Genomic DNA, 144,179 nt, shown 5'->3' with positions numbered 1-144,179 from the left:
ACATCCAGCTTCTTTTCTGTAGAAGGTAGTTTTGAAAGTAAAAGTTTTGCCATCTCAATATCATTTTTCTCCGTAATGATATGCAAACAATTGTTTCTTCCAGAGACGCCGGATTTGTGTACCACGTGATGTGACGTCAGCATTTCGAGTGAACATTGGTCAATCAGATTAATCGCTGTCTCAATCTTATCATGTGAAAGAGCGTAATGGAGCACATTCTCGTCTGTTTCCTTATTCCGTATATCTTGGAGCAAATTGTTTTTGCCAATGCTTGAAATAACTGACATCAACTACAAAGAAAGAAAATACATGTAAAAACGTTAATGTGTTTTAAATAAAATTAAGCTTTGCAAAACTAAGATAGCACTACTGATTGAGCCATCATATCTGAACATACATTTGAGCCGTGTTCAATGAAAAGGGGGTTTAATGCATGTGCGTCAAGTGTCGTCCACGATTAGCCTGTGCAGTCCACACAGGCTAATCAGGGACGACACTTTCCGCTTTTATGATATTTTCGGTTTAAAGTAAGTAAGCAAAAATCCAGTAGAGTTGGAAAGTGTTGTCCCTGATTAGCCTGTGTGGACTGCACAGGCTAATCTGGGACGACACTTTACGCACATCCATTTAACCCCCTTTTTACTTAACGCGGCTCGTTTTTATATGAAAAAAGCGTGTTGGTCTTAATGGTACTTGTAGGATAGAAAAACACACTGTTCAAGTTTTTCGATTGGTTAAAGCAGTTTTATATGGGTGTCCATAGTTGAATGTCGCAGTTGTTTAAAATATATGGTCGAGAAATCCCGAGTAGAACCAGAATAATAAGATGTTTAGGCGTCCTTAGACTACCGGTAACTTGGACATATGCATGCTGATATCCGCAGGAAACAGACGCGAATACTCGTTACTAAACGAGTACGAACACTCGTGTCCAACTTCGTCTTTAACTTTCGAAACTGAACAACCAAATTTAAAAAATCAAACGTTACGTGCTGTATGAATAGTAAAATGTAACAGACCGAGATTAAAACGTTCGTGGTCGAGGGGCCATGCAAGTTCTTACCTTTCTATGGTCGTTTGTATCAACGGCGGCAAATATCAGCTCCCGGAGGTCATCATCCGCGCGCTCTCTTGCGGCGGTGGTTGGGCGGATTTTGGGCTCCTCGCGGAACGTCACCTGCTTCTCCTCGATCACCGCACCTTCCGGTATGCTGCGTTTGTCGACAGCGGGGCCATTCGAACTGATTTGCTGCTTCCTCCTCTTTAGAAATAAGATTATATAAGAAAGTGATGTAATATTTTTAAAAATCCATTAAAACGGAAAGTGTCCCTGATCAGGTCTCAAGCCAGTCAAGGTCTAAGTCATAGCTATGTCTTTGGACAGTATCCAAAATATCCTTTATGAGAACGTTCTTTTTCAAGGAATGTATTGACTTTTATTGTTGTAAACTCATTTAAATGCTGAACATTTTGGTAGTATAATATGATTTTTTTTATGTTTCTTTTCATTTAATAATATAAGAATACGTGTTAAATGTTTATAGATGTTGATGGCATATTTCCAAACAGGTTTTTCGTAATACAAAGAAACCGGATATTCCCACTAAATGCAGAATTATTATTTTAAATTTCGCAAACCATTTATAATATGATAATACCTTTATGGATGGACTATGTTAGGGGTGTAAAAAATATTTATTATGACCTTTTTGTAGAACTAAGGTGTTCGGTAGGCGTCATCTAGATAGTTAAAGTTACAAAGACTCATCCCTTTTTGTAGAACTAAGGTGTTCGGTAGGTGTCATCTAGATAGTTAAAGTTACAAAGACTCATCCCTTTTTGTAGAACTAAGGTGTTCGGTAGGCGTCATCTAGATAGTTAAAGTTACAAGGACTCATCCTTTGAACAAAAGTTATAAAACCACCTTTTACAGAAAAATTCTCAGTACCCAAATACTATACCACGACTTAAAGCTTTTCGGAATGTGCATTTAAATATATTTATCACCTAGAGGGTTGGTTCTAGTTTGTTTAATTGTCTTTTGTGCAGAAAGCTACAACGCGCTTACTTTGAATGTGTGATTATTATTTTACTTAAGTGGCACAGTGGTTAAAAATAGGAAACAAATAACAGGTTCATCACATCGATTTAGGAAATACGGTCATAAATGCGATACAGGAACTATGATATGGTTGATGTTGTTGCCTATCTGTGTGGATGGTGATAAAACCGCCCCGCTGTTAGTTTTACGGGATACAAGTTCAGCACACTAAATTATCGTGCGCACGAGAATACCTCTCTGACGATCCTGAGCTGCACAAAATCCCCATCCTCTCCGGCCGGGTCGCTTACAGGTTTCTCCTTTCGCTTGCCGCCAGTGGCATCCATTTCCGGTCTGAAATATTGAGAAAAAATGAGAACGATCGTAAAATGGACGAGCCGCTTTAAGGATTTTCGCCGGAGAACTGAATGGAGTTTTACAAACAAGCACTGGTCACTTGAATAATTGAGGTTGTTTTTTCAATCCAATTAAGAACCTTAAAATTAATAGACAACAATGGTTTTTTATACGAGCTACAAATTGGTTTTTTAAACTTTTTTGATAGTTAACTCTTTCAGTGCTGGAACCGAATTTTGAAGGCCTTTGCAAACAGTTTGGATCCAGATGAGACGCCATAAGCGTGGCGTCTCATCAGGATCCAAACTGTTTACTATTCTGATAGTATTCTTTGAAAAAAAATCAAAGAAAATGCTAATTTTAGAAATTCATCAGACGACATTTTTGCAGACGACAAATTTTCCAGCATGCAAAGGGTTAAGCGTATGGTTACAACGATTTGGTGAGCTGTTGCATAATAGGCTACATAAATACCAAGAACTTCGTCAATTAGACGACTTTTTTTTGCATATTAACGTCGCGATGTTAAAGATCCAATATTTATTGTATGAAAGATGTTCTAGTTTTTAGCACTATATGCATAATTTAACGGGTTTGTTTTGTACAAATATAAATTAAATATTTAGTATAATGTGAATCACATTGTAAATGCAAATCCTTGAATTATGTTTCATTAAAAGACGTCGATTAAGTTTAATTTAAATTGTAAATTCAATAAAAAAAATCGTTTGACAAATATAAATGCAATTTGTTGTAATGGAACATAGATATACATACATTTCGTATATATAGCTTTATTATGTAAATTTAACTCATGAACAATATAACATTTATATTTCAACATTCAAACAACCAATACTGTATATAATATGGTATGTGATCGACAAGGAACATGTCCAATGAGAAGGGTGCCCAATAATCGTTCAATAGCATGTTGCTTGGCTATGAATGCGCACGGGTATTTCTTTTTCTGTATATGGAACCGTGACCTGTAATTGCTGAAGTAATATCAATACGTGAACTGTTTTATTCATGTTCAACCTCGTAAATAGCAGCACTGCTTGGCTGCTCGTTTCTTATTCATAAGATTTCGATCGGGGGAGATGGATATGTAGAAACACACCAACCAATATCTGGTAGACTGTAGGATCATTTATCTGAACCATGGGTACTGAGTCGTTGAGTCGATTTATTGACAAAATATTTACTTTGGACCGACACCTTTAATGTAACCATGCGCTCTATATTTAAATCATTGATTTAAAATTGGATAGTGTAGATTCAGTTCGATGGGAAATATTTGTTTAGAACATTGGCTAAGTTAACAAATTATAAGAAAAATGCATGCATGGTAAATGATTTTCTTTCCCTGTGTAAAATTACACACTGAAATATAAATCAACAAACCAAACAAAACACTTTTACAAAACTACAGCTGTGTATTTATTACAAATATGAGCCTCCATTTTTAAAGTCAGCAACAATATTGTGCGCTGAAACATTTTGTTTATTTCATGCTCATATATAATTTAATAAAGGATATTAACCTCACTTAGCGAGGCAAAGCGGGTGTAATGTTTCAAAACTATATCAGAGTTATTACTAAATAAATTTAAAATTAATGACTTCCGCCAGAGTATTTCTACATTAAATGGACTCACTACAGGCTCATCAGACTGAATTTCAGTTATAAATAAATTAAGCATTTACATTTTCACTATACTTTTTAACGCAATCAAAGCAACAATATTATATAACATAAAGTTATACAAAATGGCTTGTGTAATAAACTAGAAGCAATATCACACTTCGCGAATTACGATTTAAATCGTGATGTTATAATGGGCTTATTCTATAAAACATATTATTTAATCTTAGATTGTAAAATATAGACACCGATCATTCTCGACAGGCTAATCATGATGTTTGTTACGGATCAATCGACTTTGGAAACGCGAATGTAAGCAATCATAAAGTTTGCGCAACTGCTTCAATTCTGTCTGGACTAATTCATGGCAAAAAAACACAACAATTAGCGGATTTTACAACAGCAAAACAGCGCGATTGAAGCACACATTTAAAGAAGCTTACCCCTCGATCGAAATTTCGATAACATATTTCGCTTATCCGACATCATGAACACAAAATACCAGAATTAACTTAGTCTTCCAAAATTTCACATAAATGAACGTTTTGTTTTTGACCTAGCAATAACTTATGATAAGCGGCTGTTACTACAGCCAGGTAAAGCTAGCTAAACGCAGCGCCCAAGAAAATTAAAAGACTATCTTTAAAGGCAGTCTACCCACTTTGACCTTAAATTAATAATACATTTAACAGTAGTTCCAAGTGCATATCAAATATTGAATCAATTCTCGTTATTTTGTATTTATGTGTGCTACATATTTTACATCGTGTACATAATGCATGTTAACACTGTTTGCAAGCAATGAGTTTTACAAAGACTTGTTCAACCACCCTCGTGGTAAAAATCCACTCAATTCAAACCCAACTTTTTCTTTAATTTGGCTTTAGAGAACAATATTGCGAGCATTTGTCCATTAACGCAAAATCTGATATATATATTTCAACTCAAATACATTGTACTATATACCACTGTAAATCTGGACTTTTTTGCCTTGCATGTTAGGTAGTCAAATGTGTTCTTTCTTTGTAGACCAATGTCAGCGGATATAAAGTTAAAATAGATTGTATTCATGAAAATACAGCAATCGTAACTCATTGAAGATGTCCACATTTGTGAAAAAGAAAACGTGTACCAACAGTCTCATTTGGAATGGTCGACACAACCTAAGGTATTCACTGTGTATAAAAAAGTACATTTAACATCCTAATAAGCTGAAAATTAACTAAAAAATCTAACTCTTCATTAATAAACCCATTTATGCCTAGCGTCTAGAAAAAAGGCCTTGGCAAACAGCGTAGACCAAGATGAGACGCCGCATGATGTGGCGTCTCATCAGGGTCTGCGCTGTTTGCTTAAATGAAACTCTGTAAAAAATATTCTAAATATAGAAATAAATATAATAGACATCCCAAATTTTGTAAATTAATTGATCCAATTTAGAAGGATGGGACAGTCCACTAGGCATAAATGGGTTAAGGTCAAATTACTTTTATTGTGTGTGATGTTAATGTCTTCATCGTCACAAACCTTACTTCTGTCATTCAAGGGTGAATGTATGGTCGGAATTCAAAACTGTTTGTTTTGGGCGATTTACACTTTAAGTTCGAATCAAACCTGCTCGAGACTTCATTCAAATAGTTATGTGAAAATACTGAATTTAGAGGAGATATATGATACTGGTTGAAGACTGGTCTTTTAAACACGGTATGTAATCTATTTTGTTTACACGTTTATACAACAAATTGTTAAATCGTCCAATCGGTTATAGTATTGCAACCATATATACTTTTATTCATTTTCGTACATCCATATCGTACAATTAAAATCAACACAGAACAGTGCTTATTGTTACATTTTTTATCAAACAAAAAGTAAGGGGTATTCAAATAATGTATGAAAATTACTATAAGGACACATATTTTTATTGAAACTACATTTTTATTTGGTGTGTCACTTGACTGAATGTTCAATGGAAAAATGAAAGTTTTAGCCCAAAACGTCCTATAATACGTGGGTTTAATCACTCATCAGGACTCAGACCCCCTCTCCAAGGTTCTATCCAGGAAACGTTTTCTCATAACGTCATAAGGTTATGACTTTTTCTAATTGAAAATTATATTCGTATATACGAAATAAAAGCTTTTTTTTCAGTTACACAATATCAGATGACACGGTTGCGCTGTAGCACGTGAAAAAAGTATCCGAATATATATTCATAATACTTATGGTGGTTTCAATTAATCAAATATTACATGTACTTGTTTGGTGTGCCTTCAATCAAGGAAGACTATTCGTTAAGTTCCGTATGTTGACCTTACCACTGTTTGGCACGAAAATAAATAGTAACGCAAGAAAATTGTTGTGAGAAATATGGTAAAATTGATCAACAATCGTCAATCCCAAGGTGACATGTCTTCATATTAAATGAACATATATATTATCGTATGTTGAAGTGTGTATTTAAGAGACAAACACCCCTTATATATCAATACATCTTTTTTCTGTTAATAATTAAGCAGGGAAACTTACAATTGTTTATCCACGTTATACTAGTATGTCTCCAAATGAACACAAAGTTGCATTCCAAACTTTAATTTTCACTTTAAATAGCAATACAACGTTTTACAATGAGATAAAAATAGTATTCTATGTCCATATTGCATACACAGTCCCGATATTTGAATAGACGATTTCATGATCAATCGCGACCAAGACTTCTTCGATCTTTTATAAAGAATACTAATCCGCTGTAAAGGTTTAAATATTGCTGCATGTTTAGACACGCATAATACCTCTTTACATTTTAATTGCTCGCTGTACCTACATGTATCTACATGTAATAAACTTAATAAAGTAGCTCGATATTTATGGTTCCGACAACTATTATAGAAAAATTACTTAAAAAACAAACTTTGTTATCGACATAAAACTTTAAAGGTTTGCCAATAGGTAAACCCAATCACAGGAATGTTTTTAAATTGATCTTGCTCGAGCCCGCAGCCAGAGCAGTTTAAAAGGGTAGCGGTTCAAACACATGAATTATAAACTACCTGGTAGCGGATTATTGACTGTTCAATGTTACAAAATGTTAACATGTACTCGAGTATGAAGCAAATACTTATAAGTAAAAAAGTTGCAAGTTATATTTAACAAGCAATGTACATGATTCTTTATCTTAAAAGATTATTTGTAGGTAGCGTTTAATAACACAGCCTTTGGTTCACTTATATCACATACTTATGCACATATGTGCAGTTGTCTACATAATTCCAAAAATGCACATGCAAATTAGTATATGAAAAAAGAAACACAAACCTGGGTCGATCACTGCTTTAAGTCTTTAATCGTTAATAAAATCCTCAACACACTTTGATCATCAACACCCGAGATGTGAACAGAAGTTTTTATTTATGCAATCATATATCCACATCATGTTTGTATTCATGCATGAAATCGTTCTAATATCATACCTGACCGCAAACTATTTTATATTGTGATGGTATGTATGATATTTAAGGACTTTTCGTATACTGATGAGTTATATTTGTTTAAACATGTGTATAGAAACAGACTGTATTAAAATTAGATCAACGTTTTCTGAATAGTGTTTCAGGCAAAATATTATATTGAACAACTGGTTCCGAAATGGCAGACGAAATTCTTTTCTTGTGTTATCTTGTGTCCCCCTTTTCTCTTATTCTTCAGTGGTTTCCTCGTCTATTCGAGGCAATAGACATCGTCGGACGCAAAAGAACAGCTCACTCATACATCACTCTCCAAATTTAGAGAAACGTAAAAAGCAGCGTAGTTTTCGTCGATGGGATTAAAACTAGAAGCTGTTGTGCTCGCAGATGCATTCTACATACATTAAAAGCATCCAATTCTGCAACCTCAATATGTGTCTTGTTTTGAGAAAACGGGGCATAATGCATGTGCGTAAAGATTCGTCCCTGATTAGCCAATGCAGTCCACACTTTCCACTATAACTATATTTTCGGTAAAAAGTGACTTTCTTTCAACGAAAAATACCATTAAAGCGGAAAGCGTCGACCCTGATTGGCCTGTGCGCACTGCACAGGCTAATCTGGGACGACACTCTACGCACATGCATTTTGCCCAATTTTCACAGAACAAGACACATATAATTAGTTCGGGGGACACATTCATACTCTTTTCTTCTATGTTCAGTGTCATGGAACAAATATGTTTACATCGCAAATACTTTTACTGTGCTATCATCGTGATCACCAGTTCATTTCGCCTACTCATTCAATTCAATTATGTATATTGGCCTCGTTCTGGCAAAATGGGGCTTAATGCATGTGGTAAAATTCATAAAAGAAATGATTTTCGCTTTGCATTTTTGCGCTTAAATGGTAGTTTTCGTTTGGAGAGGCCTTTTCTAAACATAAATCCAATCTAGGCGGAAAGTGTCGTCCCTGACTAGCCTGTGTGGATTACATAGGCTATATGTGATGATACTATACGCTCATGCATTAAGCTCCGTTTTCCTAAAGCGAGGCCCATATTTACTTGATTTATCTTAAAAATAGTTATGATAGCATCGTGTAATATATTTTACCTGCTGCATGAGTACAGGCCATAATATCGTTATATTTCGAATGTCATGTATATTGACCAATGTGACATGTGAATGTTTGTTAAAAACGTGTGTTATGCTACATAAATAACTATAATTCCTCTTTTTGGATGGGTACGTGGAATTCCGATTATTGTAACAATGTCGGCTTATTGGTAAATGAGTAGATTAAATACAACTTTTTTATTTTAACCCGGTAGTGTGTTAAACTAGTACACGTTTCATTGATAGATTATTTTATGTTTAAATTGCCTCATAATGAGGAGTAAAATAATAACCCGACAAACTTAAATTGTTCATACCGACCCTTAACTATTGTTCTACTATTCCAAGCTAAGTTTTTATCATATTTGAGTCTTTCGATCATATTAGCTACATAAGATTTTACATATTAGAAAGGAAATGTTGCATAAAGTTTTATAAGACTTTCCGTTGAAGGTCATGATGAAAGTGAGAAATGACTCATGTTAACGAAACAAAATGAATGCGGGGAATCACGTGGTCATATTTGAGAGAAAATGGCCGCCGATGCCTCGATTCGATGGAGAAATTGAGTCTTCAAACAAGTGCATCTACCTTATTACTTGCTTGTTTTTAATCGGATGACGCCTATCATAGGGCCAGCCGGGAGCGGTTTCAGCGAGTATCAACCGTTTTGCTCTGGTTGGTTTGATTTTCAGGAAATCGCGTAATATTCCATGAGTTATCTCCATACTCAGACCAATCAGAGGAAAACGGCTGATACTCGCTGAAACCGCTCCCGGCTGACCGTATGATAGGCGTCATCCGAATAAAAACATGAAAGTAATAAGGTTGATGTACCTGTTTGAAGACTCAATTTCTTCATCTAATGGCGGCCATTTTCTCAAATCTGACCACGTGATTCCCCGCATTGAAAATGTTTGAGCAATACATCTACCATAATCTTTTTAGATTTAAGTGGAAACAAGTGATTTAAGCCCGGTTTGGCGCACAAGTTTTAACTCTATTTGTATGTAGAAATGATTGCAAATTACAAACATTATTATTTTATTGAAAGATAATAAATACATCCTGGAATAAGCTCGATGTGTTAAAAATCTCACTAATCTGGGGGTAAACAAGCGACTGACCGATTTAATATGCCTACATATTCACAACTCATACCACATGTTATAAGATCACGTTCAACTCGATTCACAAACATAATATTTGTGCGCCACACTTGGTTACCCGTCGCAAGGCCATACTCTAAATGATCGACTGATAAATCGATTGATTTTTCTATAGTGTTTGTAAATGTGTGTTGGAAACGTCGTCTGTTGAGATTAAAGCGTTATTTGACCCGTTCTGTTAAAGTTTGTTTTGTTATAATAGGATTGATTATCATTTTTCGGAGAATAATTGGAAATGTACGCGAGTTATATGTTGTGAATATAATTTCAAAGGTATGCCTTCAAGCGAAATAAAACACCCAATAACATTTAAGTTTGTATAGGTCAATCGTGGGGTTGTTGTTTTATGTCTGAGGTTGTGTTTTAATTTCACATGAATAGTAGTAACATGTGCGTTGAATTAGTTTTACGTCTACTTTAAACTGTTTAAAGCGTTAGGGGGAATGTAAACAAATGGCTCCCTTTACCACACAGATACAGCTTGTTTTTCTTACAGACGACGTCAACTCGGCTGTTGCTGTGACATTATGGACATACGACGGCGACGTCAGACGATTGTTCCGTCAGAGTCCGCGGTACAATCAGATGGCGACTTTGTACAGCTACGAATTATTAGGGAAAGGGTAAGTATAAACTTGTACATCTAATACTCAGTTTTACATCTAAATTACCGACATTTACTTCCCTTATTCTTTATATATAGATTAGTAATTGTAATTCAACAGCGCCAACACCTTACCGCACTTTTGCACTGATTGTATCGTGAGCGCGTTTTTTCCGCGTCTGCGATAAATTAGTTGTCTGTTTAAATGTAGTCAATTTAAAAAACAAAAAATCATAGTTAACCATGTACTATCTTCAGTTCATGCTCATTATAAACAATGGTACGCCATTACTCAGTGTTTACGTCCCTTCGCAAGTTTCCGGTAAACGATGCATTCAGGACTAAAATCCATCTAAATCTCGATGATTTTTAATTAGTAACGTTTTCTCATTGTATGACAATCCATGTTATTACCTGATTTCTTATATATATGATAATTAATTATTTGTTGCTATTTTCTAGTCGAAAAAGAAATTTGCAATGTTTTAAACTGTTACCGGTGAATATCGAACTGTTGACCGGTCAACAGTTTGAATTATTACCTGGTGTCTTATATAAATGATAATTCATTATTTTTTGCTATTTCCTCGTCGAAAAAAAAATTTGCAATGTTTTAAACTGTTACCGGTGAATATCGAACTGTTGACCGGTCAACAGTTTGAACTGTTGCCCGCTGAAAAAATGACGTCATTTCGTCGAAAAAATGACGTCATTTTACAGTTAAACAGTCAAAATTATTTATTTTATCGATTACTGTTGTGTGTTAATAAAAAGTTAGTTTGCTGTTATTTCTATGTTGGAAATTTGATCAGGTAATAAAACACTTATTTCATGGATGCTTGGTGAACAGTCAAAACTGTTGTCCCTCGGTATCAGGGCTGACATTTGGAACTGTTGCCCTCGGCCTATCGGCCTCGGGCAACAGTACCAAAGTCATCCCTGATACCTTGGGAAACAGTTTTGACTGTTCACCGCGCATCCATGAAATAAGTGTATACTGTTGCCCGCTGGAATAATGACGTCATTTCGTCGAAAAAATGACGTCATTTTATACTTAAACAGTCAAAATTATTTATTTATCGATTACTGTTGTGTGTAAATACAAATTTAGTTTGCTGTTATTTCTATGTTGAAAATTTGATCAGGTAATAAAACACTTATTTCATGGATGCTTGGTGAACAGTCTAAACTGTTGTTCCTCGGTATCAGGGCTGACATTTGGAACTGTTGCCCTCGGCCTATCGGCCTCGGGCAACAGTACCAAAGTCATCCCTGATACCTTGGGAAACAGTTTTGACTGTTCACCGCGCATCCATGAAATAAGTGTATACTGTTGCCCGCTGGAATAATGACGTCATTTCGTCGAAAAAATGACGTCATTTTATACTTAAACAGTCAAAATTATTTATTTATCGATTACTGTTGTGTGTAAATACAAATTTAGTTTGCTGTTATTTCTATGTTGAAAATTTGATCAGGTAATAAAACACTTATTTCATGGATGCTTGGTGAACAGTCTAAACTGTTGTTCCTCGGTATCAGGGCTGACATTTGGAACTGTTGCCCTCGGCCTATCGGCCTCGGGCAACAGTACCAAAGTCATCCCTGATACCTTGGGAAACAGTTTTGACTGTTCACCGCGCATCCATGAAATAAGTGTATACCATTGTGTACATGATGGAACTATCTAAACATGGACAGTAGGGATATTACGTTATTTCGGAACCTTTCATATCTCTCATCTAAGGTTATTTAGCAGTTATAGTTTTTGATAAAGGGTTGTGTAAAGTCTGCCGATTTTGAAAGAAAACTGCAAACAAGTAGATACAAAGGTAGAGCCCCGATGATGAGGTCCGTGCTTATTAACTTTACTCACTTTAGCAATAGTAGTTGTTCAAGGTCCGAATCTGTACACGTATTTTTTCTTACAAAGGTATATAACTCAGCTGAAACAAGAAATCTCTTTAAAAAAAGATATTCGCCGTTAAAACTGACTTAAAAATAAAGGCTGAAAATGTACGGTCGTAAATAATTAAATTGAAGACAATGGTTTATTCATTTTTTTGTTTTCACTTGTTAGTCGCATACTCACCGCTTAAAATGTTATTTTGAAGTGAAGTATGAATTATGAACTGGTATATTCAAACTACACAATTGTGTTCGTAGATAAAATGTATAGTACATGAAATCGAATCATTTGTGTCCTCACATGGCTTATTATGCTGTTGTTTTTTCGCCATTGAAATAAACGTTATGTCAACAGTTGAGTAAGACAAAAAATTCTCCACATATATTTAAGTCACACTTTCAGTGCCGCGTCATGCGAAAATGTGTTATATGACGTAGACGGCCAGCGTAGTTCAAGCCAAATATTCGCAGTTGCCTGAGCTAATCTGGCCGCATAAGGCATATGACCCCATTCCGCACGAAGCGGATTTTTGAAAATCTCATCATGTCTTGTAAATGGAACATCTAACCACGATACTTTTCGATAGAAAATTGAAATCAGACTGTGTTTATAATAATAATAAACTGACAAATGTCGGTAGCCTATTCTGGCTAACAGGATCGATTTCCAGACAGGCTAACCGACACAGTCACACAATTAATATATTTCGGTTCTTTCTCTCTAAATCTTTTATTTCCCTAAAATTCATGTTATTTTATATCTTATGAGCAATACTGAGTGATCAACATAAGGTGTTTATCGATAGGACAATCTGTCTTACGATTTACTGACCGAGAACTGACCCGAAATTCTGCGAGATGGAATGTAATGCGTTTAAAGAATAACGATTTTCTGAAGACTAAGCATCGAAAATTGCACAAAACAAAGATAAACATTAGCCATTTAAGACATTACATAGTATTGTATTACTTCAATATGTAAAGGTATGGGTGTGTTGGAGTGTGTCATTTTCCATCAACGAATGTTTTGCATTTAATTTTTAAAACAAAAATATGTACATGTATAGGTATTCTGCATATTTCGTGTATAATTATATTAAACTGGCTAATGTCTAAACATGAATTAGTTCCTGACAATTTGTTTTGGACATATTACTTTCAATTTGACTATTTCCCGGTAGGCGTTAAATTGCTCCAAGAAATGACTACGCAATACTACTACGACGAAGACATGGAGGTGTCATACATTGTGTTTAATGAGCAGACAACTGCGCCCTGTAGTTTATGACGCCTTGTTGTTATTTAGCATTTGTCGGCCCAGTATCTGATCCTGACGAGATTGAACACAGGGGCAATATAATCACAGATCTATCGATTATTCATTAAATACCGCGATACAAATGCTCAAACGAAGAGTGTCAAAATGTGCAATCAATAACTATTATTAATTATTATAAACGTATTAACATTTAAATTGAAAGTATATAAATTCTGCTAATTTTGACCATGTCATCTTGAGTTGAGAGTATCATTTCGTCGCAGAATGTTCAAAAGAGCTTGAGTTTGAAATCAGAGCTGCGTTACGTGGCACTATTAAAGGGACTGTGCAACAGATTTTGGCATGTATTAAAGCTTGTCATTAACTGCTTTAAATGCTTTATATTGATAAATTTAAACATTTGAACTAAAAATCTCTATTAAAAAATAAGAATACAATTTAAAAAGAGAAGAAAAAACGTTAACCTCCACAAGGCACGAACCACTGACCCCTAGAGTCATGGAGTTTTGGAGTAAAATGTCTCCTGACTTTACTACTCGACCTAGTCCAAATAATTAGACGTAATCTACCAATGTTTAGCGACCTCATATTTATAGGAGTACACTCGACCATCCACGCTCACGTCAAATGCGGAGGTATTTTTTCGGCGTTAGCTGTATACGCCAGCTTTTCACCTTACCTGACCTTTGTAACTGTCCAATAAAATTCAAATAAAATTTCCCGCGGCTTGTTCAGAATGAATACACTTCAGTTATCCCATAGGCTGATATGAGCATACCATCAGAACATTGGAAACATGTCCGCGTCTTTGTAACACTGTTTTACTGCGTGTTCAGCATGAAACAATTTTATCTCTAATGAAAAGGCTTAATAGATAGAACACGTTTACACTCAATCTCGACATCAATACAGTTTGTGCGTCCACCTTTTATTTTCAGAGGCAACAGCGTTTTTACTTAAAGGCTATGTTCTCATTTTAGTACTGACTTTCAGATTCCTATCAACATGTTAACATGTAAAAGTATAAAAAGCAGTGGAAGCGTGGCCTCACTTTAATGAATTGCATTTCAACCCGCGAGTTATCAGGGTTTATTTACAGGTCATCGCTGCGTCCGAAGACGCTTATGTGCTGACCTGAGTTCGTGGCCAGTTTGTTATATAATATAGACCCTATCCGTGAACTAGGTGAACTGAGATTTTCTTTAGACCACAAAAGATGTTAAATGAAGATATTCAGCGATATAATTATGGTATGTCAATAATAGAGTCTTTATGTGTTTTCAACAATACCCAATACCATGATAAATATAATTTTTAATTAATTTTACAAGAATTATTCCACCATATTGCCTAATGTATTAAGCAAGAGCGCGATGATTCTCGATACTGTTAATAATCGAATCAAAAAGCAATGCCCGACAAACCACTAAAACAGGTTTGTTTGAAGAACGCGCGTATAAATATAAAAATATGTACGGATACTTTGCGTGATGCCGGTTGACTCATATGTTTAAATTTCACTTCCATTCTTCATTTGGTTTTCTGTTTTGTATCTATAGGTTTACCAGCAATATGTTATTATGTAAAATAAGCCGCGAAAACTCCGCGTAACATCCCGTATTGCGTGTAATCCAGCTAAGAACTGCACAGAAAAAGACATTCGCTATCCTTGGTCTCATTTTTAGAACTCTTTACCTTTCACAAACTCAAACCACAATCAACGCCGTATACCTTTTAAAGATATTTCTTGTTAGCTATATACGCAATCCTCGTAGTTCCCCAAAATATACGTCGAACGACGCTTTTGACTGTTGGACAGTCCCTTTAAAAGCACAATACGTTCAGCCTAGTTTTGGAATACTGCGAGTCACATGACTTCGCGCTGTTATCATAACTGGCTTATTGTGAAAAGGGTCGATTCGGATTTCTCTTCACTCATAGAACAGTGTTACATCCTAAAGGATGTATGAAGATGCAGTTATGTGGCCAATTTTCTGAGGGATTTCTCTCAAATCAGCCAAATAAAATTTCGGATGCATTCATTCGGGTCTTTCCCCAACATGTTAAATGCAGTTGGTAATTTAGGGTCATTAAAGGCTGGTAAAAAAGCTTCGCCGTTAATGTTTCACAATAAACACGTAAACCTCTTCATTTAAAAAATGAAAACCTCTGTTAATTTTAATCATCATATGCATGGCACACGTTTGAATGTGTAATGTTATGCTTATACGCAGCAAAAAGCAGAAATCATCAATTATAATGTGAGCGCTTTATCAGACAAAAGTTTAACAAATATATCTTTAAAAAAAACAACAGCGATTCGTCCGCGATAAGTGCCACGGTAACCTCAGTTTGATGAATTTACACGTACAAAAAACTTGCATTCATGAACTTACTAGTTAGAACTTACTCTATACAACTTACACTGACAACTTTAAAGCGAGAACTTACAAATTATAACTCACATGATTAAACCCACACGTTAATAACTTACACTTTGTAACTGTCACGTTTGAACTTTAACATAAAAACTTTCAATATTAAATATATATGTTAGAACTAACAAATAAAACAAAAAACACATACAAAAAAGTGATCAAACTTTGTATATACTATGTAAACATAAAAAACGTGCTGTTTTTAAAATTCATAGTCAGAAGTCTTATCGCTCTATAAATTTCATTACATAACTACAAATCAAATATAAGATCTTAAATTAATTTTGTTCTTTTAGTACAGTTTATTTGATACTTGTGCATGACATGCATGGTCTTGTTGTGCAGTAACGTCTAATTACACGCTCATGTCTTAATGCGGCGTTCTAAATGCAAAATAATGTGCTCCAGTTAGTAATTAGACTTTTAACACCCATCCCACGCCAATACAAAGATAACCGGTCTCACGCAGACTCATGAAAACTGTTTCCTGGAAAATCCTTTTTAGTCCGAAAAACCCACAGTTTACGCGTAAAAAATGTTCCTAATAACATCATTTTGAAAAGTGAAATCGCAGGACAAAATGTTACATGTATTCCAATGTGTGCGTATATATTTTGCGTATGTTTGATAGCACTTGTTTAATATTCGTTTAAACATATTAATTTTAGCTCGATTGCATCGAAAGCCCCAGGCTTATAGGAACGCTCTCGAGTCCGTTTCCTGAGCCCATAACCAGTACTTGGTGTCGTGGTGGACATCTTATCCACTACGCTACTACGAACTTAAGTTGATTATTAAATAGACATATTTATTATCAAATGCTATTTCATTAAATCAAACAATACATATCATTCAAAATAAACATCGATCAGATTTTTAAGCAATGATCAAAACGCGTACCTTCAGCTGAATCAGCGAGAGAAAACTATAAGCATGAGCACCCGCATTCGAAACATATTTTAAGTTTCAATGTAAATTTTTCAATTTAAATTCAACGCGGACAAAAGTTCAAATGACGCTATATTTAACAAGACCTGTGTACACATCCTTTAAGCCTCTAAGTTAAACATATTTACATGTACAAGTTAAACAATGTTTGATATGCACACATACGCGTGAAATTTTCCTGATTGGCATTTTGGATATGACCCGCGACAATTTTCATATTGACACTTAAGATTTGCTTAAGTTGCTTTTTGGTATATAACACCCTATGCTTTTCACAAGGATACGTAAAATTGTCCTTATGCGCTTCGTGGACATCACCCCTAGTAAGTTTAACAAAGACAGTTAATATTTTCCTGATTGACTTGAGATATTGCACCCCCAATAAATTTTAAAAGGACAATTAAGATTTCCTTTGTCGATTTTATTGATTTTACGCGAGATGAGATTCCCAAGAAAAGTAAAGATTTCACTGAGTGGCTTATAGAGGGGATATAACACCTGGAATGTTTTTCAGCGGAAGCAGGAGATTGAGCAACAGAAGCTTGCAGCGCCATTGTCCCTGCCAACCGTAAGGGAAAGCAATCTGGAAACGAAAGAGAAGAGCAAACTGCTTACAATGCTCTTTGATGCGATAGAAGAACACGATGTGCAAACAGTAAGTGCTATGTTGTGGCACTGTTTGGTTTAGTGATGCAATATCAGGTCATAGTCGTAAAACATGAAGAATCAAACACAGTTTAGTATACAAATTTCCTTTAATACATCTTTTCTGGGTGCAACAAGTTTTTTCTTGAACACATCAATCGGTTTCTATGTAACTAAATGTTCTATCGTTTGCATCTAGATCTAAAGTATGTTGCAGCTGACAGCTATTTGATAAATACCAACAAAACTAACATTGTACTGGTTTTTAATTTTCCAGCTTCAGTAACTTTGGTGTTTGAACTTTGCATATCCGAATCTTAGTATCTCGAAGTGGACGGAAATGCTGTGATATATGTGCTTCGAGATATCCATAGTTCGACTTATCCGTTATCGAACTTTTACAATGGATAATAGGCTGACTATGTAAATGTACAAATACACCATACTATAACAAACATGCATACATTGAATTAAGAAATTCTGAATAGACCATAATACCAAGTTATAATCAATGGTTTTGTCGAAGACACAATTACGATCCCGTCCAGTTTAAAGGGGCCTGTTCACGTTTTGGTAAATTGACAAAATTAAAAAAAATGTTTCAGATTCGCATATTTTCAATTTAGTTTTGATATTTGTGAGAAAACAGTAATACTGAACATTTACCATGCTCTAATAGCCATTATATGCATATTTTAACGATTTGAAAACCTGAAAATTATATAGAGTATACTAGGTTAGTGTTGATTATAGATCAGGTTTATCATGCGAGGCTTAGAAAACAAAAAACACGAGCCTTGGCGAGTGCTTTCTCGTTGTCGTGCCGAGCATGATAAACCTGATCTATAATCAACACTAATCTATTATTCTATGTATCCCACTTTTTATTTTGTAAACCTTTTTATTTAAACAAAATTAGTTTGCATGGATAATTTCGCTGGATTTATGACGTCATTTCGTCGAAATATTGACGTCATTTCCTGCCGTTGATTATATATGATATTTAATCAATGGGGCTTTAATCAACCGAATTCGCTGTAAAAGTGGGATAAAAAGCGTTGCAACGCGAAACGATTGAATAATTTGGAGAGTTCTGTCGTTGTCGTTATATTCTGTGAAACTACGAGGATTGCTTATATTTAGCATAAAAAACAGCTTTCATTGCATGTGGAAGGATGGTCGAGGGGTCTAAGTGGTAGACTTTTACTCCAGAACTCCAGGGGTCAGTGGTGTGAGCCCTGTTGAGGGTTAATTTTTTTCTCTTTTTAATTTTATTTTTGATTTTTTTTACCGGAGCTTTTTAGAGCAAATGTTTACATTTAGCAATAGAAAGCATTTAATGACAAACTTTAAAACATGCCGAAATCTGTGAAAAGGCCCCTTTAAGATAACAAGTTTCAGACGTATAAAGTAACAACACATTCACTAAAATTCAAAAACTTGAAAAACAAAAAGAACGTGTATGTTTATCGGAAAAGACGTCTTACGACCATGAAATGTTAATCTGTATAATACATAATAGATTAAGTTCGATTGTAATGTTTTGCCATTTTTGCCCTTGTTCTTGTTTCAGGCAGAAGAAACACTGACGAAACTGAAGAATCACTTTCCTATTCAAGATATTCGACACCCAAAACGAAACGAAAATGTTTTGCATGCCGCACTTTCAAGTGGCTTGAATGCTTTTGCAAAGAAGCTTATAACGAACGAACACGAGACTCTTGTTACATCATGTCACGAGGTTAGGTACGCGGGTATCGTTGGAAACAGAAACTGCATGCATATAGCAATCGAGAAATCAGATCTAGAAATGGCAAAGTTGATTATGAATAAAATTCGGCGGATTTGGCAGAAACAGAGTCTACTGAAGCAGGAAACTGCAGTGAACATTACAGATCAACGACCGCGGTTGTTCTCTTGTCTTCATTTGGCTGCGTATTATGGACATGTTGATCTGGTCAAGTTTATACTGGATGAAGGAATGGATGTTAACCACTTGAACGGTAAGAACGATACAGCCCTTCTTTGGGCTGCCAGATGGGGCCATAAGAATACAGTGGACTTGCTGTTGGAAAGAAAGGCGAACCCGGAAGTAGCGAATGACAAAGGGTCCACGGCATTGTATTGGGCGATACGCTATGAGCACCCTAAAACGGTCGCATTGTTGTTAAGCAAAGGTCGGGCTAACCCAAACACTCAACGAAAACTTGGTCTCGTTGCACCGATTATTATTGCCTCTGCTTTTGGGAATGTCGAAATACTGCAACTCCTTCTGCAGCAGCCTACCATTGACGTGAATCTCCAGATTCGTGGAGGAGATACGGCCATTCACAACGCCGCCAGAGAAGGAAACCTTGACTGTGTCAAAATTCTTATAGAAAAAGGGGTAAAATTTGACGAAAAAGATTCGCTTGGCGATACACCACTACTTCTAGCGGCTAAAAATGATTTTGTCCACGTTGTTAACTATTTAGTTTTAAAAGGAGCCAATGTTAACGCAAAGAATAACGACGGCAAAGACATTTGGTATTTTGCAATCGAAAACGAAGGTTCATTCCTCTTGCAATCGTTAATTAAAGGAATGAAATCATATTCTAGCGGTGCTAATTCCAAGCATCCTCTCCTGATAGCTGCAGATAAAGGTCGATGTGATAAAATTAAGCTACTTTTGGACATGAATGTTGACCCAGCAGTGTTCGATGCAGACGGTAACGATCTATTCCATCATTCCGCAATGGAAGACAAACCAGAGGTTATTGAAACATTCGCAAATGTTTTCTCATTGCAAAACCAAAATAAATTAGGAAATACTCCTCTTCACATTGCGTGCCTAAATGGCCATTCAAGAACAATTATGACTTTGTTAAAATTCGACGTCAAAGCCAACGTCAAGAACAAAAAAGGAGAAATGGCGATACACGTAGCGGCATATTCACCGAAAACGACACCGGAATTAGCGCGCGAGCTGGTGTCTTACATGATCAAAAACCACGACTGGAACAGTTTAAACGACAAAGACCTTAAAGGGCAAACCTGTCTGCATATTGCTTGCAGACATACAACTACAGATGTTCTCTGGGAATTCAGAGAGGTCAAATTAAATGAACGAGACCCAGATGGTCTGACGCCTTTACACGTAGCTGTGCGTCCAAAACAGCCAGATATCCTCGAGACTGTTTTGGATATGTTTGAACGTAATAAACGGGATTTGAGTATCAATGAACAAACAATATCTAGTGGGGAAACTGTGTTACACCTAGCTGCCCAAGAGGGTCATTCAACATCCATCCCTAGACTTATCAAGCTGGGGGCAGACATAGCCGTCAGGGACGTCAACGGTGACACCGTTCTACACAAGTTAATAAAGTTGTCTGTTTTTGACGTGACAAATAATTCGAAATACATCGAATCCTTTACAATAATATTGTCAAACATCGTTCGTTGGTGGTGTTTGAAATCTGGCACAGCGATTCCAGAGAATGAACACGATAGCGACTATATTTTAATACAACGGACTGCTTTCAGATTCATCATTTATGATGTTCATAATATTGATGGTCTCTCTGTACTCAAACAAGCCTTCCAGTGTGGCGCCACAAAGATCGTAGGTGAACTGTTGATGGTCGAGCAGGTTACGTTTTTTGAAACAGATGGGTACACGTTCGATGTCTCATATCTGACACCGAGGACAAATGAAGTCGAAGAGGTCAAATCTCACTCGGTTGCCCAGGTTTCACCGACTGACCAAGAATTCGGTACCACGAAACAGCTCAAAACTACTGACAAATACCTGGACGAAAATCAGCTCTCTGCGATGGAACTGCTGATCGAAAGCAAAACGATGTCTCAAGCGGCCGATATCTTAGACCTGCCGCTAATCAGAGAAATCGAGAGGTACTACATGCGGATTGTCTCGTGGGTGTTTTCCGTGTTGATGGTATTACACATGATCTACATGAGTGTATTCACATACATTGGCGTAGAATTGAGCAAACAAATGCGGACTAAAAGAGACTATATTGGATCTTCAAATGCAATTATTCTGATGTATGTCATTGTACCGCTAGAGCCGGCAATTATAGTCATATTCATGCTTTTTCGGTTTATTAAAAGTATTAAGAGCTGTAGTTTCTACCATCAGGCGAAAATTCAAAATCAAGAAAGAGTATCTTCAGTGCTTTCCTCCTTTGTGTTACCAGCTCTCTGCATAGTGTATTCGGGTTTGATATTCGCTTGGATGGGAATGTTGTCAAAGCAACGTGATGACCACAATTATATCCTGGCTACAGCACTCTGCATTGGTTGGTTACTCACAATTTCATTCACGAGAGGCATACGTCCGGTCCATTATTTCTACCGGATGTTGCTGAGCATGATTGCGAGGGACATGGTGCGGTTCGTATTGGTCTATCTGTTTGTGCTGATGGCGTTTGGTTTTGCGTTTCACGTCATAATACAGGTGTCGGAAGACGCGACCAAAAAGTATTATGATCCAGGTGTGACTTTGTTCACGACATTTAATATGATGATTGGAATGGGTGAATTGATAGACGAAGACTACGAATCCCAGATGATGGCCGAAGATCGAAGCATCGCATTTTCAAAAGTTTTGTACCTCATCTACATAATTCTGTCCACGATCATCCTCTTGAATTTGCTGATAGCGATGATGAACGACTCCTACTCGCGGATTTTGCAAAACAACAAGATTTACTATAGAATCGAGTCCATCAAACTGGGCATTCAGATTGAGTCAAGTATTCCATGCATCAGTCGTTTCTCCGATGTAAATCTCACGAAAGGTACCGCCATTCTACTATTTTTTGTATTGTTTTCTAATGTTGCTTTTTGCATGATTTGTATTTTCCTTGACCTGAACGTGTAAATTTACATTACAAACGAAAATAAACGATACATTGAAATTGTATTTTTGAAATGAGTATAATTTACTTGCATATTTATCCTATTATTGAATTTATAAACAGGTTCAGCTCACTTGGGTATGACGGGCTTAAACGAGCGTTGGCTACTGACAATATCCAATGTGAACTTCGAACGTTATGTGCAGGACAATATTCGCATGGGTAACATGGATGATGTATCCAATCGCTTGGATAACCTGAGCCATCTGATTCGCCAGACGAATGATCGAGTCAAGACACTGGCAGCTACAATCGATAATATAGAAAAGAGCAAATTGGAGAGAAAGGTAGTGCGGATGTTAAAACGCAAAAAAGAAACTTAAGTCGTTAGAATTACTTTAAACCGAAAATAACATATGCGAAAGATATCATTTAACTTTTTAAATTGGAAAAGTGTTTTTATTTAATAAACAAATTACTTGCTGATAATTATAAAGATTTTGTATTTTTTCAGTCAATATTCTTGGATTATAACTGGTTGGTCAACTTTTGATTTTTTAAATACTTGCTGACATACAAGTCTCTGTAGGCGGACTTCATGTACTTTCTGATTCCTTTGATTTTTTTTATATTTAATGTTCATTTTAACTGCATTTAAGTTTCTAGATATTGAAATTACACTTGGCTATGTTTCCACATCAAATAATTAGATAATGTTTAATACTATACATATCTAGAAATCGGTTTATTGTTTTGAAGGCAAACGAAGCCCAAAACATATGAACCCACGTATAATACGTGTTCCAATACGTGAGGTGGGAATCATGATCGAAGTCGATTGTTTGTATTTGTCGTATAACATATATAGTATCCATAACAATATTGACTTTTTTAGAACTCAAGTTTATCATGTATAAGCCAAATGTTTTCGATACAACATAGCCAAAATATATAGGTTTAAACAAAAGTAAAAGTGGTCTTCCAAAATGTTTGGGAAAAACTTTACATACTCCTTTATTTTTTTTTTACATGTTTTCTATTTTTACTATGAAAACATTTTAATTGAAATAGAACAAACGTGTGTGTATGTCTATTTATAAAAAGGACACACTTTATCTTATTGAATTGTAATGATAGCATAATGTAAAAAATATATAAAAAAAAACCTGAAATTTCATGTACAACGTTTTGGGAATTCAAGCATTTACATGACTGATATTCCTATCTTGAAAATTAAAAAGTATATATTTATATAATAAAAGAATGGGTTTATTACTTTCAATAAGAGTTCTGGAGAATAATTATTGCTTAGCATGGAAAATGTGTACTCATACAAAATGTAAAGAAAATTAATTAACTGGGCAATGGTAACAAAAGTTGTAGACCCCAAGCATAATATTATTGTACATTTCGCTGTTTGCTTTAAATGTCTAATACCGTGGTATTTTTGTCAAGATTGATTTAAGATTTATATTTTTTTGAAATCCAAACTTTTTTATCATATCGTTTTTTTGTGTATATGTATGTGTGTGTGAAATGTGTTTGTGTGTGTAATGTCTTATGCATAGATGTTATCTACCTCTATTATAGAAATACTTGTAATATATCACGCGAATTGAATCAATGGTTATACGAACTATATTATATAATAACAAATTAACATGTAAACTATCAATACACTTTGTAAAGTGTGGAGTTAATACAACTTCATTACGAAATAAAAAAAAGAAAAAGTAAGCTTTGTACATTATTCCATGCACATACAGTAAAGGTTTGAGATCGAACATGCACAACTACGAAATATCAAAGCAATACGAAAACATCGTACAAAAGAGTCTACAGCATCATTAAAAAATGAATTAGTTCATTCGCAAGACTTTTGCAATTGTATTTTTACGGAAGTTCCCGCTTACCAAAATAAAAAAGCTACAGCGAGTTCAAAATCATGCCAAGAGAGTAGTCTTGAACGCTTCTTTTGAAGAACCAATAACTGATCTCCTAAAAAATTACACTGGCTTCCACAAGAGGCCAGGATGATGTTTAAAGTTTTAGTTTTTGTCTCCCTAGACGACAAACAAAATAAGCTGATGGATCTCTTGCCGTCGTCCTGCAAAAATGGAGGAACAAACTACCTGAGTATGTTAAGGATTTCCAGTCTGAACCCAGTTTTAAATCAATGTAGAAAACACATCTGAATCGACAATTTTACAAACAATAAGTGTACCCGTGCGTGTAGGATTAAAATGAAGTCTGCATTTGTATTAACTAAAATAGTAAATTCTGAGTGTTTAACGTTCTTGAACGAAAATGTATCTTTTTAACACGTTTTCGTCGTAATTACGAGTATGTTATTGCGAAGTGCAATATAATATGTTAATTACATTTGCGCTATAGAAATGCTATGTAGTTGTATTATTTATTGAGGCGCTATTTGTAGGGCATCATACAAATGAAACATGATAACGTATACATGTATAATCTTAATATGAAGTTGGATTCATATTTAAAATATGAACTTGGGTTAAATATATACAATCTCAAAATAAGCTTAATGATTATACCACATTTTAAGAATTTAGTTGTATTGTATAGATGATTAAAACAAAACAAGCGTTGAGTAGATTTCGAGTGTGTTCGCATTTTATTGTCAATGATCGTAAGTGACAAGTGTGCAAGATATTCATGATTCTTTTATTTCTTCGCTTGCTTCTTGGTTATTTCTGTATTTATTTCTTTACATTACATACGATTGTTTTGTTATATTTTCTTGTTTTTATGTTATAGTTTTATCATCTATGGATATTATTTGTATGCTATGAATTGCTTTATACTTGTAGTAGTATAATAGCCATTCATCTCACTTCGAATATGTATTTCATCATATGATTGTACTTTGCCAAAAGCATGTATTGCTGATACTGCGAATAAATAATCCGTAGAAACAATACAGATACAAGAACAATATCTTTGTTTAAGTAAAATAAACATAAAATGGTTATAGAGATATTGATTTGCCAACCGGTTCGACATCCTTTATAGTTATTACAAAACAAGGATGCTTCAGCTTGGTTAAACGAGGAGAAATATTACATTATAGGATGTTCACACCTAATCTTAACATAAATTGATAACGTCATACTTTTTTAACTATATGTGTATACACACAAGAATTTTAATCTTAACATAAATTGGTAACGTCATGCTTTTTTACTTCATGTGTATACACACAAAAATTCTATCTCAGCAACCTCATAAATTGTATAGTTTGATTTGCCTTGAAGATGTAAACATCGTTTTGAAAAATACATTCGTAATAAAATGTTATGCTTGTTAATGGTATTTTTGTTTGGTTTATTTGATGGTGTCCATCCACGCCGAAGCTATAATAAGTATGAAACCAATGAGACTTCCGCTCTAAATTGCGTGCTTTCAAACAGCGCGGCGACGTTTGTTGTTACAATCGTGTTGGAACTTGGAGCTGTGCGTGTTGATGTTTCGGACATACATGTGCATCGGTGTGCGCCGCAAACTACTCCAAGCACACACTTATTATTATACATCAATCATTGAAGCATTAAATATGGCAATTTGTTTATTGAGGAAAATAAACTTTGTGCAATATCGAAAAATCGTGTTAACATGAACAAAAATAACAATTAACACAAGAAGATAACTATAAACACAAGAAAACATCACACAATATTCTAAACGGCAAAAGACAACAGATGTAATGATGATAACAAACAACTTCATTAATAATTAGTAATGATATTTGTCTAACGCATGAAAAGTCTTTCTTACAATAAATGTGATAACAAATTATTCTCATTTACTATACAAACTTATGATAATATTGAACCACGAAATGCTGTTGATTTTAATACAAACTCATATGGAGACCATTTACTACAGTTCTTTAAAGTAACTATTACTTAATAAAATAGAAAAATAGTGTAGGAAACAACAGTGCCATAGATTTTAGATCTCTAACTGTAGACTTAGGGAAACTATTCTGAACAACTTTTTGATGTTTCCAAAACCTGTTTCGAGCTTGGTCGAGATATGATAAGAACAGATGTTCAGAGCAAGTTTCGCGATAATTGGGAAAAGAAAGAGTGTTCAAAATGTTTCGCTAAAAGACAGAGTGTTAAAAATGTTTCGCTATGTCCATGTGAGGAATCTTGCGCATACTAGTGTACACGTTTTTTTTTCAACCGACCTCAACCATTTTCGTACGTGGCAGAATTAAAATGAAAACAGTAATCCCAAGGCTGTCGCCACTTCTGATCACATGGTCATGATTATTGGACAGAAGGCAACCTTTCGAACAAACATGAAAAATACTAAACACATGGGTCATGCGATTACAGAGAGATTTTCTTCATGCTTTCACTATATGTATATTTGAAAAATAAGTCAGAGCGTGGTCAATGATGAAACCAGTGGCATGATTTGAATAAGTTTGGTAAAGAATCACCAAACGATTACCAATACAAATACAAATTATTTGTACATTGCGGTTTAAAAAGATAAAATGTTTGTAATGTGCACTATACACATACAAAGAAAAAACGAGGTATCCCACGGGTGGGTCCAATTTTGACCCCTGGGACATTTGATTTGAACAAAATTGGTAGGTGATAGGCCATTCGATGTTACATGTGAACTACAAAACCTCTGGATCTCGCGGTTTCACAAGAGAAGAGTTTATTTAAAGCTTTTACAGGACACATATAACGGAAACAAGTAACCGCCAGGGCACAGCCAGGTTTTGCAAAAATGTCAGGATTTGAAAAAAAACTTGGTAGATACTAACATACGATGTAACATGTAAAATTACAAATCCCATTGGTTTGGAGAGACGAAGAAGAAACGTAAACTTCTTTCGTACCATATAATGTTCAAAGTGCATGTTCAGTGGTTCATTCTTATATAAATAGAAAACTGTTGGATCCCATGTAAAATAATGTCTATCAATATATCGGTAGGTATCGCTAGTTTTCTGCCTGGTTTTATTTTAGAAGACCTTTCCACTCGCGCTACGTTGAGCAGCGTTTAAATATTTGTTTTTCACAACCGCATCACTGAAAATGACAACACACGTGTGCAGATAAAAATTGTCTGATCCATGATAGCACATACAATATTATCACAGTTAACATGCATTTGAGGTAAGCTCTTAAATACACTGTCAAATGAAACAAAGATCGTTTCTGACATGTTTCATTACACATTTATATCTTTGCTTTGTTCTTCAAGACAGCATCGCTGCAAAGAATCAACATGAAATGTATTCACTGACAAATTAACATAAGTTTAAAATATTAGATATACAAATAAGCGACGTCATGCAAAGATGGATCTTATTTCATAAGGGACCATCGTAGCTCCAGACTAGCCTGTCCATTTGCGAATTCTGGTGAGGAGCTACCCAGTCCGATAAAGAAACCACGAAACAGTACGTGGGTTTATAGCGAAAGATGTAGCTCCTGTCAGACTGCACGAACACGCTTGCTCGGCAGGAGCCACGCTGTCTGTTTGTATGGCATTAGTCCTTTTTTTCGCATGACGCGGCTCAAATAATCTTAACTCTTTGATTTTGCTTCCTCTTATTTTGTAAAACTGATTTTCAATCTATGGATAATAAATTAATAATACAACTTCGCTATTGTTGGACATATTTGCATGATTTGTAGTTGAATTTGACTAAAAGCCTTACCCCGTAATCATGTTTATGTTTTCTTTCCCTTAATAAGATGAATTGGTTTTGTAGGAAAATGATGACATGTAACTAAACATCTAGTGCAATTATTAATGATATTATATGAATGCAAACTTACATTCCAATATACGATGGGGGTTTGGCGGTTGGTGGTCTGAAAAAGAAGGAATTCGATATGATATATAGATTTGTCCCTATTAGATTCATTAAAGGAAATATGAAACTACAGAAGCATTTTCAGGAAATAAATAATGTTAGATATTCATTGAAGGCAATTGAATATGTTGCTTTACAATACAGGACCATATATACAACACAAAAATCAGCCATAAATCAGTTAATAAAACTGGGACGCCGCTGCGGAAGGGTCAATAGAAAGCATTAGAAGTTTAAAACCGAGTGATGGATACTCTTACCTCACACTTAGCCAATAACAGAGCACACGTGTGCAAATATGCATTAAACTAATTACCGACATATTACATGTATGTTACAATACTTCAGCAGAGTTTGCGTTTGTTTTAATTTCAGATTACAAGATAAAGTGATTCTAAACTCAAGCATTGCTGTTTGTTTTGTTTGTTTTCTGACAGAAACAAACACTCGAACGAAGAGAATAAATAATAATTTTAGAGTACCTTGTTACGTATAATACACTGATAACAACCATTTAGTTCATACAACCACTTTTCATACTATATTACCCGCGTCATGCGGAAATGGATATAATGCCATATACGGCCACGGTAGTTCCAGACCAGCCTGTGCATTCGGTCAGAGTCAGTCAGGAGCTACCTGTCTGTTAATGAGACCACGGAACTTTGCGTGACTTTATAGCAGACAGTGCAGCACATGTACAGACTGATCGCATATGACATGAGACTCGTTTGTTCATGACGGGGCTTGTGTTGTTCACATCCTTCAATAATTAGAAAGCGATGAAAATTAGTTTGGCTTTACGGTACCTAGCATTATAGCATCTATTTACCTCTATTTTTTCCGGATAACTGGGGGCAGATTCTTAGACGCCGGTCTGTGAGGTTTAGAGAAATATTGTGTTTACATTGAGTTACGTTTAGAACATGAGCAGAAATAACAGGCTAGTGTTGCAAATACTGACAATAAGTTGGAACGACATGTGAAATAAAATAGACCATTATTTTCATAAAGATAATATTAAGTGAAAAATTAAAAAATTATATTTATTGAATTCAGGCTTCTGATTTACCTTTTGAATAATATAACTAAAGATGCAACACAACTTATGTTTAAAAGATTTTCTTAGTGAAGAAATACATGGTTGCATATTCAAGCAGATGGATGTACATTCAAAGAAATATATTACTCTTATTCTTTATGAGAAAGAATGTAATATTGAAATGCTGAATGATTTAACACGTTTACGTCAAAACAAACACGCGTTAAAATTATAAAAATGCCGAGTCTAGAATCACTTCTGATGCTTGTATACTTCTACGTTTGTAAAATGATTATACTATTTTTATAAACCTTTCGGCTAGTACGCATGCTACGCAAGATAACCATAAAACGAGTACTTACAAGTGTTGAATACGGTTTGTAACCCTGTCCATTGTAAGGCATGACAGCACTATGGCGAGCACCTGCAAAGCGGAAGTATATCAGCCTCGTTCTGGGAAAACTCGGCTAATGCACTTGCGTAAAGTGTGGTCATTGAGCGGTCCAAAAAGACATATCAGATACGATACTTCCGCCCCAACTAGATTAATGCGTAGAAAAGCATTCTTTCAAACGAAAATAATCCATACAGTTTCGTCCCTGCTTGACATTTGCGGACTGTCCAGACTTAGCGGCGACGCCTCTTAACGCACATTTAGCCCAGTTCGCCCAATACCGAGGCTCATATCACCCAGACAATACATTTGCAAACGGGAAAAGGAAGTTATGCGGTCGTTTTCACGCGAGAGAGAAATTTCTATTGAATAGATATGGCCTCTTTTTGTTAGTTGTTAAGTTTTTAATAAAATTGTGTTACTTGTTCAGTCAAGTCAATTGTAGAAAATATGCATCAAGACCATGATCATTCTAGTTTATTTTTAAAAATGCATCACATGCGGTAATCAATGTTAACAAATTAAACTCAGAATATCGTGTGTAATTGAAAAATTCACGCATTTCATATTGTTGACAATTCGATTACATTCAGAGTCACAGGTGTTGGGCGCGTGGCCAAGTAACTTTAGCACTATCAATTTGTCATAAAACAACATTTTTTATCATATTGACAAGAAAAGAAAAATCTGAAAAAAATAATATAATAAATATATATATTATATCAGAAAAAAATCTGATATAATATATATAATAAATATAAATTATATCAGATTTTTTTTCTTGTCAATATGATAAAAAATGCCCAACACCTGTGTTCAGAGTGACCTGAATTACGACATAATCCGTAAAATATTAACTTAATAGAACATTATATACTTAAATAAAGTGTTGTAAGTAGCAAAAAGAACAAAACAACAACAATATAGTGTTGAAAGTCAAAATGATACAATTAATATATAATATGTATGCAATTAAAATACGCACGTGACAAATAAAGCTGATGCCGGAGACAATTTTAGAAATCAGACTGATCGAGTCTATAATAGTATCAATCTTTTCGAAACAGCCCTGAAACAAACAAAAATGAATTTATTAAGAGAAAGATGTTTCCTGATTTCTACAAATTTATCATGAACTTATTTCCTATACACAAGAAAACCATATTTGCGACACACACGTCACAGTCGTATTTGTTCGCATCGTGGATCATCTGTGTCATTCACATCAGATGATAAACGGACTTCATTGCATACTCATTGGCATAGTTACACTAAATATTATGTTTTATTATATGACATCTGTAACAGATTGCGGCATAATATTTCTTCGGTACATATTCAAAAAGTTATTGCTCTTTCTTTTTTTCTGGATTGGAATAGGATCAATATCATTATTAATTAACTGTTGGAGGATAAAGGAAATCAACGAGCAAGAAAACAAACCGTGGCATAGAAGTCCTGTGGAGTGTCAGTGCATGTCACGTGCGTCGTGCTAGACTGGGAGGAAGTGTCATCAGCACCCTTGCAGCACGAGGCTGGTACCTTGGTAGAACTGTTAACATTTCAAAAATTTAAACGGTTCATTATATGGATATTTGAGTCTCGTTGTGGTGACAGAGGGCTTAATGCATGAGCGTAAAGTGTGATCGAGGGCTTAATGCATGAGCGTAAAGTGTGATCGAGGGCTTAATGCATGAGCGTAAAGTGTGATCGAGGGCTTAATGCATGAGCGTAAAGCATGATCGAGGGCTTAATGCATGAGCGTAAAGTGTGATCCCAACTGAGCCCAGGCTAATTAGCGAATACACTTTGGGCTTTTATAGAATTTACGTTTGAACGATTTCTCTTCTAACGAGAATCAAGTTAAGGCGTAAAGTGTAATCTGGCTAATCTGAGATGCCACTTAACGAACACCCATAACACCCAATTATCACAGAACGCGGCTGATTTATTACAGTAACTTGCGTGTTTGTGGGTGAAACTGTACGGGCAGGTGAAGGCTATACAGAGACCCCGTGTTGCATCCTTGCCTCTAGACATCATGTGTATCGGCGATGGAGAAGAGAAAAACAAATGTACCATAAATCGTGTTTATTGAAAAAGCCATTACAAATAAAATTTCGTGCGTTTTGTTTGCTATTATTATTATTTCAACAGAAAAACGCCTGCCGAGTTTGTGACGAAATGACGTCGTCAACTTGAAACGTGGTTAATCAGTCAACAACTTTCAGACGCCCCCCCCCCCCAAAAAAAAAACAACAACACACAAACAAACAACAAATAAGATGAAAGTAGGATCTCTGTTAAATGTGATATGAAAAAGATTAAAATATTAAACACTTGTAATTTCATAGCATGCGCTACTAAAGCCTTCGGTACATTTATTATAAAATAATAAAAATCGTAATAAATGTTCTTACGCTGGCTTTGTTGACCACGCTGCGATGGCAGCCATATCTGCATATGAGGAGACACCACAACACTGTACCTGTTATAGTTAATGTGCAGATCTATTAATACATATTTTCCGCAAGCAATGGCTGATGCTTATGCTTTTGCTGTATGCGTGAGCTATAATGTATGTTTTTGGTAATGCTAACTTGAAGATGGATAAATACACACCAGCAATTATATTACTAGTACTATCAAGTATTATTCTACGACTCTCAAACATGTAAATACTGCTGTGTATCCAAGTATCATAAGTATGTGTCTCATGGAATAGAATTGTGTTACTTTTGTAAAGTAGAAAGTGTTACTATTACAACAATTCTTCATATTTAGACGTAATATATGTACAATACAGTATATTTGATAAATTGTTGAAAATAGCGAGCTTCATCACAATTTGACGTTAATACACATATTTAATACATACATATATATACCATCGATAATTGTTAAAACAGTAAAGCAATATTTATTAGTTTATGTATGTATTGTTGCAATTTAACGTATTATTACTTTGTATTTTCATGACCATTTACTGTAAAAACACCACACGCTTACATTTTTCGAAAATCATGTACACAATGTAAACACGTGAATGTATTTAACAATATTGCGCACACGTTATTAATGGCAAAAAAGTCGCGTTTTTCAAGTTTAACCTTGAGAAACATCTTGTTGAAGCCGACGGAGGTGCTGTCGGTTGCAGTCGGTCCGGTGTAAGATTGCAACTTCGTCTTGAGCGCCCCTTCCAACCACTCGCCACTCTGAAGGCAAGCATATCTTGACAAATAGGATATCGAACGACTTGGCAATTTAAAACCGCAGTCAACTCAGGCTGATCAGGGACGAGACTTTCTGCTTTTATGGTGTGTTTTTTTGGAAGTCTCTTCCTAGCGATAATCTAATTCAGGCAGAGGTTTATCTAAGACGACATTTTATTCACATACATTAAGCCCCGTTCACAAAGAGTGAATTAAGCTAATATTAAACTAAACAAGTTCGTGCATTCAGCGAGTTAGAGAGCTTTTAATTAAATTACTTTATGCGATTTGTGAATGAAATAATATAACAGGTAATGAAAAAACTAATTATGTTGCGCATTTGTAAACACGCATATATGTATTTGTTGCATTTAACGGAAAACAAAGAATAGCACTCGATAAAAATAAAAGCTGCGCCATGAGCGCATGATACGCCCGTCGTTCGCCAATGAAGTAGTAAGGTAATAAATAACCCTTTGAATCATTTTTTTACTTCAGTTTATTTGTATTTGAATACATGGTTTATTTTATAAGTACATGAGCATGGAAATCACGAAATTTTGACGAACAAAGTCCCATAACTCTGGAACGACAATTCAGAATTCCGTCAAAAACGAAAGGGGATCAGGGTTTATCAATATTAAGATTGTGTTAAAATTTGAAGAAAATCTGTCAAAGGATATTTGACGTAGCGTACGACATTAACAGACGGACGGACGGACGGACGGACGGACAGACGGACGCGGGGTATACCATAATACGTCCCGTCATAGACGGGCGTATAAAAAATCCATCGGGGGATATTTGAGCTACGGTAGGATACATGAACAACAATAACATTTAAGGTCACAGTGACCTTGACCTTAGAATGAATGACCTTGAAATGACCAGTGGTCATCTAAGTGTGCTTGCAAACCTTCATGTCAAGTTTGAAGACTCTATGTCCAAGCATACCAAAGTTATAAACAATTTTAACATTTTAACATTTAAGGTCACAGTGACCTTGACCTTCAAATGAATGACATTGAAATGACCAGTGGTCATCTTCTAGTACTGGCCAATCTTTATTTCAAGTTTGAAGACTCTAGGTACAAGCATACCAAAGTTATAACATGAAATAAGAACTTTAACATTTTTACATTCAAGGTCACAGTGACCTTGACCTTCAAATGAATGACCTTGAAATGTCCAGGGGTTACTTACTAGTTCTGGCCAACCTTCATGTCAAGTTTCAAGACTCTAGGTCCAAGCATACCAAAGTTATAACAACTTTAACATTTTTACATTCAAGGTCACAGTGACCTTGACCTTCAAATGAATGACCTTGAAATGTCCAGTGGTTACTTACTAGTTCTGGCCAACCTTCATGTCAAGTTTCAAGACTCTAGGTCCAAGCATACCAAAGTTATAACAACTTTAACATTTTTATATAGCTACAGTAGGACATTCAATGAAATCACGAAATTTTGACGAACAAAGTCCCATAACTCTGGAACGACAATTCAGAATTCCGTCAAAAACGAAAGGGGATCAGGGTTTATCAATATTAAGATTGTGTTGAAATTTGAAAAAAATCCATCGAAGGATATTTGAGCTACAGTAGGACATTCAATGAAATCACGAAATTTTGACGAACAAAGTCCCATAACTCTGGAACGACAATTCAGAATTCCGTCAAAAACGAAAGGGGATCAGGGTTTATCAATATTAAGATTGTGTTAAAATTTGAAGAAAATCTGTCAAAGGATATTTGACGTAGCGTACGACATTAACAGACGGACGGACGGACGGACGGACGGACAGACGGACGGACAGACGGACGGACAGACGGACGGACAGACGGACGCGGGGTATACCATAATACGTCCCGTCATAGACGGGCGTATAAAAATCGAAGCACATGAAGAGTTATCAAATAAATATAATAAAAATGCATAAAGTTGTTTGTTTCGACTAAGCAGAGATCCGATAGATTTTGTTTTGGCTTTTAATTTGAGCTTTTTTTCATTTTCGTTGCATCCAATGATATTCGCAAAAAACTCATAAAGAAATATATGCTGCCAAGCGATTTGAATGATGTCTGATATTGAACATCCTTATTAAATAGGTCAATAAGTAGTGTACAGTTTAAAATACAAAAAACGAAAAGCGACCACTCTGCCAGATTGGAAATGCTAATGGAAACAAAGAGCGAACCTTAAGATCATTACAATAATTTACACTTTTCATCATTGATCACCATCGTATACAATATTATACTTAAAAGTTTATCCCATACAAAATGGAAATGCTATCGGTCAGTTTATTTCGCAATAAACAACACACACAATGAAAAAAAAACACATACCGTAACTCTTGATTTGATTAGCATTCCAACAATGACACCTTGTACTACGATGACGCAAATGGTGACAACCAAGTACTGAAATAATATTTAAGGTCAATGTAAATGTAACAGAACAAAAGTCAACCGCAGCGCATACAACCATGTAAGTTACAACAAAGAATTTATACAGCACTATGAATTTCATTTATTGGTCAATAAACACGATTGAATAATAAAATACGTTATGTGTTGACTAAGTGATCAGGGATTAACTTTTCTTGTTAGTCCCCGCTAGTTCGAGCCATAGGGTTATAACATACTATAATGAAAGACCAAGAGGTCACTGCGCTCGAGTTTTACTCATCACTTAGTATTACGAATCGCCAGATATTAACTCACAATAATCAGGCAGGGTTTGATCTTCTTCCACGCGCTGACCGCTCCAAACACCGACACGAACAAGAGGATGCCGCCGGCAACGATGAAGAGAATAGTGATCGCGAACAGGAAGTAGCCGAACTGAGATCTGTCGTCACTGATCGATGCTAAGAGGAACTTGACATCCGAGTCCATCAGGCCGCTCAGTCTCAGCAACCAGAGACCCGTAATCAACAGCGCCAGGCCGCTCAGCTGTGCGATAATTGTATAGAGAACGCTGGAGTGTACGTCAATATAGATTTGTTAGAGGTTTAATGACGGTTAAATCTTATCAAAGTATTACACATCAGCCATGTTAGCGCATGCCTTTTGATATAATGTTACTAGTATTTCGTTAACAAAATTGCCGTTCGGGAACAATGTCACATTGTGATAAGTAGACGTATTTACTACCTCGTGCTTAATATCATTATATTTACATAAATATATGTTATTATATTGCCTTTATCAAAAAACATAACAACAGTTTTGCAGGTTTTCATAGATATTCATGCAATCTACGCTGGAGTCCATAAATCCAGATAATATTGCACGCAAAATTTTAAATTTTGAAAACGATTGCTACAGTATAAAATGTATACATGTAGTGTTGCTGTTAATAAAGGATTATGAAAATACCATTAGTATGTAAACAGTTTTTTGTATTCTTTAATATTGTTTAAAAATTGTAAGACAAAAAGCATAATTCACAATGTTTATAAAAAGCTTTAAACGATTGTGATAAAGGTTACACAAATTGGGTCTTAAATATCTAGAAAATATTACATAATTATGGATTTGGCTAGATATTTGAAAATCCAAACGTTTCTTTAATCAAATACAATTTAGTTCAAATATATGCTTCGTGGCAATTAAGGCAAGTGTGGTATGTTAAAATGAATAACAGTTCTGCGCGAGATATGTGTAAAGTTTTTAAAACCTCTACACTTACTTTCGCGAAGTATGAGCTTGTATTATTCAGGATTAGGAGTGTCTGCACACACTTGGAAAATCCAAATTGGTACATATGCTAAGAATAACATTCCACGAAATGAACATTAGTGCATATGCTGTGATGACAATGATGCACAAGACGAATACCATTTTATATGTGTATATGTCCTTGTTGCATTGGCTTAAGACACGTATGATATATCAATATATCAAACGCATACTTTATATTTTCCCATACATATATTTAGTCATTAGCTGCAGGTGACAAATCAGTTTTTTCTAATGAATGAATATTTATCAAAGAAGTTTTTGTAAAAAGAAATATGATCCTAAATACTACTGTTTAGATAATTTAATGACCGCCTCGATAGAACCTAAGTGTTTCCAACAATTGTGTTTAATTTTATTCTAAACTGACTATATTTTGTTTGTAAACTGACTATATTATGTTATATAATGTTATGTTGGTATACCTATTTACGCGACTTAAAAATAATGTTTATAACTATGTTAGCAGACAATGGTCTGTTGAACAAGTATTTGATAACTGTATGACTGCCTGTTTATTTACATACTGAGACCGTACTTACGAACAACAGAAAGTTGATGGCTAGCAAGAAAAGCTTCGGACTATTCCGTGAAAACGACATGGTTACCGGTCCTGAAAATGAAGGAAAACAATGTGTTATACAATATTTAATTCACAACATATTGAAAAGAATGCATGTCGCGGTAAACCTGGCTCTATAGCGTTTTACGTACTAAGAAATTAAGTATTGTGTCTTGACGACTGTTAATTAATCAGCCTGCCCAATCCTCAGAGACTTATCCAGGAGGGCACTAAATGCTTCCTGTTACTTCACTATTTCAAAACTCTCTCTAAAAATAAATCTATTGCAGCCATAAATCCTACTGTCTTACGTTTAAAAAAAAGTTATTTAGGTAAAGTTTTGTTGAATGTGTAAAAAGTATGCGCAATTCGCAATAATGCTGTTTGAATATAACGAATATCTTACCAGTATAAGTCAATAGCCAAGATACGTTACAAATATATTTTTCAAAAAGTACAATTAAATACCGTCGACATTTGTTCCCACATATAGAGGGCTTAAGCCTAGAGCCAAATATTGATCAAGTTGCCATTATCTCCGCGTCACACCTAGTCGAAGCCTTTCACGTCTGAAACCCGAGGAGACGCAATGTAACGGCAGGACCGTGAGCATTGTTGAAAGGCCTTTCGTAAAAATATACGCCTGACTTATGACACTTGTTTTATAAATGTATATGTCTGATCACTCGATTTCAAAAACCAAGCCACTAAGTGTGAAAGCGTCCTAAATAAATGTCAACAATTTGGCAACAAAACAAATGACATTAATTTTGAAATGTAAACGGATATGAAAACGGGTTTGCCGCTTCAACACGTGTCCGCTTCAAGAAATTGTATTAAGAAATGTGTACCATTATTTCTATGCGTAGAAGGACGGATGTGGATTGTAATATTCGTATAATACGCACTCATAAAAAACTTTAATACAGGCAATTGGAAAAACTGGGCCTCAGATCAGATCCTGTTCGTAAAATGCGCTTCGACTATAATAGGATTATAATGCGACGCATTCCTTATAAAATTATGATCGGCTGTTATGATGCTATTTCAAAATTTTGAATGTTAACATGAATGCTGCATTCTGAATTGATAATGGACTCATCTGATCTTTGTTTCATTTCCCGATAAATACACTTCCAGAGCAAATTTACTCCTACAGTGTTACGACTGTTATCTTTTTTAAATGAAATGTGTACTTTACAATTTTATAAATTCTGGCCAAATGTCGCCATTGTATTTCGCGATTTTAGGGTGAATATTTGGTTAGGTTCCATTTACTGTCCATATTCAACAATTATCTAAATGGTAGACATTAACAGAGATAAGTTTCAATGTTAAATAATATGTTAACAATATTAGATAAGAGTTCTTAGCAGATCACACGCTTAAAGCAGTTTTATGCTTTGTCGAAGCAACTAACCCCCATGTATTTTAGTAACGGTGTGTTGTCCGAATTCTTAAAGGGTAATTTTCATGATTGTTTTATAAAAGAATGTCAAACGAAAATTAAAAAAAAACACAACCATATGGAGCTAAATATATTTAAACTTAACTTAATAACAGTAACATTTAGTAGCTTTATATGCAGAATATTTATAAATGGTCAGTTATGGATCTGTCCGTAATTTTTCAAGTCGACACCGTTACGAAGAAAATTTCATCTACCGCTCGGGAATGATACGGGGATACAACTTTTTCCGAAAAGTAAACATTCTTTCAACCGTTTACGTCATAATTAAGCAATAAACAGAGCACGAAAAATGTGAAAATCATCAAAAAGTAAGTAAAATTTTGAACGTACTGTTATTCAGTGTCAACACCGTTCTTCCATCTTCTTTGCTATTTCCACTTTCTGTTCTTTTATGATTTTCAAATATTATGTATTCAAGATGCCACAAAATAATTTGTGCGTAATGTGTTTTTGAAACAAGTAGCATGCTGTTTGTGGATGATCAAATGCCTGAATGTCATCACCGTTACAGTCCACACCGTTACGCTGAATGAGTAACGATGATGACAACATCGTAACGGTGTGCACAAATATATACACACATTATGGTGTGAATAAACTTCGTTTTCATATCATTGATTGTTTTTCAAACAACATCGCAAATTTTACATGGAATTAATCAGACAAAAATGGAGAATTATACAATTGGAATCAGTTCTGTCAGAATTCCCGAATGTCATCACCGTTACGTTCCACACCGTAACGCTGAATGAGAAACGGTGTGTCCCTTTCTGGAGGTGTATATGTCTTGCAATATTTTTACAAATGCTGGGTCAACTTTTAAGAAATAACACGATACACAACACGCATTACCCAGTTGACAGTGATCATGCATTCTTAATGAATGAAATCTCCAGTTGTAAAGACACACCTCCGCATTGGACCAATGAAATCACTCGTATTGACCTTTTCGACATTATTTTAAGGGAGACAACTCTGAGTGGATTAAGTGAGGTCGGGGGGGTACTCGATCATCTACTGCAGTGCGTCTGCATAGAGTTCTGTGTTGATGCAATTATAATTTCCCAATAATTTGCAGATATAACTTATTAAACTTATATGGTATGATTTTTTTGTAATTTGTTATTAGCTTAGTATCTTTGATTTAATTGTAGTTCATGTTTATGCTTTATTTTGATTTTATTGTGTTTAAAGTAGGTAAAAACGAAACATGCCAAAAGCGGGTGGGGTATGGAAAAATATATTATTTGTTACGTTTGGGCAAATAAGAAGTTTGATTACCTTTGTTAAAATACTTTTCTTTGAAAAGAACAATTATTTTAAAACAGATAACTATGCTGTCTTTAAATGTTATTGAATGGATTATTGTTATAACTTCTAGAAACCTTTTTTTTCAGGAACATCACAGTGTCAACAGAAGTCAGAAACTGGAATACTGTATCTCATTCTGCATGAAGCTCAAGAATTCTACACCTGGAATGTTATTTACTCTTGCAATTAATATTATACATCACCACAGTTACATAACTATCTTCTTTGAAAAAAATAAAATAAAGATACTTCAGATGTGTGTCTACTTCATACCCTTACATTAAAAAATATCCTACACATTCAGAAATATAATAAAATGGATGGTGGTTTAAGTTGCTACACATCCAATGTTGTCATGTAGTCATTTAACATAACATGTGATGTGTTGACATGACTATTAACACTGCTAAGAAAACATTTACTTCGAATTAAATAAAGTGTCTCTGGTCAAATGTCCATTGGCTAAATATACATATTGGTGAAACTTTCATCAGTATCACAGTCATCCTTAACTGGCTGTTTGTTGGGCTATCCCCATTAACTACCCGTCATGGCAGATTTGTTCAAAACAAGACAAGGATCAATGTTTGAAGAATTGTTATTGCTTTTACAGTCTTGACGCTAACCCCTAGCCCAACAGCCCGGGGCTAGTGAAATGTATTAAATTTGGGCTATTAAAATTTCCTGATTCATATAGTCGGGCTAGTGGGTATTTTAATCTGTTCTATTAATGCATAAAGATTCAGGCTAGTTGTTCAAAAATGCTAAAGTGAAGACTGCTTGTATATCCTGGTTAGTCTGAGACATTCCAACAAGCAATAACTGTGACAGTCCAAATACTTGCTCATTAAAGTGTGTATATAATTTACAGGAGCTTGTGTGTGTGTGTTTGGTACAAGCTCATCTCAAAAACTGTCACAATTTAGTTTTTAACCTAATAGAAGTAAAACCTGACTGTAAAATGAATACTATCATTATAAAGATTTTGTTGTTGGGATGAAATATTATAAATTGTAATCCCTATGATTAACACAGAAAACATGAACCCAACGCTAATTCCTGTTGATGTAGCAGAGCCAAAAGACCTGGGAGTATAGATGGTTAATGGATGATGTTCCTTATGAAAGTACTAGTAGGTACTAGTTGGTTTGTCTGTTTAATACATCTAATAGTATATTTAATTTGTTTCATTAATAATTTGGGGTTAACTTAGTTATCCTGCTCAGTGGTTGAATCTTCAGGAAATGTTAACATAAGCACATACATTGTATTTGATACATGTATGTCGGTGACCTTCGACTGCAATTTGGGTTACAGACAGGGTAGCCTAAGGTGTAATTATTTCTAAGAGATGAACCCGAGTTGAGGCTTAAACTTACCAACCCATGAGCGAGTCAGAGATCAGCACTCTACCGGTTTAGCTGGCCGGGGTAAGCTGTCGGTCAAAAGCTATTCATAGCTTAAGTTATAATGTTTGTATACCATACCGACAATAAATAAATATTTATTTGATTTGATATGATTTGGGGGACTTACTTTTGCTTAATAATGATCTTAAATAATATTATAGTTGTCAACAATATGATTTTTATGTATTTTAAAAACACAAGTTAGGCTTGCAACAGAACTAATAAAAATATATGGATTATTATACAATTTACAAATCAAACATATTTAACTTAAATTAGGCTTGCAACAGAACTAATAAAAATATATAGATTATTAATTTATTATACAATTTACAAATCAAACATATTTAACAATAAAGTAGTCTTAGGTTTACTGAAATGTGCAAATACCAATTGGTTTTTATTTCTGAAAATTTAGAAAAATTAGCTAATATAAAAAAGGTTTAATTTTTAATAAGTGGGTGTGTTTAAATTAACTTGCACTCAAAAATTATACGAGTCTGGAGTTGTTTTAATTTCTGACAGGTTTCTGCAAACCGTACAGTAAGGTATGATCATGTTATTTTTGTCAGTAGTTAATTACGGCGCCGTTAATTACAATGGTACTGAACTATTATCGAGCAGATGTTCGTTGAACGTTATAATAAAAATAAAGATTGCTTTTATAAGTTACAAATCGGCAATTTATCGCTTTTATTTTATTTATAAAGTCAATATAGCGGATAGGTAAGGTGTGTATACTGTAGAGCGAATACTGGCAGAACCCCCCCCCCCCCGAACCCTTAATCTCGCGTTATCTCGGCAGTCTCGTTACGCGTGATTTAACAATGTCGAAATCGTGAATGTTTAAAATGTCAGTTAGTTGAAATGTATGTAAACAAAGGTTTCAAACGGCGCTGGACAGTTAGTCTTGATGCAGAATGTAACGACAAGAACGGTAATAATGTTTTTTCATACGTTTTATTGAATTATGGTATCGAACCACATGAACTTTGTAGGGAAGTTGCCCTTTACTCCGTGAAGATTTCAGTCTTAAAGACAGCATGATCACTGTCAACTGGGTCATGCGAGTTGTGTATCGTGTTATTTCTTAAAAGTTGAGCCAGCATTTGTAGTAGAAATATCGCGTGTCGCTTTGTGTATCGCGCAAAATATAGAGTATCGCTTCATGTGTCGTGTGTTGCGGTTTGAAATTAGACCGCGATACACGAGATTCGTATAATATTGGTAATATTTGAATAATAAAATATCGTGTATCGCTTTGTGCGTCGCGCAAAATATCGTTTGTCGGCTTGTCCGAAACACGTTCTTCAACCAAAGTATACTGAGTATATACTTTTTTTACTGGCCCCTGTGCTCTCATGCATGTGAGAGCAGGGAATGACAACGCTGCATGGAGATCGCTAAGTAAAGTGGTTGTAAATAAAAAGTAAGTGGTATTTAACCTTTCGTCGAGCACCTGCGTCTCCATAGTATCCAATAAACACTGCTTTATATAGCAAAGATATTTGTAAACATCCGGCTTGTCCGAAACACGTTCTACATCCAAAGTATTGACCAGTTTACAAAAAAGTATAAAGGTAATGAAAAAGTGTGTTTTTTTTTGTGAGCGAACGAAGATCATAGAGAAGGAAAAGTATACAGAGGCAAAAAGTTTTTTTAAAGTATTCATTGGTGATCACGTAGTTATGCGAATTAAATCGAAATGAAACATGCTATCATGACTTTTTCACTTTCATTTTGTGGAATTCAATAATTATTGAATTCCACAAAATGAAAGTGAAAAAGTCATTATTGTTAAATATTAATTGGGATAGGGATAAATAGATTGTTAAGAAGTATAGGGATTTATTACAAAATTTAAAACATGTCTAAAAACACAAACACACAAAGTTTTGTCTTGACGGATGCACAGGCAGCAGTATCATAAATTTGCCCCCCCCCCCTTCGGGACCCTACCCCCCCCAACACCCCCCCCCCCCCCCGAGCTTACCCCAGGGGTTCCAGATTGTTAAATGTACACCTATTGTGTATGGTTTGACTTTTCAACAACGAATATTGACAAAAATACACAGTATGAAAAAATAACCCTCGTATATGTATTATATATACACAAGGTATGAAACGTACTATATGCCTATTGCTGAAAGATTGTGGAACACTGGACGTGACCTTTTTCACCGAAAACACACATGTTCCCATGCAGTTGCCGACAAAATGCAACTGGATTCGTTAAAAGACAGTAAAAGCAACGTGATTACACAACTAACCGATCTCCTGCTTGGCTAATAACTTAAATATTCAATTAAATTTGGGGGTGGGGGGGGGGGTAGGGTAGGGTCGGGGGGGGGGGGCAAATTTATGATACTGCTGCCTGTGGACGGATGCTCACATGAATCTCTTCAACTCTTGTGTGATGGACGTTACGTGCCACTACCAGTTTGTGCCACTGATATTTGTGTAGGGAGGCATTGGACCTTCTTCTTCATTATTTTTTATTGAGTGCACTGGAATTGTCTCCCATATTGCTATCGCCCCCAGAAAGACGTGTTAGTTGGTTACAGGGGATAGTGCAAGATACAGGAGACACCCCGTTCCAGAGGTGACCCTGGGTCTTTTAGTGCCCGGTGTATAGCACCTAGTACACTGCACCTCGGTTTAACGTCTCATGCGAAAGACGAGTTAGTGGGTTAGGTGCAGCGGGGGATGGAACCAGCGATCTCTGGATTGTGAAGCCAATGTTTTACCACTAGACCACGGATCTGCTACGGCATTGGACCTTTCGTCCCACTGATAATATATAGGCCGGTAGGTGTGAATAATACCGTACAGGTGTGAATCTTAACGGGAAACTTTTACACCTTTGATTGTCACCTCTGTGCAACGTAAAAACATAATTGTTTTCTTTCAAGATTTATTTATTCAGGTTAAATGTATTCTTTACATACTTTTTAAGCGATTTCAAGGTATATAAGACATAAAAAAATGTATTTAAGAGTGTACATGTTTCATATAAAACATTTACAATATCGTGAGTGATTACATAGATATATTCAAACATTTTCAATAAATTGACAATATTTACAATACCAGTAACATCAAGAAACATCACAAGATATATTTCATTGTAAGATTTATTTTACTTTTTTACATTATACATTATCTGGTCATGTGTTGTGTCCGGTCCCAGGCCTTTGATGTGAGTGCATATCCTCCGTAGGTGCGTCGTTGTCATTTTGCCGTCTTCATATTTGTTCCATATGCCCATAAAAAAAACAAATAAAAAACCTTCAACGTCGATGTTTGTTTTCACTGTCTGGCGATAGACACAATTTTTCTGTTGCCACATCATTGATCCTCTGAATCGCGTTCATTTCATGTAGAGCATCACATTCAGAAGTGGACCTCCGACCTAAATACTATTCAATTGTTATTAGCTAATAACAACATTCGGTACATCATGTCACATTTTTTCAAAGTACTATGCCAGTTTTGTGAAGGTATAACGGAATAAATTAAACAATATTTTTATATTAATAAACAACTATATCGCAGTCGGGAATGATGTGATCGCACAGCAGATACAACAAGGTAATCAGTTCCCTTAAGAAGAGGAACTTATCGCCCTTTGCCGTTTATGCCGTGGCGAGGCCCTTGTTTGCCCCCTTCAGGTAAATGCGGTGGTTCTAGTGAAACACACATCCTCATTGTCGCACTAAGTTTAATCTGGCATTTGCAAATCACTTAAGGCACATGCTGCTAATTTACAGTTTGCATGTCGCTAGTAAAGCATAAGCTTTCTTATTAAAGTAAATGACCAACACAATTTTATTATTTCTTTATTGAATAAATCGTATTATTATTAATTCATACTTTAAAATTATGTTAAAATGTAATACATAAACATCATGCATTCAATAAAAATAAGAGCACTTCATGTTTTATATTTATTGAACATTATGAACTATGCACACATATCTTATAATAACAATTAATCATTTTAAATTGTATTATATATAATTGTGAACACTGAACACTGTTGTAATTTACTACATTAATATACATCCCGTTATTATTCACACCTATACAGTATTATTCACACCTATCCACCTATGTATTATCAGTGGGACGAAACGTCTACCCCTTTTCAACACAAATATCAGTGGCACGAACTGGTAGTGGCACGAAACGTCCTGAGACTTCCGAAATGTGACACATTCTTATACCGGAACTCTGATAAAGTAGACCCTTTTTGATACAAGATTTTTGAAAAAGCAGACCCATTTGTATACGATCATCCATTGAGAAAGTGGACCCATTTCAATACAAGAATTTTGATAAACTGGACCCATTTCAGTACTAGAATTTGATAAAGTGGACACATTTCAAGCAACAGATAAAAACAGTTAAATTAATCTGCATCTTTCTCGCTACTGATTGATACCCATTTATATAAAAGAATGACATTTATCATACCCATTTTGATACTGATACTTTCAAATCTATATGCATTTATATACAAGCAAATTTCTGATATCAACACCCATATCTATACTAAGAGGATCAAAACCATACCCATATCTATAATTTTAGTTGAAAAACACACCCAAAAAAATCGGCACACCCCTATATACCCGTATATAGGAAGTTACCCCCGGGCTTTGGCCCCTGTGTCGAAGACTGACCCGCAAAATACATAAAACCCTGTGTGTGTGTGTGTGACCTGCAAACTACATAAAACCATGTGTGTGACTGCAAACTACATTAAATCCTGTGTCTGACCTGCAAACTACATAAAACCCTGTATGTGACTGCAAACTACATTACATCCTGTGTGTGTGTGACCTGCAAACTACATAAAACACTGTGTGTGACTGCAAACTACTTTAAATCCTGTGTGTGTGACTGCAAACTACATAAAACCCTGTGTGTGAGTGTGTGGCCTGCAAACTACATTAAACCCTGTGTGTGACTGCAAACTACATTAAATCCTGTGTCTGACCTGCAAACTACATAAAACCCTGTGTGTGACTGCAAACTACATTAGATCCTGTGTCTGACCTGCAAACTACATAAAACCCTAGGATTTCTCCACCGCAACCTAAAAATTAGCCCATCAAAAGTTAAAGATCATGCTTACAAAGCAATAGTTAACTAAAATTAAATTAGAATATTCATCCAGTGTCTGGGACCCACAAGCTCAAATAAATCAACTGGAAAAAGTACAAAGACATGTGACCAGATTCATAACAATCAGATACCACAACACCAGCTCATTAAACTACGATAGACGCCCTGAATTGGCCCACTCTTGAAACATGCAGAACAAAAGTTTGTCTTATCATGTTATATAAAATTACCCACCACTTAGTTGCCATCACTCCTCCAGATAATAGTGTTCCTGTTGACCGCCGATCCAGACTTATTATTTAGACACATACAAACTTCAAAAGACTTATAAATTCTCATTCTACCCAAGATCAGGTATACAATAGAATTCACTACCTCCCCACATACATGAGGCAGCCACAGTAGAAGTATTCAAAACCCTTACTTATGTGGCCGTCATTGTCCCCCTTATTCACCTGTAAACACTTACAATGTAAATAATTTTAAACTAACACCCAACTGAGCACCTATTGTACAGTTTTCACCCCTTAACTAATAGGCACTGGCACAAAATATTCTATTTTGAAGGAGTGCTGTACCAGAAGAGGAAGAAGAACTGCATAAAACCCTGTGTCTGACCTGCAAACTACATAAAACCCTGTGTCTGACCTGCAAACTACATAAAACCCTGTGTGTGACCTGCAAAAAACATTTAAAAAAACTGTGTCTGACCTGAAAACTTCAACTGTCGTATTACACAAAGAGTGTTGTAAACTCAATTTATATAATTCAAAACATTTTCAGGATACAATTGTTTGTGATTTCTGCCATTTCATTCAATTGGCACCAACATGACAGTGTTTTTTGCAAACAGAACATGAACATATTCTCACCCAAAAAAACAAAGAGGGCACTAATATATCATTTAGGTGTTTCCCTGTTTATTCTGTTTTTAAATCTGCCAACTTGCTAGAATGAAATATCACTAGCACACAAACAAGTTTGTACTCATCAGACACATTATGGAGATTCCAGTACATGTTTGTTATTTACAACAAGTATATTATTATTGCCAATTCATAACACACTCTTACCGAAAAAAACTGGCCTCCTGCAAACTGTTCTTGCTAATTTGCAGCAAAATTGCAGCAAGTTTGCCGCAAACATGGTTTCTTGCAAACTTTTACCATGCAAATGAGTTTTGCGGCAACTTTGCCACATACTTCATTTGCATATGGGTTTGCCGCAACTTGGCCGCAAACTTAATTTACATGGTAAAAGTTTGCTGCAAATTTGCCGCAAAGTTCTTGCCATGTTCCTGCAAACTTCGTTTGCATGTGGAAGTTTGCGGTAACTTTGCTGCAAAGTTCTTGCAAAGTTGCCGCAAAAATCTTGTGAAGTTCCCGCAAACTTCATTTGCATACAGGACTTTGCGATAACTTTGCCGCAAAGTTCTTGCAAAGTTGCTGCAAAGTTCTTGCAAAGTTGCCATAAAGTTCTTGCAAAGTTGTCACATGGTGAATTTTCTATAAATTTAATTGCAAGCATACAAAAATAGCCATTCTTTTGTAAATGTTAGAAATTCATATAAATGCTGCAACAAACATAAAACTTAAGGGGCAATTGCACTTTACCGGTACGTAAAAAAGAACAGAAAAGCGTACCCTAACCGTAACCCACAACACCTAACACATAACACCTAACAATCCTTTTTATCCTATATATTTCCTAAATATGTCCCCCACTTTGTCGATAGTGGTAAACAACTGCGTACCGGCAAAGTGCAATCTAGCCAAACTTAAGTAGAAAATAATCAGTTTCATATCCAGTAGGGATAAAAATATACATTTTCATAGAAAAACGCTCTTTCATTCTAATATTTCGTCCCCAATTGGGCTTTATCAAAGTTTACAAATATGAATTCACTACATAGTTATAACTGTCATGTACATCAATAAAGTTAATGTTTTACCACGTAAAATATGACAGGAAATGACGTCATGAAGTCATACATTACCATGTGATATACAATTGCCCCAAAATAAATAACATACTGATGACAATTTGTTGTATGGTTCTTATACTTAATCAGAAATTCCTGCCCATTGAAATTTCTCCAAAGTTAATTTGATAATAATAATAATAACATTATACTGTTATATCAATAACAATAACTATATTAATGATAACAGGCTGATTACTATAATAATAATACAGATATTGACTGTACCAGCCTAAAAATAATATTCACAAAATCAAAATTACTATTTTGTAGTCATCAATATTAATACAATATCTCAACATTAATTTTTATTGACTATATTTATCAACATTAAAACAAACTGAAATGATTAATAATGAATTAATTATAATAATTCCTATTCCATTCTTTTAAATGAAGTTAAATTATAATGTATTGTGTTCTACATATGCACACATATATACGCATACATTCACACATGTACATACTCATATACTTGCACATATGATTACAGATAGTACATATAAACACCTCCATATATACACACCCACACATATACTCATATACACACCCACTAAGGACAGATGGATAGTTCATGGTTTACAAATTTATTTGGATATGCTCTTTTCTGTAGATTTTGTTTTAGTTCTTTTTTTTGATGTCAGTATTTGTTTTCGTCAGATAGCCTATTCCTAATCCATAGGGTATTGCCTTCTTCACATTTGTTGGATGGTCTGAGTCATATTGGACATATTGATGTTTATCGGTTGGTTTTGAGAATGAATCAGTTGTTATTTTATTATCTTCTAGATAACTTGCAGATGACCCCTATAGATTTTCAGGTCACTAGGTCAAAGGTCAAGGTCACGGTGACTCGACACAGAAAAATGGTTTCAGGATGATAACGCTTATAGCTAGAATCATGAAACTTCATATGGACATTGATCATGACTCGCAGATGACCCCTATTGATTTTCAGGTCACTAGGTCAAAGGTCAAGATCACGGTGACTCGAGCCAGTAAAATGGTTTCCGGATGATAACTCAAGAACGCTTACGCCTAGGATCATGAAACTTCATAGGTACATTGATCATGACTCGCAGATGACACCTACTGATTTTCAGGTCACTAGGTCAAAGGTCAAGGTCACAGTGACAAAAACGTATTCACACAATGGCTGCCACTACAACTGACAGCCCATATGGGGGGCATGCATGTTTTACAAACAGCCCTTGTTATTTTTAGATCAGCAACTTGGTACCTTGTTGTGCTATTTCTTTGATGTGTGGCACCATAGATAAGAGATACTTTTAGTCACATTTGTAGTTCAATCTGAATGACACTTGCTGAGTACAAATGTTGTTATCATATCTTGATTTAGTTTACTAAATTAGTTTTAATCATATCATCTTCAAACATGGTGACAATCTTTATGAGCATAATATTCTTTGCTCATGGTGAACTTTTGTGATCACCTTTTGTCAATACTGTCTGTCTTCTGTTGTGAGTCATGAATATTTGCTTTGTTAACACTGTATAGGCCACATTTATTGTCGTATCTTCATGAAATTTTGTCAGACGATTTGCCTCAATGATATCTTGGATGATTTCAAAAATGGTTCAGGTCAGTTGAAAAACATGGCTGCCAGGAGTCCATTTGTTGTCAATTCTTCATAAAAGTTTCAAACTTGGTTAGAACATTTGTTCCATTTATATCTTGGGCTGCAAAGAACAGGTCATTTCTTTTTATCTCAGGTGAGCGACTTTGGGCCTTTCAGGCCCTCTTGTTTGAGATGCATTAATAATTGAGCCAATGCTACTTCCAAGGTGGCGCTCAAGCCCGGATGTTTTGAAATTTAAAATATAATTTTACAGTGTGATAAGGTTTATATTATGTTTTTCAGCACATTTCGCATTATTAAAAAAAATCGGCCAATGTAGTGCAATTCAGCGATTATATATTCATCTTAAAGTGTACAGAAACATACAATCAGGGGTCGGGGCATTTTTCCTTATATCTCTAGTATGGAATGAGTGATATATTGGACATCATCTATTGATGCCTTTTAACCCGGGCTACTTTGTTCAGGGTTTTCCATGGAAATCCATGGATAATATGAGGCTGGAGTATTCAGACTAAGTTTCCAGCCTTTTCCAGCGTCAATATTTAAAAAAAAAACGGTGGAAAATTGTCCATGGTATGTGGAAATAGCCTGGAATAGTTTCCATGGTTTTCCAGCCAGCATGAAAAAAATACCGTATGAATTCTCAATGTAATCTGGAAAACTATGGAATTTTTCCATGGTTAAAAAATTCCAGCCAGCATGCAATCTGAAAAACCATGAAAAAAAACATTCCATGGTTTTCCAGATTACATGGAGTATATGGACGATATTTTTCCATGCTGGCTGGAAAACCCTGGAAAATGTACCAGGGTTTTCCATGTTTAATATTCCATGGATGCCTGGTATAACATGGAAAAATGTCCAGCTTATACCATGGTCACTGGAAAGGAAAAATTAATTGCTGGTCTACAAAACAGAATACATGTACATGCATACAAATCTTCTAGGTCCATTATTTAAAAAAAACTTGCCATTACAATTAGCAGAACACACCTGTCTATCAGTTAAACAATTCTTTTTTAATGTCAGTTAATAAATATTTAAAAAGAAGCAAAATAACAGTATAGTTCCCTCAAAGAGTGTATTCAAAGCCATAAAAATACAAATAAGTCCAGTAATGTACAGTCACAAACCCTGTAAAAACTAATGTATATTCAAGAAACATAATGATAAACGGAAATTCGTAAAACATGTTTTGACACAGTAGTTATTTTAAGTTATTACAGGTTTTTTTTTTGCCTAGTTTGGGAAAGGAGTCTGACCAAATTGGGAATTTTTTATCGACAAAATTGGCCATTTTGGGAATTTTTGCTTCGATGAAACGGCTCATTTGGGAAAAAATTGGGAATTTATCATGCTTAAATTATTCAGTAGTTTAACAAATAAATTTGTTTTTATTTGTTATTTTGTCTTCTTTATATAAACAGATGCAATATTGGGCATGTATGTTCAACGTTTATTCAAGAACTGCAGTTTTGTTTTCCAGTTACAGTTACACTCTGAGATAAGAATTGTACAGTCAAAACCTTATAGCAGATATTTTTGACCAAACCAAACACTGGTTAGTCACACAAGTTATCCTGTACGAAATGTTCCGCCTGGAATCGGCACGGAATCGCAAACTAAATTCTGGGCGTAAAAAATATTTCCGGGCGTATTTTTCTATATATGATTTTAAGAAGAGGGGCGGATTCCAAGCGTAATCCGGGCGGAAAACAGGGGCGAAATATGTAAATGAGGTGGGACGGAATTTTAAATTATGGGCGGAAAGAAGTTTACGGGCAGAATTCAGATTACAGGTGGAATGTTAAAATTACAGGCGTAACTTAGATTACGGGCCTAATTTAGATACCGGGCGGAAATCAGATTACGTGCATATTGTCACAATATGTACACATGAGTACCAGGGTACTGATTTTAGAATAGAACTCCCATAATTGTTTAAACTGTTTTTAGCTAACCTGAGCACAACGTGCTCATGGTGAGCTTTTGCGATCGCCTTTTGTCCGTCCTGCATTGTCCGTTGTGCGTTGTGCAGCGTCAACATTTGCCTTGTTAACTCTGTAGGGGTCGCATTTTTTGTTTAATCTTCATGAAATTTGGTCAAAAGATTGGTCTTAATGATATATTGGATGACTTTAAAAATGGTTACGTTTTCTTGAAAAACATGGCTGCCAAGGGGCGGGGCATTTTTCCTTATATAGCTATATATGGCTGTAGTAAAATCTTGTTAACACTCTAGAGGCCACATTTATTGTCTGATCTTCATGAAACTTGGTCAGAAGATTTATCCCAATAATATCTGGGACGAGTTCGAAAATGATGCCAGTTGGTTTAAAAACATGGCCGCCTGGGGCGGGGCATTTTTCCATATATGGCTATAGTATAACCTTGTTAACACTCTAGAGGGCACACTTATTTTCCAATCTTCATGAAACTTGCTCAGAAGATTTGTCCCAATGATATCTTGGATGAGTTCAAAAATGGTAACCTTTGCTTGAAAAACATGGCTGCCAAGGGGCGGGGCATTTTTCCTTATATGGCTATATATGGCTTAGGTAAAATCTTGTTAACACTCTAGAGGCAACATTTATTGTCCAATCGTCATGAAACTTGGTCAGAAGATTCATCCCCATAATATCTTGGATGGGTTGGAAAATGATGCCGGTTGGTTGAAAAACATGGCCACCAGGGGGCGGGGCATTTTTCCTAATAGGGCTATAGTAAAACCTTGTAAACACTCTAATGGCCACATTTATTTTCCAAACTTAATGAAACTTGGTCAGAAGATTTGTCCCAATGATATCTTGGATGAGTTTGAAAATTGTTTTGGTTTCTTTTAAAACATGGCCATTCTTGGGCGGGGCATTTTTCCTTATATGGCTATATCTTTTGTAAAACCTTGTTAACACTCTAGAGGCCTCATTTATTGTCCAATTTCATGAAATTTGGTCAGATGATTTGTCTTATTGATTTCTTAGATGAATTCGAAAATGATTACGGTTGCTTGAAAAACATGGCTGCCAAGGGACAGGGCATTTTTCCTTATATGGCTATAGATGGCTTCTTAACACTCTAGAGGCCACATTTATAGTCCGATCTTCATGAAACTCAGTCAGAAGATTCATCCATATAATATCTGAGACTAGTTCAAAAATGATACTGGTTGGTTGAAAAACATGGCCACCATGGGGGCAGGGCAGTTTTCCTTATATAACTATAGTAAAACCTTGTTGACACTATAGAGGTCACATTTATTTTCTGTTCATCACGAAACTTGGTCAGAAGATTTGTCCCATTGATATCTTGGATGATATCGAAAATGGTTTTGGTTGCGTAAAAAACATGGCCACCAGGGGCGGGGCATTTTTCCTTATAAGGCTATAGTAAAACCTTGTTAACACTCTCGAGGCCACATTAATTGTCCAATCTTCATGAAATTTGGTTGGAAGATTGGTCTCAAGGATATCTTGGATGACTTTAAAAATAATTATGTTTGCTTGAAAAACATGGCTTCCAAGGGGCGTGGCATTTTTCCTTTTATGGCTTTAGTAAAATCTTGCTAACATTCTAGAGCCCACATTTACTGTCCAATCTTCATGCAACTTGGTCAGAAGATTCATCCCAATAATATCTTGGACGAGTTCAAAAATGATGCCGGTTGGTTGAAAAACATGGCTGCCAGGGGGCGGGGCATTTTTCCTTTTATGGCTATAGTAAAACCTTGTTAACACTCTAGAGGCCACATTTATTTTCCGATCTTCATAAAACTTGGTCAGAAGATTTGTCCCAATAATATCTTGTTATCTCAGGTGAGCGACTTTGGGCCTTTCAGGCTCTCTTGTTTTAATTTGCTGGGTTTTGGCAGGCCGAGGATCTTCTCTTGCACTTGCACAGGTTTGACCTTGTACTGCTCTTGCATGATCTCTGAAAGAAAAAGCATAATAGTTTTTACATTCATCTTTAAACGTAACTGCGCAGCAATTATGAGATGGAATTTCTTTATTCTAACTCTCCTTCATTATTTAGACTACTCAAGATATTTCATATTACTACACAATCAGTATATATATTCAAATTTTTTCTACTTGAAAGTTATTCATTTTAGTAAACATTTATGATTTAAAGTAGTTAACAAGTAGTTTGTTGGCATTAACTGAAAACTTTATACTCTAAAAGTTTGCAAGTGGCTTTTCGATCAACTTCCAGAAAGAAAAGAACATACAGAAAAATATCATATTACTTTCTACTAGTGGTGAGTTGATTAATCAAATCGTCGACGCGTCGTCAACAAATTGCTGCTGACATGACGATGAAAATTTCGAGTCGACAAAAAGTTGACAAATTTTTTACCGTACTGATCTTCGATAATTTTTTTACTAGAACATTTCTGTTTACCGCTCAACTGAAATGAGCTTTTTAATTGGATAAAACAACCCCTCTGATAGCGATTATCAGAAGCACGATTACCTGACCTATTTTCACTTTCAGTTTTCACTGGTAAAAGAAGTGCTACACACAATTCGTTTCACGTTAGTACACAGGTCAGTAAGACCGGTGTGAACACAATATATATTTTGAATAAGTGGAGAACGATCTAATGACGTCATGAATTTGGTGACGTCATTGTTGTGTCATTGATAATTTTACTGCTATCAAACATGAGTCTTAAAAAGAACACATCATTCATGACAATTATTTGACCCGGAACAAAGGAATAAACAATATTTATTGCAATATATGTGACATATTTAGCATTTTCACATAAGCATATTACCCAGTACAATAATTATTGGTCATCTGATATTTGTCTGCTTGCTCAAAGCAGTGTATATAATTTTGTCAATTTGATTCAAGTTTATAGATGCCTAATTTGCTTCATGTTTAGTTTTATGATCAGTTAATGTTTATTAAAATTAATTACTTACAATAATTTAAATTAACATCTATATTTTTTTTATATTATCTTTTGTGTAGGGATCTGATTTTTTAACCAGGTTTTCCGAAGGAAAAAACTGGTTATTAGATTGGCGAATGCGGGCGGGCTGGCTGGCTGGCTGGCTGGCTGGCGGGCTGGCGGGCGTGCGGAACAAGCTTGTCCGGGCCATAACTATGTCGTTCATTGTCAGATTTTAAAATCATTTGGCACATTTGTTCAACATCATTGGACGGTGTGTCGCGCGAAATAATTACGTCGATATCTCCAAGGTCAAGGTCACACTTTGAGTTCAAAGGTCAAAAATGGCCATAAATGAGCTTGTCCTGGCCATAACTATGTCATTCATTGTGAGATTTTAAAATCATTTGGCACATTTGTTCACCATCATAGGACGATGTGTCGCACGAAAGAATCACGTCAATATCTCCAATGTCAAGGTCGCCACCACTAAAAATAGATTTTTTTAAAAACAAACTTACAAAGGGGGTTAATTTTGTTTGTTCATTTCAAAAGTTCAGTTTGAGTTTTCTCCCTTTATCAGATTTTTTTTTCACAATGAAAACCTGGTTTTGTGACAATTTTGTCCCTTGTTTATATATAGGATCTGTCACTCGTCATATCATACCATATTTTATTAAACGAGTTCAGGAATTTCCTGGACGAGTTTTATAAAATATGGTATGATTTGACAACGAGTGGCAGATCTTTTTTATCACATGCTTATAAATGAGCAAATTAAATAAATATTTACGCAAACATAATGATAAATCCCAAAAGTTGTTTACATTTCGTTACATCATTTTAGCAAAATAACAAAATGCGATTGGTCAATTAATGACAACTAAGCCATTGAAAACGCTTAAAAATGTTGTTTTACACATTTAAAAAAAAAATAATGTGTAATGGTTATAATTATTACATGACAGTTTCAGAGATGTACATTTTCGCTAAAACCTGTGAAAACAATATTAATATTAAAGAAATTTCTAGTTGAAAACAAGGCAAAATGTTTGTAATTTTTACTTAGGACAATAAATTGCTTGTAAACAACTGCATATGATAAAGAAAAGATGGACAGACGCACAGTCAGACAAGAAAGAAGTCCATCCTGATTGCAACATACACAAATACTTTGTAACTCTACACCCATTGGTCTGACAGACGCACAGTCAGACAAGAAAGAAGTCCATCCTGATTGCAACATACACAAATACTTTGTAACTCTACACCCATTGGTCTGACAGACGCACAGTCAGACAAGAAAGAAGTCCATCCTGATTGCAACATACACACATACTTTGTAACTCTACACCCATTGGTCTGCTGCTTTTATACAATGTGCTTGCTTTTTTTAGTTTACCTGAGAACAATGTGCTCATAGTGAGCTTTTGTGATCGCCTTTTGTCCGGTGTGCGGTGTCAAAATTTGTCTTGTTAACACTCTACAGGCCACATTTATTGTCCGATCTTCATGAAATTTGGGCAGAACGTGGTGTGCCATCAGGATCCAAACTGTTTGCTATTCTTATAGTATTTTTTGAAAAAAAAATAATTAAAATGCTAATTTTAGAAATTCATCAGACAACATTTTAGCAGACGACAGATTTCCCAGCATGCAAACGGTTAATGTTCAGCTTTGACCCATTATGAAAAGATAATGACATCTGTCTGAATGGATTGGCAAGAGAAGCACAAGGTGAAGGAGATTCCCCTGAAAAGAATTGCACATTAATTTTGTTACAAAATCTGGTTTTACTGGTCTATTAATTGCTTCAATATATTGCCCTCACAATGTCTGTTATTGTTGTTCAATCCATTTGCAAATTAACAAATATTAATTTTTTTAGGTAAGTTTGTAAAATAAGTGCTGCATTGTTATTTAAGTTAGAATATGCTGAAGCGTATTAATGTCACAAGTTAATAGTGTGGTTTGATTTGTTTGGGTATGAAGTTAAAGAGTGAACATAAAAACTTTAAAAACCTATACTGGACAAGAAAAAAAATCATTAAGACTATAAATTATTGGGAGTTTTAGCAGCTTTAAAATATGTATTGGAAATGATAAAAATATCATGAGTGCATTATAAAAGCATTATTAAAATTGTCATTTATAATGTTCACTATTTCCTGCTCAACAACAAAGTATTTTGATTTGGTTAAAATGTGAAAAAAATATTTTGCTTAAAAAAATGTTGTTTATTTTTATTGTTCCTTTTAAGCCAATAACATCTCATCTTGTTTGCATCCGAAGAGTTACATCAATAGTGATTAAACATTTCTATTTAGGATACAAACTTTTGTAAGCGTTTATGTGATTAATGGAGGACAGCCTGAGTGCAAACTGAAATTGGTTATTGATTAGAAAAATTGATAAACTGATAAGTGAGGAAGACAACTGGCTGCTAATTATGTCGTCTTCAAACAGTTTACATCGTAAAATACCTCGTAATTAAATATTGCTTTAAACGAGAGCAATATTAATGGGCGAAACAAATTGTGCATCATTGATCCGACTAAAATTGGTTTTTATTTAATTTCCAGACATGAAACATGCAATGGTGTGATGTGGAATTCGGTGCTCTGGTTGATTTAATTGTTCAGTAACCGTGGAAACCATGGCCCAGGTTGGACCGTCTTCAAAACCACCCACAGGAATCTTAAAAAGGGAGCAAAGTTTGGAGAGCATCAACTATAATGATGAGGCCATCAGCGTACAGAATGTTGGAGCACTGCCAATGGTATGTTACCTTAAGAATTGTCTGTGTTTTTTGTCCCCTAACGGTTTCACGGGAGGGGACTTATGGTTTGCGCTCTGTCAGTCTGTCTGTCACACTTTTCTTCATCCTGCGATAACTTTAAAAGTTCTTCATATTTTTTCATGAAACTTGAAACATGGATAGATGGCAATATGGAGATAATGCACGTCATTTCATTTTGTTCCTACGTCAATTAAAAAAATTCTGGTTGCTATGGCAACAAATTGTTTTTTTTATAATTTTGACAATAGTGTAGCCGGTAGGGGACATATATTGCTTGGCAATAGTCTTGTTTAATATTATTTATTATGCCATGCATCATGACTGCGACCATGCTTGAACTCAAAATTGTCATAATTTTTAAACAAGCATCTAGGCCATGAAAATCAAAATTATGCTTTAACCATTCTCACAAATTCATATTACATGTATTTATTGAAATCTAGTTGCATGGAAATATAGAACTTTTAGGGTAAAAAGGGTCTTTAGTGTCAACTGTCATAGAATTTTTTTTACATGCAACTTACTGTTTAATCAGCAGGCCTAACATCTTGACAGGCAGTTAATAGATTTAGTATGTATGAATTGTTTTGTTAAAAATATATCATTTCATAACTAAAATGTTTTGAATGATCTTCACAAATTGTAAGATCAAGGAAAACAAAGATTGAAAAAGTTATTGCTTTCACTGGAATTTAAATCCTGTTTCTTTGGAAGCAAAATCTAACACTATACCACTGAGGCTTGCATCATTTTATATGCCATTTCAACAAAATATGTCTCTGTTAGTAAAACATGTTTCTCCCAAACTAGGAATGATAAATGGAACAAACAATGTCTTATTTTTCAAATTTAATTGCTGTTTATCTTTTCTTAATCATGCTTTTTGTTTGACTTGTTTAAAAAATAATATTTTTTTAATCGATTTCAAAATACATGTATTATGCTTCCTGAAAGAGGAGAGCATATATAGTGCGTCTTTGTCAGTTTGTCCAAAATCTCATTAATTTCTCCACGTATTGTTTCTGTCCTACTTGATGCTCTGATATATCCTTCCTTATTTTAGTCCATCACACTTTTCGTTCCTCATTTTAAGATCTCTGACACAAGTGACCCAAATTTGATGACTCTTGATAGGCAGCATGCATCCTTACATGGTGGACTTGCAGATCCTTGTCAGCTCATTGCAGGCCAACCATTTTATTGCCCTTTGATAACTGATATCCATGTTTTTAAAATATCTTTCACCTGTGAACAAGGCCCTTTAATAAGGGTCAATAATACAGTTGACTATCAATTGCTCAAAGTCACGGAGGGAGCACATTGAGCCATAAAAACTCTGAGCCATACGATTTGTAGTATCTTTTGCTTCTGTATACAAAATACTCAAATTTGCAGTTAAAGCATATTCAAACTGTTTAAAGCACCATTCTGCTTACTAAATATGAAATAATCAAAGATTAATAAAATGTTAAATAATTTTTTGAAAATTGTACATGACAGCTAAATGCCCAAACTAAAATATTTGCCAACTGGTAATGTAACCCTTAGATGCGTTTCCTTGGTGTTTTTCAATTAGTTCATGTAAAGAGAAATCTGTATGCATAAATATTCAGTAAAATGTTCAGTGTGTGGGGTATCTACATTACCTACATATTTAATTACCAGCCCTTATACATTCATTGCCGAACTGGCATTGTTTAAGAGGGTAAAATAAACAAGAAATATCTTTAAAAAAAGTTATACGGCGTTGATTGTGGTTGGAGTTGGTGAAAGGTAAAGAGTTCAATGAATGAGATTAAAGGTAGCTAATGTCTTTTTCTGTGCAGTTCTTAGCTGCATCACACGCAGTACGGGATGTTACGTGGAGTTTTCGTGGCTTATTTAACATTATTACATATTGCTGGTCATAAACCTATAGATACAACACAGACAACCAAAAGAAGAATGAAAGTGAAAGTAAAACATACTTGACTCAACCGGCCACATGCAAAGTATCCGTACATATTTTAAATATTTATACGAGGTTCTTCGAACAAACCTGTTTTAGTGGTTTGTCTGGCATTGCTTTTTTATTTGATTATTAACAGTATCGAGAATCATCGCGCTCATGCTTAATACATTAGTCAATATGGTGGAATAATTCTTGTTAAATGAATCAAAAAAACAATTTATCATGGTATTGTTAACAAGACTATTGTCAAGCAATATAAGTCCCCTACCGGCTCCACCATTGTCAGAAATTCAAGATTTTTTTTATATATATTTTTTTTGCCATAGCAACCAAATTTTTTTATTTAGGAACAAAATGAAATGACGAGCATAATGTCCATATTGCCATCTATCCATGTTTCAAGTTTCATGAAAAAATATTAAAAACTTTAAAAGTTATCGCAGGATCCGGAAAACCACCATTTTCAGCAGTATGTCTAGTCTATTTGTTGCCATAGCAACCAGAATTGTTCACGTCGGAACAAAATGAAATGATGTGCGTAATGTCCATATTGCCATCTATCCATGTATCAAGTTTCATGAAAAAATATTAAGAACTTTAAAAGTTATCGCAGGATCCAGTAATACCACCATTTTCAGCAGTATTTCTAGTCTATTTGTTGCCATATCAACCATAACTTTTGACGTAGGAACGAAATTAAATGACTTGCATAATGTCCATATTGCCATCTATCCATGTTCCAAGTTTCATGAAAAAATATTAAGAACTTTCAAAGTTATCGCAGGATCCAGAAAAGTGTGACGGACGGACGGAGACAAAACCATAAGTCCCCTCCGGTGAAACCGGTAGGGGACTAAAAACACATTAAGAAACTATTATTGACATGCCATAATTTTATCGCTGAATATCTTCATTTAACATATTTCTGGTCTAAAGAAAATTCCAGGTCACCTCGTTCACGTGATAGCGTCTATATTATATTTAACGATTATTTTACTGGCCGCGAACTGACCCTGATACCTTGCGGGTTGGAATGCAATGCATTAAAGTGAGGCCACGCTTCCACTGCTGGAACGACGGCTTGTTTAAAACTTTATACTTTAACATGTTAAATGTTAAATTTCGAAAACAATTTAAAATGGTTTGGCCAAAACTAATATCAGGATTGGGAAAAACGATACTTGTGTGAACTTAAATATACAAGTACACAGACAGGAATATGGAAGTAATTACTAAATATGAAAACACAGCCTTTAAGTACAAATGCTCTGGTGCTGGAAATCCTCTGAAAATAAAAGGTGCACGAACAAACTGTATTGATGTCAAGAGTTGAGTGTAAAACTGTTCTATCTATCAAGCCTTTTCATTAGAGATAAAATTGTTTCATGCTGAACACGCAGTAAAACAGTGTTACAAAGATGCGGTCATGTTTCAAATGTTCTGGTGGTATGATCAAACAGCCAATGGAATAAATGAAGTGTATTCATTCGTGTCTAGCCGCGGGAAATTTTATTTGAATTTAATGGGACACTTACAAAGGTCAGGTAAGGTCAAAAGTGACGTTAAACAGCTACACGGAAAAACTTAATTTTCTACCAATAGTTCACTGTGACACTCATTTTTATTAGCTAGCCCGAGCACAAACTTTTTATGGTGAGCAATTATGATTGCCTTTAGTTCATCTAGCGTTGTCTATCGTCTGCAGTCAGTTGTAAAACCTTTTCCTTGTTAACACTAAAGAGGCCGCATTTTAATACTTACAATTGTCATGGCCGAGTTTGAGAATATATGGGTCACATGAGGTCAAAAACTAGATCAACAGGTCAAATAAAAGAACAAGAGGGCCATGGGCCTTTGGTGCTCACCAGAGGAACTAGACTACAGAACATGGAGCTCAGATGATAATATAAGTACTTTATGAAATATAAACATTTAATTTTTAGACCAATTATTATTTTTTTATTCAGCTGAGATATCATTAGAACAAATGTTCTTTACAAGTTTCAGGAAGATTTGACTTTAAATGCTACTTCTAGAGTGTTAACTATATTTTTCTTTAATTTGACCAAATAAGTTTTTGCCTGACATGGCCCATTTTCAAACCCTGCCTAGAAATCATAACTAATGTACAAAACAATTTACATAAAATGTTACTAAAAATGTAAGTTCTATAGTTTAATAGCACCAGGCTTCATTATAGCCATACAAACTGCCTCATTCCATGGCAGCCATATTTTTCAACCAGCCATAACCATTTTTAAACTCACCTTAGATATCATAAGAAAAAAATTCGGACCAAGTTTTAGGAAGGTTGGACACAAAAATGCCACTTCTATCGTTTAAAAAAGTTTATTTTTAATTTGACCTGTTTGACTACTTTTTTTACCTCATATGACCTTCAAACTCAGCTGAGATTTCATTTGGACAAATATGATTTCTTCCTTTTACTTTGACTTTATTTACATTGAGAGCTCTTTACATTTTCTGGGTGCTGTTTGGGCTCATTTTATGGTATTGAACTCGTGTTATTTTAAATATTAAAGATTCAAATGAAATCAATGCCTGGTTTTGGTAGTTCCTTAGATTTTGTGATTGCTAATGGTCTATTGTAAGCAAATTGTCGGCTGTAACATATATTTATTTTGTTTAGCGTTGTGTATTTATTGAGCAATAAGCAACCGATATTGTTATTATTTTGCAATTTAAGATCCATATGCCACATATCAGATAATGGTTTTGAATATTTGTTATTGGTGTGCTAAGTAACTAATGCAAAGTACGGTAGTATCATGAAAATACACATATTAAAATGCAGCAATTTTATAAAACTATCCGATATTATCTAACTGATATTTAGACATTTAACATTTTTAGATAGGGACATTATGAGATTCATGAAACTACAAAGTAAAAACATGTGACTTTTTTCTATGAACCATTGCTTCCAATGTCAAAACTAATCATATATAACACCCTTACTATCACATAATAATACAGTGCAATAATTCCCCGAAGGAAGGCATATTATAGTGATGGCACTGTCCATCCGTCTGTCTGTCTTTCCGTCACACTTTGCATTTAGGTTTTGAAATATGCTCATAACTTTTATGTCGCTTCAGATGTAGCCTTCATATTTGGTATGCATGTGTATATGGACAAGGCCTTTCCATACGCACACAAATTTTGACCCCTTTTACCTTGACCTTGAACTTAGGGTCCACGGTTAGGTTTCGTGTTGCGAAAAAATGCTCATTACTTCTATGTCCCTTGAGATATAACCTACATATTTGGCCTGCATGTGTATATGGACAAGGCCTCTCCATACGCATTAAAATTTTGACCCCTGTGACCTTGACCTTGAACTTAGGGTCCGCGTTTAGGTTTGGAAATCTGCGTTTAGGTTTCGAAAAATGCTTATAACTTCTATGTTCCTTGAGATATAACCTTCATACTTGGTATGCATGTGTACTTGGACAAGGCCTTTCCATACGCACAAAAAATATGACCCCTGTGACCTTGACCTTGAAATTAAGGTCGGCGTTTAGGTTTCGAAATATGTGTTTAGGTTTAAAAAAATTCTCATAACTTCTATCAAAGCGTTTATAGGGGGCATACGTCATCCTATGGTGACAGCTCTTGTTCTTTGCTTAGGCTAATGAAATTGCATTGCATAACTTTTCAAATGCAGTTCCGCAAACTTGTATCAGGGCAGGTGAAGGTTGCTTAGTCTCTCGTGCAATAGTTAAATCATCAAATGTTAAATGAAATTCTTAAAAGCTTCTGTAACAATATCTTGTCCTAAATGTTCAGTTTCTTGCCTTATTGCTCCATTTGCATCATTTATTGGCCTTGTTTTTTACCTTTTTAACTTTCAAATCCGGAAGTTTTTTCCACTTTACTGAATATCTTAGCCAAGATGGATGATCAACATGTCCATTGAAACCTGAGATTCATAGTCCCTTGATTTGTAAAAAAGTTGCCTTTTTGAACACTGCTATTTCTTCCCTTATTCAAGAGTTTTCTTTCAATTTCACCGATACAAACTAAATACCCCATTGATATTTGCCCTTTGTATCATAACAATTATTAAATATGCCAGAGGGAGTAAACTCTTTTTATGCCCCGGGTAGGGTGGCATATAGCAGCTGAACTGTCCGTCAGTCGAGTATGTCAGTATGTCAGTTAGTCCGTCCGTCCGAAAACTTTAATGGTCATAACTTTTTCAATATTTAACTAAGCAACTTGATATTTGGCATGCATGTGCATCTCATGGAGCTTCACATTTTGAGTGGTGAAAGGTGAAGGTCAAGGTCATCCTTCAAGGTCAAATGTCTAATATATGGCGTCTGTCCGTCTGTCTGAAAACTTTAACATTGGCCATAATTTTTTCACTATTGAAGATAGCAACTTGATATTTGGCATGCATGTGTATCTCCTGGAGCTGAACATTTTGAGTTGTGAAAGGTGAAGGTCAAGTCGTCAATCAAGGTCAAATGTCAAATATTCTGTCCGAAAACTTTAATATTAGCCATAACTTTTTCACTATTGAAGATAGCAACTTGATATTTGGCATGCATGTGTATCTCCTGGAGCTGAACATTTTGAAAGGTGAAAGGTGAAGGTGAAGGTCATCCTTCAAGGTCAAATGTCAAATATTCCATCCGAAAACTTTAACATTGGCCATAACTTTTTAAATATTGAAGATAGCAATTTGATATTTGGCATGCATGTGTATCTCCTGGAGCTGAACATTTTGAGTGATGAAAGGTCAAGGTTATCCTTCAAGGTCAAAGGTCAAAAATAAAAAAAATAAAAAATTCATTTCTTCATTCAATCCCTTACTTACTTCTCATCGAGCTGCACATTTTGAGTGGTGAAAGGTCAAGGTCATCATTCAAGGTCAAAGGTCAAATATATGGCTTCAAAGCAGCGTAATAGGGGGCATTGTGTTTCTGGCAAACAAATCTCTTGTTTAGGTATCTCTTGTTATGGCGCACTACCTTTGGGATGAAAGTATACGGTACATATAATGTACACATTGAAAATGCATTGTTTTTCAATGATTGTAAAAAAAGATTTGGTAATAATACATTATTGCAAAATTCAAATCTTTGACAGTAATTTTTAACAAGCATAAGAGTGGGTAGGAAAATGAGTTTGGCAGGCCAAAAGTCAATATTTACATTAGGCAGTTGGTAACTAAAGATTGTTCATTATAAACAATGTCTTCCTACTCAAGACTTTCTATTTCCATGTTGGCCCACATTCTTTCATATTTGACTTCCAACTTGAGTTGTCATTTAATTCATGAAATGTACGCGGTCAAAACAAGCAGTTTTACTCTCCTGTCCAGTTACAGTTTTAATCAACTTCACTGAATATCAAGATGGATGGTTGACCATCATAATGTTCCTTGGAACATGAGATTAATGTTCCTTGATTTGTAAAAAAGTTGTCTTTTAAATATCCTTAACTACATCCAGAAGTATTTATTCAATTTTCGCTAAATTATCATAAAAGACCTCATTGATAGTTGCGTTTTCAACCTGAACAAGTATTAATCATTCTAGATTGGGCAAAACTGTTTTACATATAACTCTTATAATGGTTCACTGCCACTGGGCTGAAATTATACATGAAATGTATACTTTGAAAAACCACTGTTTTCCAATAATTGTAAAAAAAGATTTTGTTTCAATCAATTGTTGCAAAATTCTTATCTGTGACTATGAATTTTAACGAGCATAAGATTGGGTAGAATAATGAGTTTGGCAGGCCGATGGTCAATATTTTAATGACTCAGTTGTAACAACAGGTTGTGCCAAAATAATGCATTTTATTGATTCAGGTAAATTGCTTCCTTCCTATATATAGTTAATGTTAAATTATTTAAGTTCAAATTACAGTGCAATATCTTCATACTCAAGACTTTCTTATTGTCTGTTACAAACCATGCTATCTTTCAAATTTTACTTCCAACTACACATAATTGTGTTTGACTTAAATGACAATTTTAGAAAAAGGGGTGTATTACTTATAAATCATAAAAATTTAATTACTTCACAATGTTAATAAGTCTGCTGTGTTCATACCAATGACACATTTTTGTATTGCGCTATTAGTTTATTTTCTGCAGTAAAACAAGTGACTGCATGTGTGTAAGTGTGAATTAATATGGCATAATTATATGAGCTTTGTTGCGATAAAACTGGGCTTAATTCATGTGCATCAAGTCTCATCCCATATAAGGCTTTGCAGTTTGCATAGGCTAATCAATTACAACAATTTCTGCTTTTAAACTAATTTTTCTGTAAGAAGAGATCTCTTCCAAACAAAAATGCAGTTTCAGAAAGTGTCCGCACTGATTAGCCTTTGAGGACTGCACAGTTTCACATAATGAGGCCACAGTCTCTGAATTCAGCTTCATTTATCAAAGTACAACTGTAAAAATACAGCATTGAGAAATATTTTATAAATGCATTTATTAATTTAGGCAATTGCTTCCTTCCATAATACTTTGTAAAGTTTAAGTTTAAGTTGATAATTATTTCATACACTTATGAAGGCTAACATTGTACACTTCTGTTTCTGGCCTCTCAAGTATGAAATCATTGTGACTCACGCATAAATGCAGTCACACTTCAAGATTTCGTAGTTGTTTACCTGATAAATAAACAATTGTGTTAAGTTATATTTTAAGTGTCACATTTACTGTATATGTTAATAATGAAATTTACTCTTTCTTCCCTGACTAAATGCAAATGCTGTCATTGTTGCCTAAGGATGAAAGCTCAAACAAAAAAAAAACATTGCGTATAAGAGTATTTTTAACTGGGACGTTGAAATTTCCTCATTGTTTTGTGTAAGATTACTTTTTAAAAAGTGAGTTTGGATACTGTGTTAGAGGATTAGAGAATATAATCATTGATCATTGATTCACATAAAACATTGATGGAGTCAGATCAAAGTGACACAATGGATAGCAACAAAAACACGTCTTCAACAGCCAAAGAATGTCATGATTATGCACAGGATACTAAATCCAAGCAGTACGCTCTCAAAACTTGCATTGTAGTTAAGAACACGGGAAATGAGGAAGAGAGTGAAGACGTTAAAACTGATTTTGACAATAACAATGCAAGCAGCTTAAACACTGAAGAATGCAATGCTTTGGAAAGAAACAATGAGCCAGAGAAGGATGAAGACGAAGAAGATTGTGAAGATGAAGCAGATCATGAGTATGGGTTATTGAAGGATTTTGCATATACAAGACAAGTGGTGTTTGAATCAAGCTGTGCTGACCCTTATCGTCGGCCCTTTTACTACTCTGAGCCAGGGGATAAGCTGAAATTAGATGATCATGATGCCACCACCAAAAAAGGTGATTTTGATGAGCCTGGATCAGTTACAGCTGAATCTTATGATGATGTTGACAATGATTATAATGATAGTTCTCAATTGCTCAAAGGATGTGCTGATAATATTTATGAAAATGTTAACATTGAATCATTAAAAGTGTTGGCGCAGCAATTGAGTGATGAAATAAGAGAACAGAATGCTTGTGTTGATTCAATTGAAAGAAGTCTTATTAGTGATTTTCAGGATGCACGGAATGTTCTTTACCCTCATGTGGCTATTCGCTCTCCTAATTTTTCTAGTATTGACATGACCATTATTTCTGAAAAGGAGGTTTCAGATGAACAGGATAAGCAAATAGAAGAAGTTATTGTGCCAAGTAAAAACAAGCCAGTAATGCTAAATCCAATAAACTATAATCTGTCAAGCAATAAGGGTACAACTAAAGAGACTTCTAAATCAGTGAACTCAGAAGACTGGTCAGTAGATGCAGAAATAGAATCTTTTGTTGATGGCTTTCAGTCTAAAGCTTTGTGTTTTGCAAAACCAAAAAGTGGTGCTCAGTACATGAAATTTCATAATAGAAACAGTAATATGTCAACGGAGTCAAGTTTTGAGAGAAGCCTATCTATGCAGGGTAAATTCGGCAGCGTTTTGACAGAAATGAAGCTAAAGAAGTCTTGTTACGAGAGAAGCCAATCTACGAAAGACAAGTTCCGTAACGTCTTGGAAGAAATGAAGACCTTTCACTCAATGGTTTGTTGTAGACATTTTTATGTTAGTGTTTTCATATTAAATGTACATTCATCAACACACCCTTTTCAACAGACCTTATTTTGACCTTAACATTGACCTACATTTGGACTTAGATTTATTATAATGAGCCCATAATCAACACGCACAATTAAAGCTTCCAATTGGGGCATATCAGTGTTTTTTTGGGATGAAATATTCTGCGTTATTAGGCTCCATTCCCCCATCTCTAGAGTATATTATTTTTCCCCCAAATATTTGAAAAATTCCCCTCATGGAAGTGTAATTAAATTTTAATCAATACCTCATTTAAATACGTCTTTTGTTATGAATTTATTTACTATAATTTTCCTGAACTGACGCTTCATGTTGATCTTTGAATGTGAACATAACATGTTGATGAAAAAAAAGAGTTGGAATAATGTTTTTCTATCTATGCATGGTGAATTATAGTGTTAAAACTTGATTTTGTACTGTTACTTGCTAATCATTGAAATTTCCCCTTTTTCCCCTTTTTCGCGTGAATTTTCCCCCCTCAGGGGACCCGACCCCTTTCCCCCAAAACTGAAAAAAACACTGCATATGCGTTAATTGAATGCAGCATGAACAAATTCCTTTCAATATAGAAAAATACATTTTTTTCACAAGTATTAGTAACTGGTGCAGGTGAGAAATGTTATGGTCAGTAGTGCCAAATCAAGACACTATTTTCAAACACTTGCAATATGTCACACAAAGCAGTTGGAAAAGCTGTGTATTTGTGTATTCCCATAGTTTCATATGTTTCATATGTTTATTCTCCAAATGTGAATTTTTGTAGCATGTATGTAGAGGGCAAAAAAGTACACAATAAATGTAGTCACACATAACAATATTTATATAATGAAACCTTATACAAGTATTTTTTATTCACATACAAAAAGAATTCTTATAAATATCAGTTTATCACACTTTTTCTGGCTTTCTGTACCGTCCCTTTTCTTTTTTACGTCTACATGTAGTGCCATTTTAATATTCTGGATGCTCTTTGGGCTCATTTTTGGTATTGAACTACTGTTCTTTAAACTATTTATGATTCAAATAAAAGCATTGCCCTGTATTGATGGTTTATTAGATTTCGCAATTGCTAATGGTCGCATGTTGAAAAATGTTGGACAAACATTATTGTTGTGTGTTTATTGACCGATAATCAACCCATATTTTTATTACTTTTGCAATTTAAATTCCATATTCTAGACATCAGATAATGGTTTTGAAAATTTGTTGTTGGTGTGCTAGGTAACTAATGCAAGGTACAGTAATATCATAAAGTGTAACACATAGTTGAATGCATCAACATTGGACTGTCCATATACTTTTAACACTTGAACATTTTCAGGTTCAATGAAGGTCAATTAAGCTACATAGTTTTGTTACATATTTAACATGCAACTTTTTGTATTTTGTGTGCAACTTTGCTGCCATTGCATATTTGCATACCATTACTATCACATTAAAATACCCTGCGATAATTGGCTTTTGAAATTGTTTTTCCATGCTGGCAAATAGCATTACAATTATGCAGTCTGGGTAGTATGGCAAACATGTATCACTTGACAAGGTGGGGGTTGCTTAGTATCTCATTCAAAGTTATCAACCAATTTTAGCTGAACTTCAATAACCATTTCTGATATTACATCTTGGCTTTGTTCATTTGCGTGTTACTTTTCCTCATACATTAATAAATAATGGCTTTTAAATAAATATAAATTCTGGCCAAGCATGTAATGTACCGGTAAGCAGATTTGCCACTCGAGTTCAGTTGTATCAGTTCATCTAAATGCCATAAATATCCTTTGCCTCTTGATGTTTAAAAAAGTTGCATTTTAAACACCTTTTGCTACTTAATTCAGAAGTTTACATCCAATTTGCACACACCAATATTGATAAAATACCTAATTGATGTTTGCCTTTTTTAACCTTAGCAATTATTAAATATTCCTAAGGGGTTAAGGGGGACATTTTTATAGGTAACTCTTGTTATGGTACACAACCTTTGAGCTGAAATTATACATTTGATGTACACGTTGAACACCTGTTATGTTCAAAAGATTTTACCATAAAAGGGAGTAAACTAAGTTTAAAAAAATTGTTATGAGTAGGGAAATGAGTTTGAAAGGACAAGTTCAATATTTTAATGACAATTGGTAACCAAAGATTGCACATTATAAACAATATCTTCCTACTTAAGATTTTCTATTTGCATTAGACTAAGCCCACCATTGTTCATTTTGGACTTCACACTTGTTTCGTAATGTAAACTGAAGCAAACACATTTGTTTGCCTAACATGAATGACTGTTTATGAAAAGGAAGTATGAATAATAAATCATGATTAAAAAATTTATTAGTTTACCATGTAAATTGTCAGCTGTGTTCATACTAATTGCACATCTGTGTATTGCACTGTAGGAACTTTCAGTATCTGCATTAAGACAGACAGGCAGACTTATACAAATCGTCTTCATGCTTAAACACACACATTATTCACTGTCACGTAACTAGGCATAACAACATTAAACATTAAATAACAAATAATAGTCATTTAAGAATGCAAATACAAATAAATTCAATTGATAGTAAGACCACGTACGTTCTATCAAGGCGGTACTCATGAAGTTTATTGAACAGTATTATTAAAAATTGCATTTCTTTTAACAAATGCTTATTTGATGCAATTGCACATATTATAAATTAGTGAATTGTTACATGAAACTAGTAACTTGTGTAATTTATATACAGATGGGTTGATATAAGATGTATTGCTTTTTATTCTTAACTCGGTGTATCAGCGGCTTAAACATATAAAATGGTATTCATCTAATGAATCCAACTCATTACAACATAAACAATAACATTCATTTTGTGAAATATTAATCTGGGCGTATCTGCCAGTTTTAATTCTCAACAGGAAGAGACTCTTTATATTACAAAAAATGAGCGCAGTCGTCTAGGAAGTAAATCTATATATTGTTCATATTCCAAATATGTTATGGAAACTTTATACATATCTAATAAATAATTATTATTCATATTACCATACCATGCTTGTTTAGGTTGTCAATAAGTCTACATTTAAACTGCATGGCTTATGAAACCAATAACCTGCACAAAGTTTGGATTTTCAAATTCATAACCGAATCCAAAAATATTTAATATTTGCTTGACATTTAAGACCCAATTTGTATACCGGTAACCTTTGTTACAATCAGTTTAAAGCTTGTTTGATAACTATTTGCATTATGATGTTTTCATTTTTAAGAATTTTAAGTCGATATTTTAAAATAGAGAGAAAAGAACATATACATTTATCTGATACAAGTAAATGATAATTTCTCTCTGATTTCAGCTACATATATCCAAGTAAATCTTTTAAATGCAGTATTGTAGATAATACTTTTCATTTTAGACATACATTTCCATTAATTAAGGCATATGCTTACTATGAGTATTTTGTGAATTTTGATTGTCAATTGATTATTATTTTATACACTGAGGCATGCTTATACTGTTCACTTTTTTTTAAACCAAGTTCACATTTCTGATTGTTTTTATAAAAAGCACTTATGTATGCTGGGCCAATAGCTGGCCTCTTAAGTATGCAATACTTATGACTCGTTAATACTGTAACACTTCAAGATTTTGTAGTATTTATGTGATAGAGAAACATTTGTATTTTCAGCGTTAAAGTGTCATGTTATAATATATTTTTAAGTTATGAAATATGCTCTTTTAGGGCTGTCTACATGCAAATGAAAACTAAGACGGTAACATGGTTCATAGCATAACAACTTTGAAAAGCATTAAATATTGTCATTCTTGCCTGAGGATGTATATTTCAACAAAAGTTAAGCAGTGCATGTATTTTTAATTTGGTCAGTGGAACTTCATCAATGTTTTGTGCAAGATTACTAAGAAAAAAAAATTGACTGGATTCTATGAAAGACAATTAGAAAAAACCATCAAATGAAAAGTAGCAGTGCATGTAATTTCCACTAAGACCATGGAACTTCCTCAGTGTTTTGTGCTGGAGTACTTAGAAAAATAATTATGTTTGGATACTATTAAAGAAGATAAGAAAACACAATCAACTGACAAGAAGCTGTCTATTTATTAATTCATAGTAAAAACAATAAGGATGGAGTCAGATACATGTATAAGTGACACTCAATGTATAGCTATAAAAGGTCATTGACAGCCAAACAAGGTCATTATTATGCACAGAATACAAATTGCAAGATGGACATTTCCAAACCATGCAGTGTGGCTAAGAACAAGGGACATAGGAAAGAGAGTGAAGGCGCTAAAGATGATGTTGACGATAAAAATCTCAGTGGCCAAAACACTGAAGAATGTGATGCATTGGAAAGAAACTATGGGATGATGGAAAGAGATGAAGATGAAGAAGATTGTGAAGATGAAGCGGATAGTCATGATTATGGATTGATGCAGGACTTTGCATACACAAGACAAGTGATGTTTGTACAAAACTGCACTGACCCTTATTCACAAACCTGCACTGACCCTTATTCTCAAAACTGCACTGACCCTTATTCTCAAAACTGCACTGACCCTTATCCTCAGCCCTTACCCTACTCTGATGAAGATGAGCCAGTGGATGAAAAGCAATATGATGATGATGATGATGATGTTACCAACAGAGGAGGTGATCCCAATGAACTTTTTGACAGGCCTGCAGCTGTACCTGAATCTTATGATGATGTTGATAATGATGTTGTTGATAGTTCTCTTTTGCTCCAGGGATCGACTGACACTATTAATAAAAGTTATGACATTGAAGCTTTAAAAGCATTAATGCAACATAATAGCGATCTGATTGCAGAACAGGAGGCTCGAGTGGATTCGATTAAGGAAAGAAGTCTTGTTGGTGATTTTACGGATGCACAAAAAATTCTTTACCCTCGTGTTGCATTACGCTCTCCTATTTCTTCTAGTATGGACATGACCATTTCTTCTAAAAAGGACATATCAGCTGAACAGGAACAGCCAATAGAAGAAGTTATAGTGCCAAGTAAAAACAAGCCAGTAATGCTGAATCAAGTAAACTACAATCCATCAAGCAATAAGAGTACAACTAAAGAGACTTCTGAATCAGTGAATTCAGAAGTCTGGTCTGTAGATGCAGAAATGGAATCTTGTGTTGATGGCTTTCAGAAGCACGTGAAATTTCATAATCAGGACATTACTAATTCAAATGAGTCTTGTAATGAGGGGAAGCTATCGACGCAGGATAAATGTGGTAGTGTCCTTGCAGAAATGAAGAACAGTAATAAGTCAAAGGAGTTAAGATATGAGAGAAGCCTTTCGCATCAGCATAAGTTCAGTAATGTCATGGCAGAAATGAAGAAATTGCACTCAGTGGTTAGTTAAAGATATTGCTATGTTTGTCTTTTTCATTCTAATTGTGCGTTGTTGTTTTTATATTTCAGAAGCAGTAATGCATGGGCTTTCAATATTCAATGTTTGCACAATTATTTTTTTATATCAGATTGTGGTCTATGTGAGGAGTTCTGACAGTTTTTTAAGTCTTTTGTTTCAACTTTGCATTGTGCAAAAATCTAAGATTTCTTTTGAATGACATTATACAATTAAATTTTAAGTGTTTGTTTCAACCAGGTCGATGTCTATTCAATCTCTTACCTGTAATTTCAGGAATATGACGAAGAGACCAGTTGGATTCGAAAGCACATCAAAATGCGGGAGTGTTCTTATTTAATACCTGAAAAGTAAGTGTGATAAAATTATATGGTAGCTTTGATGAAATAGTTGGTTGCTAAGAAGAAAATCTTTGGTTGATGCTATGTATTTATATGGTTTCTGTCATTTATCTTTTTGGTTTCTCTGATGAAATAATTTGATTGCATTATTTGGTTGCTTGAAGGAACTTATTTGGTAGTTTTTGTAAAATTATTTCTGTTCTGTTTTTAATAATGTTTAAATATAATTATCTCAATACATCAAAAAATGTTGCACATTTGATAATCATGGCAAATTGTTTGTAAACCAGAAAAAATAATGTTAAGATACTTAATTGTCTTTCATAATCAAAAAGATGTCTCATATGGGTCTGCTTGTGTGCTTGTTTGTTTGTTTTGGGATATTTTGCCTCATCCCCCATAAGAAGCAAACTGAAAATGTTTTTTTCAACCAGCATAAAACCAGAACAGCCTGCGAGTAGCTCGCAGTCTGTTCAGGTTTTATGCCGGTTGCTGCTCATCAGTATCAAAGGGATGGAAATGAAGCCTTTAAAACTTTAATCTAGTAAGAAAGGTCTTAAATTTTAAGTTTAACTTTCTAAGGAAAAACAAATGCGTAAAAATATGTATCTAAGTGGTAAAGGGTTAACAGTATTTTAGTCATATCACAGTGGCAATTGTACCAACTCACCCTCCTTCCTTGGTGAGCTGGTTAATCAGTTATGAGTGCACATACTCATGCCAGTAATTGACAACTGCCCTACTTGAATTAGAGGTAGGGCAGGATGGAAGTACCCATACAAGTTATGTGGCCGGGCTAGGGATTGAACCTGTCATCCTGGATAAGCAGTCCATCGCTTTACCAAATGAGCTAACTGGCTGAAAAGGGCACCATTTGTAAACATTTGCACGGCAAGAAATACATGTAAACAGTGATTTTACATTTTATTTTGATTTATTATCAAGTGGCATAATGAACATAGCGCATTGTACATGATTAATTTGTATAAAGTGCAAATAAATTAGAATAGCATAACAAGATAAAATGCAAAAACGGAATAAAATTGTATTATTTAAAAAAAATAACTTGACAAACTTACACAGGTTTTTTTTGTACCAATTAATAAATATTAAATTTCCATTGAATAAACTGTACACTATACATGCTTAGCAAGGTTTGTAATATGTTGTCAAACTAATTATCCAAATAGATTTTTATTGCCTTGCAGCATGAGCTGAAAAAAATTGGTAATATATGAGCTGAACAAATTGATAGCTATGTGGTATATTTCCACTCTTACTCTGTTGGGTTTACAGAAGTAAATTTTACACTAAAATATAATGAAATAAACTGCTTATGCTGTTTGGTATCCTGAATTCTGAGTCCAGTCTACTGAGGGAATTCCATTAAATTTTATAGAGAAACAAGAAATATCTGTTAGAAAGATATTTACGATTTTGTAACACTGAAATTAATAAGATCAGAGACTAGTGGTAAGGATGTTTTTTCTGAACAATTCTTAGCCGCATTATATCTACATACACATGTGAAGTTTAGATATTTCTGTAATACAACATTTTGATTCTCCATTTCGTTCTTCGCGTATTTCCTATTGCCATGATATTCTGCATCCAAATTAAAGTTTAAGAAAACTTTAACAAATCATTAAGGATCTTCAGACATTACAAGTTACCAGCCTTTAATCTTTTGACCCCCATGTTTTCATAAAACATTTAATTACAAAATTCACTCGTATGAACCTTAATATTGATAAAGCAAGACTTATTGGCTATATACTTATTTAAAATAAAGTGTAGCAAGTTGAATACAGAAAATATAAGCATATAAGAGTTGTTATCTTCCATCCATTTAAAAAAAGATTTCTTCAATTAAGGGCAAAAGGAAAATACTAAGTTTGAGCATATAATTTTTCTCACATGTTTTCTTGATTGAAAAGTAGAAAAATATGTTTGTTTCACCACACAAGTGTTAAATTCCTGCTTCACTTGCAAGGGTACCCACTCTTGGACAAATAAACATGCTGCAATTGAGGATTTTGGATGTTGCATTAATTTATTAAACATATTACTGCTTACAAGTATAAATAACATATACAGTATATTTTATCCTATTACCAGATGAAAATCGATAGTATTACAACGATCGTATAAACTTTAACTTTATACTATTGATATTTTTAGACCATGGTTTTCCAATCTTTATCTTAAGAACACTATATGGTTCAATGTGACGTCATAGCAAACGATGACGTTGAAGTAAACAAGCACTTCGGAGTCAACTTGGGAAACCATTGCTGTTTCTTTGAATTTTAAAGTATTTTTACTCTTTTTGAACGATAAACGACCACAACATAATAGGATAAATAGAATATTATGTGAGTGTAGAATAGAGATCGGCAAGCCTCGCGCTACATGTTTCTCAGCCTCGCATGATAAACTTGATCTCTATCCGACACTCACATAATATTCTCTTTATATCTAAATGAAAGCAATCAGGCCAGAAATAGTCCACATTTTTCATAATTCTCATTTACACATTGATGTGCAGAATAACATATAGAATAGTTCATTTATGCAAACATATGTTTAGTTATGTAAAAATGATGGATAGTTAATAATCAACTCATATATTATTAGATCAGAAGGGAATTATTCAGCAACTCTACAAATTTTAAACGCGTTTTCTATAATGTATAAGACATATCTATTTTGGACTCATAGAAATAAATGGACTTAATCACACTACTTTGATTTTTGTAATGTATTTATTTACAACACAATGCTGTCTGACATGTTTTCAAAAAAAGAATAATAGTAGAAAAACTTTTATAAAAATAGTTAGCCTCTCTCGAGAATCAAACCTGGAACTCTTTGGTGCAAAGCATAAGCTTTACCTCTTCACCAAAGAGGCATTCGATTATATGAGGAGGTGATTATGAGAACAAAAATTAATATCCCCCAATAGCATACATCCTTAAGGCAATACTGCACATCAAGGACAGTCAACCTGTTTTTCATATGATAATTTATCACTTTTTGAATTCAAGACATAAGTTTTTCTATTTTGCTAATTTTAGGTATTTTTAACAAATTTGAAAATTCCAGATATTCCTTTAGGCTTACTGGTGGGAAATTTCTTTTTCATACTATTTGCTTTTGATGAAGGTCCATCAATTAAGGTGAAACCTGCCATGAACAGCCATGCCAAAATAAGGGACCAGAGCGCCAAGATATGGGACCATTTCATTTCATTTAGAGGTTTTAGGTTTATAGAGCTTTTGATTTTTAGGAATTGCACTGTGACTTTATTTGGTTTAAGTGATTAATTACTTGTGATTGATATGATGAAATGGTGCCTTGGATGTAGGAAAGGAGAGTTATTTATAATACTGTAAGTCTTTTATAAAGGTATAATTGACATGAAGGAAATAAAAATATATCATGTATTTATTTCATTATCCAAACAGGAAACAAAACGCAAATCATTAATTGTTCACTGACTGACAAACAAATGTCAGTTGTGCACTTCCAATTTTGAGATGAAAAGGATGTGTTTTTCAAGATAACCTGATCACATTTTCGAGTATTTTGTTTCCTGCGCTGTAGTATTAAGTGGAAAAATATCAATCAGTTAGCATCTATTACTGGCTTATTCTTAGTTAGAACAAGAAATATCTTTTGAAAAGATATTTTGCATATATCCTTATTTGGAAAGTAAAGGTTGATCTTTACTTTTCTAAGTAATAAAGTTGGAAACAAAGGTTTAATTGTTGTTTTACTGTTTTTTAGGCTGCTGGCGGAAGTGAATGCTTATTGATAGTGAAAAATCAAATTTCCTCTATTCTCATTGGTTGTATGTCTAATTTCTGTGAAACCATTGTACATGTATTTATACACTTGACTTAATTGCATTATTGTCAGTATGACTTAAAAATGTAGATATCAAAAAAATAGTGCACCATAAATTAATCTGTTTTTTATTTACAGCATAAAAAGCAGAAAATGTTTCTTATACACTGATTAGATATTACATATCTTTTGTGTGATTGTAGCGAATTATTAAAAACATTTGTCACAAGATGACAGATGCTGTAATTGACCTAATTTTTTTAGAGCTCGCTGTTTCTCGCACACGTTACGTTTCCTCTCTAGTCATTTTTCACCTTCCCATCACAAGGCGAATTAATTTGCTAAATAATGTTGAATTGGCTTTTTGTTGATTACCTTATTTATTTATGAAAAATATTGACAACAAGAGCTGTCACCATAGCATGACTTATGCCCCCTATAAACACTTCATAGAAGTTATGAGCTTTTTTCGAAACCTAAACGCAGATTTCGAAACCTAAACGCGGACCTTAAGTTCAAGGTCAAGGTCACAGGGGTCAAAATTTGTGTGCGTATGGAAAGGCCTTTTCTATATACACATGCATGCCAAATATGAAATTGCTATCTGAAGCCTCATAGAAGTTATGAGCATTTTTCTAAACTTAAACGCAAAGTGTGACGGACAGACAGACAGACGGACGGACAATCCGATCACTATATGCCCTCCTTCGGGGGCATAAAAAAGTACACCATACTAAGTGATTCACTATCGCTGCTCACTTCAACCCTCCAGTTCAAGCTCAGTAATATAACCTCTTATGAGCAAATTATTTTACTACATGTCAAGAGGAAAGTATAACATATGTTCTAATTGTGAGCATCTGCATTTCCTGTTTTAAAGAATAAATTATGTACATCCTACTTAGACTACTTGCTTCAATAACAGCAATTTGTATATTTCTTTGCTGATGGTAAAATGAGTGTAATATTAGTAACAAACATGTTGCATAACACATAACATTACTAAAATTACTTGATTATTAAAATTATCAAAGTTATATGTAATATTAATGCCCCTGGTACGGTGGCATATGGCAGTTGAACTGTCCGTCAGTCAGTCCGTCTGTCTGTCCGTCCGACCGAAAACTTTAACATTGCCCATAACTTTTGCACTATTGAAGATAGCAACTTGATATTTGGCATGCATTTCTTTATCATGGAGCTGCACATTTTGAGTGGTAAAAGGTCAAGGTCAAGGTAATCCTTCAAGGTCAAAGGTAAAAACAAAACAAATCCCTGGGAAGTAACAAGCTTTAAATGGAGATAATTTATATTTATCATTTGGCAGGTACAGATCATTTTCAATAATCAAAAAAATAAATAAATAAACCAAATCAAGTAGGGGGCATTGTGTTTCTGACAAACACATCTCTTGTTCTAAATTGTGTTAAGAATACTTGTTGTGCTTGGTGCAAATTATTATGACTTAAATTGAAAGGGCTTGAATGGGGCTCATGAGAGTGTTTGAATGTTGGGTACTGCATGTGACATAACTGTTATTGGTGGGACATTAATTTGTATTGATTTCCTGGGCAGACTGAACCACAAATTTAAGGTCCCTACATATAATTATGTACAATGTTTAAAAATTTAAAGACTATTCGCAAAAAACTTATTTATTATCATGTATTATAAGTTTTACAGCTCACACTTCTGTTGATCTAAACCTCGCACGATAAATGTATATCTTTATCAAAAATCACATAGCATTTACATATAATTTCATTAATATTAGTTTGTTTTTTTTTAACAGTGAGAAAGGTAACCAATGCATGTGTGACTACAAGCATATTGAACACAATGAATCTGCCAAGAACAAACCAGTTGGTGCTGACATGAAGTGGGACTACAAGAGGCATTCCAAACAGAAGATGACCAACGCCTTTGGGGAGATTGAGTTTGTTGGATATGGAGGGAACATTGGCAAGGTATGGGAGTATGGAGCAGAAATCAAAGTTATATAGGTATATATATATATATATATAGGTATAGAAAATCCTTTGGGCTTCAGTTGGAACAGAAATCAAAATATAGGGAAATATAGATAAACAATTTTCTTTTATGACATAAATGCAGTGAACTTACAGCAGTGAAAATAAACAAATTGTTCTTTTCACCGGTGAAAAGAACAAATTTTTGCAACTCCTAGTTCTATTTTTGTCCCCTACCGTTTTTACCGGAGGGGACTTATGGTTTGCGCTCTGTGCAGAGCTCCAGATAAAAAATTGGTCAAATTCTTATTTACTCCCTATTTTAAAGATTAAATCTTATTTTACCCCCTATTTATAAAATTAATTCTTTACAATATATTAACAAATAACTTTTTATTCATTGTTTTTGACACATCAACAATTCAACATTTTGGTTCATAGTCTTGGAAAAGCCTGGCTTTCCTGCTCCGTTTCTTGCTTTCCCATAATCGGACAGCTTCGCGATCGAGAGCTTATAAGTTCATCAATTATTGACGAAACCATACTTTGGGTATTTGAATCTAATTGAAAGAATGCATGCAGAGTGGACTTTTGACTTCCACGCTTCGATACACCGCTTCGGTCGGCCATTTTGATTTTTTTAATGTGAAACAGTCACTGACAATTCGGCTTAGGTTATAATGGCCTTTTGGTCGCCGTTAAAGTAATATCCAAAACTACATGTAAACGATATTGTACATTTAAGTTTAATGACATTTTGAATAGGTATACAGTATATTACCGGTACTTGTGTAAAAAAAATACGATAAGTGTAATTAAAAAGGTACAATAAAAGTAATGACTCGCCTGCAATACTAGGTGAACAGAATCGAGACCGTTTGGCCTTTCGACCTTTCTTAGGTGTGGCTCTTCCTCACAACAAACGCTTGAGTGACGTTGACTTAAAGTTGTTGTTTTAATTGAGCGCCTAGGCGAGTAAGAACCGGGATGATTTGTTTACCGCCATTGTGTACACACCGGTCTTACTGACCTGTGTACTAACGCGCAAGGAATTGTGGGTAGCACTTCTTTTACAAGTGAAAAGTAAAAGCGAAAGTAAAACAAGTAATCGTGCTTCTGAAAATCGCTATCAGTCTTAATTGAGATTCAAAATCTGATTTAAACATAATAAATAACATTTCTTTAAACAACATTCCATTTTCAACACATATTTAACACCGTTTTTCTTATTATAGAAAAATATTCATTCCTACGCGGAACTATTTTGGCGGAGGCACAAATCCCCAAATCAGGGGAATGTGATGCGTCCTAGCATAGAGGTGACAATAACGAAGTGACGTCACCATCTATGTATAGAATGGTTTTCCGCATTCTATACATAGATGGTGACATCACAACGTCAGTAAGACCGGTGTGTACACAATGTTGTTTACCGTATATAATTTGCTACTGGAAGTTATCGGACGTTCGAAAATTTCGAATTCGTGTTTTATTTTTTCAATGCGTAACCTTACGCAAAGATTTTAAATCTAAATCGTTATTTAAGAAATTTAATTCGTTTTTACGCCTTTACGCATGTTATCTGGAGCACTGGCTCTGTGTGTCAGTCAGTCAGTCATTCTGTCTGTCCGTCACACTTTTCTGGATCCTGCCATAACTTGAAAAGTTCTAAATATTTTTTCATGAAACTTGCTACATGGATAGATGGCAATATGGACATTATGCACGTCATTTCATTTTGTTTCTACGTCAAAAATTGTGGTTGCTATGGCAACCAACAAAAAAATAATCTGAAAATGGTGGAATTTCTGACAATGGTGGAGCCGGTAGGGGACCATATTGCTTGACAATAGCCTTGTTAGATTATCATAAATAAGTATATATATATATTTTCTATGATCACGAGTGAATTAAAATCGACATTCCACCGAATCCAACATATGTTCTTTTTATTTTATGTCTTTTCACCTTTCATTTACATTGTAAAAGAGTTTAACTTGAGAAATCCGCTGGTATAATGACGTCATTTCGTCACACTAATGACGTCATTTTGTGTTTCGAAATGTATTGAGGCACGCCACAGGTAGAAAGGGTAACTTTTCAGCAAAAGGAACAGCTGTTAAACATTTTCTTGAAAAAGGGGCATAAAAGAAACAGAAAATTTGTTCATGTCAGTGTAAGATCGTTTGTTATTTCACTCGTGATCATAGAAAAATAATATTTTCACTCGTGGCGCAAATGAACAAATATCCTCTATATCCTCTATATGATAGCTTACATTTCAAAGACTTATTTTTATGCTTACTAGTAATTTAAGTATAAATTGTAAGTGATTTATTTACATTTTATGACCTTTCACTTGATAAAGAAGTTTTTCGAATAAGTAAGATAAAATTGGATTTAGAATGTTAAGACCTTAAGAGCAGTATTCCAATACATGAAATATGAGCCTTTTTTTACTTAAGAAAATTGGGGTTTAATGCATGTCATAAACTGTGGTTTCCAATTAGCATGTGCAGTCCATGCAGGCAAAGATCTGGGATGCAATTTTTTTCACCTTAACCAGATTTTCACTTAAAAGAGACTCCCTTAGAAAGAAACATACCATTTAAGCCCAAAGTGTTGTCCCTGATTAGCCTGTGCAGACTACACAGGCTTATCTGGGCCGACACTATGCATATGCTTTAAGTCCCGTTTTCCCAGAGCAAGCCTCGTATGTTTTGCCCTACCATTTTTAATCAGATGTGAGATGTGTGTGAAGGGTTATGTTACACTTGCAGTACATCCGGGTGGACGTTGACACTAAGATGAATCACATGCTGGAGCTGATGATGAACGTGTGGGGGCTCGACAAACCCAACCTGCTCATATCAGTCACCGGGGGTGCGAAGAACTTCCAGATGAACAAGCGACTCCGAGACACATTCAGGAGGGGTCTCATGAAGACAGCTCTAACCACAGGTAGAATTGTTGGAAGGGATGCTAGTTTATAGCTTACCTGTGCACAACAATATTCTCAGGGTGCACTTTTGGGATCACCTTTTGTCTGTTTTGCATCATTTTTTAGTCATATGACATCTCTTTAACTGCTTGCTGGATTTTTAAGAAACTGCACAGGAATGTTGAATCTCATTCAAAGTTATTCAAATTGCGTCAGTTCCTTTGAAATGTATGTCACCAGTGCTGAAAATAGATGTATAAAAAAAGTAAACTTGAAAGTTTGTATCTGAAACTGCAAGGGCCGTGGGTGTACTATTTGGTGTGTAACATTATTTAGATGTCCTCAAATATTTTCTTCAAATGATGCTCCTGTTCAAATGATGCTCATAACTGGTCTCAGGGGTCACATGATTTCAATTATAAGACTTATAAATTAAATTAAATTATATAACAAAAACTGAATTTTTGTTAAAAGATATTTTTCAAATGAAAAATTCCAAAAAACAGAAAGTGTTTTCTTTTATAAGCCTGTGCTGATTGCACAAGCTAATCTGGGATTACTCTGTATATACATGCATTAAGCCCAATTTCCAAGAGCAAGGTACATATGCACAATGTAATTTCCAAGTACTGGTGTAGATATCTAAACATTGCGGTGTATGTGTAATCCCCGTCCTGGCCTCGTGTTCCAGGAGCCTGGATAGTGACAGGGGGAACCCACGCTGGCGTGATGAAGCACGTGGGGGAGGCAGTGAAGGACTTTGGGATTGCCTCCACCTCCAAGAACCCCATCATCGCCATAGGGATAGCGCCTTGGGGCTGCATTCAGAACAGGGAGTCACTCATTGAGGAAAAGGTGTGCTATTGTCAATGTCTCATCATGAGGAGAGGCCCGTTTTGATGTGTGTTTTTAAATGTGCACCTGTTCAACTTTGTACATTATTGTTATGTTTGTTACCTTTTGGAAAGAATAAATTTAAGAATGTGAATTTCACTGTTTAATTTCCTTGAATTTTTTTCGAAACCTTTCTTTGTGACGAAAATTATTAAAGAATAAGCCACACATGCATGTTTGTCTATGTGAAAGTAGCAACAAGTTATGCAAGAATGTATAACATTTTACGTCATAAGTAGATTCAAATAAATATTTCGGGAGTGTAATAAAATAAATTAAACTCTTATATAAAATATGATTTTCCACAATACAACTCTAATATCAGACCAATTTGTGCATTAAAAGTTGGTTATACATCCAACTTCCTCCATATGAGAATGTAGATCTCTGGTTGCCCAACTGTAGGAAAGAAAAAGAACATATTTAAATCAAAATCTTTTATAGTATCAAAGGTCTCTCATTTTGATCAGAATGAAGGTGTCTATCCGACCTAGGATGGTGATACATGTTAATGACCCAAGTTGTGCTGTACAAGTCCTGGTAATTCATCATCTGTTAGCATTTTAGTCAGTTAACGCTTTCCCGAAAGAAGCAAAGTGAAAATAACAATATGCAACTTAAATAAAACCAGAACAGCACTCCAAGTTACTTGCAGACTATTCAGGTTTTATGCTGTTTGCTGCTCATCAGTATCTCAGGGTTGGAAATGAAAGCCTTAAAAACTTGAATCTATTTAGAAAGGTCTTAAATTAAACATGATTTTCTAAAGTACTGTAAATACTTTTAAGTATGTATCTGAGTGTAGCAGTTTATTAATCCAATGTAAGCTTTTCAGAGTGAATGTCTCTGACCAGCAAACTACAGGATGCTGATAAATGTCAATGACCCTACAAGTTGTGCTCTAAAAGTTGTATAAAATTGCCTGTAAGCGTTATAGCCATTTAGTAATCCAACTTGCCCCATTTTCAGAGTGAAGGTCTCTGGCCGGCCAACTATAGGATAGAGAAAGAACAGAAGTTCAAGGAGAGTTTCCTGGACCCCAACCACTCCCACTTTATCCTTGTGGACAACGCCACACAACACAAGTTTGCCATGGAGATTCCATTCCGTGCTAAACTTGAAAAGGAGATTGCTCAAATCAAGACAGAGACTGGAGAAAGTAGGTTTTGGCTTGTGTTTGCATCATCAGTATTTAGCTTGACTTTTCTGCTAACCCAAATGACTGCATATTTGTCAGCATCTGCGTAATCCTCTTGGTCATGTAGATGTGCAACATCATCATATCACTGTCTCTACTATAGATTTTAAATTTGAAATGTATGCATGTGTTTGGGGTCATTGTATGAGATTTACTGACCATGTTTTATGACTCTGACCTGGAATTTAGCAGAATTATGCCCCCTCTTTGTACTCCTCGTAGAAATATTGTTAAGGTATTGTAAGGGGCTACTCACCAAGACTTATGCCACCTTGTTGCACTTAGAAATTTGTTTAAGATAACCATGCAAATTCTCCTTATCACAATTGTTTCTTCTGGCATTTATTTAAAACGTCTTCTATGTGTTAGGGGTCATTGGGTGAAGTCACTAAGTTCTATAAGCTTGACCCGCTTTATAGCCAAATTCTACTCTGTTTTTTATGTACAAAATTTTCCTTAATGTTTTCTAGACACATCTTTTGTATATTTTCTACATATTTTGAAATAAACTTTATAAAGCATTACATTTGTGTTTAGAATCTTCATGAACATTCACAGACAAAGACCTATAATTTTAACCTGCCTTTAAGAATGATTATGCCGCTTTTTTCACATACACTTTTATAGTATAGTTATGCAAATGTTCACCTTTAATCTTTCATTGTGTTAAACCAACACTATTATTCATGAAAAAAAACTAGGTGTTATATCTTTATGACCTCTATTTCAAGATGCCGTATCGGTTCCCATTGTTCTGCTGGTGTTGGAAGGGGGACCAGGCACGTTGGAGACTGTGCATCAAGCCATACAGAACAACACACCCTCTGTGATTGTGAAGGGATCCAACAGGGCGGCAGATATTCTCGCCTATGCATACCTAAATGCCAAAGAAGAAGAAATTGAAGTCAAGGACCAAGTTGGAAAGAAGCAGAAAAAGTATACAAACCTTTTAATTAGACTCTTAAGAAATTCTTAATCTACTTTCAATTAAGCCTTAGATTTGGAAAACTGGGCTTAATGCATGTGCTTTTGTCATCCCAGATGAGCCTGTGCTATCCGCACAGTCTGATGAGGGACAACACTTTAAGTTTGTATGGAATTTTTCATTGAAAGAAATTCTCTCCTCTAAACTGAAAATCCAGATAAGGCAGAAAGTGTAAATTCTCAGAGGGGGCCTAGGTTTATTGGCAGCTCATGGTTCAAAAAATGATTGCCATACTGAACTTTCTCCCTTTTCCAACAGAATGCGGCGCTATATGGAGGACTCAGTGGAGTTGACAGTGCGGGAGATGGTGGAAAGGGAGTTTGGCTCCAACAAGATCGCTATCCACCTGGACTGGATCAAGGAGTGCCTGGAGAAGTGTGACCTTATCTCTGTGTTTGACCTTGACAGCAAGACGGGCGTGAAGGAGATAGATGTCATTATGCTGCAGGCTCTTCTTAAAGGTATAAAAAAGACTTTTTAAGTTAGAAAAAGTGCCATTGTGATTTTTCCTTGTTAATAAGTATTTGCGCAATGTATAAATGGTATTTTTAAGTATTTTAGTCATATAACCGGAGTATATTTATCTTTTTGTCCCCTACCGGTTTCACCGGAGGGGACTTATGGTTTGTAATCTGTGTGTCCATCAGTCAGTCAGTCCATCAGTTTGTGAGTTGGCGAGTCTCGTCACACTTTTCTGGATCCTGCAATAACTTTAAGTTATTAATATTTTTTCATGAAACTTAAAGACATGGATAGATGGCAATATGGAGATTATGCACGTCATTTCATTTTGTTCCTACGTCAAAAATTCTGGTTGCTATGGCAACAAATAAAAAAATATATATTTCTGACAATGGTGGAGCCAGTAGGGGACATATATTGCTTGGCAATAGTCTTGTTTAATTTTTCCTTGGGAAAGTAGATCTTTATGGTTTATAACTTTAGCAAGCATCTAACAACTGCCCTGCTTAAAAAAAAATGGTAGAAGAATGGTTGTAGAATTTATTTCCTGCCTAATCCCAACACAAAAAATAAGTAAGTTACAATTGGGTGGGGTGTTAATTTGCAAGCCTTGGTATGACATTCTTTGTCTGTACCAATGGAGAGATTTATATAGTAACAAGTAGGAAATATGTGTCAATAAAATGGAGACTTATATACAATTGCATAGCTACTTTATGTTTTTGACCTTTTTAAATTTTCCTTTACAGTTTTTTGAAAACGAACAATAATGTACATCTACAATTAAGTATATCAATACCAATCCTATTTCAAACTTGCAATATGTTTTACTAACAGCTTGAGTTATTTAATATTTTACTTTTCATTCCAGCCAATAAGAACCAGGTTATGGATCAGCTGCGGCTAGCCCTTGCATGGAACAGAATTGATGTTGCCAAGAGTGATATCTTCACTGATGATAAACAATGGCCGGTATTGATGATTCTTGCATGCTTTTCTACCATTTGCTTCAGACAGATGTATTTTAAGATGTGATGAATCAAGGGAGAATGTGAAACGTTATAATTTATATGGGAATGTCAAGCTAATACAAAAGGATTTTTTTACGTCAATCCTCGAAGAAATATCAGGGTTATCAAGGCCCCCTACTGCGTCGCTTTGAAGCCATATATTTGACCTTTGACCTTGAAAGATGACCTTGACCTTTCACCACTCAAAATGTGCAGCTCCATGAGATATGCATGCATGCCAAATATTGAGTTGCTATCTTCAATATTGTAAAATTTGACTTTTGATCTTGAAGAATGACCTTGACCTTTCACCACTCAATGCTTGCTTATGTGAACCAAAGACTATGGCACAGCTATTAGAAAGTTAATAATACTGACTTAAGAAATGAAATTATCCTAAATATGTTCTATATAATTTTTTGAACAGTTTCCTATACAACTTACAAATACAATTTTACCCATTTTCAGACAGGAAGGTTGGATGATGTCATGTTCTCGGCAATTCAGCTAAACCGTGTAGATTTCATAGAGCTATTTTTAGACCATGGGGTCAGTTTGAAAGAATTTCTCACAAAAAAACGTCTTCTTCAACTCTACAACAGGGTATGTGCAAACATTTCTTCTTAAATATTTTTATGCTAATTGAAGTTCTTTAAAAAAAAGTTATAGAATATTTATTGTAAGCAATTATTTTATAACAAATGCTGGTAATTTTTCCAACCCATTCCCAGTGTCAAAAAGTTTATACATTTATTTTCCCAAACTACTGCCTAAAATTCCACATAAAAGGTTTTAAATATAATATTTTTTATTTAATCTTAGTATTCAGCTCTATGAGTTTAATCTTAACAAGTATAAATAGCTAACTAGTACAATGCTAACTAGTATAATGCTAACACGTATAATGCTACCTAGAATAATGCTAACAAGTATAATGCTAACTAGTATAATGCTAACAAGTATAATGCTAACAAGTATAATGCTAACAAGTTTAATGCTAACAAGTATAATGCTAACTAGAATAATGCTAACAAGTATAATGCTAACTAGTATAATGCTAACAAGTATAATGCTAACAAGTATAATGCTAACAAGTATAATGCTAACTAGTATAATGCTAACAAGTATAATGCTAACAAGTATAATGCTAACAAGTATAATGCTAAAGGTACTTTTATTCTCAGTGTTATAGTTTTTGTAAAAAAACGCAATTTAAGTCTCAATACGATATTCCCAATTGAAAGAGCCCATTCCTAAAATGGTAAAAAAACTACTGGCTGCAAGTACCCTAAGCATAGAATGCAAGCAGTATTTCTGGGACAAAAGTTACGGTTATTATTTAATAACTTTCAAAATAATACGGAAAAAAAAAATGAAAAATTACTGATACATCCTGGGTTTGTCATCTACAAGCGAATGTAAACAAAACATTTTTTGATGTGCGTATGCGTATGTACATGGGCCGTATATGGAGTCATTAAAGTGAGGTAATTTTCCACTTTACAAAAGTATTTACCATACATTTATAAATTAAGTATTTTGAAACAAATAAGAGTTTAAATAAAACTTTTCTTAACATTAACATTAAAATTACGTAAATACATTACTTTGATAGTGACATATGTCGCTTTCTGAGTGTGTTAATAGATTAATAATTTAATTGTTTCCAATATCATTTCAAACAAATATCTATAAATAAGCATGTATATTTATAGATCTTTGTGGAAAGAAGAATATTATTTTTTCAAGGGAGAAAATCCAAACAGTGAATTTATAATATTAAATGAGATTTGTTTCTATTATATTTAATTGTTTACTTAGTACATTTTGTGAGCAATTCAGATATATGTATACAGCAAATTGTGTGGAATTTTAATGTAAAAAATCTATAATTTAAATCATGTGTGCGTGTTAAAAACATAAGTTTTTGGTAAAATAAAAGATTGTACTGGGTAATACAAATAATTGAGACCTGCTCTATTACAGTAGACGAACGAAAATCTCACGTGCACTGTTCGGGTTTCAGTAAGGGATTTTTTTTAGCATGCACGGGCTATTAATATACCCTGCTAGGAGGTTGCATTACATTCTTACTAGATTTGAAAACACCACATTTGTTTAACTTTAATTCAAGCATTTAACGAATTTTTGCTGTCAACTTCAAGAAAACAAACATCTGTAAGTATCTGACAAAGCAAATTGCGTTGCAGCGTTACAATACACTAAATAAATAGAACGTCCGGTAAATACTGCTGTCCGACAAATACTCGCTAACCAGTAGGCACCCAAAATAATAACCAGCAAAAGACTTGATGTTTGCAGAAAGTTGGACTTTTACTAACTTTATTGGCATTGTTTTTTTGTTTTCCGAAGGAAAAAACTGGTTATTAGATTTGCGAATGTCGGATGGCGGGCAGGCGGAACAAGCTTGTCCAGGCCATAACTATGTCGATCATTGTGAGATTTTAAAATAATTTGGCACATTTGTTCCCCAGTATTGGACGGTGTGTCACGCGAAAGTATTACGTCAATATCTCCAAGGTCAAGGTCACACTTTGAGTTCAAAGGTCAAAAATGGCCATAAATGAGCTTGTCCGGGCCATAACTATGTCGTTCATGGTGAGATTTTAAAATCATTTGGCACATTTAATTGTTCACCATCATTGGACGGTGTGTGGCACGAAAGAATTATGTTGATATCTCCAAGGTCAAGGTCACACTTTGAGTTGAAAACCTGGTTTTGTGACAATTTTGTCCCTTGTTAAATATTGAACAACAAATAAATTTTACTTCTTTCATGGAGAAGTATTGAACTCTGTATATGTTATTATTGTTGTGGTTCATGTTTGTTATTTTTGCATTTCAGATACCAAACAATTGCTTGTTGCGGTCATTACTGACAAAGATTAAGAACAGAGACGCCCCTGTAAGTCATTTTAATCTCTCATGATGTACCATTTTATATTCGAGCCGTGCTCTTGGAAAGCGTGATTTAATGCATTTGAGTGAAGTGTGTGCAGTCTGCATAGGAAGTCTCTCCTTAGCAAACATCCAGTATAGGCCTAATGTTTTGTCTCTGATAAGCCTGTGTTGACTGAATAGGCTGATTTTACATACACACACTTGATTGTGTTTTCCCAGACCAAGGCAGATTTGTTTCTGTGAGATGGACAAACTTCATATTGTAACAAGTTTGTGATGCATATGGGTTTAACGCCATAAACAATATCCAAAATGCCGTTCAAAATACAACATACATGCATTTTAATACACTGATGCCGATTTGAATTTAGTAAACATAAATTGGCACTTGACTTGGTTTAAAAAAAAGCTGAATATTAGTAAACAGGGCTGAAAATTATAATATTCAAATGTATGATTGGCATAAAATTTCAGAAAAGAAAGAACTTTTCCCTGCTTGACGTGGGCCTGTTGATACAAAGCCTCATGGGGGACACGTTCCACCCAAATTACCTGACCAATAAGGCGTACTCTTTCCTTGACGTGGATTACATACTGGACGATGAAGCACCACCCAAAACCGCCAAGACTGGCCTCAAAGACATTGCAACAGTGATGTTGAATCCCGCAAGGAGCCCAGACCATACAGATGGAAGTAGGTTGCTTTTTATGCCCACGGTTTGGTTGCATATAGCAGTTGAACTGTCCGTCAGTATGTCAGTCCGTCCGAAACAAAACTTTAACGTTGGCCATAACTTTTGCAATATTGAAGATAGCAACTTGATATTTGGCATGCATGTGTATCTAATGAAGCTGCACATTTTGAGTGGTGAAAGTTCAAGGTCAAGGTCATCCTTCAAGGTCAAAGGTCAAACAAAAAATAATAATTTCAAAGCGGCGTTCTCATGAAGCTGCACATTTTGAGTGGTGGAAGTTCAAGGTCAAGGTCATCCTTCAAGGTCAAAGGTCAAAAAAAAATAATTCAAAGCCGCACAATAGGGGGCATTGTGTTTCTGACAAACACATCTCTTGTTGTATAGCTCTGTTTATTTAATGTCAAGCTGATATTTTGTTATGTATCCACTTTCAGAGCGGGATGCATTCAGATATTTCTAGTAAAAGCCTTTCACAGTTATTATGCTGTATTAAAAGCCTGTAATTCATGCTGAATTAATTTAGGGTCAGATTTATGTGCTCAAAGTATTGTTGCCATGTATCATGTATTATAATTTTCTCTTTAGCGTGATTCATAATTAAAGATAATTATGTCATACTGCATATAATGCTGCACATTTAGGTGATTTCGTACTTCATTGGTAAAATTAGCTAGTATTGATTGAAAACATTTTTCTAGACAGACTTCAAAATGAAATATACATGTTACAAATGTATATCAAAGACTGTCAATGAACAGCAATTTTGTGTTCTTTTAAAGCAGTACACACATTACTTAATAATTACTTAATTAAAGCAGTACAAACATTACTTAATAATTTCAATGAATTGTATTGTTTATCTTCTAACTTAGAACTCAATTCACCAATAATTCTTGAATCCGACAGCTAATATTGATTTCAGAAATAGTATTTGATTATTGTTGTTTTTCGAGTTTTAACTTCATTTTGCTTTTGCTTTAGTTAATGTGTACTTAGTTTGTTATGTTTATATTTAACTATGTCTGTGTGTAGTATATAGTTTACATTAGAGTTTATATAATTTGTTTTTTATCACTTTTTTATTTTTGCAAAAATATCGGAGATGTAATGTTTTAAAAAATGCATTTGGGAATACTGGGCTAAATGCATGTGCATGAAGACTCATCCCAGATTTGCCTCTTCAGTCTGCTCAGGCTAATCAGGGATGACACTTTCTGCCTAGACTCGATTTTTGTTTACAAGAGACTTCCTTTAAATGAAAAATACCATAAAGCAGAAGGTGTCAGCCATGATTGGCCTATGCAGACTGCACAGGCTAATCTGGAATGACACTTAACTCACATGTGTTAAGCTCTGGTTTTCCAGAACTAGTCTCTATTTTTTTCTAGAACTGAAGAAGTCAGATGAGAAGCCCCTGCCTGACTTTGAACAGCCCTTCCAGGATCTGTTTATTTGGTCCATCCTCATGATTCAACAGGACATGGCCAAAACATTCTGGGTTGAGGGCAAGGTAATTCCAACAAAGTTGTATGTGGAATTTCTATCGTTTGGGCAAAGTTTAGGTTTCAGTTGAAACTTGCTCGACCTATATTGTTTAAAATAACAAATAATTGGATCCTTTATAGCATTTTACTAAGTAGTTATGAAATATGTAACATTTTCAATTTTTATGCCCCCAAAGGAGGGCATATAGTGATCGAACTGTCTGTCTGTCTGTCCTTCCGTCACACTTTGTGTTTAGGTTTCGCGTTTATCTCTTCACATAGCAACTTGATATTTGGCATGCATGTGTATCTCATGGAGCTGCATATTTTGAGTGGTGAAAGTCAAGGTCATCCTTCAAGGTCAAATTTTGCAATTTTGAAGATAGCAACTCCATATTTGGCATGCATGTGTATCTCATGGAGCTGCACATTTTGAGTGGTGAAAGGTCAAGGTCATCCTTCAAGGTCAAAGGTAAAAAAAACATGTATCAAAGCGCTGCAGAAGGGGTCAAACACATCTCTTGTTATCTGCTGTGTTGCTAGAGAATTGAAGTTAAAATACCCCAAATACCCCAAATAACTGATTAAAAAAGGTGTCATTTTAGTTTTAACCTTTATACCAGTATTTACCCTGAAGTAAACCTCATTTGTCTGATGCGATGATAGAAATACAAATATTTCAACAATGTTTTGTGATAGAAAAATAATATATCATAAAAATGAAAATAAAATGTTCAATTTAACAAGAACTGATACATTTTCCATAGAAAAAAGTGATGAAAATTCTTTACTGATATAATACAGGATGCCATAGCAGCTGCTCTCGTTGGATACAACTTACTAAAGATGTTGAAGAACAAGACAGACGACACAGAGTTGGTCATCACCATTCAAGGCTGCCTTGAGTAGGAGCATTGGATTGTTTGGTTGTTTAGATTGGTGCAGAAAGTTAAATACTTTCTTATGCCACTGTCTTAAGTCTGACATTTAATTAAATGACTTATTAAAAATTATAAAATTATTAATAATTGAAATTGGGAAATAATAATTTAGTTTAGAATAGAATAATGTTTGCTCTTTTGAAGTATTGTTGGTCTCACACACAAGCAAGTAAATTAAATACTGGATTGTTTAATATCTATACATTATTGCAATTTAACATACTTGGTATAGAATTGAATGTTTTTCACTCCATTTTTGAAGAATGAAAACAATGACTGGCAACTTTATATTGTTCCGAAATTATTTCGTAACCATGGTAACTATAACTGTAGTGAATAGTCTGAATTGGTGGTTGGGGTCCTAAGCGAGTGCCATATGATCATTTTTAGCTCGGCTGTTTTAGGAGAAAACCCGAGGTATTATCATAGCTGGCTCTTCGTGTTGTCCGCCGTCCGTCGACATTTTGCTCTAAAATCAACATGCTTCCACCAACAACTTTAAAACTTCATATGTAGATGCACCTTGATGAGTTTTACATGCCACACCCATTTTTGGGTCACTAGGTCAAAGGTCAAGGTCACTGTGACCTCTAAAAATAAAATCTGACAAGCTTTCATTTATTCAAAACTGCTCCCACAGCCGAGTGTTGGCACCCGTTATGCGGTACTATTGTTTGAAGAAACAATTGCTTTTTTTCATTCCTTTAATTAAGAAACAAGTGTTGGCAATTTAATATTGTATCAACATTCTTATGTAACCATGATAACTCAGCAAATGGTCTAAATTGGCAGACCTTTGTGAATACCATATGACAGTTGTTCAATCCTTTTTCAAAGAAACAATTGTTGGTAATTAAATAACGTGACAAAATTATCCCAGTGTTACGTAACCTTGGATACTTTTTCTTCAGCGAATGGTCTGAATTGGCGGTTGGGGTCCTCAGCGAGTGCCATACGACAGACGAGCACAAGGCACAGGATCTTCTTGTACGTGAACTGTCCAACTGGGGGGACACGACGTGCATGTTGATTGCAGTAAAGGCCGATAACAAGGAGTTCATATCACAGACTGCGTGTCAGTCCCTCCTAAACAGTATCTGGCATGGCAGGCTGGCCCAGGAGAACAGCATATACAGGGTAGGGATTACACTCCGAAATTAGATATGAGCCTTGCTGTGGTAAAACGGGGCTTTATGCAAATGCATAAAGTGTTGTCCAAGACTAGCCTGTGTTGTCAGCACAGGCTTATATCGGAAAACACTTTATGCACAAGCATTAAGCCCCGTTTTCACAGTGTGTGGCTCATGTATTGAATTTTCTATTGAAAATTGGCTGACACGAGATAACATATGACCTAAAATAACTAGATGTGAAATCAATACATGACATGTCTTGGTAGCTTAAAAACCACCCACCACAGAATTAACTAACATTTATAAAATAATACAAAAAGGAAATTTGTACAAAAAATAAATAAAATAAAATATAATTCAGAACTAAATACAGAACCTGTTAGAGCAACGTCGGCTATTATCGACAGTTTAAGACATTAGACTGACCCATTTCGATGACAGCCGCTGCAAAAAGAAAAGAAAGTTATATATAGAATATTTAACGGACGCTCTTGCCATTGGTTGGTATAAAATATCGGCGCCAATTTGTATAAGTAAAAAAAGGGAGGTCATCATAAGTTGACTGTGCAGAGGGCGACATCGTACACTTTTTCAAGTGAACAATTCAAAAACTCTTCTAACTTGTCATTATTTAATTCCATTTTATCGTGAGCAATTTAAACATAAAACAACGTAAACAATTATAACAATGCATTTTTGACGATACGACCGTTGCTGGACCAGGACGAGTCCTTGCCTCCAGGACACCCCCACTCAGCTTATCTAAGAGCGTTGACCTAGGCGCACCGAACGTCATGGCAGCTTTGCGTTTAGACATTGCCTTATTTCGAACGGCCTCAATAGCCAGGCCCAATTTCTTTGGCGAATTCTGGACTCTAACTTGTTTTGACATATATTTACCAGCAACAAAACAGATAATGCAGGTCATATTACAATGTTATGCAAACCTAAACATCATTACATTTTTTACAATTTAGACGGAAGCAAAAGACAAAAAAAGAATTTACCCTTCTCCTGTGTTAATAGATCTTATTTTTCAGCAAACGAATTTGAAAGCATCGATATAAAAGAACCAAATTATTAAAGAATTAGCGTATAGTAACCAAATTAAAGTTGAAAACATAGGGAAAATATGAGGACTCTCCCTTCGCCACAATGTTTTTTGAATTTCGACTGCTGCAAAGACGTACTAGAAGGCCTTTCTTTTATGAATCGCATATCGCAATATCTATAGGTGCAAGATCTATAGCTGAACGCGATATATCAACACGTTTCAAATAGTGTTTAGACTTTTATTTTTTTTATTTTTTTAAATAAAAACCTGTCGATAATTGCCTATCGCATAAATTTGCGTTGGCATTTATCGACACATCTGATATATGAAGTTTCAATGTCAAATCACGCACGATTTTGCTATGCGAACGTTGCTCCATGTATTAAACTTGTATTTAAGTAGAAAGGTATTCAATCGAGTGCAGCCAAGGACACATGACATTGGTACAGAAACGGCATCCTCCTTATTGTATGTGTTAACGTCATGAAATTTTAGTATAGTAAAATTGTACTTACTTGTTTTTTTTGCGTAAACAGTTGAGCTCGTTCAAATCGAAAAGATTGAAAAGTGACGTGTTCATGTATCATGTAATTTATAACGTCATTTACCATCTTTCGTGGAATAAAAGGCCAAAAATAGAAATTGACGATAACTACCCATGGTCGATAATAGCCGACGTTGCTCTATAATCCATAAATTGAACAAATGAAGACAAGTTGATCGTAGGTATTGTGGAAGTGGAGGTAATATATTGATGGAGTGTAGAAGTTGCTTTGGCCTGTGCAGACTGCATAGGCTAATCTGGGACGACACTTTACACACATGCATTTAAGCCCATTTTCTCAGAGCACCAAAAATTAAATGCTATAGTTTGCTTAAATCAATCACATTAGATTATGGCATGTTTCTATCAAATTAAGAAACTTCTATTAGAAACCCTCTTTTTCAGTGGATGCAAATTGTTATCAGCAAAATACTTTATTATGGCCATTAAATTATATTTATGTAGTAACCACATGATATCCACATGCGATTTTCGCTTAATTGCAAATATCATAGACAGATGTACATGCAGAAGCATCAATAGCCCAAGAACATATATTTCAGCTTCTCATCTGCATGTTCTGTCCCTTCCTTATTGTGCCCCTGCTCAAATTCAACGTGCACATGGACCTGTCCTCAAACCCCGACCACCCCCAGGCCCTGGGTCAAGGCTCCCTGGGCAGGAATGGGGGCACCAAGCTCGAGCCTTCACAGAGGCCACCAAGCGCTCTTAAAGGCCAGAAACAGCAGCCTAAGCTGAACAAGATGGAGAGTCGGTCTTCCATGTAAGTTTATTTGTTCCTAGTCTATATGTAGTGTGTTCAGGTTGTCCGTCTATCTTTGTCATCCAGATGTTGGATTTCATGTACAAAGCATACAAAAAAAATTGAAACATGAAATTTTTAAGGAAGGTAGATCTTATTAAGGATGCTATCCTATTTCTAGAGCTATTGCCCTTTGTTAAATTTTATTCTTAAATTGTGTTTAGAGCATTTCTACAATAGAAATTCTTTCCACCATTTTTAGCTGGGCTGTTTTCGGAGGTATTGTCATAGCCAGCTTGTCGTCCGGCGTCGTGCTAAAACCTTTACATTTTGTTAACCTTTTGAACATTGGCTCTAAATTCAAACTGCTTCCACCTACAACTTTGAAACTTCATATGAAGATGCACCTTGATGAGTTATACACGCCACACTCATTTTTGGGTCAATAGGTCAAAGGTCAAGGTCAATGTGACCTCTAAAAAAAAATCTGACAAGCTTTTAACTTATTAGAATCTGCACCCGCAGCCGAGCGTTGGCACCCGTTATGCAGTGCTCTTGTTTGAGAGTTTATTGCTATTTGATAATTCATTACATTTAATTTTGAAAAGGGCATATCTTGCCAGCTCAAAGAGGTATCAACTTGACATTGAATAGAAAGATCACAATGATGAGTTGTGCAGTGCACTAGAGCTATAACTCTTGTGTTCATCAGTTCCGAGTTATGCACTTGTGAATTTTCATGGTGAATTTTTGTCCGAGACAAATCTTAACTAGGATATAAGGTATGAAGGCAAAATTGTGATAGGTATGAAGCTTGTCATGATGGAAATCTAGTTCTTGAAACTAGACTGCCAAGCCCTACGAAAAACCCACATATTTTGGGGTATTTGCGGCACGAACAGAGACAGTTCTTGTCACTGATATTGTCTTTGAAGACATTGTTATTGTCAAAGAAAGATATTTTCTTTGTTGTTTTGCCATGGATATTGAGCACGAATTTCATTTTGTATATGTTTGTTAACACTTGTGGATAAAAGAAAGAAGAACATAAAAAACATTTCTGTAATAATCCATCGGTGATTAAGTATGTGCAATTGCTACAATAAACTAGTAGTTCTGAACTGATAAAACTTTGTTTAATTGTTAAGGAATGGTAGAGTATCACATGGACTTTGTTAAATTGTATAACGTAATTTACCAATTGTTCATCCTCTGTACTTCAATATGCATTTGTTCTGTTTATATTCATGTTTTTATGCCCCCGGTAGGGTGGCATATAGCAGTTGAACTGTCCGACAGTCCGTCTGTCAGTCTATAAGTCTGTCAGTCTGTGCTTCCGTCCAAAAAGTTTAACATTGGCCATAACATTTGAAATATTGAAGATAGCAGCTTGATATTTGGCTTGCATGTGTATCTCATGAAGCTGCACATTTTGAGTGGTGAAAGGTTAAGGTCATCCTTCAAGGTCAAAATAAAAAAATACAATCCAGGGGAAGCAATAAGCTTAAAAGGGGAGATTATTTCTGAACCTGCCAAATGATATATTGAAGTTTTATTTCAAAGCGGCGCAATAGGGGGCATTGTTTTTCTGACAAACACATATCTTGTTTACACTTGTTTTTCTGCAAATATACATGTTGACGTATATCAATACTAACCACATGTGATATTAAAGATTTACATTGAGCAAGTCAAATAAAATATGTCTGTCTGTCCTGTTATTAGTTTTCATTATTTCTTGCAGGAAATCTGAACATACTGTGCAAAACAAGCCAAATACACATGAGATCTTACCAAGACAAAAGCTGTATTATTTCTTTACTGCTCCTGTCATCATCTTCATGTACAATGTGGTATGTAGCCCATTCTTATATTAAAAGTGGTATGTAGCCCATTCTCATGTGCAATGTGGTATGTAGCCCATTTTAATGTACAGTGTGGTGTGTAGCCCACTCTCATGTACAATGTGGTGTACAGCCCATCTCATGTACAGTGTGATGTGTAGCCAGTTCTTATGTTAAATGTGGTGTGTAGCCCATTCTCATGTATAGTGTGGTATGTAGCCCATTCTCATGTAAAATATGGTATGTAGCCCATTCTCATTTAAAATACGGTATGTGGCGCAGGTGATTTTGTGCTGATTGACATATGAGTGCTTTGGCTAAATAGGAGCAAATTAATGTTGATATTCAAAAAGTAAAAAATCTCTAACATTGCAGCATATCTAAATTATTTAAATTCTTTGCAATTGATGTATTAATTTATTCATATTAAATAGAGTGATGAAACTAAAATTAATTATAAGAAAAGGGTGTGTTTCATTGCAGCTTTCGTACATTGTCTTCCTGAGTCTGTACACATACATTCTGATATTCAACTTCACGCCAACAGTGTCTGCTGCTGAAATGGTGCTCATAGTGTGGGTGTTCACAATCTTCATGGAGGAAGTGCGGCAGGTATGTATGAGATCTCAGTATGGGATCTATCAGATCTCAGTATCGGATTTAAGTATAAGATCTATCAGATCTCAGCATATGATCAGAGCTCAGTATATGATATATCAGATCAATGAACAGGATTTCCATAGAGTATCTCAGTATTTTGAATTGTAAGAATTTTCAAATTCAATGTTAACACAGATATATGGTAGATTAAATTATGTGATGATAAAATCTTATTTGTTGTGCATGAGATATATATTTACGCCCCCCTTCGAAGAAGAGGGGGTACAGTAATTACTCTATGTTTTCGGACACTCTAAGTTTTCGGACACCCTTTCTTTAGCAAAAATAATTATTTTTCGTGACTCTTAATTTTCGGACACACAAGTTTTCATCCATAAGTAATGTCTCTAAGTTTTCGGACAGTATATTTTGCAGCGCTATTTTACCAAATTTCTGTTTTTGATATCTAATAACACTTCGATCATGGGCTTTTACAACCAGATTAACACCATAAAACATGGCAGGTGCCTGCATACCTGAGGGCAACAGACCATTACATTTGCTTCATTGGGTAAATAACCTTGTAAACGGGTATAAAACAATGGTTTCGCCCGATAGCATACCGGTAAGCGTTGTGACAATTACCAGGGGTTGTGCCAATTAACAGTTCAATTATCTACCGCAATTGTACTACCCCTTCTCAGTAAAATAACTGTGACAAATACTAAACGCTTCAAAGTGTGATGCACCCTACTGCAAGTTTTAAGAAGAACAATGGAAGGTGTTAGACAACAACCATCGGAAATAAACAAAGAATTCACAGTTTGCTTTTTTTATTGCGTTAATTACAGGTTCATATTAGCGAGTATCGGTACATAACATGCTCATCTTTGAACTCGTTGGTCAAAATACAACCTTGTAGTAACTGTCTGTCAAATAAATTAAGCATAAAAAATTATTTAAAATGCAGTGCAAACATATATAACTGTAATTTATACTACATGGCATGGTATTTTACAAGCGCTTGCTATTACCGGTAGTCGTTGATACAATTGACACTATTTTCGGACACTTTAATTTTTTATTCTAAGTTTTTGGACACCTGTATTTTGTGAATATTTTTCGTATCTTAGTTTTCAGACACGAAAATAAATAATTATTTATAAGTGTCCAAAAACATAGAGTTATTACGGTATATTGTTTTGCACGTGTAGGTTGGTTGGTCGGTTGGTCCGTCCACCAGATGGTTTCCGGAAGATTACTCAAGAATGCTTAGACCTAGGATCATGAAACTTCATAGGTACATTGACCATGACTGGCAGATGACCTCTATTGATTTTCAGGTCACTAGCTTCAAGGTCAAGGTCACAGTAAATCGAAACAGTAAAATGTTTCCTGATGATAACTCAAGAAATATTAGGCCTAGGATCATGAAATTTCATAGGTACATTGATTATGACTGGCAGATGACTCCTATTGATTTTCAGGTCACTAGGTCAAAGGTCAAGGTCACAGTGACTTGAAATAGTAAAATCATGTTTCGGAATGATAACGCAAGAATGCTAAGGCCTAGGATCATGAAACTTCATAGGTACATTGATCATGACTGGCAGATGACCCCTATTAATTTTCAGGTCACTAGGTAAAGGTTAAGGTCACAGTAACTTGAAACAGTAAAATGGTTTCAGGATGATAACTCAAGAATGCTTACGCCTAGGATCATGAAACTAAAGAGAAACATTGATCATGACTGGCAGATGACCTCTATTAATTTTCAGGTCACTAGGTCAAGGTCACAGTGACTCGAAACAGTAAAATGTTTTCCTGATGATAACTCAAGAATAATTAGGCCTAGGACCATGAAACTTCATTGATCATGACTGGCAGATGACCCCTATTGATTTCCAGGATACTTGGTCAAAGGTCAATGTCACAGTGACAAAAAACATTCACACAATGGCTGCCACTACAACTGACAGCCCATTTGGGGGACATGCATGTTTTACAAACAGCCCTTGTTTAATGGAATGCTGTGATAACACACGTTTGATTGTTCTGCATGATATATATTTTGGGGATTTTTTTGCATATAAATTACATGATTTTCAATTACTTACAACATGAAATTAGAGAGTGAAAATTCTCTATGAGTTTGAATTAACAATACATGGTGTGCATCAACTGATTGGCTTTACAGCTATGTACAAAGAGTATATGCATTTTCCAGGATGAGGTCACGGGCAATGTATAAATAAAATTTAATATTCACAAAGGATAAAATAAACAAAAAATTCATGATATGTTACCTTGTTGTTTTTTTAACATTGTGTAAAATGTAGCATGTTATAATGTTGTAAACATATCGCAATGATTATTTAAAACACAAACATTAGAAAGCATGAAAGCATCGTAGCAGTTTCTTGCTCAGAGGCAAAGTGAAAAAGGCTTGATGCAACCAGCATAAAACCAGAACAGCCTGTAAGTAACTAGCAGGCTGTTCAGGCTTTATGCTGTTTGCTGCTCATCATTATCTAAGGGTTGGAAATGAAGCCTTTAATACTTTAACCTATTTTGGAAGGTCTTTAAATTCATTTGATTTTCGAAAGAACTACAAACCAGTCCACATGCGTATGTATGTGGTAAATGGCATGGTTTAATATAAATGTCTCATTAATGTACGAGTGTCGTAGGTTTTATAGACTCATAGTGATAAATTAACACAAGTATATGACTATTTTATCTTATTGTAAGGTTTACTAGTTATGACATATAAAAGAAATTTTTTATCCCCAGATATTTAAGTTTGGACCTTAACCGCTTGTTGTGTTTTTATGCAAATTAAACACTTTCTTGTTTTAAAAAACCAGATGATCTGTCACATTGAAGTAAGTTCAGTTAATTATTCTGTCTGCTATATAATGCTGCACAAAGTGAAGAACATTTCTTGACCTCTTAAAATGTGTGTAAGACTAGCAATAAAGTTGACTGCAGATAAAACCAATTATTTAATGATAGTGGATATTATGGCAAGATTTGCTGACATTGTGTGTTAAGCAATTCAGGAAGCCGTTATTAATTTTTTTATGGACCTTTCGATATGATTTAATACACTGCCAACTGCATTCGGCTGAGCGTAATTGAGTCTTAAGTCTTAATGGATTGGTTTAACCGGCGCTTGATTGTGTTATTGTGGCTAGGCAAATACTTTAGTGCATTATGCTACTGTGATATTTATCTTCACTGAAAATTGTAACATAAACAATATAGCAGTCATAGATGTTAGAAAGTGTGAGTTTATTCAAAACAATTATTAAGACTCTGTATGCTAGAAATTACAAAAAAATCTTCCCTTTGTTTTGATCATTGGAAATAAATAATGATCTTGTCTAGCTGTTAGATTATTAGTAAGTTTATAATTTAAGTAAAAATTAATGCTTTATATGAATGAGTTGATTGATTATTCAGTTACATAAAAAGATATGTATCTGCTTGTAAACTGTAGCATAATGCATTGTAATTGTATGTGAAAAGGGGGTTTAGTGTATGTGCGTAAAGTGTCGTCCCAGATTCAATAAGCCAGTGCAGTCCGCACAGAATAATCAGGGACTTTATCCTCTCTTTAAAATTTTCTGTTTAAAAAAAGTCTATTCTTAGCAAAAATCCAGTTAAGGCGGTAAGTGTCGTCCCTGATTAGCCTGTGTGGACTGCACAGGCTAATCGGGCATGAAACTTTAGGCACATGCATTAAACCTCCTTTTCACAGAGCATGGCCCAATTATTTCAAAATAATAATAACATTTGTATGCAGAATGCAAAGGAATGTGAGTTAAATGACGTATTTTAAGTTTTTTCTGTATTAAAGAACATTATCATATTAACCCATTATTAAAGACCTTGGCAAACAGCGTAGACCCAGATGAGACGCTGCATGATGCGGCGTCTCATCAGGGTCTGCGCTGTTTGCTTAAAGGAATTTCTGCAAGAAATATTCTTAATATAGAAATAAAAATACTAGACTTCCCTAAGTTTGGAATAAAATTGATCCAATTTAGAAGGATGGGGGAGTCCACTAGGCATAAATGGGTTAAACTTATCCTGGAAGACTAGGCTTGCACCTTGTTTCCAAATGTGAACAAAATGAATCTCATCAGCAGGAGATCATTCTTATGAAAACCAAGGAATGCTTAAATTAGTATTATTTGTGATTTTCCAAATACATGAAAATTGTATTTTGGAGAAGGACTGACATCTGTTTTTTACTCAGTTTAGCCTTTAAAATGTACTTGTTTTCTGTGGACCCTTTACGTCAATTGTAGGTATCAAGTCAAAAGTATAGACAAACGCATTATTTATGACAATATTTTATGTTGTCGGTACTCCCAGGATGGTTAAACATTTTGTTTTTATCAAATAACTTGTTTAACTTTCCTTTTGTTAGATATTTCGAGAAATTAATACAACAATCAAGCATGAGGTACTGTCTTTAATTTTTATTCTAGTTTGTAAAACCCTCTGTAGCCATTGTTGTGTTTTGTTTTCTGTTTACACTGATAATATTTTTAACAATACTATATACTCATGTTTGTAAACATTCCAGTGTCTCATCATCACCTTTTGTGTAAAATCATATCAAATCGACTCACGCCTACTAAAATTAGTCAGACAATTATAATTCCACTGCAGCTTCATTACAAACATATCAATAATAATCCTATGTTGTGTAAACGGCCAATACAACAAAATTATATTAACACTGTTTACTAAGTTTCAATGTATAGTGTTTACGCTCATCTTAGTGTTAGAGTAAGTAATAACTTCATCTCTCTTTTGTCATTTATGCAATATTTAACTTAAAGCCGCACACCTTATTTGGCATAGTAAATTTAAGTATAAATAAGAAACATATTTTATACCAATTAGAATATATCTGGTGGTTACAAGGTATAAATCCATCCTTTTTGCACTTTAAAACTTAAAAATAATCGCTTTTGTCGAAATGGAGGTATACGTCTAGAAATCCTATTTTCGGTTTTAAATTAGCGGTACTGTTTGAAAAATAATAAATTACTTGCTAACTTAAGGCTATTGATTTAATTTTATCTATGCCAATTAGAATATATATGGTGGTAATTAAGGTAGAAATAATAAAAAATTGTCTTTTTTGCGCTTTAAAACTTAAAAATAATCGCATTTGTCGAAAAACTTAAAAATAATCGCGTTTGTCGAAATGAATGGACTTATATATCTAGAAATCCTACTTTCGGTTTAAAAAGCGGTACTGTTTGAAAAATAATAAATTACTTGCTAACTAGGCTATAGATTTAATTTTATCTATGCCAATTAGAATATATCTGTGGTTATAAGGTACAAAATAGATTTAATGACAATTTTGTACACTTTCAAATTGTATCTATATGTATTGATTACCGTTACTAACATGTATATCATTTCAAAGTCAGAGGCAAGGTGTGTGGCTTTAAACTGAGTAGAAAATATTGATTTAGTCCTTTCATAAACAAAAACTCTTCAGATATTTTGTGTTTGCTCTATTTGAATACTCTGTGTTCTCTTAAAAGTTGGTCATATTGGTAAATTAAATTTCCTTTAGTAGTTTTGTATTCTTTTGCTGTTTGACTTCCTTTCTGTTGCCATATACATTTGTACATGCACATGTAGTAAATTGTTTATGCAAACATTTAATGGTGCCTTCACATATAAGAGTTAATTTAATATAAAATAAATATTTCCCAGTACATGTATTTAAGGTCATGCTGGTATTTGTCGCCTTTTATATGTTAATGCCATAATCTAATAATTAAGTATGAGACAGGTTATTTTACCTATAAACACGGACTCTGTGCTATAAATAACTTTACATACAAGTATGACCTCACATTGATTGCAAAATAACTGAAGGTAAAATAAAAATCAGTAATAAAATGATAAATTAAATTGTTAACCAATTGAATAGAAACGCACCAAACGTCTCAATCACAAAGGATGTTTTTGAAATATTTGAAGACTGAACACAGTTATAATAAAAATTATTTGTTTTAAAGCAGGTGAGTGTAAAATCTTTGATGGAACTAATGCTATCACTGAAGGTTCTTACTTAAACCCTACATTGCTCTTTGATTTATTGGTTTAAATGATCAATTACTGTAAAATAAAATGTCTTGTTCTTAATTTTTCAAAAATGGCATTAATATAATTGTTCTTGGTTTTAGTTCCATGCCCAAGTAAGATTATTATTCGTTTGTTGGTGTATTATATAGTGTATTTATTTTATGTTCCCAATTGAACAGTATACTCTTTTTACACCAATTAATGCATTATCTAGCATGAGAAAGCAAATGGTCAGATACATAATACAGTAGGTACATGTATTTGTGATTCCATCTTTAATGAAAGTTGAAGAAGCAATGTTATTAAGTATAGTTTCAACTCAGTTAATTAAATCCATAAGTTTCTCTAGCCAATGTTTATAAATCATCCCTCGCACCTGAGGACATTTATTCCAATTGTTTCTAAAACTCATTTGACCTTATGGTAGAAGCGTTAAACTTTCTAAAACATTAAAAAAAATGAAAGTTGAAAATAAAATAAAAGTGATATCCAGTTATCTTTATTAACAGTTATAATGATATTGTCAAATGTCATATATAAGTGCCCCTTTTTTTTTCATCAACAAAATGAAGCGTAAAAAAATGTGAACAATATACACAAAAATTTATATTAGATATATGCTGTTGCACTGGTATATGCCAAGTTCAGTGAAAGTTTTTGTGTGCTTCATTTTTCAGGTGGTTACCAGTTCTTCCACCACCCTGTTCTCCAAACTGCAAAGCTATACCACGGACACATGGAACATCGTCGACATCATCACCATAGGTCTCTTCATAATTGGGATCATCCTGCGTTTCTTACCGTTCAAGAACACATTTGAGACTGCGAGGGTGTTCCTTGCATTGAACTTCATCTCATTTTTTCTACGTCTGCTGCACATTTTCTCGGTGCACAAAAGGCTGGGACCCAAACTGGTCATGATTGGAAAAATGGTTAGTGTCATATTGGACAATTTATGAGTAACCTTTTGTTTTTAAGTGATTGATAATACTGATAATATTTAAGATCTTAAGAATATTTGAGAAAATGACCTTGATTTATAATTAAAATTCTCAATGTTTTTTTTTGGTGTTAACTATATTTTGTTTTGAACTATTTTTTATTGTAATGATAATAGTTATAATAATGATAATAATAATAATAATAATTATAATAATAATAATAATAATAATGATATTTAAAATGAATTAGAATATCACTAATCTATAGTAGAAGAAATCCTTCACTTAATTGAAAGTACCACATTTATTTGTGTATGTATATTTTGTTGACCCTAGGTACAAGACTTGATGTACTTCCTTGTGATCCTGATGGTGTTTATTGTGTCATATGCCATTGCTTCCCACTCCATCTTGTATCCAAACTCCCCTCTGTCATGGAGCACAGTATCGCAGGTCATCAGGAAGTCTTACTGGAACATCTATGGAGAGTTGTTCCTCGATGAAATTGAAGGTGTGTATGAAGCAGTTGCATACACTGATAGCTTTCGTTTCAAACAACAGAAACAAACAAGCCCCCCACGAAAAAGCTAAATGTTGACTTCACTAACTGTATAATTGACTTTGCAAAGGAATGAGCATCTGTACATATTGAATGTTTGATGAAGTATTTAAACAAAAATTATGAATATTTTTGTGACAGTGGAAATATAATTTCATTATGAAATGTTTCACATGTTCAGATAAAGGGCAATATAAATGTTGTGCACATTCTTTAAATGAACCATGTTGTGGAAAAACTGGGCTTAAGGTAACGCACCCCTAATGATTTCCCGCGATTTATTTTACGATCATTGCCGATCTTCAATGATCGGTTATTTCCGAGAGATAAATTTTTTTTTTTCAAACTTTGAATTTTGATATATGTTTACATAATTTGTTTAGAATACATTATTTTCACAATAAATATTGACTTTGATTCAAATATCATCTGAAAAATACAATTTCCCGATTTCTTCAAAGATCAAAGAGCCTTTTTACCTGTTTACTTATGGATATCTAATTTAAGCTTGCACTAATGCGAAGTTGTCGTGGCTGAGTGGTTAAGGCGATGGACTAGAAATCTTATGGGATCTTCCCGCGCAGGTTCGAATCCTGCCGACGTCACATACTTTTTGCGATGCGTTTTATTTCTTTTCTAACGTAATTTGATTTAATATAGCATATAAGCTATGTTTATTGATAAATATGTTGAAATTTTTATGCACGTCCTTCAATTTTTAAAATTAAAACAACTTTATGGCTAAATTGTGTGATTTACTGCTGAAAATACGAATGATGCATGTTGCATTTTTATTTTATTTAAAAAAGTAAACGGTTAATCTGTCGATTTCTTGGTATTTTTGCTGTATATAGTGTTCCTATAAAAACTAAGTTTAAAATATAACTTAAATGATACTATTTTGAATTTTATGACACTTTGTTTTTAACCGACCCAATTTTTACTTTGCTGAAATCACTTACATTTCATGGCGCTCTTCCATAGATAAAAATGTGTAAAAAATAAATGTCTGTAAAAGAATACTTATTTCATCTTGTTTAAACTTTAAACACCTTTACTGCATCTGTACACACCAACTGCATGCCCATATTTGGAAATTTGAATGAATTATGGAACTTTTATATACCCCTGGGGTGAAAATAAACTGGCTAAAAGCCGAGCGTGGGGGTGGTTTTGAAAAAATTGGTATATTTTTTTTAAAAGCACAGAAAGCTTACCTACAAATTTGCATGTAGTTCAGTGAAATGATGCTGATTAAGAAAATTATTAATTAGATTATATTTGTATATGTGCCCATTAGGGGTGCGCTACCTTAATGTACTGGTATGTGTAAAGTGTCATCCCAGATTATCATGTGCTGTCTGCTCAGGCCAATCAGGAACAGCACATTCCATTTTTATTGTATTTTTAGTTTAAAGAAAGTCTTTGCTCAAGGTAAAACCAGTCTAGGCAGAAAGGGTCTCATTGCTCAAGGTAAAACCAGTCTAGGCAGAAAGGGTCTCATTGCTCAAGGTAAAACCAGTCTTGGCAGAAAAGGTCTCATTGCTCAAGGTAAAACCAGTCTAGGCAGAAAGGGTCTCATAAACCAGTCTAGGCAGAAAGGGTCTCATTTGCCAGTACTGACTAATCAGGCTTCTCTGGGACAACACTTTACGCACATACATTTCCCCAGAACTTAACTTAATTGAAACGAATAGTGGACGTCTATATTGCCGGCAGTATTGTAAGATTTAAGCCTTGTATTCATACCCTACAGGTGATCCGAATTGCTCGTTTGATGAGATACTATGGAGTAACGGTACCAGCCCACGGTGCCCCAGCGATGTGGGCAAGGTCGTGGTTCCAATCCTGATGGGCGTCTACATGATGTTTGCTAACGTCCTACTTCTCAACCTTCTCATTGCCATGTTCAGGTGCCAGCATTGTTTCATTTTTATGTTTGTGTGTTTTTTTTCCGATTAATTCATGCTTGTTTATTCAAATGTAATAATGTGAAATCTGTTTTAGAGCTTTCAAAAGTCTGTGTGTTAATCTCTAAAAGATATTTAGAATCTAAGGCTGGATATAAAAAAAATCCCTTGATTGCCTCAAATACATGCTTTTATAGAAAAGCTTACCCCATAAGAAATTTAGTATGAAAATAGTGAAGTGATTCTGTGTAAATTTGATTTAAATTATGACAAGACCTTCTGATGATGTTTTACAAACATTTTATTGTGTTTGTTTTGACAGTGTAGCAATACAAACATATACACAGAACATAAGTTTTCAGTGATATGCATTATAAAACATGTACTTGCAAATGATATGTCGCTTAAAAGTATTTTGATTGACTTTAATCAACCATAGACTCATGCAATTAAATTGCATCCTGCGAAAAACGAGATTTTTGCCATATATTGTTTGTGCATATACACAGTCAGGTCTGGGGGTAACTTATCCACTTTAAAGTCATACATTATTATGTGGTTTTGGGGTCTTATAAGCAGACAGGGTAGCTCCTTACCAGACTGCATGCTTGCACAGTCTGGTCTGGAGCTATGCGTGCCGCATATTGCATTAGATCAATTTTAGCATGATATTGCTTATTTATTTTTACGCATCTGTATTTCACGAGGTTTTTTACACGTTTGCAGCAACATTTTTGAAATAACACAGCAGAACACCGATGCAATTTGGTACTTCATGCGATATGAAATTGTAATGAACTATTGTCGCAGGAACGCAGTTGTTCCACCCTTGAGTGTGTTCCACTATATTTATAAGTTTCTCAAATGCATCTGTGGTCGGCATAAAGGTGTTAGTAGTCACTGGAGGCATGGAGTTCGTAAGTTACTCTCATAGTAGGTGTTTATTTGAGCCTTGTTCTGAGAAAACTGGACTAATGTGTAAATCTTTTTTCAAGAGAAGCCTCTTCAGTCTGCTAAATGCATATGCGTTAAGGGTCATTCCAGATTAGCCTGTGCAGTCCCCACAGGCTAATCAAGGACCACACTTTCTGCTTTTATGGATTCTTTTGTTAACAGGAAGTCTCTTCTAAATGGAAACCCAGTTAAGGTGGAAAGTGTCAATTTATTCACATACATTAAGCCTAATTTTTCCACATAAAGGCTCTTTTTGTCAAATCTGTGTTTTTTGTTTCCATCATAAGCCAACTTAAACAGTTACCTGTATGAACTGGTAGAAAATAATACTCCACCACTTTGCTATTCAATTTTTTGAAGGCCCCATCCAGATTTGATTTAATATTCATAATGTCCTTTTCATTTTATCAGCAAAATGCGTTCCTTTTATTTAATTTTGGACATGTGAACCTACTTCTTTACAGGAGCAAGCTAATTATAAAAATTACAATAACAGAAACAAATTTCTAATACAAAAGGTTGCTGTAGTATATACTGCAGTTCATACCATTAGTTGATCAAGTTTGCTTTTATTTTTTTATTTTTGATGTTCAGATGCCTTTATTGGATGTTTCATTTTTTTAGTTATGTTTTGCATGCCTGTTTATTTTATTTCTAGCATCGAGGAATCCAGACATTTTATCTTTTTACTGCAACAGAATCTATCATATAACAATTAATTGTATAGACTGTAGATATATAGTGTCGCTGTTTATAGCACATGCTAATTATTTCTGTATTTTTGGAATGCTATGTATTTCAATTTGACTTCATGCACAATTTTGTTTTTTCATCTTGACCTGATTTTATCTGTTGTTGTTTTTTGTCATTTAAACATTTTTAGGTTAAATTTTTGTAAAATGTGCAACAAAGTGTTTCTGCCATTATATTTTTCAGTGCATGCAGAAATGTAATGGCTCTATGTTTATTCCCTCTCTGTTCATCTTGCTTTTCTCCGCTTACGTTTATGGTGTTGTGTGATTCTGTTCCCAGCTATACGTTCCAGAGTGTTCAGGACAACACGGACAAACACTGGTGCTTCCAGAGGTATTCCCTCATCTATGAGTACTACACCCGCCCTGTGCTTTGTCCGCCGCTGATTTTGTTTGTCCATATAATCCTGCTGTTTAAGTATATTGCAACCTTGCTGTGTTGCAAAACTTTGCAAAACCAGAAAGCAGACAATGACTTTCGTAAGTACATGTCATATCATCAAAGGACTTTTTTACCTCTGAATTTAATACAATGAACTTTTTTGGATATCTATTAATGAACTGTCTTCTGAAGATGATGTTTGTTTAGAACGTTTTAAATTGAGAGCATTTTGTTCTATTTTGTACAAAGGATTTTCCATGACAAATAGAAGATATGGATGGAGTTCTGTTAGAAAATGTTCAAGATATATTCGTTTTAGACAAAATTTGTAATCATTTTAATATTGTAAGCTGTGTTCCTTTCATAAATTGCTTCAAGGTGCCTATACTTTATTACAGTAACTGTTGTTGTCCTGCATTTTGCTTTCAATATAAATAATGTTGTCTTTGTGTCGTTTAATGTTTGTTTTTGTATTATTTGTAGTTTGTGGACCTTTTTGCTTCATTTAGAACTGTAATTTTACTATTATAATAAGTGTGTTGTTGTTTTGTGACTCGGTGTGTTGTAAAAAAAGCAAGTTTGATTAAAATAATAAGTATATTCCTTCATAACATTCCAAATCGCTTTCTCAACCAATTAATTGTTTAAACCTATGTGAACCACTAATGAAACATACTGTGAAACCATTATTATTCACCAGACATTAATTTTCGTCTTTTTCGTCCTTCGACCGATGGACGAATTCAAGATCCTAACGAACAATCATGTCCCATATTTGAAACAAATAAGACTGAATTACCGTAGGCATGAGGCATTTAAATCCAGCGTAATCCACGCATATACACAGGGCTCGAAATTAACACTCGCACACTCGCAAAATGCGAGAAAAAAAGATTGCAAGGTAAGTTATAAGCCACTAGTATTTTTTGCAAGTAAAGAAATAGTGAAAAAAAACGAGTTATATTGCTAAAATGCGTTCGACGGCATGAATGCTAAACCGTAGGTCAATTTTTGGAACGTCTGAATATCCATATGCGGAAGCGCGCACCTTGTTTGTAGACTGGTATACTTATAGTACAGATATCCGGATGGTATTGATACAAAGAACATGAAACAGTCGACTATTCACACTCAAGTTTAATCCGCTTTTGACACAAAGGGGTTTACATTATACAGTGTACTGACAACTGACATTTCCTGTAAAACGCGAATGCAATAAGGCTGTATCGAATGCGTCGACTTCGTTTAGGTATAATAGTGTTGATTAGCGCTAATTGTTAACATTTTTATTACCCATTGTGTGTATGTGTTTTTCAGAGGTGTTGCAGATTATACAGCCAACACGCGGCAAATCCGGATTAAAGACAATACTAGTAAACGCAATTAAAATATGATGATGTGTGATCAACACCTGACTGAAATATGTTCTGCGCTTTTATTACAAATTAATGAAGAACATATTGATTTGTGTTTGGTTGTCCGTAATTGTAATGGAAAAAGACTAATTGGCTTCGTTGTTTAAAACACTCGTTAACGGTTATTCAGTCCCACTTATCCGCTAATCATAACAAAGAGGCATATGCCAAACAAGGCCCACCTCCTGCAAGTGACTACCAAGTGGCACCCCTCTTTCCCCAGCACGATGTTTTCGCAACCGCATATTACATGTATTACAAACATTACAAACAAATCGGCCGCTTTTTTTTCAAAACCAGAAATGGACGAATTTAAGTGCTGACGAAATAGTCATTTTTAAAAAAAGGACGAAATTTCGTGCTGACGAAAATAAATGGTTTCACAGTACTCAATAATAATTCATGAAATAATATGAGAAATAAAAGAAAACTGAATTATTAAAAAATAAAATGACTATGTCCAAAAAATTAGTTTGTGAGTGTTTTTTTAGGTATATGTTCAATAATTTCAGGACGAAAGTTCAAACATGAACGGGAGCTTGTTCAATGGGAAAATGTGATAGCAGATGCATACCATCAGAAACGGGAAAAGAAAGAGTTCCAGAGCATGGAATTCAAAGTCAGCTCTTCAAATGAAACGTAAGAAATTAAAACTCTAATGCTTTTAATTAAACTCTGGGGAATGACACAATTATTAAATGCACAATTTATTTTAGTTTTCTTTCTCTGATATTTTTACACAATGCAAACAAATTCATATACCTTATATCATCCAGAGTTGTCAGTGTTAACCATTTCGTATCAAATTCTTCTTTTAAAATTGTGAGCAAATATGTTATTTTTATTAAGACCTTTAACTTGTAATCAGAAATATTAAAAAGGCCTCTTAGACCTGGCCATTACTAGACCCTGACTTGAATTAAGATACAAAATCTTGATTGTTGACAAACCCACAAAAATCAAAGAACATGGCCGGGTATTAGCATATATTTGAGCCTTGCTCCGGGTAAACAGGACTTAATAAATGTGCATAAAATGTCATCACAGATTAGCCTGTCCAGTCTGCACAAGCTAATCAGGGACAACACTTTCCATCTAAACTGGATTTTTGCTAAGATGAGACTTCCTTTAAAACCGGAAAGCGTGATCCTTAGCCTGTGCAGTCAGGGTTGACATTTTACGCACATGCATTAAGCCCCATTTTCCCAGAGCGAGGGTCTCTTATTTTTAATGACAATGGACAAGTTCTTTAACCCTTTTAGGCTGAAGGCTCTCATTAATCGCATAGATGATCTCACGGAGCAGCAACACCAGTTTGGGCAGTTGTCATTGACAACAGGCCCAGCAGAGGTACGGGATCTTGTGACGCCATTGTCACCCAGAAGCGTTGAGGTCAAACTGCCACCAAAACTGGACAGTCGACTTGCAGGCCTTGAGCATCAGGTGTGTATGATGAATACAATTTGTTGCCTTTCCTGTTTTTGTTGAAAATAAAGTTTGTTGCGGAGTATACTGGAATCAACCAGTCGCTTGGTCGGTCGGTTGGTCGGTCGGTTGGTCGGTCGCTTGGTGGGTCGCTTGGTAGGTCGCTTGGTCGGTCGCTTGGTCGGTCGCTTGGTTGGTCGCTTGGTCGGTCGCTTGGTCGGTCGGTTGGTCTGTCAATTTGCACATGTGTACTTTTGGTTGTAAACTAGTCTCTCAGTTTTCTGCATGTCAACATGAAACCTCATAGTTATGTGCAAGATTTCATTTTTTGCTCATCTATTTAAAAAAAAAAAAAGAGATCTATTGTCATCACCTGAGCGTCGCCGTCTGCGTCAGGTTAAGTTTTGTGTGTAGGTCCTTCTTTCTTAAAAAGTATACAGCTATTGCATTCGAACTTGGTACACTTACTTACAATCATGAGAGGACTGGGCAGGCAAAGTTAGATAACTCGGGTTGGCATTTTGACAGAATTATGTGCCCTTTTTATACTTAGAAAATTGGGTTAAGTTTTGTGTTTAGGTCCACTTTATTCCTAAAGTATCAAAGCTATTGCTTTCATACTTGCAACATTTACTAACTATCATACGGGGACTGTGCAGGCAAAGTTATGTAACTCTGGCATTTTGACAGAATTATGGCCCCTTTATACTTAGAAAATTGAAAATTTACTTTTGAAATATAATGTAATAAATGACCGCACACTATACACCCTTCTCCATCCCCACCCCTCCCCCTTTTTGATTGAAGTATTCACCTTTAAAAAAAAAAATAGATGAGTGGTCTGCAGCCGTTAGGCGGTGCTCTTGTTTTATGTATGTCACAATATTTTTTCACACAAACATTTGCCCTTGAACTTAGGAAAACAAATTATACTTTCATAATTGTACAAATGTATTTTATGTTGGATTGTAGAGAAAACTGGGCTTAATGCATTTGCCTAAAGTGTTGATACAGATTAGCCTGTGGTGTCCGCACATGATAATCTGGGACGACACTTTCCGCTTTTTATGGAATTTTTCATTTGAAGGAAGTATAGAGTAAATAAAATTCCAATTTAGGCATATAGTGTCATCCCTGATTAGCCCGTTAGGACTGCACAGGCTACTCTGAGAATAAAATGTTAGCACATGCATTAAATTTAGCCCATTTTCCCCAGAGTGAGGCTTGCTTTAATTGAGCCCTTGCTATGGTTTTCAGATACAGTGGATTGTAGAGACCCTGAAAAAGAACAGCCCTGGAGCCAATAACCTTCCTCCGACACCAGAGGAACTGAGAGAAAAAGGTACACATGTATATATTATCTTTACCATTTTCTTACTCAGAAGCAAAGTGACAATGGTTATATGCAACTTGCAAAAAACCAGAACAGTCTTCAATTAACTTGCAGTCTTTTCAAGGGTGCAGGATCACATGCCTTTTTGGGTTTCCACCTTTTAACTTTACTGGATTTAAACACAACTGTAAGTGGTGCTTTCTTTCAAATAAGTTTTTTAAAGTTTTCTTAAGAACTTTAAACTGGACATAAAAGACAGATTTTATTGCTGCTTATGTCAATGTGAAATACACTATAATTACTTTATTTAATAAGCATGTGTTATTGATAAAAAAATCCATTATCACTGCATGCATTGTACAAGGTTATGTTTCACACAATGTGAAATTTTGTCACAGATTTTAGACGTATTCAAGGGTTTATTCTTATGCCTTAAGAAGATATCGTCACAAACTGCAAGAAAAACTGTCTTTTATGCACTATAGATTTTATGCCCCTGGATCTATAGATTGGGGGTATATTGTTTTTGTCCTGTCCTGTCTGTCCGCCCCCTCCCCCCCCCTCGCCCCCCCCCCCCCTGTCCACCCGCCTGTCTGTCTGTCCCAAAACTTTGCAATATTGAACATACCAACTTGATATTTGCCATGCATGTGTTTCTCATGTAGCTGCACATTTTGAGTGGTGAAAAGTCAAGGTCATCCTTCAAGGTCAAAGGTCAAATATCATTGTATTTTTCTTTCCTAAAACTTTAACCTTTGTTAAAGTTTTATCATAACTATTTTTAATATTGAACACAGCAACTTCATATTTTGCATGCATGTGTATCTCGTGGAGCTGCACATTTTGAGTGGTGAAAGGTCAAGGTCAAGGTCATCCTTCAAGGTAAAAGGTCAAAATTAAAAAAAAATATTTTAATTTCTCCATTCAATCTCTTACTTACTTCTCGTGCAGCTGCAATTTTTTTTTGGTTAAAGGTCAAGGTCAAACTTCAAGGTCAAAGGTCAAATATCATTGTATTTTTCTTTCCTATAACTTAAACCTTCGTTAAAGTTTTATCATAACTTTTTTAATATTGAACACAGCAACTTAATAATTTGGCATGCATATGTATATCGTGGAGCTGCACATTTTGAGTGGTGAAAGGTCAAGGTCATCTCTCAAGGTCAAAGGTAAAAAAAATCATTTCTCCATTAAATCTCTTACTTACTTCTCGTGCAGCTGCACATTTTTAGTGGTGAAAGGTCAAGGCCAACCTTCAAGGTCAAAGGTCAAATATCATTGTATTTTTATTTCCTATAACTTTAACCTTCGTTAAAGTTTTATCATAACTTTTTATGCCGCCAGATCGAAAGATCGGGGGTATATTGTTTTTGGCCTGTCTGCCTGTCTGTCTGTCATTCATTGTGTGTGTCCCAAAACTTTAACCTCGGTTAAAGTTTTGCAATAACTTTTGCATTATTGAAGAATGCAACTTGATATTTGGCATGCATGTGTATCTCATGGAGCTGCACATTTTGAGTGGTGAAAGGTCAAGGTCATCCTTCAAGGTCAAAGGTCAAATATACATGTATGGCTTCAAAGCGGCGCAATGGGGGCATTGTTTTTCTGACAAACACATCTCTTGTTGCTAATGTATTTCAATAACTTGAGATATTTGCAAGAATAAAGTTCTTAACGGTGTGATTACATTCTGTCCAGCCCTTGTGAAAACCCCGTTGATTCTGCACCCTGGTTCAGGTTTTATACTGTTTGCTGCTCATTAGTATCTTGGTTTGGAAATGAAGCTTTTAAAAATTGAATCGCATAAGAGAGGTCTTTAATTAAATGTTATTTTCTAAGGGAGTACAAACAAGTCAGAATTCATATCTGTAGGAAAGAGAAAATGATACTGACAAGATCATGGAGTAGGCAACAGTCTGAAAATATAGGAACACAAAGATATGAAATAATATATTTCAAAGCACATTTTGTTTTTTCAAATAGAAAATTCTATAACATTGAAGAGTTCGAAAACAATATGTGTGGTTGCTAAAGCCTTACTCTTAAATATGGATATAACAGCAAACAACAGTTGCTTAAATCTTAAGGATCAACATCTGTGTTGTGTTTTTTTACAAGACACATTCAGAAATTCAGATTGACTGAAACATATTTTTTTTAGTTCCTAGCTTTTGTAAATACTGATCATAGAATAACCCAGACAGTGGTTGGGTATCATTATTAGCCGCTTTCTGCAAAAACTTGGCTTAATGCATGTGCTGTCTGCACAGGCTCATAATGGACGACACTTTCTGATTCAATGGTATTTAAAAATATTTTTATTTGAAAGGAAGCCTCTTTTAACCAAATATTGAGTTTATGTGGAAAGTGTTGTCCCTGATTGGCCTGTGGGGATGGGCATGTGGAAAGTGTTGTCCCTGATTGGCCTGTGGGGATGGGCATGTGGAAAGTGTTGTCCCTGATTGGCCTGTGGGGATGGGCAGGCTAGTGGAAAGTGTTGTCCCTGATTGGCCTGTGGGGATGGGCATGTGGAAAGTGTTGTCCCTGATTGGCCTGTGGGGATGGGCAGGCTAGTGGAAAGTGTTGTCCCTGATTGGCCTGTATGGATGGGCAGGCTAGTGGAAAGTGTTGTCCCTGATTGGCCTGTAGGGATGGGCAGGCTAGTGGAAAGTGTTGTCCCTGATTGGCCTGTAGGGAAGGGCAGGCTAGTGGAAAGTGTTGTCCCTGATTGGCCTGTGGGGATGGGCAGGCTAGTGGAAAGTGTTGTCCCTGATTGGCCTGTGGGGATGGGCAGGCTAGTGGAAAGTGTTGTCCCTGATTGGCCTGTGCGGATGGGCAGGCTAGTGGAAAGTGTTGTCCCTGATTGGCCTGTGGGGATGGGCAGGCTAGTGGAAAGTGTTGTCCCTGATTGGCCTGTGGGGATGGGCAGGCTAGTGGAAAGTGTTGTCCCTGATTGGCCTGTGGGGATGGGCAGGCTAGTGGAAAGTGTTGTCCCTGATTGGCCTGTGGGGATGGGCAGGCTAGTGGAAAGTGTTGTCCCTGATTGGCCTGTGGGGATGGGCAGGCTAGTGGAAAGTGTTGTCCCTGATTGGCCTGTGGGGATGGGCAGGCTAGTGGAAAGTGTTGTCCCTGATTGGCCTGTGGGGATGGGCAGGCTAGTGGAAAGTGTTGTCCCTGATTGGCCTGTGGGGATGGGCAGGCTAGTGGAAAGTGTTGTCCCTGATTGGCCTGTGGGGATGGGCAGGTGGAAAGTGTTGTCCCTGATTGGCCTGTGGGGATGGGCAGGCTAATAGCGTTGTCCCTGATTGGCCTGTGGGGATGGGCATGTGGAAAGTGTTGTCCCTGATTGGCCTGTGGGGATGGGCATGTGGAAAGTGTTGTCCCTGATTGGCCTGTGGGGATGGGCATGTGGAAAGTGTTGTCCCTGATTGGCCTGTGGGGATGGGCATGTGGAAAGTGTTGTCCCTGATTGGCCTGTGGGGATGGGCATGTGGAAAGTGTTGTCCCTGATTGGCCTGTGGGGATGGGCATGTGGAAAGTGTTGTCCCTGATTGGCCTGTAGGGATGGGCAGGCTAGTGGAAAGTGTTGTCCCTGATTGGCCTGTGGGGATGGGCAGGCTAGTGGAAAGTGTTGTCCCTGATTGGCCTGTGGGGATGGGCAGGCTAATAGCGTTGTCCCTGATTGGCCTGTAGGGATGGGCAGGCTAATAGCGTTGTTCCTGATTGGCCTGTAGGGATGGGCAGGCTAATCTCAAATGACACGTTATGCACATGCATTAAGCCCTGTTTTGTCAGAATGTGACTCTTATGTTCTAGTTTACTTAACAATCAAAAGTTGTCAAGTATCTTTATAGTTTATTATTTTAGTATATTATCATAACTATAAAATTTCACTTGCTGATTATGTTTTATATGTAACAAAAGTTTATCATTTATTTTCAAGCCTTGACATTTTAAAGAAAATTATATTAATCTTGAGTTAAATTGTTAAATGAAATCATTCAGATACCAATAATATTTGTAGTTTTCACTGGTTCACAACAGAAAGGTAATATAATTAAGATTCTACCACAAAACCATCGGGGAGCCAAATGTTGTGAAAGAAGTTCAGGTAATTCCCAGAAATTGTTCAGTAATATGCATGTGTTTAATGCAGATTTGGTGAAATTTTCAAAAACTTAATTTGTGCATTTCACAGTATTTGGAAAATATTTTTTTTAGAGAAAATGCTATTTAATTATATATTTATTTAAGAAATAATATTTTTCTATCATGGTTTGTTGTCGAATAACCCACAGTAAGGAGTATAGATGCGTAGGAATTAAATCACAAGTGCGAAGCACGAGTGATTTGATAACACGCATCTATACAACTTACTGTGGGTTATTCGACAACTAACCATCATAGAAAAATATTATTTCGATTCTAACACGATTCTAATTGATTTGGTTCAAGTTTTAGGACGTGAACTATATTTTTCAATACTCCGCCCTTCTAAGTACAAAGTTCACTATTTAGTGACGTCATTGAATTGTACAAACAAATAAAGTCGATTTCATTTACAAATATTTTGCAAATGACGTCACTTTCATTGAAAACAACAATCGTAGAAACTTAATGACGTCACGCTTATTGATGCTACTGAAAAGCTGACATGCTATAAATGTTTTCTGAATTACGTTTCCTAACAAATAACATTCTTTGTAGGCGTGGTTATACCAATGATCACCAAATATACAATTAGTTGTTTATTTATTCGGAACTATTTTCGAAACATTAAGCTCCGCCCATAAAATATTGCAGAATAACCCACGCTTGATTTCCTTCTTTGTCTATAGAAAACAAGTCACGTGCCGTGTTAGAATTCGATTTATTTGCATAATAGTTTCATTGTGTTTAATTGTTTACTAAATGGTTATGAATGCAGCTTTTATCATTTTGAAATGTTTCGGTGTGTTGAAGTCACAGAAAGTCATACGAGTACATTTTTGCAGAAAAGAGGCTGAGCATATATATATTAAAATAGTTTTTGTATTGTACACACAAATTATATAAATATGTGGTAGAATGGAAATAATTTAAGCTAAGTGTTAGGTTATTGTGGATATAGCCAACAGTTTGGTGTTCTAATGCTTGTTGTCAAAAGCTCTCATGCTATCGCCCTTGTGATTTAATTAATATACATATAAACTCAAGACCATGTGTTTTGACTGTAATAACTTAGTCTTAGCCAAAAAAAAATTCTTAAATAGATATTTGTGTGCACTCATATCATAATGCATAAATTTGGTTCACTCTAGATGAAGTTGTCTAAGCTTGATGTAATATGTGATGGCTTTTACCCTTGTAGAACTGCTGGTAACTTGCATATGTCCGGTGCATCACATGTGATTGCATTTACCCTTGCAGAACTGCTGGTAACTTGTGTATGTCCAGTGCATCACATGTGATTGCATTTACCCTTGTAGAACTGCTGGTATTTTGTGTATGTCCTGTGCAACACATGTGAATGTAAATACTCTTGTAGAATTGCTAGTAATATGTAATGCCCTGGTCATTTACCTATGCTTAGAGCCATATTGCATTCGGCCTGTCTGTTAGTCCCTTCCTCCAATGGTCCATTGGTCAGTCCATATGTCCATAGGTACCCCTTTACCACTAGTTGTTTAATAACATCAATTCTGCTTGCTACAAAGCTGTGATACTTGCATGGATGTTATATTTGAGCAATCTGAACAAACCCAAATCTATTTACCTCATTTTGACCTTGACCTAATATGGACAAATTTAAAGGTTGAAATGTATGTTTTACACAATTAACGTGTTTCTTTTAACATACATTCCGCTTACTACAAAGCTTTGATACTACAATGGATGTTAGTTATGAAACTTTCTTAACACCAACACCACCTTGGCTGTTTTCTGAGAAAACCCGAGGTATTGTCATAGCCAGCTCGTCCGCCGTGCTAAAATCTTAACATTGGCTCTAAAATCAAAGTGCTTCCACCTACAACTTTGAAACTTTATATGTAGCTGCACCTTGATGAGTTCTACACCCCACACCCATTTTTGGGCTCTAGGTAAAAGGTCAAGGTCACTATGACCTCTTAAAAAAAATCTTCTGACAAGCTTTCATTTATTCAAAACTGCACCCGCATCGGAGCATTGGCATCCGCTATGCAGTGCTCTTGTTATCCCCCGCCATAGGCGGAGGGATATTGGTTTGGCGTTGTCCGTCCATCTTTCTGTCAGTACGGCCGTCCGTCTGTCTGTCCGTCCGGAGCCATATCTTGGATGTGCTTTAGCAGATTTCATTGAAACTTGGTATGAGTATATATAGATGGAAAAGAGGATGATGCACACTAAATGGGATTGTACACCATCTGTTAATAACGGAGTTATGGCCCTTTGTTGGGGAAACAGTTATGCAAACTGAACTACCCAAGACATCATTCTGAGAACGTAGCCTGCAGGGGGTATTTCTGTGGCACAACAGTGACAGAAACCATTTTAAATTGGATTATAATTAAGACAACACATATATATTTAAATATATTGGAACTTATCACTTCAGAAAAGAGGCGACAAGAACGCAAAGCACAGGAGGATAAGCAGAGGATTGAGAAGTTGTTTGAAGAGCAGTTCAGGACACACTTCCGTGCCCGAATGTCCCCGTACCTCGCCTCAGATGTTGTCCGCTTCTCAGTTCCAGATGATAAAGTGCCATGGGGTGTAAGAATATATACATGAAATAATAATTGTCATAACAAAGTGTTTGTGAGTTTGATTGGAATTATTTATATAGGATCTGGCACGATTGTCATATCATACCATATTTTATTAAACGAGTTCAGGAATTTTGTTAGTAAGCGAGCCTTTTAGGAGCTTACTAACGAATTTCCTGGACGAGTTTAATAAAATATGGTATAAAATGACAACGAGTGTCAGATCTTTTATATCACATGCTTTTAAACGAGCAAATTAAATAAATATTTATGCAAACATATTGATAAATCCCGAATGTTGTTTACATTTTGTGATGTCATTTGACGTTGCAACGTCATGTCAGCAAAATAACAAAATTCAATTGGTCAATCAAACAAAAATAAGCCAATGAAAACACTTAAAAAGTTTATTACACATGTGTAAGATAAAAATATTTGTAATGGTTATTTTACATGGGAAACAGGGCATGGCATGTGATAAAACATTATATTGAGTCATATAATGGTGGTTAGTTAACCCTTAATTTACCACTTAGATACATATTTAACCCTTTACCACTTACATACGTATTTAACCCTTTACCACTTACATACGTATTTAACCCTTTACCACTTAAATATGTATTTAAACCATTACCACTTAGATATGTAATTGGATGCGTTTGTAGCTCCTTGGAAAGTTACATTTAATTAAATACCTTTCTAACTTAATTCAAGTTTAAAAGAGTTCATTTCCAACCCTTAGATACTGATGAGCAGAAAACAGAATAAAACCTGCACAGACTGCAAGTTACTCGCAGGCTGTTCTGGTTTTATGCTGTTTGCACATTGCCATTTTTACTTTGCTTCTGCAACGGGAAAGGGTTAACCTACTTGCACTTTCTAGCGTTGGCTGATGTACCAGTACTAAGTGTGCACATTCTTTAATGCCAGTAGCTGACATTGCTCCTTCTTGAAGCAGAGGTAGTGGGAGAGTGGCTGTTAAAATAAAAAGAAACAATAGTGTTAAGAATTTTAAAAACAATAAATGCTACTTGTACTTCCTTTTTGCAAAAAATACAAATTTGTAATCTCCCTTTACATATTAGTCAAGAAAAATGCCCCTTCAATCTGAGTAGACATCCAGGCACCTTTTCACTCAGCTACTATCGAAGTTATAAGACTTGCACACATATTTATATTTATAGAATACAATAAATATGAATTTTATATTTATACTTTCTTGGAATATATTAACCCTTTCCCAGTTAGATATGTATTTTGACGCATTTGTAGTCCTTCAGAAAGGTAAATTTAATTAAAGACCTTTTTTACTAGATCAAAATTTTAAAGTCTTCATTTCCAACCTTAAGATACTGCTGAGCAGCAAACAGCATAAGACCTGGACAGACAGCAAGTTACTCGCAGGCTGTTCTGGTTTTATGCTGTAAAAAATGCACAAAGCAATTGTTTCTTTGCTTCTGAGTGGGAAAGGGTTATATGAATTTGTGGACACGGTTAATTGCTTTTCAAAGATTGAAATAAAGTGTAAAATAAACAATTTAAATAAGAAAAAATGATATGAATATTAATAAAGCTTGTGTGAGAAGCTCATTGCAACACTGCCCAAAACATGCGCTGGTACACTAGGTCAACCCTTATACTTGTACCACCAGCTGACTCTATATTTTCTGTGTCTTCATGTGACAACAAATGTACAGACACATTCAGCACATCACATTTAAGGAAAGAACATACTGATAGTGCTCTTGAACGCATCAAATAACTAGCCACAGTTTTATTATGATGTGCAGTGACATAGATTTGCTTTAAATAATACATAAAAATCATCAAATGTTAAGTTGATTCACACTAATGTGTACTTGTATTCAACATTAAATATGAATATGTCCATGAACAATTGTATAGGTTAGATAGTCTGTAACTTGTTTATGTACACTGTCATGAACACACATTGCCTATTACCTCACTCGTATGTAGGACCTGTAAATGTACAATGAACATATACAGATAATTACTTTCCAGCAATATTTGTCAGTATGATTTTAACTTCTCCTTTGCTGACCAAAGCAAGAAAGTTGTTGTACATTGTATGCACTTTCTATTACAGATGAGCTACCTCGAGTACAGTCCCAGCATGTACACAGCCTTGGAAGTGTTGTGTACATTGTATGCACTTTCTATTACAGACAAGATACCCGGAGTACAGTCCCAGTGTGTACACAGCCTTGGAAGTGTTGTTGTACATTGTATGCACTTTCTATTACAGACAAGCTACCCTCAGTACAGTCTCAGCCTGTACACAGCCTTGGACGTGTTGTTGTAAATTGTAGACACTTTCTATTATAGACAAGCTATGCCGACTACAGTCTCAGCCTGAAAACAGCCTTGGACATGTTGTTGTACATTGTATGCACTTTCTATTACAGACAAGCTACGCCGAGTACAGTCTCAGCCTGTACACAGCCTTCGACGTGTTGTTGTACATTGTATGCACTTTCTATTACAGACAAGCTACGCCGAGTACAGTCCCAGTGTGTACACAGCCTTGGAAGTGTTGTGTACATTGTATACACTTTCTATTACAGACAAGCTACCCCGAGCACAGTCTCAGCCTGTACACAGCCTTGGAAGTGTTGTTGTACATTGTATTCACTTTCTATTACAGACAAGCTACCCTCAGTACAGTCCCAGCATGTACACAGCCTTGGAAGTGTTGTTGTACATTGTATGCACTTTCTATAACAGACAAGCTACCCTCAGTACAATCCCAGCGTGTACACAGCCTTGGAAGTGTTAAGTACATTGTATGCACTTTCTATTACAGACAAGCTACCCCGAGTACAGTCCCAGCTTGAACACAGCCTTGGAAGTGTTGTTGTACATTGTATGCACTTTCTATTACAGACAAGCTACGCCGAGTACAGTCTCAGCCTGTACACAGCCTTCGACGTGTTGTTGTACATTGTATGCACTTTCTATTACAGACAAGCTACGCCGAGTACAGTCCCAGTGTGTACACAGCCTTGGAAGTGTTGTGTACATTGTATACACTTTCTATTACAGACAAGCTACCCCAAGTACAGTCCCAGTGTGTACACAGCCTTGGAAGTGTTGTTGTACATTGTATGCACTTTCTATAACAGACAAGCTACCCTCAGTACAGTCCCAGTGTGTACACAGCCTTGGAAGTGTTGTGTAGATTGTATGCACTTTCTATTACAGACAAGCTACCCCGAGTACAGTCCCAGCGTGTACACAGCCTTGGAAGTGTTGTGTAGATTGTATGCACTTTCTATTACAGACAAGCTACCCGGAGTACAGTCCCAACGTGTACACAGCCTTGGAAGTGTTGTTGTACATTGTATGCACTTTCTATTACAGACAAGCTACCCCGAGTACAGTCCCAGCGTGTACACAGCCTTGGAAGTGTTGTTGTACATTGTATGCACTTTCTATTACAGACAAGCTACGCCGAGTACAGTCCCAGCGTGTACACAGCCTTGGAAGTGTTGTGTACATTGTATGCACTTTCTATTACAGACAAGCTACCCTCAGTACAGTCCCAGTGTGTACACAGCCTTGGAAGTGTTGTTGTACATTGTATGCACTTTCTATTACAGACAAGCTACGCCAAGTACAGTCCCAGCGTGTACACAGCCTTGGAAGTGTTGTGTACATTGTATGCTTTTTCTATTACAGACAAGCTACCCCGAGTACAGTCCCAGCTTGAACACAGCCTTGGAAGTGTTGTTGTACATTGTATGCACTTTCTATTACAGACAAGCTACCCCAAGTACAGTCCCAGTGTGTACACAGCCTTGGAAGTGTTGTGTACATTGTATGCACTTTCTATTACAGACAAGCTACCCCAAGTACAGTCCCAGTGTGTACACAGCTTTGGAAGTGTTGTGTATATTGTATGCACTTTCTATTACAGACAAGCTACCCCAAGTACAGTCCCAGTGTGTACACAGCTTTGGAAGTGTTGTGTACATTGTATGCACTTTCTATTACAGACAAGCTACCCCAAGTACAGTCCCAGTGTGTACACAGCTTTGGAAGTGTTGTGTACATTGTATGCACTTTCTATTACAGACAAGCTACCCCAAGTACAGTCCCAGTGTGTACACAGCCTTGGAAGTGTTGTGTACATTGTATGCACTTTCTATTACAGACAAGCTACCCCAAGTACAGTCCCAGTGTGTACACAGCCTTGAAAGTGTTGTGTACATTGTATGCACTTTCTATTACAGACAAGCTACCCCGAGTACAGTCCAAGCGTGTACACAGCCTTGGAAGTGTTGTGTATATTGTATGCACTTTCTATTACAGACAAGCTACCCCGAGTACAGTCCAAGCGTGTACACAGCCTTGGAAGTGTTGAGAAGGCCCACCTGGGCTGATCCAGACATCATGCGCAAGTGAGTTCTGCTTTCCTAATCTTTTTTTAGTATTGCCAGTTTGCCATTCATTGAAAACAATACAGAACATGTGGCTTTTACATAAATATTTGTGTCACAGAGCATTATATTTTAATTTAGAGAACTAAATTAGAATATAAAATGTATAAACAGTCATTATTAATTAATTAACATATGTTTTCGGTCGTTCTACGGTTAGTTTTTGGATACCTTTTTTTTAGCCCAAATAAATATTTAGACGCCTAGATTTTCCCCTATTATAAATGACTTGTTCCATACGGTCGCACACAATTCAATTCTTGGCATGTTTTAGGGGGCCTTTTTTCAATTTATTTTTGTAAAATGTTTACAATCTTACTGTGTGTGTAAAAATTGACCTATAACAAAGTAATAAATCTAGTGTAAGACTAAACTGTTGAGCTACAAGGATGCAGACGCTAAAGCACTTACAAAAGCTGTGAGCAACATGTTTGCTTTACTGACACTATATATAAATGACCTCAAAATACACTAAATGTTCTTAAGCTCAGACAAATTTTACTCATTTAATAAATTCATTGTACAGAAGAATAAAATTGACATAAAATTTAATGATTTTGGTGAAAGATCATATGATAATTTCACTTTAGTTCATATTAAGGTAAAAATTTAATTGAAATTCTCCACTTGTGAAAGTATGTTTTTTTTTTTATTACTTATAAAGTGATGACTATCTAACACTAAAATCAACACATAATCTGTTTGTCTCCCTCTCCGTTGATGACCTGATGAATTATTGCTTTGAAACATTAAACAAATATCATTATCCATTTGACAGGAAATCTCAGGATCGCTCCAGCACCATTTCCATGTTCAACAAAGATGACACAGTGTTCAATGTTTGTCGTCGTAGCTTCATGGGCGAGTACCAGGTGGTTGACGGGCTTCCGTTGAACCCCAAAGGTCGAACAGGCCTGCAAGGGCGTGGTCTGTTGGGGCGATGGGGACCCAACCTCGCTGGGGACCCTCTCGTTTCCAGGTGAGCAGTGGTGTTCACATAACAGAATATATAAGCCATGCTGTGGGAAAACAGGGCTTAATGTATTATAATTTTGGCCACTTTTGATGATGAATGTGTGTATGATCATTATAAGTGTTTTTCTGAAAGGTTAAATGTGCATTAAATTTTGAGACCATGCTTTCCCAATAACATGCGATAATCATTTGATGCGATGTCCATGCATGAGCACTGTTCTGATACAATTATAAACAGCCTATGGACCTATAAGATTGAGTGCAACATGTACACCTATATCACAGTCAAAAAGGAAATGAAATGTTTGTTAACAATAAACCTGCTTTTGCATGTATCTAAATCGTCTGAATTTATATTTTCCTGTTACGTTCTCAATGCATTTAAGCAGATGTTTGAATAAATAATATCTCCAAATAACAATGAAATGAAACATGACTGGATAAACTTTTTGAAGTTGTAAATGATTCAAAAGTTTGACAGCCTATAAATAGTGAGAGCATTAGTACCTGAAACACTGATCAACACACTTTTGTTAATGTTCACTACTTTATTTGCATCAAACAAAAGATTATGAAAATGAAATTTTCAGATGCCCCAGTTCAGTTTCTTATTGATTATAAGAGAGCAATACATCCTTCTGCTCATATTTCAAGAGAACACTTGAATCAAAAATGGAAGGTTGAAGAAAATAAGGGAGCCATGACCCACTTGTGTTTTCTAATGCAGTGCTTTATGTTTGATTTACATAGTACTTAGAAACTATTGTTCTATTGCTTGTTTACACATTTAATTGTGAAATCAACATTTTCATTATAACTGAAAATACTGTAGCAGTGATTTCCCTTAGATGGTATAAATTATATCACAGTCACATGACCTGACAGCTGATTCTGTCCTTAGAATTTTCACAAAATTCTTTTTAATTGAATTATCATGTGATTTTTTTATGCCCCCGGTAGGGTGGCATATAGCATTTGAACTGTTTGTCATTGGCCATAACTTTTGCAATATTGAACATAGCAACTTGATATGTGGCATGCATGTGCATCTCATGGAGCTGCACATTTTGATTGGTGAAAGGTCTAGGTCATCCTTCAAGGTCAAAGGTCAAAAAACAAATCAAGGGAAGTAACAAGTTTTAAAGGGAGATAATATCTATCTATCATTTGGCAGGTTCAGATCATTTTTACAAGAAAGTAATATTTTTGAAAGGGATAAAAAAAATTATCAATCAAAGCGGCGCAGTAGGGGGCATTGTGTTTCTGACAATTACATCTCTTGTTTATGTAACCTTTGCATAGCAGATAGCCTTCAAGAGGCAACTTATGCAGAACTAGTTTCTCAAAAGTGATATGTTTAATTAATTGTCCAAGATTTAAACAGTAAAGCAACTGTTTTTTAAGGTGGAAAATGGATGAAGGTGGGAACAGGGTAGTTCAGGAGGGCAAACCAGTCTTAGAGTTTGTAGCGGTCCTGCGGACCGACAATCAGCAATGGGCCCTTCCTGGGGTGAGTGGAGTTGTTTGAAAGTACATGTTGAGTCAAAATAATTAAAAATCAGTGTATAGTGGATTAAAACTCATTGCAATTATTTGAAGCAAATACTGTTTTTTAAAAACTTGAACTATTCATAATTATGAACATATATTTTAGTAGAACAATAATATTTCACAAGGCTGGGCATTTTTATTTCAGCAAAATTTGTAAAAAAAAGCACAACTTAGGTTGCACTTATTATAGCACAGATAACTTAGTACAGGTAAAAATGAGCCTTTTTAGCTCGCTTGATCACAATGTGCTCATGGTTAGCTTTTGTGATCGCCTTTTGTCTGCCGTGTGTAGTCCATCGTCCGTCGTGCAGCATCAACATTTGCCTTGTTAACACTCTAGAGGCAACATTTATTGTCCAATCTTCATGAAATTTTGTTAGAAGATAGGTCTCAATGATATCTTGGATGAGTTCGAAAATGGTAACGTTTGTTAGAACAACATGGCTGCCAAGGGGCGGGGCATTTTTCCTTATATGGCTATATACATGGCTATAGTAAAATCTTGTTAACACTTTAGAGGCCACATTTATTGTCCAATCTTCATGAAACTTGGTCAGAAGATTCATCACAATAATATCTTCGACGAGTTCAAAAATGATGCCGGTTGGTTGAAAAACATGGCATTTTTCCTTATATGGCTATAGTAAAACCTTGTTAACAGTCTAGAGGCTACATTTATTTTCCTATCTTCATGAAACTTGGTCAGAAGATTTGTCCCAATGATATCTTGGATGAGTTCGAAAATGTTTTGGTTGCTTTAAAAACATGGCCACCAGGCGGCGTGGCATTTTTCCTCATATGGCTATATATGCCTTTAGTAAAACCTTGTTAACACTCTAGAGGCCACATTTATTTTCCAATCTTCCTGAAATTTGGTCAGAAGATTGATCTCAATGATATCTTGGATGAGTTTGAAAATGGTTACGTTTGCTTGAAAAACATGGCTGCCAAGGGGCGGGGCATTTTTCCTTATATGGCTATAGTGAAATTTTGTTAACACTCTAGAGGCCACTTTTTTTGTCCGATCTTCATGAAACTGGATAAGAAGATTCATCCCAATAATATCTTGAACGATTTCAAAAATGATGCCAGTTGGTTGAAAAACATGGCCACCAGGGGTGGGGCATTTTTCCTTATATGGCTATAGTAAAACCTTGTTAACACTCTAGAGGCCACATTTATTTTCCGATTCATGAAATTTGGTCTGAAGATTTGTCCCCATGATATCTTGGATGAGTTCAAAAATGAAAATGGTTTCAGTTGCTTAAAAAACATGGCCACTAGGGGGCTGGGCATTTTTCCTAATATGGCTATATATTGCTTTAGTAAAACCTTATTAACACTTTAGAGGCCACATATATTGTCTGATATCATGAAACTTGGTCACAAGATTTGTTTCAATGATTTCTTGGATGAGTTCAAAAATGGTTCCAGTTGCTTGAAAAACATGGTCGCCAGGTGGCGGGGCATTTTTCTTTATATGGCTTCGTGAATCTTTATGAAACTTTGTCAGAATATTTGTTTAAATGATATCCTGGATGTGTATGAAAATGGTTCTGGTCTGTTCAAAAACATGGCTGCCAGGGTGTTCACTAGTCATGAAAGTTGGTAAGAACATTTTGTTCTTATGACATCTTGGGCCGCACAGAACAGGTCAGTTCCTTTGAATCTCAGGTGAGCAACTTTGGGTCTTTCAGGCCCTCTTGTCTGGGAATACTAAGCTAAATGCATGTGAGCAAAGTGTCCTCCCAGATTAGCTTGTGCAGCCCGCATAGTCTAATAAAAAACGACCCTTTTTTCCTAGACTTGAATTTCAGAAACATACATTTCCATAAAAACTGAAAATGCTGTCCCATTTAGCATGCACAGACTGCACAGGACAATCTGGGATGACTCTTAACATACATACATTAGCCATTTTCCCAGAACAAGGCTCATATGACAACAGAGTCTCAGTCTCCATATTCTGTGGTAAGGTTTCATATTCTGTGGTTAGGTTTCATATTCTGTGGTTAGGTTTCATATTCTGTGGTTAGGTTCCATATTATGTGGTTAGGTTCTTATCTGGACCCCAGCAATGCAACTTAGGGATCTTGAGTTGACTGTCTTATCTGCCACTTACTGTTACTTGTTTCAAGATTGGTCCAGACATGGCCTTTTCCCGATAAAACTGATTCAAGTAGGACAGTTATTTACTGCATTTTACAGCTAAGTTCTACTTAACTAAGACTTAATGCAAAAATTAAGTGCAAAACTTGCACTAAGACAAAGAAAATGTTAGTAGGTTTACTGATCGCTGTCTGAAATGTAAACTGGCAATATTGTGAATTCTTTATAGGCAATATTGTGCGATCCAAATATCTCGCCTATTGACCACTTGAAGGCAGAATTCACAGAGGAGGCTCTGGGAACACTTGAGCATGGAAAATCAGAGAGACATCTCCATAAAAAATTGAAGAGACTGTGGACAAAAGGAGTTAAGGTTTGTCTAATAGTTATATCTAATTTTAATTTGCATTCCATGATTTTTGGGAAAACTACCAGTGTTTGCTGGGGAATTTCTAGTTTCTTTTAGATAACCAGAGCTCGTATGGTAAGCTTTTGTTATCGCCATGTGTCAGTCGATTGTCATGCCTTGAGTGTCGTCCCTTTTTCAACATTTGTCTTTTGAACAGCCTAGAGGCCACATTTTTTCCAATCTTCATTAAAAATGCTTTGAATTTTTTACTTATGATGCCTCAACCAAGTTCGAAACTGGGTCACATGAGGTAAACAGTTAGCTTACTATGTGAAATTAAAGAAAAAGCTTTTAAACACTCATAAAGACACATTTTTTGGCAGGCCTTCATGAAACTTAAAACTTAATCAGTAAAATTTGTTCCTATCATATTAATGCAGAGATACAAAATTATTTCAGGCTTTGAAAAAAGCCAACTGTGTGCCAGGTAATTCCAATCTTTATGAAACATAAAGATTTATTCTAAAGATTTTCGCCCATTTGGATATTGGTTTGTATTTGTTTAAAAAAAGTCAACAGGGTGTTGGACAATTTTCCTTGTTCGTCTATATTGAAACCTTGTTAACATTCTGGAAGTAACATTTTTGCCCAATCTTTATAAAATGTGTTACTAATATTTTGTTCTTATGATAATTCAACTGCATATGGTAATTGTTTGTGTTTGTGAATAGCTTCTTGGATTTGTTCTATTTTAGCTTGTAATTTTGGCTTACCAGTAAGTGCAACCTTTTAACAAAGGTTCATCGCTGAAATAAACCTGTGTCAGTGACATCATCAATTTCCTTTGACAAATTAAATATGAAGGTCATTTTTGGGAATGTAGCACATGTTTTAATGATGACATAGCCAAAATAAGGCTGATTTTAAATAAAATACGACAATACATGCATGTGATACAAATACTTTTGGTTATTGATATAGTTTTTTCTATACATTAGTCTGCTCCTTTACTGATATCCCCTTAATGTTATTGAAGAGAAAAGTTTCTTTTATACCTAATGTGAAATAACAGCAGTGAAAATACAAAAATTGTTATTTTCACCGATGAAAAGAACAATTTTTTGGAACTCCTTTTCTATTTTTAGATAATCATAACAAAATTATATATATTTTCTATGATCACGAGTGAATTAAAATCAACATACCACCATATCCAACACATTTTCTTTATATTTTATGCTTAAATTCACCGTTTATTTACATTGTTAAAGAGTTTTATCTGGAAATTCCGCTGGTATAATGACGTCATTTCGTCATTCTTACGTCATTTTGTGCTTTGAAATGTATTGAGGCACGCCACGGGAGAAACTCCGAGAAAGGGTAACTTTTCAGCAAAAGGGAAACAGCTGTTAATTATTTTCTTGAAAAATGGGCATAAAAGAAGCAGAAAATGTGTTCATGTCAGTGTAAGATCGTTTGTTATTTCACTCGTGATCATAGAAAAATAATAATTTACTCGTGGCTGCGCCACTCGTGAAAATATAATTTCTATGATCACTTGTGAAATAACAATCGATCTTACACTGACATGAACAAATATCCTCTATATGTTTGCAATGAGATGACAATAAATTTTACATAAACAATTCTCAACAGTTTCCACTTGTATGGTATTTTTAGTTCAAAGGAAGTCTCTTCTTAGACCAAGGCCAGTTTAGGCAGATAGGGTTGTCCCTGATTAGCCTATGCAGACTTCACAGGCTAATCAGGGACAATACTTTAAGCATATACATTAACCCCCCCCCCATGTTTCCTAATGCAATGCTCATTTTTTCTCTACGTTCCATGCAGATTTACGAGGGCTATGCAGACGACCAGCGCAACACTGACAATGCCTGGCTAGAAACACAGGTGTTCATTTACCATGACCATGATGGAAATCTACTGAAACATCTACATTTGAGAGTAAGTTATCAATTGTAATATTTTTATGCCCCTTTTCGTAGAAAAGGGGGCATATAGTGATCGGACTGTCCGTCTGTCTGTCTGTCTGTCTGTCTGTCCGTCTTTCCATCACACTTTGTGTTCAGGTTTCGAAAAATGCCCATTACTTCTATATCCCTTGAGATATAACCTTCATATTTGGCATGCATGTGTATATGGACAAGGCCTTTTCATAGGCACACAAATTTTTACCCCTGTGACCTTGACCTTGAAGTTAGGGTCCGCGTTAAGGTTTCAAAATCTGCGTTTAGGTTTCAAAAAATGCTCATAACTTCTATGTTCATTGAGATATAACCTTCATATTTGGTATGCATGTGTATATGGACAAGGCCTTTCTTAACTCACAAAAAGTTTGACCCTTGTGACCTTGACCTTGAACTAAGGGTCCGCATTTAGGTTTCGAAATCTGCGTTTAGGTTTCGAAAAATGCTCATAACTTCTGTGTCCCTTGAAATATAACCTTCATATTTGGTATGCATGTCTATATGGACAAGGCCTTTCCATACGTACAAAACTTTTTACCACTGTGACCTTGACCTTGAACTTAGGGTCCGCGTTTAGGTTTTTAAATCTGCGTTTAGGTTTCGAAAAATGCTCATAACTTCTTTGTCCCTTGAGATATAACCTTCATATTTGGTATTCATGTGTATATGAACGAGGCCTTTCCATAATCAGACAAATTTAGACCCCTATGACATTGACCTTGAACTTAGGGTCCGTGTTTAGGTTTCAAAATCTGCGTTTAGGTTTTGAAAAAAGCTCATAACTTCTATCAAGCGTTTAAAGGGGGCATAAGTCATCCTATGGTGACAGCTCTTGTTGTATTCCTTTAAAGATGGTACGTGTAGTTGTACCGGCCAGCCATGAGTGGGTGGAAGTATATCTGGTAGGCTGTGAGTGTGTTGGTAATTAGTCTGGATTTCATGTCCTTTTAGTATCTTGCACTTTCCTCAAAAAATTCAAATCTACCTCCAGGTGATAATCTGTCATAACCTGACAATGTCTTTCAAAGAACTTCCATGGTCCTCAGTTCAGGTTGAAGGTCACGATTTTAGGTTACATACATTTTTTGTTTCTGCTTTCTTTCTTATACATGCCTGGAAGGATTTTGAAAAAACTTTGGATTACTATATCACATGATTAGAGCAAGTTTTGCATGCAACACCCATGTTAAACATCAATGTCAAAGGTCAAAGTCACAATTAATGGTCAAAATGTTTGTTTCACCTTTTTAATTTTCACATGCCTAGAAGGCTTTTAATATAACTTCGGATTGTTATTCGTAACGACCAGAATGATGATCAGTGTCATACAACTGCCAGGCTCCACTGTGATAGGTCAAGGTCACATCTGAAGGTCAAACTTCATCAATCTTTGTTTATGCTCTTTACCTTTGCATGAGTTGAAGTATAATGTTTCCTTTGGTCATTATTCACTACGACCAAACAATTTTGGGCTAACAAATCCCATGCTACGTAGTGAAAAGTCAAAGTCTTATTTTAAGATCAACACGGCATACATTTTAGTTTTAACTAAGTAATTTTACATGCCTTGGAGGATCAGGGCTTGAGTTATACTTGTTTGGCACTGGCAAATATTTGCTATTTTAATTAACTTAAACAAATTTATCCTCTCTGTTTTGTGGATTTCTGAGAAGGAAATGTTGAAGCTAATTTGCTGTGTAACCATATGGTAGTATAAAAATGTATTTTCCCATCATTCTGATAATAATTTATTAGTGTTTCTGTACCCAATGTTAGATTTTAGCATTCAATATTTGCTTATGTCTGGGTTTAATCCAGAGGCATAAAGTATGGTCCCAGATTTGCATGTGCAGTCCACAACGGGACAACAGTTTCTGCCTAAACTGGACTTTAGCAAAGAAGAGACTTTTTTTAAACCAAAAATACATTAAAGCTGAAAGAGTCATCTCTAATTAGCCACTGAGGACTGCACAGGCTAGTTTGGGACAACACTGTACGCACATGTTCTAGCCTTGTTTTCCCACTGCGTAGCTGAGTTATATTCTTGTGCTTGTATTTCAGGCAGGTGAAAGTGTAGAACTAGCCTCCTGGCTGACCGTGTCCAGCAAGATCTCCATGCACGGCATGCATCTGTACTTCCTGAAGTTGGCCGCAAAACATCTAGATGCCTACTTCTGAATGTTCTGTTTCACTTTCTATATGGGCTCTCTCATGACAAGCATCTTCAATGTGACAGTGTTCTACATTCCACTTACTGTAACTATTACATTCTTTGATGTGATTAGAATTTTATGTATTCCACTCAATTTACAGCTACTGGACCCTGTGTTGGGATTTTGAATTTCATAAATTACACTTACTGAACCTTTGCAGCCCATAGGGATAGATTTGATACAAGTACGAATGCATAGGTTTGCACTGTGCCTCTTCTGTAAATAAAATGTGATGAAATTAACGGTATCATAGGGTACGCAAGAAAACATAAAATATGTTTGGAATCAATTAGCTAAATACTATTAATTGGTCATAGTGTGTGCTTCAATTCTTTAAGCCCTTCTGCATCTTAAGGAGGTCAATGTGAGAGGACTCAAAAGACAGAACCAAATACATATATTTGTGTATTACTAGAGTATGCAATACATTATTTGATGGCCAAAAAATGTCCAATCAGCATATATGCGAAGTAGGCTGAATGGCCTTGACAAAATATGTGGTGTCTTTCATATGAATGTATTATAAGGGAGAGTTGATACCTGTTTTTGCTGTTTCTGGAGTATTTACAAGATTCCAACGTGTTAATTGAAATATACATGTACCTGTTATTTTAATTTGTTATTTTTATATGACTGCTTTGGTACTTGTTAATTTATTACATGTTTTGTTCTCCAATAAACCAAGAACAAATGTGTTCTAAAAATGTGATTAAACATTCCTTAGGGTGTAATCCAGTACTTTTTGTTATAGTTGTAAATAATTAAACATTTCTTGATAATTATGAAATTATACACAAATAATGTGCCTTCTGTTATTTTACTGTGATATTTTGTAAGTTTAAGTAAATACAAGTAAGATTATTATACATGGGTTAGTCCTTAACATCTCTAATACGTAATTTCTTCGATACCACGTGTTAGTACTTGTTCTCGCTGACATGTTGTATGTTGGAGATTAAAAATTGTACAAAAATAAGAAAAATTGTGAAAATAATTCCTATAATTAGGCATTGCAAACAGTGTGTTTCGGAGCTTTGTGAACAGAACATTAATAACAATGTTTCACTTTGCTAGATATTTAGTAATAGTTATTTACACAATAAAAGTTTTATTTGTATAGTCTGTTGGAAAAACACTGTTGTTTTTTTTTAAGGGAATTATTATTAAAGTTGGTTTTGATTTTTTCCCATGTTAGACCATGTTTATGTTTAAGTAGCATTTGTATGTATTTCCATTAGAAATATTCCTTTTTTTTAAATAAATTGTTTTAAGCACTCATTAAAAAAAAATCTCTTAAGAAATGCAAATTGCTTATGAGCATATTTAAGTACAACAAGCTCTTTTACTTACTTTTTTATGCCCCCGTATCAAATGATCGGGGTATATTGTTTTTGGCCTGTCTGTCATTCTGTCCCAAAACGTTTACCTTGGTTAAAGTTTTGCGATAACTTTTGAAAAATTGAACATAGCAACTAGATATTTGGCATACATGTGTATCTCATGGAGCTGCCTATTTTGAGTGGTGAATGGTCAAGGTCATCCTTCAAGGTAAAAGGTAAAAAAAATCAAAGCAGCGCATTAGGGGGCATTGTGTTTCTGACAAACACATCTCTTGTTATTTTTTAATAGATTTTGGTAATATAGTATTTCTGTGACAAAAAAATTGCATTTATTTTAGAGAATAGTCTCGATGTACATTTGTTCAGATTTAGTTTTAATTATGCAAATGTTAGTAACATTTTGCATGATTTTGAAAATAATTCGAACATATTTACTTATAAATGAAATAATTATGAAACATTACAGAACAAATGAGTCAGCTCATGGTAAAAGGGTCTTATTCCACATTTGGCTAGCGTAACTCCAAATCACCATGCCCATTTGCGCAACCTGCAGGTAAGGAGCTCTGCTGTTTGCCGTATAGTAAGGAAAAGGTTTCATGGTCTCCTTTATGGACAGAGTAACTTCTGACATCACTGCATGGGTGTTTTGACTGGCCTGGAGGTACACTGGCCACATTGGCACACTACCCATTTTTGCATGATGCAGCTGATATGATTATCGTTTGTTGTTGATGCCAGGTATAAGCTTTTGTAATGTTATTTATATTTTTGTTATGATTTTTTATGTTGATTATTTTATAATTACAAAATTGTTATGTGGACATGCAAAATAAATGTTGTTTTTACTTTAGTGCCAATTTTTGTACTGAGATTTAGATCTGTATCTATATGGGTAGTGTGAATTGTTATTTGCTATACTTGTACCCATTGGTGCAAATTGTGAAAATTATTCTTTTTAAAAAGGAGCGGAATAGGTTGAATTTTTTAGCTGAACTTTAATTTATTTTATTCAGACATATTCAAGGATATTTTTATCTATTTTAAGAGTTATCTATTAAATCCACAAAAGGGTAACTAATTGTATTTTAATAGTTCAATTTGGCAATGGTACAGTATATGTGGGAAGTCAAATGTTTAATGTTTTCAGTAAGTGTAAATGTGGGAAGTCATAGTAGAATGTGCAGTAATAACATTGGAAACTCACAAATAATTGTTTAATTTTTTTCCAATAATTTATATATTCAAACAATAATCTCAAATTATAGGTGTCTACAAATTAAGACACACTGGTGAATGCATTAAATTTTATGTGGTACTTCTACTGTATAATGCTGTTTGCAAATTCATGCTCTTTTTAAATACCACACCTTTTATAATGATTAATTTTAAAGATGTTAGTAGTGACTTTTAATTTATTTTATATCTTGAATATTGTTTTACTGAAAATAAAAACCTTTACTCAGTCATCCATTCAGCTATGTGGTATATTATTTATTAAAATTGGTTTGATTTTAATATCATTGATTGCATCATATTGCATCATCAAATATAAAATCATAAATAGCCCAACAAAAACTGTTTGATGTTTCTGTATTTTTGGAAAACAACTGAAATAGGGACGAAAAAGGGAAAAATGTCATTTAAAGGGGTGAGGCATTAATATAAGGGGAGCAACATATTTAAAAGGGGCTGGGGATTAAAATGGAATTCGGCACTCAGCCATTTGCTTTACCTTAATTTCTATTGAGTCATTAACCAAAGGCTTAACATATTGACGGAAGAATTTTTTTTTTCCAAATGCATAATTTACATCAACAAACCAATGCATGTCAAGTCATATCATGATAAGTTTCCTGTAAGCTTAGCTAGCCAGTATTGCTAATGAGACTATCCAGTTTTGCATACCAGTATATTATTGGGGGAGTCATTTGACTGATTTATTATGGTTCTTTTTCACTATGCTATTTCTTTCAAGTGAATTGCAGGTACTTTTTGTAATCCTTTACAATCAACTAAACATGATACTATAAAGATGTAATTATTATGTTATTAAAATTATAACCTTAATTTATATATTGAAATAAATGTGTACATAATAATAATATCTTTTATCAAATCAAATTACATTTCAATTGAAAATCAATTTGTTGTTCACCTGTTAATTGTTTTAAACTATGATATAAAAAAGCGTTAAACAGCCGACTTTCATTTGATAGATATCTATGATATTCTTCATATTGAAGAGTGTTTTTATGTTCTCATGAATGCACATTATACAATTGTTGTCAGTAAATGTATTTTATATTACTGTTATAATGTCTAACAAAATTCATTTTTTTGTCTATATGAGAAGAAGTATTGACTAAAAAACAATATTGACATTGAAGCCAAAAAAGCTATATATATATATGGGTTATAATATGGTATATTAATAAAATTAAATACTTGTTGTATATCTTAATTGTTACACTATGTGCGCTTTATCATGATGTCAATGAAAGAGATACTTGGTTATTTAACTGTATATTGTGTTTTGTTCTTTCTATGTTATTAAGTTTAAAAGATACATTTTAGATCACTTTAATATGAAGTGCTCATGATGAGCTATTGTGGTCAGTCAAAGTATGCCATCAGAACTTGTGCTTCGTATGTCATGTATTGACAGTCTATTGGCCACTTTTCTATCCAATCTTCATGAAATATTGTCAGAATGTTAATCTAAATGTCAGCAGGTCGAATCTAAGAGAAACCTGGCTACCACTCTTGAGGTCACATTTATGACTAAATCTTTGTGAATTTTAATCATTATGTTTATAATGACGATATCTAGGCTGGGTTTGAATCTGCGTCACGAGTGTCCAAAAACTAGTCTAGGAATGTAGCAAAACGTTTTGACCACTCCAGATGCCGTATTTATGACTCAATCTTTACTTAAACTTTATCCCCAGGTCAAATCTTTTTAGCTCACCTGAGCACAATGTGCTCATGGTGAGCTTTTGTGATCGCCTTTTGTCCGTCGTGCGGTGTGCGTCATGCGCCGTCAATATTTGCCTTGTGAACACTCCAGAGGTCACATTTACTGTCCAATCTTCATGAAACTTGGTCAGAACATTTGTCACATTGATACCTCGACTGAGTTCGAAACTGGGTCATGCTGGGTCAAAAACTAGGTCACTAGGTCAAAAAAGAACCTTGTGAACACTGTAGAAGTCACATTTGATGCCCAATCTTCATGTAACTTTGTCAAATTGTTTGTTTAAATGATCTGTTGGTTGAGTTCAAAAATGGTTCCGGTCCGTTGAAAAACATGGTCGCGAGGGGGCGGGGCAGTATTCCTAATATGACTATAGAGAAACCTTGTGAACACTCTAGAAGTCACAATTTTATCCCAATCATCATGAAACTTGGTCAAAACATTGGTTTCATTGATAACTCGGACGAGTTCGAAAATGGTCCAGATCAGTGAAAAAACATGGCCGCCAGGGGGCGGGGCAGTTTTCTCTATATGTATATAGTGAAAACATGTGAACACTCTAGAAGTCACATTTTTTGTTCAATCTTCATGAAATTTTGTCAGATGATTTGTCTTATTCATATCTTGGATGAGTTTGAAAATGGTTACGTTTGCTTGAAAAACATGGCTGCCAAGGGGCGGGGCATTTTTCCTTATATGGCTACATATGGCAGTAGTAAAATCTTGTTAACACTCTATAGGCCACATTTATAGTCCGATCTTCATGAAAATCGGTCAGAAGATTCATCCCAATTATATCTTGGACGAGTTGAAAAACGATGCCAGTTGGTTCAAAAACATGGCCACCACGGGGCGGGGCATTTTTCCATATATGGCTATAGTAAAACCTTGTTAACACTCTAGAGGTCACATTTATTTTCCGATCATCATGAAACTTGGTCAGAAGATTTGTCCCAATGATATATTGGATCAGTTCGAAAATGGTTTTGGTTGCTTTAAAAACATGGCCACCAGGGGTGGGACATTTTTCCTTATATGGCTTTTTATGGCTTTAGTAAAACCTTTTTAACACTCTAGAGGCCACGTTTATTGTCCAATCTCCATGAAATTTGGTCAGAAGATTGGTCTCAATGATATCTTGGATGAGTTAGAAAAGAATTATGTTTGCTTGAAATACATGGCTTTCAAGGGGCGGTGCATTTTTCCTTAAATGGCTATAGTAAAACCTTGTTAACACTCTAAAGGCCACATTTTCTTTCCGATCTTCATGAAACTTGGTCAGAAGATTTGTCCTAAAAAATATTGTTATCTCAAGTGAGCTACTTTGGGCCTTTCAGGCCCTCTTGTTTTAAAACGTGTTTGCCACTGTAAAGGTCACATTTATGACTCGACCTAAATTAAATTTGAGTGTTTATCTTGACATTGTGTGGGCCAAGTTTTAATTTGGGTTAAGTCAGGTCGAAAACTAAGGGATACATTATATTCTTCTACTATGTGTATGATTTAAACTGACGTGATCGTTTTAGGCCAGTCACAACCCTCTTGTTACAATTGGAATACGAAGGTGTATGTTGTGCACTATCAAATCCATCTAACTTATAATGTAAATATACGGCATCCTTTGCTCGTTGGTATTCCTTGCTTATATTAAATTAATTGTGCTATTATGTCTTTATGTCATCAAATTCATGCTATCCTGCCACTGTGTCCATGTTCATTATCGTCATTCTGCCGTCGCGTCGGCGTCTTTGTAAAATTGCGTCTTTGTGCCATCGCATTAATCGTTTTGGCATAGTGGTGCCATCCCTTCTTCGCATCATGTCCAATCGCGTCCATAAACGGCATTATGCCATCGCGTCATCGTCTTCTTACCATTTCGTTTATCATATTCCTTAAATTGTGTCATTGGCATCGAGCTTTCTCGTCAGCGTACCATGGCTTCTTATTTCATCCTTGTGAACATTCCAGTTTTGATCATTTTTATTCCCCCCTTCGAAGAAGAGGGGGTAAATTGCTTTGCTCATGTCGGTCGGTCTGTCGGTCCGTCCACCAGGTGGTTTCCGGATGATAACTCAAGAACGCTTGGGCCTAGGATCATGAAACTTCATAGGTACATTGATCATGACTCGCAGATGACCCCTATTGATTTTTAGGTTACTAGGCCAAAGGTCAAGGTCACGGTGACCTGAAATAGTAAAATAGTTTTTGGATGATAACTCAAGAACGCATACGCGGCCAACAGGGCGAACTCTGAAAAATATAACTGAAGCAACTGGTCTGTTATCCTAAATCTATAATTATCAGTCCAATGAAACATCATCTTTTGAGTAAAATAAAGTGGATCAGTAAAAATATTATCAGAATATCAGATTTTTTGTATATTTTGTATAATAAATATTGTGTTAATTTTTAATTTTGTTGATTGATATAAATATAAGCAGGACAGGGGAAGTAATACACTATTATACGGGCAAAAGCCTGCGCAGCGGGCGTTGACCGTTTATTTGCATCAAGTTTCTGAAATACAGAGAGACATTACCTTATAGGCTATCAAGTCAAATAATTCCTGCCGTCATCTATTTTCGCGATGGAAAATCAAAAACCGCTGGAGCAACATAGGCACTTCGACAAACGCTATATGACACGTAGATGCATTCCTCAATAAGACAAGAAATTTATTATTTTGTAGGTAATGGTACTCTATCTCCTTGCATGATATGTTTTTCTACGATCAAAATACGTCTGTTTGCCTCCCTGTGTGACACACATTGAAAATTGCTCTAGATGTTGTTAACAAAATCTTAAAAAAGATAACCCGTCTAAATTATTTGCGTACTTCCGGTTTACACTATCGAATAAGATTAGTTTCGAATTAACTTCTTCAATGAACCCAATATTTGGTCTGGTGCCCAGCTTCTATTGTAAACAAATAGAAGTCTGGCATGAGCGGAATAATGGCCGACGCGATGATAATAGTTGAAAAATCGAGACAGATGTACTTAGAAAATTTATCAAAAGAATTAGATCCAAAAAAGCCTAACAAATTTTGGTCTCTTATAAACAAAACCAGAAATAATTACAATAAACCAGTGATTCAACCAATACTAAGAAATGATAATTCTTTGGCAGTAGATGATGAAGATATCTACAAAGAGATGAAAATTCTCTATGGTCAAGAAAAGTTGGCAGTTAAAGATCATTTACCAGAATGGTATGAAAAAGTGAAACAAGATGTCATACAAATAGAAGAAACAGAAAGGCAAAAATTAACACAAACACCAACAGAAGTTGAGGAAAGTGATATAACAATAAAAGAAGTAGAAGAGGTAATCAAGGGTATGAATAAACTAAGTGCTCCAAGTCCAGAAGAACAAATTTTGGGTACAATGATAACTAAGGGAGGAGAACAGATGTGCTTGGGACTTCCGTTTCTATTTCAGAGATGTTGGGAACAAGGTAAACTGCCAGACGGTTTTAAATTAGACCCCAAAGTTATGCTGCCCAAACCAAACAAGGACAACTACAATGAAGCCAAATCATATAGACCTATTACCTTAGGTAGTGTGGTTGGAAAGCTCATGGAAAAAATCATCAAACTAAGGCTTACATGGAAGCTAGAATCTGAAAATGTGTTTTCTAATACTCAATATGCATACAGAAAAAATAGGTAATGTACACAGGCAGTTCTTAAAATGGTGAACAACATACAAGAAAACTTGGGAAAATCTGAAAATACCGTATTAGTGACAATGGATTTTGAGTCATGCTTTGAAAGAGTTTGGAGGGAGGGTCTGTTGAAAAAAGCTGAAGAAAACAACATAAGAGGAAGACTGTGGATTTATTTAAAAGAGTTCATGTCAGATAGAAAATATTACTTAAAGATCAATGATTTTAAATCACCAGTAATGACATCAAAAATAGGCATCCCACAAGGGTCAGTTCTTAGTCCCACTCTCTGCAACCTGTATACAAGCGACTGTATGACAAATGTGCTGTGCCAGCACATAGAATTTGCAGACGATGCTTGTCTCTACAACAGCGATACAGACATCAACAAGGCCATACAATCTACAAATACAGAGTTGGAAAAAATTAACCAATGGTGCACAAAATGGAATATGAGCATAGCCCCAGAAAAAACAACAGTTTTATTGGTAGGAAAGGAGCTTCAATCCATGGACAAACCTAAGTTCAACTCGAATGAACTAAAAATAGTAAAAAACAAAAGAATTCTAGGAATTACATTGGATAGTTTACTAAACTTTGAAACCCATATTGAAGAAAAAACTACTAAAGGATTTAATGCCTTACACAGTCTGGATAAATTTGTAGACTTCAACCATGGATGTTGTCAATCAACCTACATGAAGCTGTATAAATCCTTAGTTCTTCCAATTATGGATTATGGTGCTTCAGTTTTAGCCACAGCTACAGACAAAGCAACACAACAATTTGGTACAGTACAAAGAAGTGCAATGCTTAAAGCCAGTGGATGTATAAGTAGTACCAGCACAGAAACAATGGAGATACTTACTAATACCATTCCAATAAATATACATTTAAAGTTAAGACAGGCAGAAGAGATGGTCAGAATTGCAGCAAAAAGAGAAGAAAATGACACTCTGAAACAAGATTTTAATAGATGGC

At 35.1% G+C, this 144,179-nt stretch overlaps 5 protein-coding genes and 1 long non-coding RNA gene across 14 annotated transcripts in view; 3 read left to right on the top strand and 3 right to left on the bottom strand.

The window, feature by feature from the left end:
• Nucleotides 1-1,255, bottom strand: part of LOC127853967 (ankyrin-3-like) — a 6,713-nt gene extending 5,458 nt beyond the window's left edge. Inside the window, exons 1-2 of the mRNA XM_052388852.1 lie at nucleotides 1,064-1,255; nucleotides 1-290 (exon numbers count right to left, since the gene is read on the bottom strand). The exon at nucleotides 1-290 is cut by the window's left edge and continues 2,957 nt beyond it. Coding sequence (XP_052244812.1) covers nucleotides 1-287 — 287 coding nt within the window. The 5' untranslated portion in view covers nucleotides 288-290; nucleotides 1,064-1,255. The remainder of the gene's footprint in view (nucleotides 291-1,063) is intronic.
• Nucleotides 1,256-9,928: 8,673 nt separating this feature from the next.
• LOC127853966 (uncharacterized) lies at nucleotides 9,929-24,221 on the top strand. The gene is made up of 5 exons (XM_052388850.1): nucleotides 9,929-10,073; nucleotides 10,297-10,423; nucleotides 17,492-17,632; nucleotides 19,196-22,424; nucleotides 22,608-24,221. The coding sequence occupies exons 2-5, from the start codon at nucleotides 10,328-10,330 to the stop codon at nucleotides 22,865-22,867; spliced, it is 3,726 nt and encodes a 1,241-aa protein (XP_052244810.1). The 5' UTR covers nucleotides 9,929-10,073; nucleotides 10,297-10,327; the 3' UTR covers nucleotides 22,868-24,221.
• Nucleotides 24,222-26,111: 1,890 nt separating this feature from the next.
• On the bottom strand, nucleotides 26,112-43,033 carry LOC127853971 (tetraspanin-4-like). 5 transcript variants are annotated; one of them, XM_052388863.1, is made up of 12 exons: nucleotides 39,119-39,530; nucleotides 37,298-37,368; nucleotides 35,736-35,966; nucleotides 35,358-35,432; nucleotides 32,909-33,013; nucleotides 32,219-32,286; nucleotides 31,242-31,350; nucleotides 30,784-30,867; nucleotides 29,767-29,828; nucleotides 29,195-29,239; nucleotides 28,325-28,360; nucleotides 26,112-27,752 (listed from the first exon to the last, which is right to left on the bottom strand). In XM_052388863.1, exons 1-10 carry the CDS (start codon nucleotides 39,252-39,254, stop codon nucleotides 29,197-29,199), a joined length of 984 nt encoding a protein of 327 aa, XP_052244823.1. In that variant the 5' UTR covers nucleotides 39,255-39,530; the 3' UTR covers nucleotides 26,112-27,752; nucleotides 28,325-28,360; nucleotides 29,195-29,196. The 5 variants fall into 5 exon arrangements, with proteins under 5 accessions (XP_052244823.1, XP_052244822.1, XP_052244821.1 ...); XM_052388862.1 differs by having other exon boundaries at nucleotides 26,114-27,568; XM_052388861.1 differs by lacking the exon at nucleotides 29,195-29,239 and having other exon boundaries at nucleotides 26,115-27,752; nucleotides 39,119-39,529.
• On the bottom strand, nucleotides 33,492-34,906 carry LOC127853974 (uncharacterized). Its single transcript, XR_008036816.1, has 2 exons — nucleotides 34,334-34,906; nucleotides 33,492-34,188 (listed from the first exon to the last, which is right to left on the bottom strand). It is a non-coding gene; the product is annotated as an uncharacterized LOC127853974 (long non-coding RNA).
• A 28,639-nt stretch (nucleotides 43,034-71,672) lies between the features above and the next one.
• On the top strand, nucleotides 71,673-139,082 carry LOC127853965 (transient receptor potential cation channel subfamily M member-like 2). 3 transcript variants are annotated; one of them, XM_052388847.1, is made up of 34 exons: nucleotides 71,673-73,400; nucleotides 73,692-73,765; nucleotides 79,398-79,572; nucleotides 82,356-82,536; nucleotides 83,208-83,371; nucleotides 84,380-84,569; nucleotides 85,340-85,544; nucleotides 85,852-86,054; nucleotides 86,927-87,027; nucleotides 87,534-87,668; nucleotides 89,932-89,991; nucleotides 90,462-90,681; nucleotides 92,071-92,192; nucleotides 92,971-93,071; nucleotides 94,019-94,244; nucleotides 96,402-96,622; nucleotides 98,346-98,454; nucleotides 98,929-99,057; nucleotides 103,484-103,519; nucleotides 105,849-106,103; nucleotides 106,449-106,623; nucleotides 108,428-108,584; nucleotides 110,568-110,767; nucleotides 112,597-112,723; nucleotides 113,347-113,527; nucleotides 114,767-114,851; nucleotides 118,867-118,890; nucleotides 121,417-121,574; nucleotides 125,903-125,991; nucleotides 126,809-127,009; nucleotides 128,410-128,515; nucleotides 130,895-131,038; nucleotides 132,866-132,979; nucleotides 135,064-139,082. In XM_052388847.1, exons 1-34 carry the CDS (start codon nucleotides 72,189-72,191, stop codon nucleotides 135,178-135,180), a joined length of 5,997 nt encoding a protein of 1,998 aa, XP_052244807.1. In that variant the 5' UTR covers nucleotides 71,673-72,188; the 3' UTR covers nucleotides 135,181-139,082. The 3 variants fall into 3 exon arrangements, with proteins under 3 accessions (XP_052244807.1, XP_052244809.1, XP_052244808.1); XM_052388849.1 differs by lacking the exon at nucleotides 103,484-103,519; XM_052388848.1 differs by lacking the exon at nucleotides 118,867-118,890 and having other exon boundaries at nucleotides 71,674-73,400.
• A 3,265-nt stretch (nucleotides 139,083-142,347) lies between these two features.
• The window catches only part of LOC127853969 (uncharacterized), an 8,331-nt gene continuing 6,499 nt past the window's right edge, over nucleotides 142,348-144,179 (top strand). For all 3 annotated transcript variants that reach the window (XM_052388855.1, XM_052388857.1, XM_052388856.1), the window contains exon 1: nucleotides 142,348-144,179. This exon is cut by the window's right edge and continues 1,330 nt beyond it. In XM_052388855.1, the coding sequence (XP_052244815.1) occupies nucleotides 143,225-144,179 (955 nt within the window). In that variant the 5' untranslated portion in view covers nucleotides 142,348-143,224.

The sequence above is a fragment of the Dreissena polymorpha genome, chromosome 12 (genome assembly GCF_020536995.1).
Source record: "Dreissena polymorpha isolate Duluth1 chromosome 12, UMN_Dpol_1.0, whole genome shotgun sequence".
NCBI classification, from domain to species: domain Eukaryota; kingdom Metazoa; phylum Mollusca; class Bivalvia; order Myida; family Dreissenidae; genus Dreissena; species Dreissena polymorpha.
This window is presented reverse-complemented; position numbering and strand designations above follow the sequence as displayed.

Coding starts and splice junctions, on each gene's coding strand:
- LOC127853965 (XM_052388847.1), top strand. CDS start 72,189: ATGTATAGCTATAAAAGGTCATTGACAGCCAAACAAGGTCATTATTAT. Junction 87,669..89,931: donor TTCTTCAACTCTACAACAGG/GTATGTGCAAAC, acceptor TTTGCATTTCAG/ATACCAAACAATTGCTTGTT. Junction 118,891..121,416: donor CACTGGTTCACAACAGAAAG/GTAATATAATTA, acceptor TTATCACTTCAG/AAAAGAGGCGACAAGAACGC.
- LOC127853966 (XM_052388850.1), top strand. CDS start 10,328: ATGGACATACGACGGCGACGTCAGACGATTGTTCCGTCAGAGTCCGCG. Junction 10,424..17,491: donor TACGAATTATTAGGGAAAGG/GTAAGTATAAAC, acceptor AATGTTTTTCAG/CGGAAGCAGGAGATTGAGCA. Junction 17,633..19,195: donor AAGAACACGATGTGCAAACA/GTAAGTGCTATG, acceptor TTCTTGTTTCAG/GCAGAAGAAACACTGACGAA.
- LOC127853971 (XM_052388859.1), bottom strand. CDS start 39,254: ATGCTACTTGTTTCAAAAACACATTACGCACAAATTATTTTGTGGCAT. Junction 35,433..35,735: donor TCAAACCCTGCCTGATTATT/GTGAGTTAATAT, acceptor ATATTATTTCAG/TACTTGGTTGTCACCATTTG. Junction 27,569..28,324: donor CCCCCATCGTATATTGGAAT/GTAAGTTTGCAT, acceptor TGTCATTTTCAG/TGATGCGGTTGTGAAAAACA.